General features: G+C 32.6%; 15 protein-coding genes and 3 non-coding genes across 29 annotated transcripts; 7 read left to right on the top strand and 11 right to left on the bottom strand.

Annotated features, from left to right (window-relative positions):
• The first annotated feature begins 6,525 nt into the window (after positions 1 to 6,525).
• LOC110602350 (heat stress transcription factor A-8) lies at positions 6,526 to 10,065 on the top strand. 4 transcript variants are annotated; one of them, XM_021739850.2, is made up of 3 exons: positions 6,526 to 6,685; positions 6,757 to 6,962; positions 8,720 to 10,065. In XM_021739850.2, the coding sequence occupies exons 2-3, from the start codon at positions 6,807 to 6,809 to the stop codon at positions 9,644 to 9,646; spliced, it is 1,083 nt and encodes a 360-aa protein (XP_021595542.1). In that variant the 5' UTR covers positions 6,526 to 6,685; positions 6,757 to 6,806; the 3' UTR covers positions 9,647 to 10,065. The 4 variants fall into 4 exon arrangements, 3 of the variants coding, with proteins under 3 accessions (XP_021595542.1, XP_021595543.1, XP_021595541.1); XR_002485951.2 differs by having other exon boundaries at positions 6,542 to 6,962; positions 8,720 to 9,746; positions 9,868 to 10,065; XM_021739851.2 differs by having other exon boundaries at positions 6,535 to 6,962; positions 8,728 to 10,065.
• A 1,810-nt stretch (positions 10,066 to 11,875) lies between these two features.
• On the bottom strand, positions 11,876 to 14,381 carry LOC110601336 (vacuolar iron transporter 1). Its single transcript, XM_021738432.2, has 4 exons — positions 14,012 to 14,381; positions 13,795 to 13,880; positions 13,584 to 13,698; positions 11,876 to 12,320 (listed from the first exon to the last, which is right to left on the bottom strand). Exons 1-4 carry the CDS (start codon positions 14,251 to 14,253, stop codon positions 12,023 to 12,025), a joined length of 741 nt encoding a protein of 246 aa, XP_021594124.1. The 5' UTR covers positions 14,254 to 14,381; the 3' UTR covers positions 11,876 to 12,022.
• A 4,556-nt stretch (positions 14,382 to 18,937) lies between these two features.
• On the bottom strand, positions 18,938 to 22,039 carry LOC110600972 (small nuclear ribonucleoprotein Sm D2). Its single transcript, XM_021737931.2, has 6 exons — positions 21,841 to 22,039; positions 20,509 to 20,565; positions 20,347 to 20,365; positions 19,776 to 19,853; positions 19,539 to 19,643; positions 18,938 to 19,436 (listed from the first exon to the last, which is right to left on the bottom strand). Exons 2-6 carry the CDS (start codon positions 20,511 to 20,513, stop codon positions 19,320 to 19,322), a joined length of 324 nt encoding a protein of 107 aa, XP_021593623.1. The 5' UTR covers positions 20,514 to 20,565; positions 21,841 to 22,039; the 3' UTR covers positions 18,938 to 19,319.
• On the bottom strand, positions 21,436 to 21,518 carry LOC122722018. Its single transcript, XR_006348869.1, has one exon. It is a non-coding gene; the product is annotated as a small nucleolar RNA Z159/U59 (small nucleolar RNA).
• LOC122722020 lies at positions 21,628 to 21,715 on the bottom strand. The gene has a single exon (XR_006348871.1). It is a non-coding gene; the product is annotated as a small nucleolar RNA Z159/U59 (small nucleolar RNA).
• Positions 22,040 to 24,865: 2,826 nt separating the features above from the next.
• LOC110602620 (protein RGF1 INDUCIBLE TRANSCRIPTION FACTOR 1) lies at positions 24,866 to 26,146 on the bottom strand. Its single transcript, XM_021740187.2, has 4 exons — positions 25,989 to 26,146; positions 25,558 to 25,824; positions 25,273 to 25,431; positions 24,866 to 25,199 (listed from the first exon to the last, which is right to left on the bottom strand). Exons 1-4 carry the CDS (start codon positions 25,989 to 25,991, stop codon positions 24,972 to 24,974), a joined length of 657 nt encoding a protein of 218 aa, XP_021595879.1. The 5' UTR covers positions 25,992 to 26,146; the 3' UTR covers positions 24,866 to 24,971.
• Positions 26,147 to 29,757: 3,611 nt separating this feature from the next.
• On the bottom strand, positions 29,758 to 36,295 carry LOC110602221 (protein POLLEN DEFECTIVE IN GUIDANCE 1). The gene is made up of 11 exons (XM_021739683.2): positions 35,546 to 36,295; positions 34,305 to 34,456; positions 34,059 to 34,162; positions 33,749 to 33,837; positions 33,510 to 33,583; positions 32,408 to 32,558; positions 32,154 to 32,321; positions 31,396 to 31,493; positions 31,156 to 31,278; positions 30,851 to 30,919; positions 29,758 to 30,527 (listed from the first exon to the last, which is right to left on the bottom strand). Exons 1-11 carry the CDS (start codon positions 36,126 to 36,128, stop codon positions 30,321 to 30,323), a joined length of 1,818 nt encoding a protein of 605 aa, XP_021595375.1. The 5' UTR covers positions 36,129 to 36,295; the 3' UTR covers positions 29,758 to 30,320.
• A 1,083-nt stretch (positions 36,296 to 37,378) lies between these two features.
• Positions 37,379 to 40,098, bottom strand: LOC110602157 (G-type lectin S-receptor-like serine/threonine-protein kinase At5g24080). The gene has a single exon (XM_021739595.2). The coding sequence runs from the start codon at positions 39,951 to 39,953 to the stop codon at positions 37,578 to 37,580; it is 2,376 nt and encodes a 791-aa protein (XP_021595287.1). The 5' UTR covers positions 39,954 to 40,098; the 3' UTR covers positions 37,379 to 37,577.
• A 2,937-nt stretch (positions 40,099 to 43,035) lies between these two features.
• LOC110602664 (U-box domain-containing protein 21) lies at positions 43,036 to 44,548 on the top strand. The gene has a single exon (XM_021740234.2). It carries the CDS (start codon positions 43,146 to 43,148, stop codon positions 44,469 to 44,471), a length of 1,326 nt encoding a protein of 441 aa, XP_021595926.1. The 5' UTR covers positions 43,036 to 43,145; the 3' UTR covers positions 44,472 to 44,548.
• A 590-nt stretch (positions 44,549 to 45,138) lies between these two features.
• Positions 45,139 to 48,807, bottom strand: LOC110601122 (receptor protein kinase TMK1). Its single transcript, XM_021738138.2, has 2 exons — positions 46,143 to 48,807; positions 45,139 to 45,864 (listed from the first exon to the last, which is right to left on the bottom strand). The coding sequence occupies exons 1-2, from the start codon at positions 48,424 to 48,426 to the stop codon at positions 45,341 to 45,343; spliced, it is 2,808 nt and encodes a 935-aa protein (XP_021593830.1). The 5' UTR covers positions 48,427 to 48,807; the 3' UTR covers positions 45,139 to 45,340.
• A 2,456-nt stretch (positions 48,808 to 51,263) lies between these two features.
• On the bottom strand, positions 51,264 to 52,303 carry LOC110601543 (EG45-like domain containing protein). Its single transcript, XM_021738713.2, has 3 exons — positions 51,921 to 52,303; positions 51,552 to 51,831; positions 51,264 to 51,434 (listed from the first exon to the last, which is right to left on the bottom strand). Exons 1-3 carry the CDS (start codon positions 52,042 to 52,044, stop codon positions 51,428 to 51,430), a joined length of 411 nt encoding a protein of 136 aa, XP_021594405.1. The 5' UTR covers positions 52,045 to 52,303; the 3' UTR covers positions 51,264 to 51,427.
• Positions 52,304 to 52,770: 467 nt separating this feature from the next.
• LOC110601542 (histidine kinase 4) lies at positions 52,771 to 60,779 on the bottom strand. Of its 3 annotated transcripts, none has more exons than XM_021738711.2 (12): positions 60,464 to 60,779; positions 59,211 to 59,683; positions 58,534 to 58,767; positions 58,228 to 58,397; positions 57,383 to 57,601; positions 57,104 to 57,290; positions 56,959 to 57,010; positions 56,635 to 56,864; positions 56,313 to 56,411; positions 55,397 to 56,112; positions 53,673 to 54,182; positions 52,771 to 53,433 (listed from the first exon to the last, which is right to left on the bottom strand). In XM_021738711.2, exons 2-12 carry the CDS (start codon positions 59,574 to 59,576, stop codon positions 53,169 to 53,171), a joined length of 3,048 nt encoding a protein of 1,015 aa, XP_021594403.1. In that variant the 5' UTR covers positions 59,577 to 59,683; positions 60,464 to 60,779; the 3' UTR covers positions 52,771 to 53,168. The 3 variants fall into 3 exon arrangements, with proteins under 3 accessions (XP_021594403.1, XP_021594402.1, XP_021594404.1); XM_021738710.2 differs by having other exon boundaries at positions 59,211 to 59,787; XM_021738712.2 differs by lacking the exon at positions 60,464 to 60,779 and having other exon boundaries at positions 59,211 to 60,432.
• An 8,536-nt stretch (positions 60,780 to 69,315) lies between these two features.
• LOC110602260 (zinc finger protein 4) lies at positions 69,316 to 73,545 on the top strand. 6 transcript variants are annotated; one of them, XM_021739735.2, is made up of 3 exons: positions 69,316 to 69,763; positions 71,538 to 71,591; positions 72,514 to 73,545. In XM_021739735.2, exon 3 carries the CDS (start codon positions 72,592 to 72,594, stop codon positions 73,330 to 73,332), a length of 741 nt encoding a protein of 246 aa, XP_021595427.1. In that variant the 5' UTR covers positions 69,316 to 69,763; positions 71,538 to 71,591; positions 72,514 to 72,591; the 3' UTR covers positions 73,333 to 73,545. The 6 variants fall into 6 exon arrangements, with proteins under 6 accessions (XP_021595427.1, XP_021595426.1, XP_021595429.1 ...); XM_021739737.2 differs by lacking the exons at positions 69,316 to 69,763; positions 71,538 to 71,591 and adding exons at positions 69,779 to 70,897; positions 70,998 to 71,105; XM_043951423.1 differs by lacking the exons at positions 69,316 to 69,763; positions 71,538 to 71,591 and adding exons at positions 69,779 to 70,897; positions 70,998 to 71,062.
• A 788-nt stretch (positions 73,546 to 74,333) lies between these two features.
• On the top strand, positions 74,334 to 75,964 carry LOC110602006 (54S ribosomal protein L24, mitochondrial). The gene is made up of 4 exons (XM_021739435.1): positions 74,334 to 74,444; positions 74,563 to 74,619; positions 74,801 to 74,859; positions 75,526 to 75,964. The coding sequence occupies exons 1-4, from the start codon at positions 74,334 to 74,336 to the stop codon at positions 75,962 to 75,964; spliced, it is 666 nt and encodes a 221-aa protein (XP_021595127.1).
• A 1,499-nt stretch (positions 75,965 to 77,463) lies between these two features.
• LOC110601786 (protein OBERON 3) lies at positions 77,464 to 82,251 on the top strand. The gene is made up of 2 exons (XM_021739097.2): positions 77,464 to 79,673; positions 81,524 to 82,251. The coding sequence occupies exons 1-2, from the start codon at positions 77,858 to 77,860 to the stop codon at positions 82,111 to 82,113; spliced, it is 2,406 nt and encodes an 801-aa protein (XP_021594789.1). The 5' UTR covers positions 77,464 to 77,857; the 3' UTR covers positions 82,114 to 82,251.
• A 9,790-nt stretch (positions 82,252 to 92,041) lies between these two features.
• Positions 92,042 to 94,465, top strand: LOC110602257 (probable xyloglucan endotransglucosylase/hydrolase protein 27). 2 transcript variants are annotated; one of them, XM_021739732.2, is made up of 4 exons: positions 92,042 to 92,458; positions 92,574 to 92,654; positions 93,112 to 93,320; positions 93,715 to 94,465. In XM_021739732.2, the coding sequence occupies exons 1-4, from the start codon at positions 92,447 to 92,449 to the stop codon at positions 94,214 to 94,216; spliced, it is 804 nt and encodes a 267-aa protein (XP_021595424.1). In that variant the 5' UTR covers positions 92,042 to 92,446; the 3' UTR covers positions 94,217 to 94,465. The 2 variants fall into 2 exon arrangements, with proteins under 2 accessions (XP_021595424.1, XP_021595423.1); XM_021739731.2 differs by having other exon boundaries at positions 92,043 to 92,458; positions 92,554 to 92,654.
• Positions 94,466 to 96,331: 1,866 nt separating this feature from the next.
• TRNAM-CAU lies at positions 96,332 to 96,403 on the top strand. Its single transcript has one exon. It is a non-coding gene; the product is annotated as a tRNA-Met (tRNA).
• A 1,510-nt stretch (positions 96,404 to 97,913) lies between these two features.
• Positions 97,914 to 103,600, bottom strand: LOC110602488 (anthranilate synthase beta subunit 1, chloroplastic). Its single transcript, XM_021740020.2, has 8 exons — positions 103,322 to 103,600; positions 103,063 to 103,223; positions 101,094 to 101,164; positions 100,887 to 100,924; positions 100,672 to 100,782; positions 100,403 to 100,502; positions 98,898 to 99,033; positions 97,914 to 98,194 (listed from the first exon to the last, which is right to left on the bottom strand). The coding sequence occupies exons 1-8, from the start codon at positions 103,434 to 103,436 to the stop codon at positions 98,090 to 98,092; spliced, it is 837 nt and encodes a 278-aa protein (XP_021595712.1). The 5' UTR covers positions 103,437 to 103,600; the 3' UTR covers positions 97,914 to 98,089.
• Between the last annotated feature and the right edge of the window lie 14,178 nt (positions 103,601 to 117,778).

The following is a 117,778-nucleotide window of genomic DNA, read 5'->3' on the forward strand; positions in this document are numbered from 1 at the left end:
TCATGCATCATGATTATGCAATAGGATGATTGCATTAGTTTCACGAATATGCCGCATTGCATCGATTGTTGTTGATGTGGGTGAATGTTGGATGACCCAATTAGTCCATGACAGGAAGACCAGGACCCCATTCTACGGCCTGGCACTATGTAAGGAAAGACCAGGACCCCATTCTACGGCCTGGCACGGTTATGGGACTCGAAGACCAGGAGCCCAGAGGAGGCCCTGGGGCAAATGGTAAGTAATGTATGTTATGACAGGAAGACCAGGACCCTATGCTACGGCCTGGCACAATGTTAGCTTGGACTATTTGGTGACAAGTTCACCCAACCCTTATGTGAATTGTCTGTGTTATGATGCATTTCATTGGAGCATAGTGTTAATATGTTTTATAGTCCTACTCACTGGGCTTTTAGCTCACCCCTCTCCTTTTACCCCCAGGCTTGCAGGTACGGTATAGTGCGGGAATCCGGATAGAGTAAAGAAGTCATGCTTATGTAATAGCTAGCAATGGACATGATCAAATTGTAATGTAATGTCTTAAGTACAGTATAGTTATGTAATGATGTTTATGGATGATTAGAGGTGTGCTTGACCATAGATGTTGTAATCCCTTTTAATACATGATCTTGGCTATTTTATGTCATTTATGTAAACCAACTCAGCATATGTTGTGTCACCCATTGGGGGCACTGATGAGATCCCACGGAGGGATCAATGTTATGATTATGTTAAGTATATGTATATGCACAGGTTGAGTTTGGTTGATGTATATGGAAAGAAAAGTTTTAAATTTTTATGTATGTTGTTGATCATGTATGGGATTAAGCTGGTTCACAGGATGCATGTTAGGCTTGCTACGGGTCCCGGCGGCCTTAAGTCGACCCGGATCCTAGCGCCGGTAGCGGTCCGATTTTCGGGTCGTTACAATTTGCCTGTGCTAGAGTTTTGCCCCTTTTATTGAGCTGTTCTGCACATTTTTTCAACTCATTAGGTCTACCCATAGGTTCTATTACTTTGGTTCATGGGCTGGATTGTCTATATTTATTGGGTATAAAGACTCAATAAAAGGCTGGACTAAGGCTTTCATCATTGTTGAGTTAAAAGAGAGTTTGGGGATCAATTGGGATGTCGACCTCACCTGGGGGAGGTCCGCCAAGGCTGTAACGACTTTTTTAGGTTAAGCCTAGTAGACCAAGTTTGCCTTCTCCGACTGACATCTGTAAAGAAGAAGTATGATGTTGAAAAGTGCATGTTTATGTCCAACCTGCGGGACTGTCGGGAAGCTGGTATTTTTTTTGTTTTCTTTTCATTTATGTTTTTCTGTTGCTATTTCAGACTCTAACTGATTTGGTATTTCCTTTCAGCTTCTACGGTATCAATGGACACCATCAAGCTCCCCAAGAATTTCACCCTGTCACGGGAAAGCATGAAGGCGACTCTGGCTGCTTTTAAGGCCAACAAGACTATAGCCGATGTGATCCGGGAGGTCTTCCAAACCGCAGACCCTGCATCTGCAGCTCATCACTCTGCCCCTGTGCCTTCTCTGGCTTTGGTGCCCGTGGCGGGAGGCTCTCACTTTACTGCCTTGAGGACATCAGTCCCCTCTAAAGTGCCAGCTTCTGTGAAGACTCCTCCTGCTCCTAAGGAAACCCCTAAAGAGCCCATCACGCTCAGCAAGTCAGCCAGGAGTAGCTTGAACGAGGGCACCAAGACTGCTCCCCTGGATGTCCCACCTAGACAAGTTGTGGGAGCTTTCGTGATCGAGGATGAGGCTGCCAAGCGGGCCTGGACTTCTGAACCTGCGATCGAGGGTAGGGTTGCTAAGCACGCCCGGACCACGGGACCTGCCGGGGCAGCCCCTTCTCCTCCTGTCAATAAAGGAAAAAAGGCAGTGGAGCATCTATCATCTGCCCTAGACAGCGAGTTATTGAATGTTGCTGAGGTGACTGTTGAGTCCACGCCGGCCTTTGCGGCCAGGATGCTGTGCAAGAGGATGTTTAAGGGGATCCAGGATGCTTCTGATGCCCGCTTCCTGGCCCTCATCAGCCATCTGGCCTACTCCACTAAGCAACAAGCGGTCTTCAGCTCGTGCTCCTAGACGACCTTGGGGACAGTTTGAGGGAGATGTTCCTCATGGTAAGTTATCTTGCCTTTTGAGAGTACTTTTAAACTTTTAGCTTTCTTAACCTTGCTTTTACTTTTCTGTGGCAGGCTTTTGGCATGTTCATGGAAATCGACGCCTAGAACCGGTCCTTCCAAAGTTCAGTGGAACAGCGTATCGGTGAAGAACGCCAGGATGAGAATATAGTTTCCATTGGTGAGGTTTACAGGCACATTATCGAGTTCTAAAGGCAAATCAAGGACCTCACCAAGAAGCTAGGGGAGTTGAGGGAGGAGGTCACCAGGGCTTCCCAATGAGCTTCTGCAGTGGGGTCTCAACGAGATGAAGCATTTACACAACTGTTCGCCTTGGAGGAAATTCGCCGTTAGCGTAATGAGGCTGGGGCCCAGCGTGACGAGGCTTTAGCACGTGTCGCTGTCCTCCAGCAAAAGCTTAATAAATATATTGAGGTGCTAAAGGGCATGACTTCGGCTGCAGAGGAGTCTCGACTTCAGTAGCAACAACTCTGCCAAGAGGTTTTTACCCTAGAAGAGAGGTATACTTCATTGTTGAGGGATGCCCAAGCTACAATGGACAGAGTCTAGCAGGCCTGTGAGGAGCGATTGCAGGAGTTCTAAGACTCTGTAGAATTGAAGGATAAAATCCAGCAAGCCTGCGAAGCACAACTGGAGGAGTATAAGTCCTCGGCAGAGCTAAAGGAGAGGGTATACAAAGAGGCCTCTCGTATGTTCGCTTTAGGCTTTAACTAGGGCCTTGAAGTAGCTCGGGATGCCCCCTCCACTCTGTTGGTTGGCCTATGAGCCCCTAAACTCGACTCTGATGGTGAGGAGGTCTGCTACAGAGAGGATGATAACCCCACCCTCCTCCTTTGCCCTCTAGATTGAGGGGGGTGATTCTGTAAATAATAACCCTGTAAACAACCTAGTCAGTTCTGCTCCCCCTGCTGCTTTTATAACCCATTCCAATAGCTAGTTGAATTAATAAAATTTTAAGTTTTTATATTATTTTCTATTTGTTTGCTTTTTTTTTTCCCTGTCTATTTAAATTTTATTTATATTTCCATACTTAGATTAGTTTTATGTGTGTTGTCTACAAGTTGTGTCGAGCTAGTTACTCGTCTGACATTTTATTTGTAAAACATCTAACTTATTATATTTTGTACTTTGTTTATCGAATGCCTTAATATCTCATACCTTCTGTTTCGCTGGAGCCTTTAGTTAATCGGGCTTTTGTTTGTTATTGTCTCTAGTTTTCTCCCCAAGTTATACTTTTTACTTACTCTTATTTTGGTATTCGTGAATTCATTTCGGAGTTAGTAACAGACCTTAATTTGATTTTGATTTTCCTTTGGCTTTACTTCTTTTTGATCTTTAAGGGTGCTTGAGCTCTTTTTCTAGGTTGGTGCTATGCCTTAGTCTTATTTTTCTGCGGGTCGAGCTCTTTTGTGAGGCTGGCATCCAGCCTTAGACTTGTCTTCTTGTGAGCCGAGTTGTTTTGTGAGGTTAGAACTAGGCGTTTAGTCTTGTTTGCCTGTGAGCCGAGCTCTTCTGTGAGATCAGAAACATGATTCAACATTATTTCTTTATGGACCGAGTTCTTTTGTGAGGTCGGAACCAGGCTTTCAGTTTTATTTGCCTGTGAGGTGAGCTCTTTTGTGAGGTCGGAATTAAACTTTAACTTTATCTCCTTTTAGGCCTTAGGGGTGCCAAACTCTTTTTGGAGGTTGGCACCATGCCTTAAATTTATTTTTATTTGGACCTTGCAGATGTCGAGGTCCTTTCTTGAGGTCGGCATTGTGCCTCTGTTTTATTTTTTTTGGCATATACCCTTGCTAGTGTGGGCCTTTGGCATGGCTTTCATCTCCTCAATCGGTTTTGTGGTGCCAGCATTGAGGTTTTCGTCTCCCCAACCGATTTTGTGGTGCCGACAGTCTATTTTCGAGACCGGTCACCCACCTCATTAAGGTCTTCATCTTCTCAACCATTTTTATGGTGCCAGCAGTCTATTTTCGAGACTAGTCACCTACCTCATTGAGGTCTTCGTTTCCCCAACCGGTTTTGTGGTGCCGACGGTCTATTTCTGAGACCGGTAACACATCTCATTGGGGTCTTCATCTATCCAATCAATTTTGTGATACCGGTGGTCTATTTTCGATATGGATCACTCACCTCATTGGGGTCTTCATCTCCCCAACTGGTTTTATAGTGTCGACGGTCTATTTCTAAGATCGGTCACCCACCTAATTGGGATCTTCGTTTTCTCAATCGATTTTGTGGTGCCGCCATTCTATTTTTGAGACCGATCACTCACTTCAATGAGATCTTTAACACCTGCTCAGAAGTGCTTTGGGATTAGAAAAGATAATTTTATTTATATTTTTTATATAATAGTTACATTGTACATTTTTATGGAAAATACCTCTTTAAATGCTGAATATTTCAGGCATGAGATTTTGGATTTTCCTGCAAATCTTCGATTCTATATACTCCGAGTCTAATAAATTTGGCAATTCTAAATGGTTCCTCCCAAGTTGGAGCTGATTTCCCAACAGCAGTTCTCTTTCTTGTGGCTTCTAATCTTCTCAGGGTTAGGTCCCTGTTGAATTCCATATCGGTTGTGGAAAGGGGTAATGTGCCCCTTATATAGGCCATAGACAATCCTCCTTAAACTAGTTTTTGGGGTGAGTTAGATCTGTTTCAAATTTAACATGGTATTAGAGCCAGGATAATATTTGTCTCTCACCGTTCATCTAAAAAGATGCCAAAATCGCCTTACAGTTTTTTTGTCAGATATGCGGTTCGTTTGTTGTTTGGGTGTTGTAGAAAAATATTTTTATATAAATTCCTAATTAAAATATATAAGACTCAATGAATTTAAATTTTATTTGGATAATAATAATAATAAAATTTTAAAAAATTTAAATAGTTAAATTAATTTTTAATTGAATTTAAAAATTATTTAAGTATTATTAATTTAGATTTGAATTAAATTTCGAATAGTCTAATTTTGACAAATATTTTACCTGATTACATCTATTTATTTAAATTATAATGATTAAATTGATGGAATGGATATAATTATAAATATTAAATTGTGAATCAAATAATAAAATCTTAGTTTGCATTTCTACAACAGGATTAATTTATTATTTTTATATAATATAAAAATTAATGTATAAATTTTGCTAAATTATAAGATTAAATTAATAATTACTTTTCAGTGATACACCACTTTCTTAATATAAAAACTAATAGAACAAAAATTTATAAATGACAAATAAGAGTGTTTTAATTACTTTCTTATTTTGATTATGGCCTTAGGCACTCCATTAAATTTATTTGATTAATTGATATAATTTGAAGATTGCGCTTCAAGCTAGTCAGTTTCTCAATCTTAATTTTATTATATCAAGGGAGGAAGGGAAATTTATTATATTAATTAAAGAATAGTAATACGTTAAAGTGTAAATTAATAATAAATATTAATTAAGTCCAAAGGTTGGATGAGTCGGTGAGCGAGTTCGATCCGACTCAGCTTGTTGACCAGTTCTTGAATATTGAGCAGAGCAAGTGTCATGCCATGCACACAAACTTCTAACAAAAACGCATCACCCTTCTGATTTTAAGGTAACACCTTCTTCTGCCCCAGCCCCATACCCCCAACTACTTGGCTTCTTTGCAAAATCCAAACTATATAAAAAAATTATTTTTTTATATTTTAAAATTTTTATTAAAACTTTTGCATATAGATTTGTTAATATATTTTATTTTTAAATTAAAATTAAATATAAAAATAAATTATTTTATTAGAAAATATTTTTTACAGATTATTTTGTTAAAAATAGAGCCTTAATAATTTAAAAAAATTACTCATCTTATTCTCTTCTAATATTTTGGATTGGATTTTAAGACTTTGAACTCCTTTTGTGACGACATGGGCCACATGCTTTTCAGCCCATTTTCTATTTTCAAAACAGGCTTAAGAAATGGTAACATAACATATTTTAGGTCCATTTCTTATGGATTTTATCTATTTATTTATGGTTTTTTTGTTAATTAATTATTAATTAAATTTATTTTAGTTTTTCTTAGAATTTAACAAATTAATTTTTAAAAAAAAGTGAAAACCATAGAAATAGAAGTACTTATTTCATCAGATCATTTTTTAAATAACTATTTTGGAACTAATTTTTTATGTTGTGATAAATAAAATCACAAAAAATAAATTAAAAAGAAAAGAAAGAGAACGTCCTTGTAAATATCTCACTGCACAAAACGCATAAAGACGAACCGCAAAGTGCAGAATGGAAAAATATCTTCAGGTCACATGTAAAAGTGACGCCCAGTGTCGGCCACGTCCAAACTTCTCTACGCGCTTGAAAACGACACCGTCAAAAAGGGCAGCCAAGCCCATGCTGAACCCAGTTGAGTATTCCAGCCGTACAAGTTGGGAAATTCCCTTTATACCGTTCTCTCGTTCCATTCCTTCGCTTCATGGTTGTGTTTTATTCTATGGTTGCTTGACTCCGAAGACTTCGCATAGTATACACACCATATTCAGGTTCTTTCTGCCTCGGAATTCGCTTAATTTTTTGGGTTTTGTGACTATTATTAATTCCATGGTGAAATCAGGAGACGATGGGTCTCTGGCAGTGGCTCCTTTTCTTAAAAAAAGCTACGATATGGTAGATGATGAGTCCACAGATTCGATAATTTCATGGAGCCAAAGTAATGATAGCTTCATTATATGGGATATGACTGAATTTTCTATTCGATTGCTGCCCAAGTACTTCAAGCATAGCAATTCTTCTAGCTTTATCCGGCAGCTTAATATCTATGTGAGCCTTCCTGTTCTAGTTATCCGTTTATTTGCTTTAGTTGGTAAACAAGTTTCGTTTTCTTTGATTTTTAAGTTGCTTTAATGTGTTCTAGTTGTGTGGCCTGGTGTCGATTTTTGGGTTTTTTATTATTCCGTGAATTAAGATCGTAACCGTCAAAATTCTGTCGAAATATATAATCTAGAAGTATCTGACCAAAATTCAAGTTAGCAGCTTACGTATATATGCTGAAGATTGATGTTGCATTGATAATGAATCTCCATGGTGGTTCTATAACTATGCTCACTCTCTATTTATATGTGGTAAAGTCTATTTATAAGACATAGTTGAAATGAATCAAATTTGTTCCCTAATTAGTAACAGTATGGAATGAGAGGAGTGTTTCCAAGCAATTTGGTGAGGAGAATTATGTTATCCGGGTATGCTAGATACGAACTAAAGAGTGCATTCTCCTCTGCAAATGATAGGATGACTAATTTCTCATCGATGTTGCATTTTATTGATGGAGTCCAATGTGAAAGGTGTACTTATCCACACTGTACATTACATAGATGTATTAAGAACTTATGCATGGATTTCAAACACTGGTATTCCTGGTATCTTGATCACAGAGAGTAAAGAGATACTGAGTTTTACATGTTATGGTTATGGGATATTACGGTAAACAGTATGATTCATGAATGCGGAAGGCCCTTCGCCATCATCTAAAATCATATTCTGAAAGCATTTCCCTTTATATTCTGGGAAGGTTCAGCTTGGGATACAGGATACTTTTTCAAATTCCAGCCTTCTAACACCCATTTGATAAGGAATCAATTTTGGGGAGGCCTGCTAAGTTGGATACCTTTGGATTAAAAAGGTTCTTACTGATTGCTTGTTATGTGCCTTCTCTTTTAGAATGTTTGCTACCTCAAAGTTTATACTTTATAGCCTTTGCTTATTGTTTTCATGTGTAGTATGCTGCGAGTCCACAAGATTTTGTTAGCTTAACAAATGTTTTTATGACAATATTTTGACAAATTTTACTTTTTGGAGTCCTGGCTGAAACCAGGCTGGTTAGGATAAAATAGGCAAATAGTCATGATAGCTAAATTGTTGGCTCGAATCATGATCCGGAGCCACCTACACATGTTTACAGTCATTCTAGTGGCATTATATTAAAGGAAAATTTCTCTCCTCCATGAAACCTCTTAGATTCTATCCTCTAATTAAAACTACTCTGTGACATTTAATTTTTTACTGGGTATTAGTGTTTACAGGCTTCTTTTTTAATTATTCGGGTTTTAGTCATGAGATTGGAGAATTTCTTGGTTTGAATTTGTCTTTCTGAAGAAAATGAAGTTTTGGGATTATATAAGAGGCAATGCAGATTTTGTTCTTGAATTATGTTCTTTTGACAAGACAATGATTTGGGATTAAAAATAATAAACATGTGGTTTGTCCTGCTAAATAATATTGCAGTGGGTTCACTCTTGACTTTTGTTTTCAACTTCTAGTTTTCATTTGAACATATGAGATTTGCAGCTATTTATGCTGATTTTTATCCGCAAAATTTTGTGCTTTTTGTCGCCTCTCGGAACTTATAAACTTCCCAAGTGAAGGAAAAGTGATTCTGATCCTATTGTTTTCCCTTCTAGTGCCATTTGTGGATGCATTAGTTTGATCATGATGTGTCATCATGTGTGCTGTGTGTGAGTGACTGCATGAATCGAAATAACATTATGGTAGTCAAGATTTGTAACCATAAACATTTTCAGGGCTTCAGGAAAATTGATACAGATCGTTGGGAGTTTGCAAATGATGGATTTATCAGAGATCAAAAGCAATTGTTGAAAAACATCTCCAGAAGAAAACATCCTCAGGTCACTGACAATAGAAAAGCATTGCCACTGCAGGATAGCTTAGTTGAACCTTGTGAAACAACTGAAAATGAGGGGTTATGGAAGGAAATTGAGATTCTGAAGACTGACAAAAATGCACTGATGCAGGAGTTGATTAAACTTAGGCAGCTCCAGGAAAATGCAGACAATAAGTTACTTCTCTTGAGAGATCGTATTCAAGGAATGGAAAAAAATCAGCAGCAGATGCTGTCATTTTTAGTTATGGTCATGCAAAATCCAGGATTTCTTGTTCAGTTGCTTCACCCCAAAGAGAACAACTGGCGGATGGCTGAACCAGGAAGCATAGTGGAACAAGGTGCAGATGAAGAACAATTAGCTTATGATGGGATGATAATAAGGTACCAGCCACCTCAAATGAATGAGGTGGCTACACCTATGGTTTCAGGAGAACCAGAAGAATCTAACCCTTTTTCTGATGGAACAAAAGATTCTTTCTTGAGTCCTGATTTTATGAAATTGCTTATGGATGAAAATTTGTCATCGTTCGAAAACCATATACCATTTATTCCACCGGAATTATATGATGATGGTGCATGGGAAAAGCTTCTTTTGGCCAGTCCTTTCTTGCAGAATGTTGAAGATACCAAACAAGATGCAGAAAGGCCTACTGATACTGAAAATGAAATTGGAGCAGCAGTAAATGGAACTCTGGTGGAGCAGATGGAGATAGCTGAAAGTACTGGATTTTTAATAGAAGAAATAGATAAACCTAAGAGTTTGGAGTACAAAATCAATAACAGGCCTCATTCAGAGAAATCTGAAAAGTTGGAAACTCTAACCTAGTATGGCTCTTTCTGGAATCAGAAAAGTGGATTATAATAGGAACAATACCTAGATGATATATTTTGCTGTCTTCTGCGTGGGCAAATTTTTACAAAACGATGTAAGTTGGTTCTCTTCTTCTCACCAGCTTATCAATTATAAGTAATTGGGTTATTTTGTTGATAGCGGCAACTCCAACAGGATTTAGTATATGCTATTATTTTTGCTCGGTTGATCTACAGATTTTTTGGTGTAGCCGCATGATCTTTTCAACGCACTCGCTGGGCAGGACTGCGTTGGATGAATTAAAATTTTGTTTGATGTTGACATCTATAAGAATATGTAGTTATTGCACATTGAAACGAAATTTATTTGCAACTTTCAACTCTCTCACTTATATTAATGTTGCATTCTTGGTATAGTGAAATATGATTGATCACTACTCCATAGTCGATGTGATTCAGATGCAGGCGTCCCGCTCGTCCGAAAGGATCTGAACCCAAGGCCTATGTTACATTATGCACGTACACTAGCTTATTTTTTAGCTTTATATTTTTTTTATCAGAAATAAAACACACACGATATAGGAATATGATTGAATTGCTGTTAAAACTATAATAATTTTGGTAAAATCTTTGGTTTTATATAAGTTTTATTCAAATCAGAAGTAGATTATTGTGTGAGTGGATTATTGTTTGTGAGTAAGTTTTATATAAAATTAACGATTTTGTCAAAATTAATATGGTTTTTCTGAATTGGGTATGTTTTATCTTTGATTAAAAAGAAAATATATATGATCACTACTTAAGAACGCCTCTCTCTAGCATTGGAGCACGCAAAAGGGGGACGGACATGTATGATAAGGTTTGGCATAGTTGATAATTGAGCTATCCTTGGAATGAAATTGTGGTGAGTCAAATATTTTACTGAACTGGGTAAAAGGTCGTCAGATGGACATTGAAAAGTCAATAGTTTGTACATCAGCTGTATTTCAATTTTTTTATTTTTTATAATTCTACCTTTAATTTTTTTTTAATAAAATATGCTGAATTAATAATTTATTTATAATTACACCCTTCGTATCCAATTTTAAATACTACTAGACTGTTTTTTTTTTTCAATTAAATGCACTCAATGCTAGAAAACCCAATTTTGAGAGTTCAGAGAGCCCATTGCTACCAGTCATGACCATCACTCATATTGCAGCACCACAATTGAACTCTATACATCCTCCATCTAAATCTATTATATCTATATAAACGTCAATATGTAATTAAAATGTTAACATAATAATTTTCTGTTAGTATTTGATGGTAAATTAAATATAGAGAATGTAATTATAAATAAATAATTTATTTTTATTAAAAAAATAAAATTGTAAAAAATGAAAAAATTTGAAATTTTTTTTGGACATTATCACTTTCAAAAATTATAACATAAAAATTATGAATTTTTTAAATTAAAAATATTACATAAAAATTATTTAGTTGATTTTTTATTTATTCATTCGATAAAATTGATATGTCAATACTGCTATATAAAAATAACAACTTAAGAGGTACATATAGCACACTATATATTAATTACATTCTCTCCTAATGATTGTGAGGAATAATTAATTGTACTAATATTTTATTTATTATTTATTATTTTATTTTTAATTTCTCACTTTCCCATTGTAGCATTGCCATGTATCAATTATTATGCAAGAAAAATAAAAGATAAATGGGTTGAGAGATTTTTGTGTAACAAGGATTTCATAATAACAAATTAAAAATGAGTGACTAAAATAAACTGAACCTTGAAAAATCTGCACTAGTGAACAAAAGTATCGGCTATTGAAGATTTCAATTCTTCAATAGCTCAATTTTTACAAGTTTCTATTTGTATTTTTCTCGCAATAAGGTTGATGCTGTGCACCCAAAAGATTTGAATTCTTTCGTAGCTCAAAGCATGTTTATTAACAGCGATTAAATGGAATTCTAAACCAGTGGACTTTGCAGTACAACCAGACGACGTGCTAATTTGTTTCTATGACTATATCCACTAATTTGGTACTAGCCAAAATTCTTATACGACCAAGGCCTCTAAGTGTAAAAAAAGATTTTAAATTTGCGTTGAAAAAAAAAAGTTTATTCTGAAATTTGTTTATTATAAAAGTAATTTTTAATGCTCACTAATTAATACATTTTAAAAAGTGATTTTTTTAAAACCAATTTCAAAAGTAATGTCAAACAAACCTTAATATACCGCTTAATAATCCATGGAAATTCCAACATTTTGAAGTAAATAGAATGATCCAACGAATATCCAAAAGCATTCCAATACAATTGACATTACAAGCTAAGCAAGTTAAAGCTCTCATAAAATCCTTGTAATATAAAATTACCGGAAGGATTATGCATGGATAGCCTTAGCCATACCAAATGCAGCAGCAGATGCAATGGCACCAATAAGGGCAGTTTGCAAGGCGCTTCTGAAGGGTTTGTTACCTGTGAAATACCCCTTTGCATAGCCAAATATCAGCAACGCAACTAAGGTTACTATGACTGATGCAACCACAGCATCTTGAGCTCTTGGAATGAACATGTAGGGAATGAGAGGCACCAATCCACCCAAAATGTAAGCTATGGCGATGGTTAGAGCACTCTGTAGTGCTCTTCTTGGGTTTGGCTTCTCCAACCCCAATTCAAACCTGCATGCATATGTAATAAGATAATCTTCATTATTGCTGGTTCCTTTAAAATTTTCAAACTCGATCACTAATTTCTTTTTAGTGTTTTCAAGCGTTGTTATGCTGCAGAATTTTCGCCTATTTCTAAATTCGTTTTTACTATTTATGGTATCAAGTTTTTCAAGCAATCTTTGTCTCCTGACCCACCACAAACACAATATTTTCACCTGGGTGACCTCTTAGCAATCTGGGCGTTAGTGCCCCTGCCAACTTGAACGACCTTTAGCCACAAGGGATAACGTATTAAGTAGCCATTTGGTTTATCACAATTCACAAGTGAATTAGAAAACGAAACCAAGCATGAAACAAATAAATATGCTGCTTTAAAAAAGTTGATACCATCCTCATCCTGCGGGCCTCACTCATGTAATGTTAGTTTTAAGTTTTTACTTAAATTATGAAAAGTAAAATCTATTTTTAGAAGTAAAGAAGGACATGTATTGGATATTCAGAATAATTTCCTATAAATTTTGACTCTTAAAAGAGATCCATTACTCCCAAGTGCTATTTGCATATCCCGGATGTGATCTGGAATATCGACCACTTGCGTTTGTCTTCACTTGAAAAGAGTGTCTTTAATACTTTTCAAAAGTGAGATGAGACTTTATTCTCACAAAAAAAAAAGTGAAATATAACTATATAGAGCTTTAGGACAGCGAACTGTGTAGCAATGATTATAAAAAGGTGAATAATCACTGAATAAAAGATATAAAAAGTTTCACAGTTCAGTTTGATATATTGACAGTGAATGATAAAAATATGAAAATTAAACCAAAAATTCATATTAACACAATTTTTCATTTGGCATTGAGATTCAAATTTTTTTTTTTTTTAAAGTATATTTTTAAATACATGATATTGCATGCTATAATTTTAAAAAAAATATTTTATTATTAAAAGATCATAAATTTAATACTTATTAATATTTATTTGATAAAATGATCCTATCAACACTAATTTTAACAATAATATCACCATTAGCGAATTACCACACCAAACAAAATTATTTTTTATTTATGTAGATCCCAGAAGTGGAAGTACTATTCATGGTGGCGCCTGCGGAAATAATGGTTAGTTTTGAAAATCAAATAGTGCCAACCTCGAAAAAGATATCTTGTTTCAAATCAATAATAAAGAAAAAACATAAATTATTTTTAAAAATGCCAAATAAATTTAAAAGAATTGGCAAATGTATGAAGGAAAGCAGTAGGTAGAAAGACTTACTTCATCATGAAATCGAGCCATGCTTGAGGTTTCTTCCTAAGAGCATTAACCACAGGCCCATATTCATGTGGTTCTATTCCATACTCTGCTAGTATCTCCGCCACTTCAGCTGCCTCTGCACTCCAAACATTTCTCTTCCCCTTAACATTCGATTATTCGTAAAAAATTTTAAAATCAGTAGCAAATTTTTTTGAAAAATTGATCTAAGAACCTGTATCAGGAACAGCAATGATCTCTTCTTCTTCTCTTTTCAGTTCCCTTGCGTAGTGATCTGCCTCGCTTTTAGCCGCAAGATACCTGCACAGATCCCAATGTCGAAGGACAAAAATATCATAGCTTTCCTTTCCAACTCCAACTCTCTTTTTTTCCAATGGATAATTATACAAACAAAAAATTGAAAATAGAGACAAAGGTTCAATCAATAGTACCCTCCAAGTCCCATGGAGATAGCACCGGCAGCGACTTCAGCGACGCCAGCAGTGAGAACAATGGAAGAAGTGGCATTGGCGCCTGATAAACCGGCAGCGAGGGCGAAAGGCACAGTGAGACCGTCGGATACTCCAATGATGATGTCGCGGACAATCTCACCGGCGGTGAAGTGATGCTCCTTGTGCTGGCTGAGCAGGCTCTGCTTCTCGCGGTCCAAGTTTCCTTGGGTTGGTGCAGCCATTAAAATACAGAATTTAGGGATTTCCTGACTGCAAGAATTTAGCAGTGGCGATGAGCGGTATCGGGTGCTAGAGAGAAGCTTTTGAGTTGAAATATGATGATGGGGTTTTGATAAAGGCTTGTTTTTGTTTTGTTGTTGTGGGCTGTGGCAGGACAGCTCAGATTCGTTGAAGGAACCCGTGTTATGCGTGGCATTCCAATTTAGCCGTAGATGAACTATATTTTCGGTGATATTATATTTACACTATGTAATACTTGATTTACCTATAAAATATCTCAATTATAAAATTAAATATAAATTAATTATTTATTAAAAAGTTAAAAATTAATTTTATAAAAAATATTTTCATTAGAAAATATTTTATGGGAAAAAACTTTTTATAAAAATATTTTTATTTAATTTTAATAAAAATTTTAAAGTATGAAAAATAATTTACCGAGAAATTTATGGTGATAACAACACATAGACGCCAATTAGATTGAGCGGGCAAAATCGTACGTAGTTGAAAGCAATCTTCTTTGGTCAATTTTTCCAAATTAGAAAAGTGTCACATTCTCAAATGTCAAAGCAAATAATTGTAAAATAAAAAAAAATCGTTTCGTTTCTGTATGGAATTTCCAAGAAAAAAAATATTTAATGAGATATCTTAAAAAAGAAAAAAAAGAAAAATAATTGTATTGAGTTTGAATGCAAACATGCAGAAACAATGATACTGGTCCATCTTACATGAATATAGTTTTTTTTTTTATATAATTTAAGTCATAAATAGCATTTAGAGAAAAATGAATAGAAAAATAAAAGATTTGTAAAAATAGTAATTACACGAATATATAAATAGGTAGCTGTGTTGTCAATGAATATTTTCTTTTTTCATATATTTCTATAAAAAATCATTTTACTAATTTTACTTTATAGCTATTTTATTACTTAAACATATAAACTGTAAAATAACTTTTTTTTAGAATTCTTTTAGTAAATTTCATTTATTTTTATTAGTAAAATTTAATTGTATTAAAATAATAATAATTTATATAGAAATGAATTCTATATAAATTACTCATTGTGAATTTAAATGAATTAAAATAATAGAGGTTAATCTGCTAACTCATATAAATAAATAGATTATAATAAATTTAATTAAAAAATAAAACAAATTAATTTATTAACTTAAATAAAAATATAAATTTATATCATATTAAGTTAAATGAATCAAATATATTGAACCCTAATTTATAAGAGGTTATAATTGAATATTAATCTCATACTTTCTCTTCTCATATTTTTTATGAGATATTATTTTATTCAATTAATTTTATTTTTTAAAATTAAAAATAATTTAATTCTTACCTTATAAAAATTATTATGTATCAATTTACTATAATTTTAGATTTAAAACATAAGTAAATGGGTATTTTTCATAAAAAAAATCAAATAAAATTCATTTATAGTAAATCAAATAAAATCTATCTATAACAACCATAATTCATTTTGTGGGATGAAAATCAGGAATAGCAATGGATAGAGTGTTTCTGATCGAATCTAATAGGATGAATTTAAATAATTATAATTAGATTTGAGGCTGGTTTAAATTTAAAAAATAATATTTAAAAAATTATTTATAAAAATTAATTTTTATATAAATTATTAATTAAAATATATAAAACTAAATTAATTTGAATTTTTTAAATAATAATAATTAAAATTATAATGAAATTAAATAATTTAAATTAATTTTTAATTAAATATTATTAATATAAATTTAAATTTAAATATTATTAATATAAATCAAATTTAAATTTAAGTGTATTAATTTTTACAGATACTCTATCATTTATAACTCCGTGAAAATGATTTGTTTGCGTCAAACAATTACACCAATAAGCGTGCAATTTGATGCGTGTGGCAAGCACACGCCTCAGAGAATAAAAAATTGAAAAAGAAAAGAAAAGATACGGAGGGATTGGGTGATGGAACTTTATGGAGGGACAGAGATGGAGATTCCACGCTCATGCCACACGCCCTGACGCGAAGATGCAGAGTCCACGCTCACGCCCCAGATGCCAAGACTTAGACAGGACAAATAAGGACCACTGCCATCCTCTTTTCTTCTGTTTTTATTTATTTTATTTATCAATACTTTCTTTTTCTTTGGCGTCTTGACGTCATCACTCGTTTCGATCCAAATTCTTTTCTTTTTGTAAACTTATTGAATTTGAATGTAAAAGCCGATCCACACTAATAACTTAGGTAACAATAGCTATGCATTTGATTCATTTAAAATGTACAATTTGTACTATGCTTTTAATTAATCAATAACTCATCTCTGTAAATCTTTAAGAGATTTATAATTTAATATTTAAATATTATTATTATTAACAACTCATTACCTATATTTTTAAAAATTTATTAAAATATTTTTATCTTTTTTTAATTAATAAAATAATTTTTCTATTTATTTCTATGTTAAAAATATAGTAAAAGACTTTTCCTTCTCCTCATTTTCCTTCTTTTTCTTCATCGATCCTTTCTCTTTTTGCTTCTTCTTTTTCTGCTTCTTCTTCTTCTTTTTTCTTTTTCTTCTTCTTCGTCATCATCATATCCTTCTTTTTTTTCTTCTTCTTTGAGAAGGAGGAGGATAGACTATTTCGTTGACAAAAAAAAACACGATAAAAACGTTTTAATAGATGTGAGAAAAGATAGGGACTATTTCGTTGATGAAAAAAAATGATAATGACGTTTTAATAGATATAAAAAAAGATAAGAACGTTTTAATAAATTTCTGAAAATATAAGGAAGGACCATTTCGTTGACGGAAAGAAACAACGATGAGGGATTATTTCGTTGACGGAAAGAAATGATAATGACGTTTTAATAGATATGAGAAAAGATACGAACTATTTCATTGACGGAAAGAAACGATAAGGATGTTTTAATAGATTTCTGAAAATATAGGGACTGACTTGTTAATAATACCAATATCCAAGGACTAAATAAGAGATTTTATTTGATGGCAAAATTGAATTTTAAAAATTTTTCCTCTTATCCTTTGTCTATTTTTAACGGAAAAAAGAACGGAATGACTATTTTGTTGATGGAGAGAAAAGATAAGAACGTTTTAATAGGTTTTTGAAAATATAGAGACTGACTTATTAATAATAGCAATATTTAGGAATTAAATTGTACATTTTCCTAAATCTTATAATAAATACAACTCAACAATTCAAAGCAAATGGCCTTTTAACTTGTTAGATTGAAAATGGGTATGCCCCAATTTGGACAACCTCACCTCCTCTCATTGCAATGAAGTTTTGCTCAGATATTGCCCAAGATTGATGGTTGATCGATCACGCAAGGAGTTTGACAAGGAACCCAGTTTTTGAAGAATGGTGATGTTGGGTTGGCAAAGATGATTCCCATGAAGCCTATGATCTTAATTCATCTCTATCTTTTATTCTCATTTTGTTTTCAAGGTACGTAAATTCCTTACCCTTTTCTATATATGGATATACTGGTAGTGGTACCACAAATAAGTAGTGGGAATCTTAAGGAAACTTTTTACTTTTTCTACTGTTCTTCATCTTTTTCAGGTTAAAAACCTTTATCCTTTGCCCTGAGGATTGGCCTCTGAGGAAGATGAGGAGTTGTGCGTGGGAAACATATTCCTCTAAATCCTTTTTGTGCAAAGTTAGATTGTACAAGAATTTTAAATTTGAGTACATGGTGTAAATTACATTATAATGTGATGCTGTGGAAAGTTTTGGTTGGATTGGAAGGAGGAAATTGGTGGGTGGATATGATGGAGTCCAAGGCTGAGTTGGGTCCTAAAACACTGCGAGTGCATGCTAGCATTAGCAGTTGCAAATTTTTTATTTTTTTTATTTTTTTATTTTTTACATTTTTTGGCTTTGTACCATAAAGAGGGGTGTGGGATTATAGGTCAAAAGTATTATATTTACTTCCGAGTGTTTTAGATTCGAGTCTTGTCATTTCTCAATATAATATAAGAGCTTTAAATACTATCAAGCATGGTAAAAAAAAATCATTTTTTTATCTAATTCTTCACTGCGTCAATCCGTCAATGCAGCAGGAGGAGCTTAGTTTGCCATCCATGTTGAGATTTTTTGCCACAAAAGCTTCAAGCTGTTAGGAGTTATTAGGAATCTGGAGTAATTAGTGTATACTATTAGAATACAGCCACTTGCCAATTAGAAAAACAATAACCCACTTGCACCTATTTATAATAATTTTACTATTGAAAATTTAATTTCTACGAATATTCAAATTCATTTATCAATTTTAATTTAATAATATATGCTTGTGTAAAAAAAAGTGAGTGAAAAAAAATCTATTTAGTCACATTTCTAAATGCTAGGAATAGGGATGATAAGTTTAAAGTTATTGAAAGATTTCTCTTATTTCTATTACTAGCATAAGCTATGAAAGGATATTCAAGGGAATTTTATTTTATTTTCTTTTTTTTAGATCTTCCATTTCATGAATTAAAAATATAAAATTAAATTATTAATTTAAAAATAAATTAAGAATGAAAAAAATAATTTACCTAATCTCTTTATCCATGTTGAGATTTTATATATATATATATATATATATATATATATATATATATATATTACGGCTAAATAATTATAAGGTAATTAAATAATAAGTATATATACAGACCGGGTTTAAAGCTGACGGAGTCATCTGATTATCATTGAGAAAAAAAATATTACTATTCAAAGAAAAAGAAAAATCGACAAGAAAATTTACAGATACAATGTCATTAACAATGTAATGGCAGCTTATCAGGGGACTGTGATACTCAAACAATCAGTTGCACTCAACTTAACCGGTACAATGTCATGAACAAGGAACTTAGCTACATCTTCTACACAAGAAGCAACTCCAATTGATTGTACAGCCACTATAAATTTCTGATTTGAAGTCTGAAAAGGCAGCTAAAACCAAGTTCTAATGTGCCAATAATAGCAGCCAATACCCATTTCAGATGCATTAATATACTTAAACCAGTCACAAGATCCGTTTGTTTCAAAAGCAGCTCTCCGTCACTTGGGATTCCTAAGAACGATGATTACGGAGTCTCCCCGCAGAAACATCTTACTAATGAATCTGTCTTTGTTTACTGGCATGGCTTTTTTCTTGCCCTTTCCTGTCTTAGGTACCTAAACAGAAACAAACTTGCATGTTACTACCAACACAAAACAAACGGCTGTGTTTCAATGTAGATACAATCATAAGTAAAATGAGTCTTAAACAAAGCCAACCTCAGTCCACATCTCCCTGACATTTTCAAGAACCATGTTACAATGCCGATCAAATGCTCTAACACGACCAAGAAGTTTTTTGTTGTTCCGACAATTAATAAGCACCTAATAAGTGTGGCAAGACGTGTCAAATTCAAATCAGAAACGCTGATGGTTAGACTGGCTTAAATCAGTACAAGACGCATGTGCCAACATGGTAAGTCAAGGATCAAAAATTAAACAACTTTCTAAAATTACCTGTGTGTTATTTTTGACACTCATCATGAGTACTGAAAGGGGTCCAGTGTTAAACTCCTCCTCCTCATTCTTGCTACCCTGAAGCAATTATCACAGATAAGCATAAAAAGATAACCAATGACAAGAAATAACTCAGTGCTATTTGAACTATAAAATAAGAACAATGATTCACTATTAATAGAGTCTATTATCTTATGAAATAAAAAATTACTCAAGCCACAAATTTGAGAACCTCTAGTTACGTTTGTTTATAAAAAACAAACTGATGTATGTATGTATGTGTGTGTGTGTGTAGAGAGAGAGAGAGAGAGAGTGAGTGAGTGAGAGAACCATGAATAACCTAAAAAAAAAAGCTGACCAAAAGTTCCCACAATTTATTACATATAGTAGAAAAATGTCATTGCATGAGGATTATTCATAATTAACACAAAAACCCAGTACAAGAAAATATTTCTTGGGCATCCTAAAAACATGGCAAAGAGATCTAGAAGCTATGATCACATTAAAAAAACTAAAGAATAAAAATCAAAATACTAGTAAACAAATGATAAAAGGGAGGAAAATATCTCACCTCTTCCTCCATTGGCCGGCTAAGAGAGAAGAAGAAAAGATAAGAACAAAAAACAAAGGAAATGATAGTTAGCAATTTTTTTTTTAAAAAAAATCTCAATCTAAAATAGGGGAAAAAAACAGAGAGTAGTTGAATAAAAATGAAAGAAAGATCAGTCAATACCTCATCCTGAAAGGAATAGGTGCTTTTAAGATTTGTCTTTAACAAATATCCCCAGCACTAAGCCAAAAGAATAAAGAAAACAACTGATTAGAGGGGTTACGATTAAAATGACAAATGCATCAAACAGGGAAAGGATTATCATTCCACAGAAACCCGGTTTCATTTAAAAAGAAAAAGAAAAATTGATGTCTTATAAAACAAACAGAATGAGGTATCATAAATCTGCAATTTGAAAGGGCAAAAGAAAAATCAATGTACCATGGCTAGCCATTAAGAAAATGGTAATATCATATATGATATTATTTGGGCTTAAGACTCGATTCCAAATTATTTTGGCCTTCTTTGGATACCAAGTAAATAAGCAGTTCTCCATTCTCACTCCTAAAATTGGTTGGCATATTTCTTCATACTTGACACATAAAAATCAGTACAAAGTGAAAATAACAACTAAGCAGATCAGACATTGAAGATCTTCTTTAGAACTCTTCAGCTCAGGTCTCCACAGTTTGTCAGCATTATACACTCAGGAGAATGAAAGTTTTTCAAAAACCACATCTTTAGGGAGGAACAGTAAAGAAGACCTTCAATGTCTTAAACAATAAGTGAAACCATTGCAAAAGGAATAGGTAACTTAAGATTTAAACTTGAAGTCTCTTAAACAAGACATGTAATTCAAAGTCAATGATATTCATGTCCTTAATAGTCCATACAAGGGAGACGGTTAATACTCGGAAGTTAGTTTTGCTTAAAAACCTGCTCCTAAGAATAGGCATTATCTTCAAATGCCAAATTGCAAAAACCCTCATCAAATCTTCAGAAGGGTTCAACTATTGCTCAAAACATACTAAGAATATAGATTATGAGCTAAAAATGAACTAAAAGGATAGGTTGAATAGTCCAAAATTTCAATAAAGAAATCAGAATAAAGCCTCTTCAGTTCAGGTCTCCAGAAGTTTCCGCATGGGACATCTCGGAAGAACGAAAGTACTCTGTTAATCATCCACAGAGGCAGCTCAAACATTATTTAATACTCGTTTTAAGCATTTTAAGATATAATCATTGTAAAAACTTGCTACCCAGCAATGGGGAGCCAAGAGGAAAGAAAAATCCGAAAAAGATGTCTCTTCAGTTCAGGTCTCCATATGAATTCCACATGGGTAATTTCTCAGAAGGTGAAAGCTTTAAGCTAAACATCATCATTAGAGACATCTACTACCATTATCGATTTAAACAATATCATTATCAAAACATCAAACACAGTCGCATGTTCCCATCACTAAAACAAGAGTGCTAACCAACATCAACGGGAAAGAAAGGAAAATACAAGCCTACCTGGTTGTTATGACGGCTGAACGAGGGCTCAGCAGCTCAGATTCACCGATAGAAGACAAGAAGGCAGTTTTATAGTGCGATTTGCCAAGTACGGTGGTTCAGTGCACTGCAAAACCCTAACATCCGCCGTATATATCCCATGGGAAAGGTTTTATCATCTAAGCGCCTGTGATTGGGTTTGGGCTTAGTTTCACTAGCCCACTTTTTCTCTTCACTTCTTCAGTCACATCCAATCTTATATATGGAAGTTTGCCGATAAGAAGTTTAATTTATTATATATATATTCAAATATTAGTTTATTTTAAATTATGGTCATCATATTAATTTAGTTAAATTATTTTTTGAAAAATAATTTATCACAAATATAATTTATTTGAATTAAATAAGTTCATATATAGTTTAATAAATATTCAATATTATATTTATATATTTAAAATTATAGAATTTTAATGATAATGCTCTAAAATTACCACATGAAACTAAAGTGGGTTTTTGTATTGGAGTATTATAGTGCGGTCTATTCTTTTATTACCACTAAGTAATATAAATTATTTTATGAGCTATAAAGTTAATTACTAAAAAAAATAAAATAACAAGAAGTTTCTTTGGTTGTCTTAAATAAAAAATCAATTAAACAGAAGTTTTTCAATTCTTTATTTTCATATAATTTTTTTATTAAAAAAAATTATTCTTCCGATAAACTACCAAAATTTCTATAAAATAAATTATAAAAATAAATTGTTATATATAAAGATTCATTGTAAAAATTATAGTGTTTCTATAGGTTTAAGTATGAACTTTCTATTTAATTTAGTAGCGGTCAAACTGTTTAGTCAAAACATGGAAAATTAATGTACGATAAATAATAAAAAAGTCAAGTATAAATAAGTCGAATAATCACTCTTTCTTTTTAAAAAGAAAAAAAAAATCTTTCATTTTTTTTTAAGACATTTAGGTCTTTTGACTATCTATTATTTCAGTCTTTTTTTATTTTTTTAGGAAGGGGAAGACCCTCCTTTCCTTGATCTTACAGTGGATTTGAAAGTTTTTTCAATTTCTTATAGTTCATTGGAGTTGAATTTCTCGACGATGACTTTGTTGTTTTTGGTGGTTAGAATTGTGTATATAGAATGTGGGCAAAAGTCTTAATTTATTTTCTTAAATCTAAATTTATTTATCTTTATACTAAGTTCACCTTCCACTTCTAATGAAATTGTGTTTTTTAAAAAAAAAAATAGAAGTTGTCCTTATCTCTTTGAAATAAAGAAAATATATAAAAAGTTAATTAAATTATATTTTTATTAAAAAATGAAAGGATTAAACTTTTAAATTAATGGAATTAACTTTAAAAAATAAAAACACATACATAATTATTAAATATCGGTTTAGTTTCTTTCTGTTATAAAAAATAACATAATTTAATTATTCATAATTAATTCTAGTCTCAACTAATTATTTCTATTATTTTATTTTATTTTATTTTTTATACATAATCTATAGAGAAATTTATAATTTAGTTCATGAATATTGTCATTATTAACTAGTCAATCCCTATATTTTTAGAAACCTATTAAAACGTTCTTATCTTTTCTCTCCGTCAACAAAATAGTCATTTCGTCTATTTTTGCCGTTAAAAATATAGTAAAAGATTAAATTACCCCATTATTTTCCTCCTCCTCCTCCTTCCTTTTCTTCTTCATCAATTCTTTATCCTTCTTCTTTGGAGTCGGAGCAGGAGGAGAAAAGAAAAGATAGGGACTATTTTGTTGACAAAAAGAAAATGACATTTTAATAGATGTAAGAAAATATAAGAATTATTTTATTGACAAATAGAAATGATAAGAATATTTTAATAGATTTCTAAAAATATAGGGAGAGACGATTTCGTTGATGGAAAGAAACGATGAGGAAGGACTATTTCGTTGATGGAAAAAAATGATAAAAACATTTTAATAGATATTAGAAAAGATATGAACTATTTTATTGACGAAAAGAAATGATAAGAACGTTTTAATATATATGGAAAAAGATAAAAAAGTTTTAATAAATTTTTGAAAATGTAAAAACTAATTTGTTAATAATAACAATATCCAAGAACTAAATAAATGATTTTATTTGAGGGTAAAATTGGATTTTAAAAATTTTCTCTCTCCTCTTTTATCTAATTTTAACGGAAAAGCGGACGGAATGACTATTTCGTTGGCGGAAAAAAATATAAGGATGTTTTAATAGATTTCTGAAAATACAGGGACTGACTTGTTAATAATGACAATATCCAGAAACTAAATCGTAAATCTTCCTAATCTATACTACTATTTTAAAATTTATTAATTTATAAGTCATATTTGTTTTCAAATTAATTTTTATATATTAATAAATTAATTATAAATATAAAAAGTTGGAATAAATATAAAATATTATTAACAATTAACAAAAAAACCATTTTAAGTTGGAAGAAAATAAAGGATGTTTATATTTAAACATTGTCATTCAAAATGAAAGTAAAAGCCAAAAGAAAGTTATAGAAAAACCAAAAAGATTCATCAATACCAAGTAATGACAATTGACAATCTCCGAGGCCTACCACAATCTCAGAAAAAATTTAAAAAAAAAAAAAAAAACCTTTGGAGTTGCAGGTATGGGAATGGCATGGAAGTAGTGTTTCAATGGGATTCAATCTTTCATGTCAGAAAATTCTCTGTATTTAAACTCTTCATTTCAATTTTTTAGTCACACCAAAATTTTACCAACCTTTCTGTCTCCCACTTTCATTTTTAAAACTCCAATCACCATAACTTTCTCTCTTTAAGAGGGTCCCATTTTCACAATATTATTAAATTAAAAATAATAAAATATATTCAATTCAATTATTAAAGGGAAGAACAGTACAGAAGTTGGTTTTAAACAGAATGTTTTTTATTTTATTAATTCAAAAATTATTAATTAAAAAATAATAATAATTAGTAAAAATACCCAAAATGAGTAACACTGAAGACTGGATTCAAGGATTATTATAGCTGTGATGTAATTAATTAATTGGGTACCTTCATTTGAGCCAAAATTGTATATTGATAAAATATGATTGGTGAAAGAGGGGAGGGAAAAAAAAAAAAAAAAGATTTTGTTTGGAATTAACAGAGAGGAGACCTACGAGGGATTCCTTTCCTTTTGTGCAATTGTCTCCTTGGCTTCAATGCTGAACTCAGCCATCCTTGAGTTTCCTCAGACATATCAGTTAAATATTCATTCTCTTCTTCACTTGAATTTCTTTCTCCATTGTAGTTTTCCTTCCATGAAAGCCCAATTGAGAATGTTATCATTTTATGCTTTTGCTCTTTCTTCACTGATCCAGCTGACACCTGCAAATCCCATCCACATTAATTAATAAAATAAAAACCAGTTGGTTTAAAAAAAAAAAGAAAAATTTATTACCTTGCATGCAATAGAGCAAAATCGATTAGGCAAATCTTGAAGATATCTCCCACAAGCTTCACAAGAAGCACCAAATTTTGCTTTGGTTGATGGTTTTGAATCTTTGGATTGAGGTCTGGGATTCAAATGCACTGCCTTTTCGCCATTAATCTTGTATGTCTGCAAATCAAAAAGAATCCCATTTCAAATCATTCTCTGATTGAAATTAAAAAGAAAAAATCAATCAAAATAGAAGCAATAAGCAGTAATTAATCAGTAAATCTTAAATGAAAATCATTAAAAAACCTGAATTTTAGAGCAATCTAGATGTTTCTGAATGTCTTGAAGCCTGACAACATCATGGTACACATACTTGCAGATCTGAAGTTGGCGGTGAAGGCAATGAGCCTTCTTCACACAATGCCTGCAAAATTCAAGATTACAGTCTATGCAGAATACATTCTTCTCATTCTTTCTCAGTTCTTGATGATCATCACAAGAACTAAAGAATTTGCTCTGCAAAAGTTTACTCAGCCAATCTGCTTTTTCCTTTATATAAATCTGGCATCCTACCTAAGCCAATATCAACAAACAAATCTCAACTTTTTTTTTTTTATATAAATAAAGAAATTGAATCAACAACATTAAGAAATTCTCCTTTTTCAGAGAATATGAATTCAAACATAAATTGAAAAAAAAAAAAAACAAAAAACCCAGAAAGGGAGAAGAATTGATACCATTTCCTTTGAGTAGAAATTGAACTGAGTGTAAAGGATGAGTGGATTTGGAGAGAATAATAAGAACAGAGAAAAGTTGATGAAAAAGAAAGATACAAGGAATGTTAGGAGGTGAAGATAAACAATTAATTATTTTTTAAAATAAATTTAAATAAAAAAATAAGATAAAAGAAAAAGAAAAGAGAAATCTTTGTGGGAGCAGTGTTTCATGCTCACTTAAAGAGGTGGCCTACCACCGGCGGGGAGGTGAATGAATATATCACCCATTACAGAAATTAAAATAAAATAAATATAAAAAAATTGCCAAAATTATATAGCATTTTCCTAATACCCATAAAATAATTATTTCTTTTTTTACATTTTTTCAACTATTTTATTTATTTGTTAGAAAAAAAAAAAAAAAAAAAAAAAAGAGAGCCAGAGTTTTCTCCAAGAAATCAGCAGTTTTGTAGATTGTAAAAATCAAAAGAATCCTTTAATCATGGGAAGTAAAATAGCTGCAAATTATAATGGCCTTTCAAAAAAACTACAGTCATAGTCTTGACTTTAAGGAGACATAACATTATGAAGATTGTTATTTCTAAATAAATAAATTTAATTAATTCAAAAAAAAATATTTAAATTTATTAGAAAAGAAAATAATTCCTATATTTACTCCGAAATTAGTTCAAGTCTGAATACAACTCTTACTGATTTCTCTACTAAAATACTCAGTATGTTCTTGATTATCTCTATCTTCATCCTTTATCTTCTGATTTATTTCAAAAAAAATAATTTTATTTCAAAAAATATATTTTTTTAATGGAGAATTATTTTGTCTTTTATTAATTTATTTATTTCTTTTTGGGTGAAGGGACAACTCACATGGTATGGTTGATAATTTATTTTTGGTCACAATATTTATTCCTTTCCTTAATTTTAATCATTCTGTTTTTATATCCTAACCTTTCTTTAAGCCTCCTAAGTAATTTAATTACTTTTTCCAATTATAAACAAGTTTCTTCTAATAGTTTTTGTGCTTTTGGATCATAAAAAAAACTTTTTGCATTTTAAATTATGCTAATTTTATTGACAATTTCATTTTATTGTTTAAGGGATAAATTTTAGGATACGTATTCGTAAAAATCTTAAATTTTGTATTTTTTATAATTATATTTTTAAATTTTTTATAAAAATATTAGAAATCTCTAGATTAATAAATAAAAACTCTAAATAGAGTTGTACCACTCATATACATTTTTGTTATTTTTTTTTAACGCTGTTTGAAATTTAATTATTAAATAAAAAAATATTTTGTCTCTATTTTTATTTTTAAATTTAAATATTTTATTGTTGAAATTTGTTTCTTATTAATTAAAGAGTTTCTTATATTAAAAGTAAATTTTTTTATTAATTTTGAATGAAAATATAAATCGATGATATAATTATAAAAGTATTATTAATATAAAATATTTTTATAAAAAAATAAAAATAAAATTATAAAAAAATTACATATCTTAAGATTTTTATGGATATTATCCCTAAATTTTATTTCCATTCCTCAATTTTTTTAAGAGTTATTTCATTTTTAAATTTCAACAATTCAAATCCGTATTTCAAAATAGAATTAAATTAGCAAAAAAAAAGTTTTTTTTAAAAAAAAGATTGCAATCAGAAAATCTGACAAAAAGGGGTAGGTTGGTGGGTCTTCCTGGTTTCATGAGGAGATAGAGGAGCTGAGAGATTGAACTTTTTAAATTTTAACTAAATTAAAATTTATGAAATTTTATTGAAATAAAAGTAAAATTTAAAAGTAAAAAATAAAATAAGTATTAAAATTAAGAAACTATGAATAACAATGAGTTGTAATTATAATTGCTTTTTACCATTTTAAGTAAAAAAAAAAAATCCAAATCCATTTTAATGAAAATGTACTCTATCGTGTTTTATTTATCGCACTTTTAAAATGTGATAAAAAAAAAATATTTTACAAAAACTTATATCCTCACAATTTTAACTTGAAAATGCAAAAAGCATAAATTACAAACAGTCTTGCAAACATTAAGCATTCCGTTGCAAATTTAATGATGAATAGTGTTACTAATGGGATTTTATTTTTTATTTAACGAAAAAACAAATCTGTTTGTGAATATAATATTTTTTATTGTGTTAAAAATCTCTATTGAAAAATTCAAGTGAGTGTTAATTTTCCAATTTAGGAGAAAGTTTTATGAAAAATTAACAGTTTTTAAAAATAATAATTATATTTTAGGAGGAAAATTTTTAAATAACATAAGGCTTTTACATATTTCAAAAATTTTAAAAACCCTAAATTTCAATTTTTGATATTTTATCAATAAAAATTAGCAAATCTTATTTTGAGGATGATGCTATTTTTCAGTGTTTAATATAATTGAATTATAATTTCTTTTTTTTGCTTTATATTTGATCAGAGGTAATTTTATTTGCTATTTTTATTTTTTAAAATAATAAACTCATATTATTTGAGTTTACATTGTCCATAATTCAATCAATCAACTTAAATTCCAACACATTGAGTATTAATTAGGCAAAGCATGAACAAAATAAAATTCACTTTATGCTATATTTGGATACCAACATTTAAAATTGAGAATTTAGATTTAGTTTTAGTATAGATTATTAATAAATTTTAAAATGAATTTGAAATAATAACGTTTTAATAAATGAATTTCAAATACACATTTGAATGTCTATGTTTATAAGCGTCAATATAATCCATTAAACTTAATTAACAAATATTTTTATTAAGTTCAAATTTTATATTTTAAATTCTTTATTTTATATCAAAACATCGGAAACCTATTAATACAATCAATTTTGTACTAATATAATATATATCGAGTGGGATTTATTGATTTGAAATTTTATATCGATTGTGAATGGATGCGTAAAATTATATACCATCAAATAGTTTTGTTAGAATTGTCATTATTTTAATTTATAAATTTTATTTTTGAATAAAAAAAATAGCTAAATAATATATTATACATTATATAATGTATTAGCATTAGTTAAGTTTAGAATTTAAGTGAAAATTTAGTTAACTTTAGCCACTGGCCGGAGGAATAAAAGCATTTACCGTAATTTTTTTTGAAATAACAAGAAAACTTTATTAATTTAAAGAGAATAAAGAAACAATATGAGGAGGAGGGATATCAATCCAAACTCCTTGACCTGACTCAGAATGAGCCGATATTGCTAGAACATATTGCTAGAACATGAGCGACATCATTCGCAGATCTATAAACAAAAACACACTTTACTTCCTCATAACTAGATAGAAACAGTTTACAATCTTGAACCAAAAGGCCAAAAACTGATTTTCACTTTGTGTTTATTAAAACTTATAATAAACTATTGAGTTTTTGAGAATAAATAGATCATTCAAGAATGTTTTCATAATTTATAAAATTAAAAAATTTATAAAAATTCAATTCAATTCAACTAAAGTTTTTTATTTAAAAAAATTTAATTCAATTGAATTTTTTATTTTCACATAAATATTTATTCTAAATAAAAGATTAAAGTTGAAAACAAATAAATTAAAATAAAGTGCCGAATTGAGTCAAATTGCAACAGCCGACATATGCTCCAGCCAGCCCGAGCCCGATAATCCAATATACATTAGTTATTTCAGCTTTTTGAGATTCCGTCTACACTCAAATTCGTTGCTAATTATTTAAATTTAATTGAATTCGTGTCAGAGTGCACCCTTATTCTACTCTTTGGATTGAATATGGCCAGAAACTCAACTTGCAAAGCAACATGAAAGCTAGTTTCCCCATGTCGGCTTTTAGTTCAAATTAATCTGTAATCAAATTGAAAACGCAATTTGGCTAAACAGTGAACATATGCCTCTTCTACCTATGTGGCAAGTCATATACAAGCTGCTCGAAATCACAGAACACCCTACCATACCATTAACTGCATTCTTGAAAGCGGTGGCCAAAAGTTCAAACTACGGCCCTGGGAGCCACCATTTGCAGCCTTCAGAAAATTTGCTTTGTTTCCAGCAACCGCTACAAAAAGTTAATATAAGAGAGTTCTGTACATCAAAATTATAGGGTAACTAACTAAATGATCTTTTCACATATCGCAGTGAAACTCTGACCAACAGGCCAGATATCCTGCTACTTTAGCTTAAAGCTTAAGCTGTCTGAAGATTTTTTCGCACATGTCCAACAACTGCAGCTGAGGCTTCTCGGTTGATGTTTCATTAATCAGGAAGATACTGGAGACTTCAGCAGTCAGATAAACCAGGCCTTCATGCTTCTGGAGTAATTTTGTATTCTTATTTCAGCTTGTAAGTTTTTAATCATTGTGAAGATGGCGTTTTCTGTTCCGGCACCTATTGATGTACCATGTAGCATGTTTTCGTAGGCCCATTCCAATCATCACCTTCAGACTTGTAAGCATGACATAGGTCATGGCAGATAGGAGGAGGATCCAAAAGAACCTCCATGCCCGAGGACCGTAGGGAAGGTGAGCAGCATATACTGGAGTCAGCACTCGGATAACCTGGAACCCAGCAGATAATATATTTACAATCTCAATCCATTTTGGACTCCCATGTTAAGAAGCAAACAGATAACGTATTGTAGCAGATTGCTAAACAACCAGCTAGAGGATCTAATGGAAGGCATCAAAATTGCCCGCATGACATGTAGCAAATTTATTTTAGGAAACAGGGAACTTTCCCTCAGGTATAGACTACCATGCTCTCCTTATCAAAGGGACATCAATATATTGGAGCTTTGAATCACAATGAATTCCTTTGCTTATACATTGCAAGTGCCTCAATAAGCAACCAGTTAAGAATAAAAGGTATTAACAAGTATTACCACACAAGCTGGTGCCAGAGGAACAAAAGTGAGATTTTTTTTCTTGTCCTCAGTTTGAGTATTCAAAGTCTGCATAAAAGATATAATCCAACAAAAAGAAAAGGTTAGTTACAATACATACACATGAGGAGAAAAAAAAATGAAAAACAAAGTTTAGATCTCCTCAATATATAAACAGCATTCAGAGAGAGGTTTGTTTATTTATTTATTTGAGGATAGAAAGAAATTAAATTAAATTGAAGTGAAAATGACAAACTTAAAATAATATTCCAACGAGCGGAGGGTTAAGGCAATAATAGACATACCTGGTTGCAAAGGTCTTCAAGAAATTCAGAGTAAGCAATGGGCTTTATGTCATTGAATTTGGCAAGGAATGAATGCTTTATGATGTCAATTAAAATCTCACAGATGAAAACCATCAAAGCATTCTACAAAGTTCAAAACAAAAGGCATTAAGCAAGCAAGAGAAATCCGTGAGAAAGAAATCTCTCATGAGTTCCTCCCTTTAAAATATAAAATTCACAAAATATTTCCAATTAACTTACAAAAAGAAAACTCTCAAACCAAGGACCCTCAGCTTCCAGAATATTTTGAGCTAAGACAAATAAGAGAAATGCTGAAATGTGGAATCTCTCTATTGAATCTGGTGAAAGCAGTGGCATAAAGAAATACATAAGACAACATTAAAAACATAGCTGCACCATGAGAATTTGCTTGAAGTTTAAATACAATAGCTGCATCTGGAGGACATTTAGGACATAGTAGCAGGATCCAAGAATAAGAAAAAATGTGATTAGTGAAAGCAAATGACACTAGTAATGTGACCCTGAATCAACTGCTGCTCCAACAAAACCAAGAATATGCATCTCCAAAAATCTTCCAAAATCTTACAATAGCACAAGCTATACAGATACATCAGCTTTTACATTGATCCTAACATGGTTAATTTAAAATTGACAGACCAAAAAGTGGGATAAACAGAAAAACAGCAAACTGGCAAAAGTGCAGCAGATCAACATTTGATTAGATAGAAAGGAAAAAGTTGTAAATATTTTAAAAATATTTAGGATAGTCTTTTAAAATAGTTAGGGTAGTCACAGCCATTTGCATACTTGATAGGTATTGAACAATTTTTTCTAACAGAGGAATTTGCCACTAAGCCAACACCTCCCTGTTCCCACGCATTTAGGATATCTACTTCTTGTAGCAGAAGCCACTATTCAACAAATAAATGAAAACAGAAGACAGCTTCAACCACCATTTAAAGGGCTGTAGATGAATCAACAGAATTCAGCAAACTTACCAGAATACACCAGATTGTGAATATTATCCTTACTGAAGCGTTTAAAGACGTTGCTTTTTATCTCAGCAAAGTTATTGGAAACTAGCAAAGCCAGCAAGGCATTATTATGAGCAATAATGCAAGTTGATAAAGCAATTGCCTGAGCTAATAAAATGAAAGAATGAAGAAGTAAAAAATTGTCAAGGAACCAAATGGAGAGGCAACACATCAATGAAACCAATAAACAGGGAAAATTAATTCCAGATTAAGGATATTTGAAAAGGCCATAGCTAAAGCCTGATCAGACATAAATCTCCAAATCCAGAATCTTGGATTTTCTTCTGAACAACTAGCAAGCCCTTCTGCAGAGTTAAATAGAGTTTGCAACACATCTCCACCAAAACTTTGACATAGTTTATCAAATACCTGGGCGAGGAATCGAGGATGAAACTAGTTTCTATAAATTTCAGCCAGAAAGTCAAAATCCACTTATCCAACAATTAAATTTAGATGATGGTAATTTTAGAGCAACAGCTGTGATATAATGGTCATCGAATTCATCATTTCAATTTATGGAAGAAGCTATCAATATTATCAAGATAAAAGATACCAAAAGGGTCCAATTTTGGATAGAAAAGTATAGAACATCTAAAGCCAAAACATATCTGTGGCCAGAAGTATAATACAAACTGAAAACCAGAACAAAGAGAAATTGATGTTCAAACAAATAACTCTATGCTTCTAGATTGTATTATTTTCACTAACTTAACATTCCTGCTTTAACAGGACAGCTTTTGAATCCTTGAAAGTGCAGGATAGAACACAATATGGTGCATCTGTGTGATGCTAACAAAAATGACTATCTTTTATGAATTAAACCTCATAATTTATAAAGGGAGAAATACAATCAAATCCCTGAGTTTTTAGGAAATTCACTAATTCATCCCTATTTCAAATTCACTCAATTAAAACGTCCCTATATTTTGTAAAATCGAACACTTTATTCCTTTTGACAAAGAAACCACTGGTCAATTTGTTTTAGTTTTAGTCAACATAACCAAATAGTGTGAATATTTAAAATTATAGAGACTGAATAGTATAAATATTCAAGGATATTAACAATTTCTTTAGCAGAAGGGTTAAATAATTAAATTTTACAAAATATAGGAATACTTTAATTGAGTGATTTTCAAATAGAGATGAACTAGTAACTTTCCAAGGACTTAATAGTAATTCACCCATTTATAAATGGGAGCTTCAGTCACAATTCATAGGGCATAGCATATCTATCCGTTTCAACTTTTAAGTAGCTATTTCGGCAAGTGACTTGAAAATTTGAATTATTCATTGATTTGGGAATTAGTTGTTTATTCTCACCTCCAAAACATTGTAAATCACATACAGTTTGATTGTTCCTTGACCACGGATCATGTGATATATTAAGCTGATATCTGAGGTGAACAAAACATAAAAGAAAACATGATATTAGTACTTGGCTTCCAACTCCTCTGATTAAAGTGTGCTATAATTCTGCCTTAGAAATACTAGTCATAAGTTTGGATAAAGAGATGAAAATATCCTGAGCATGAATATTGCTTTATATAAACTTACTATACCTGTGCGCTCCAATAGAGCAACACCTGAAGCCAAGACAAGAAAGCAGCCCACATCAGAGAGCTCTGCTGCAGAAGGCTTCTTGAACTGCCTGCCACAAACATGTTTAGGTTATTTTGTAATTATGACAAGTTAATATAACTGTATAATACAACAGAAGGAGCGGAGTACCCAACACCAGTAAATATTAATAAGTTAAAAACATGTTCAAAGTTTAAGAAAAGTAGCAGATACTAATTACCTAATCTCCCAATTAACATCTCTTAAATTATATTTGCAAGCATGCATTTACACTATGAATCTATGACTAACCTTGCACTTAGAAGCCTCCAAAGGGTCATCAGCATCCTCGTTGGCATAATCGTTAACAGTGATAAAAATGAATCCAAGCATACAAAGAAGCCAACATCTATGAGCTGTAAAATTTCTGTTGCATTAATCAAGTATGATAGTTCAAGGGAATTTAGCATCACTAAAATAAACTGGATATAAATACAGATGGAGTATCATAGGGTAATGCTAAATTTTTCTTGTAATCAGAAAAGAAAATGAGATTACCAGTTCACATCTCCATGGCAAGCGAAAGATAGTATCATAGACCCTTTCCCTCTCCATCTCACTGCCAAGAGTTGTTGTGCTCCTCAATGAATTTCCTTTATACATTTCATCCATAAAGTACTTCACTGGTGAAATCTCCACCGAGAAGAGAACTGATAGCAAATGTAGACCAAAAAGTAAAGCTAAAGCGTGAGGATGCAAACAAATAATGATGTTTGATGGAATGCCCAAACAAGGAAATAATGAGTCAATGATTTATCAATGGGGAAAAAAATTAAGGAACCAATAATCTATGAGAAAAAAGGAAGTTCGCATGATAAAATAACAGCATAATTTACAAAGTTCTTTAGGGTTGATAGTAAAAAATATAGAGAAATTTGAAGCCTATTGTTATTAGTTCATCAACCACCCAAAAGACTTGAAATTCCTTCCCATGTTCTTTCCTGAGCAAGCATAACAGCAAGTTCAGACAAAAAGAAGTAACATTAATGATATTCCAGCCAATTGAAGGAAAATTATCTAGGCCCAAATCAATTGACCTCCTTGGATTTGCAATTTGTTCAATAGAAAGATTGCCAGGCACCAAAGTGGCAGTGTTCTGTTTTTTGAATTCTGAGAATAAGAATATAGTGCTTTGTTCCCTCCAGAAATATAATTCCATTGCATGAAGATGATGAGGATTAATCATCTTATCCAAAGGTGGCCTGAGCTTCTAATAGCAAAGGGCACAGAACTGAGTTATTAGATGCCTGCTTTTGCAAAGTTTCACCCTCAACTGGCAAGAGGCATTATGAACTAGATTCTGACATATCCCTAAACTACATGACTTGATATGATAACAATTGACAAAAACCTTGATCCATTTAAATGATGAACCATTGGATCCAATTTCACAACACACACTACAAATGCGCCTCCCATCTCCCTGCATCTTATATTAATATTAACAATTAGAGAGTTAACATCCCCAATTAAGTACCACACAAGGATGAAAAAGAGTTTGCGCCTCTTTTTCAGTTTTCAGAGAAATTTACTAGTACAAGCATGAATGGAATTTTAATAACATCCCATGGATGAAGTTTAAAACATAAATTAGAAAAGAAGCATATTCACACTCATCAGAAGATCATAACAACTAATCGTGTATAAGGATTTCCAAAGTTCTAGTTCCAGATTGTGTATAACTGCATCAAATAACAAGATACACAAAGAGTAATGCATAAGGATTGCAGTTAACTTACAATTAGGATCCTCCGCCATGAGCCGGTTCCAATCCAATGACTCTGCAGTTTCTAACTTTACAGTCGGAACAATACTCCCATTGGGCTCACTACTCCAATGCTTCTCTGTCGAACTTACCTCCACTTCTCTATCCACCGTCCCATTCTCCTCCACCCGCGAAGAAGACGACACAATCTCCTCACCTCCTCCACCATTACTCACATTCCTCTGCCTCAGCTCACTACCACTGTTGTTAAACACACTCTGGCAATCCTCCGTCACGTCACTTACTGTACACACCACACTCCCACCTCCAACATAACTGTTTCTGTTATCCAAAAACACGTTCCCGTTCTGGACAGCAGAATTGGATTCGATGAATCCCGAATGAGTGATCGGATGTTCAGGGATCATGGAGTAAGATTCAGGAGTTTTCTTCTTCCTATGTCTCTTCTTTTTCCGATTCGGATTCTCCGTAGCACCGGAAATTTTCTCGATTGGATCCATATTTGATTGGTAAAGAAGGAAGTCGTCTTCCTCAACGGAGCTGCTTTCGCTTAGAATATTGAAGGAAAGCTTTCTACCTGAGGATCTCAACGCCATGGATAACGGATACACACGGAAGATCCGAGAACGGTTTCAGATCAAAAAAATCTGGTATTTATACTGTAAGGTTGCTGAATTTGGCCAAAAAGAAAAAAGAAAAGAAACGCTGGCGTTTATGCGCTGAGCTGTGACTGGATTTTGTTTTCCCAGTCCTCGATGTTAATCTGCGTTAAGTTCTTATTAGTGTTTATTTAATCTTGATATTTATCTTATTTTTTTAATTAATTGAATTCCGATAATGTATTAAAATTCTGTCATTATTTTCTTTTTCCGTTAAAATTTTGCGAATAATAAAAAAAAATCAGAGCCCTTGGGATTGGGATAGAAGGATGCTGGCGTGGGGTTGGCTTCTTGCTTGGCCATTCCCAATTTGGCATGTGCAGGTGGCGTGCTATAGTGGGAGGTGACGATTCTGGCCAAATCAAGTGATGACACGTTTCATTCTGATGCCACTCCTTTTTAAAATTTTTTGTGGACATTGCATTGAAACATTAATTAATAAATTGAGAAATTTATTAAATATTTAAATATTATTATTATTAATTAGTCTATTTTTATATTTTTAAAAATTTATTAAAATATTTTTTTAAAATTTTTTATTTATTAAAAATAAATAAATAATAAAAAATAATATTTTTAAAATTTAATTTTACTCTAAAATAAAACATTTTATTTAATTTTTTAATATTACTATTATTAATAAATTAATTTTTATATTTTTAAAAATTTATTAAAATATTTTTATATTTTATTAAATTTATTAAAATATTTTTATATTTTATTAAATTTATTAAAATATTTTTATTATTTCTTTGTTAACGAAATATTTTGTTTTTCAATTAAAAAGAGAAAAAAATAAAAAAAAGTTACTATATTTTTACTGTTTTTTTTTAAAAAAAATAATTTAATATTTTATTATATTTTTAATGATAAAAATAAATAAAAAATTATTTCATTAAAAATAATATTTTAATAAATTTTTAAAAATATAAAAATTAACATGTTAATAACCGATAATACTTAGAAATTTAATTTTTAATCTTTAGATTAAATCAAATAATGTAACATTATACTTTTATTATCTCTGTTCTGTAAATATTATTATTTTTTTAGAATATGAAATGAAGTTGCCCAATATCATCTCTGTAACCAATTTCATGGTTGAATGTATTGTGGTTCTATCTTTCGAATATTTTACATTTATTTTTTTATACATAAAACGTAAAATTTAATTTTATGAATCTTGATGATTCTAAGTGTCTGAAATATAATTAGGTTTAATTGAATATTACAATTACTACACAGAAAGGATTATACAATAGAAGTCCAAAAACAGTAAAAAAGAAATAAAAAAAAATAGTGAAAGCCTACTGTCCTTAGCAATTAGCATTACCACAATGCACAATTTATTAAACTTACTTAGAAACTTGTTGCTTAGACAATAACTTATTCGTCTCCCAAGTAAAAGATGGTAGGCTTCTTTGGTTCTGTGATCTCCACAGTCCCTTCCAACATCTTAGCAACCTTCCCCATCGACGGCCTCGTCTCTGGCCTGTCTTGAAGGCACCACATTGCCGTCTTCACCATCCTATCCACCATGTCAAAATGCAGCTTAGCATCGTAACAATGCTTAACCTTACGATCCAGAATGTCATCTACTTTCATTTCCTTAAACACCTTATCAAATGCCCATCTGGGGAAGTACCAATCTTCACTCTCCATCAAAGAATCTCGGATCTCAAAATTCCTAGATCCAGTTACAATTTCTAATAGCACCATGCCAAAACTATATACATCGGCTTTAGGGGTAATCGGATCGCTTCTTACCCATTCCGGTGCCATATATCCACGAGTTCCCCGGATCCGAGACATACTTACCATATCTTCTTTTTTTCTCAACTTGGCTAACCCGAAATCTGAAATTTTTGGACAAAAATCATCACCCAGGAGTATATTTTCAGGCTTGATATCACAGTGCAAAACCCATTCCAGACACTCTTCATGTAAGTATGCAATTGCTCTTGCCACACCAAGTGCGATCCTGTATCTGATCCCCCAATCGAGTATGGGTTTCCGGCCGTCAATAGCCACAGGACCCATCTCCATCTCCGATCCTGAAGATGCAACCTGACCCGCAGGAAACAGGTACTTATCAAGGGATCCATTAGGCACATACTCGTAAACTAAAATCCTCTGCCCTTTCTCAGCACAAAAGCCCCATAACCTGACTAAATTGAGATGATGCATCCTGGCAATAATAGTAACCTCTGCCCAGAACTCAGCATCGCCTCCGGTGACATGTTTCAAGCACTTAATGGCAACAATTCGCTTATCAGGTAGTTCTCCTCTGTAAACATCACCGAATCCACCTCTCCCAATAGCATTAGCATTGGAGAAATCATCAGTTGCTGCTTTGAGCTCTGCATATGTGAACCGTTTAGGTCCACCAGCAGGAAGAAATTCCAGGCCTAATGTCCGAGCCATGTCTCTGTACTTGATGTACTTCTTCAAAAAGGCCCAAAAGAACAGTACCCCAGAAATAAGCTCAGCGGCAAATAATGTGCAGATTATTGCAATATTTCTTGTCGTAGTATTGGATTCTTCTGGTGGGAGAGGGAGGCTGATTCGAACAGGACATGTCGTCTCCAACACACTGGTCATACCACTGAAATTAGATTTATCTTGTTCGGAACTATCCACACGCAAGAACATGGCGGTTTCGGTGCCTGGAGACCAGTACCCATATAGCATTCGTTCAAGCTGAAGCACGCAGTACCCTTGACCATCATACTTGAACATAAAACCCAGACAATTCGTCTTGTTCAAACAGCTTGCTTCACAAGTAGAGAAGTTTCTGACCTTCAGGTCCCTCTGATCTAATCCACCAGTGAAATTGACATAATCGAGCCGAAGAAACTTGGTGTTTCTGGAGAGAGGAATTTTTCTTTCACAAGCATCTTTGTTTGCAGAACTTTTCCTGAATCCTGGTGGGCACTCGCAGGAAGTAGTATTTGAGCCATCGCTCGTACAGATAGCATTCGGCCCACAAAGCCCATGAACTTTACAGAGTTCTGGAATTGCCTGCCAAGCAACAAACCATTGACCCAGATTTGGATCGAAACTGTATATTCTTAGAACGCCATCGTCGTCAAGTGTCAACCTCCGCAACCGAGAATCGGTAGTAGAAAAATCAGCAGAAATTATTGAAGCTCCGTTTACTTGTGCCACGCTGCCATCCGTCGTTAGCTGTTGTAACGAGCTAGTTGCCGTGTAATAAGTTTCAGATTTATTGAAAACAAGGGAAGTGGAATTCGAAAACTGGAACTTACCATTATTCGAGACAAGTTCAGTTCCATTTATGTTCATGATCTGGGTAGGCAAGAAAGTATCAGTTGGATATTTGAAGCTTTCCCAGTTGCCATAAACAAGATTCCCAGTTTCATTCAAGGCAAGTGAAATGGAATTCGAATTTCCTATAGCTCCACCAGGCCACAAGTTCGTGCCTGAAGAAGAGTTGGTCAGGCGGAGCTCACCAGTGGATGTGATGACCAGAGAGGCTTCGTTAGAGAGAAAAAGCGGAGAACCATCCCTGTTAGCCGACCAAACAACGGTCTGCAAATTGTTATACCAAACTGAGAAGGTGAAACCATTCTTCAGAGCCCGAAAACCGGCAGCAAAGGTGGAGTTGGGAGAGAGCAGGATCTTGCCCTGGGTCGGAAGCCATGGGGATTTTAAGGAGGAGAAAGAAGTGAGGTTCTCTTGTGATGATGGTGAGGGGCCTAAGAAAAGAATAAGAGAGAAAAGGAGATAGAAGAGAGACATGGTTTTCTCTTCTTCTGGGTAATTATGATGAGAACCGTGAGGAAAGTAAAGCTTTGTGAGGTATTTTAATGGCCGTCAAGGAAAGACAGGCACAGTTGACGGAAGACTTGTTGACTTGCGATGGCTTTTCTTATCAGGACTTTGATGTTATTATCCATATATATTTAGCAACAGTTAGTATATTTACTTTATAAAAAATTTATAAGTTGCAACATTTCTCATATTTTTTGTGTGGAAAACGACAGCTTCATATGAATCTAACTTGGAAGATGAAACTATTTCTAAATTGGAAAATCTATTCTAGCCAATTAAAAGATCTGAGTGCAATTACTCTTCTTCTTCTTTTTTTTTAATCTTTACACATAAGATAAATTATATTTGACTTAATTATTTATTAAAAAGTAGATTATTATTATTAACTAGAGAATGAAGCCTACATTGGACCAGTAAAGTGTCCCACGGTGGAATGGAGTGGTCGGTCAGATTTGAGTTTCGGTCGGCATAATAGAATTTGATTTTACGGTGAGAGAAGTCTTTTAGTCAACAACTTTATTATGTGTTTGAAGAAATATTAACTACTCCTCTTGTTTCTCTCGGGACTTTTCTATAAAGAGAAAATTCTCTCATTTAGTGTTTTTTTTTTTTTTTTTTTTTTTTTTTTTTTTTTTTAAGAAGTCTCCTGTTATTTTGTTGTATAGTCGATCCTTTTATTTAACCTTTAATACTCTTATTATTTAGAAAATAAATTTCCTCTAGTTTTGTAAATTTAGTTGAGATATTGGGATGAACGTTTAGATTTATATAATCACCGCCGTTCATATAGCTGTGAGTAATTCATATTTTTTGAGAAACGATATTTTAAATTTTAATTCTTTATACACCATCGAATTTTTTTTAAAATCTAAATTATATTATTAGATTATTAGATTTAGATTTAGATTTTATTTATATTTTCTATTTGATTTGATATACTGATAACTTGGGCTTGTTCTCTATAACTTGTTTCTATCAATCGAATTTCACTGGCTTAACGTGAGCAATGAGTGGTCAAACAAGCAAAACTCGTAAAATCCAAAATATCAAAGGTTTGAAGAAGATAGCAAAATAAATAATGATAAACAAAAGCACTGCGTTTTGAGCACGTTCAAAAATTCGATTAAAAATAAATAAATTTAATTTCACACTTTTACTTATTAAAAAAATTCAATTTATCTCATTTTATTACTTATTAGAATTAACTCAAAATTACATCTTTTATTTTCAGATTGAATCAAAGAAATCAAGAATTTAATTAAAAAATCAGAAGAATCATGACATTGGATTTTCTGATTTTTGAAGTAAGATAATAAATTAACAACTTTAGTTCTGACATTTTTATTTATATTTGATATTATTAAATAACTGATTATAAAGAAATAGTAATTTATAAATGGAAAAGAAAAAAATAAATTTATATTGGTGAAAAGGATAACGTAATTAAATGCATTTAAAATAGGAAGATAAATGGCAAGTGGGTATTCATAATTCATTGAAAGAGTAGCTGGAGAAATAAATGTGTTTCTCCTCCAACTGCTATTAGCTTGGTGCAAGACTAGTATAGAGGATCTGTTTATCATTACTTTTGATTTTTTGGTCTTGTTATTCAGAAAAACATTTTTTTAAATATTATTTAGAAATATTAAAATTAATTTAAAATTATTTTTTATATAATAGTTATAATAATGTTAAAATAATAAAACTGTTTTTTCTTTAATTTTTTTTGAAAAAACACTATTTAAATCTAAATTCAATGTCAAACACCTCTTAAAAGACCTTTCAGGAACCATTGGCATAACTTGCATGAATCATGATGGCATCCATTTTGTTTGAAATTTTAATTTTTAATTAAAAATATATATTTATTATGCGAAGTGATAAAATTATTAATAATATTAAAAAAAAATAATTAATATCATCACGATCTACACTCACAAATTTAATCTGATAACACTCACAAATTTAATCTGATAATATTTATTATATAGTATATTCTATTATAGAATTTAATAATTTAGAAATTTATATATTATTTTATTTATATATTATTTTATTTATATATTATTTTACTCTCAATGCAAAATCGGCTTCATCGATAAATTGTAATAGGTAGGTAGCAACCCAGCTTGCTTTGCTTACCTGTCGAGTCAAATCTAATAATTTTCTCTCTTGATCGTTCTATGCTAATTGGTTGGTTTGATTTCAATTCCAGTCAATAACAACTAACCTTGCAAAATTTATAAATTTCATACTTAATTTGATTCATTCTTTCTTTTTTTTTTTCCTCCATAGTCATTTTCCTTCTATTAATTTTATTCATAAATGCTATTTCCTCCGGTCTATAATTTTTATCAATTTTCTTTAATTATCTTAAAATTATTATCATTTTATTTTTTTAAATTATAATAATATATAAATTAAATATTATAATTTTATTTTATTTTTAAAAAACATATCAAAATATCTTTTAATATTTAATAAAATTTAATATATTTAAAATGAATATAATTAAAAAATTAATAAAAAAATTATATTTCTTAAAACGTATAGAAAAACAAAATGAATAAAAATTATAGGACGGAAAAAATATTAAATTATAGATTTATTTATAAATATTTCTATATAATCTTATATAATTTTCTATTAAAAAGCGATTAAAGTATAATTTAACAGATAATTTTAATATTAAAAATCATATATTGCATTTATAAATTTATTTTAATAATAAATATATTTAAATAAATTTAAAAAATTTCAGATTTTACTCGTGATTTCAAATAAAAAAAATCGCAACAAAAACCAGGTTCACAAGGTAATTTGAATGAGTAGAGTGAAATTGTATTCTCTATCCCTAAATAAATACTAATAATGCAATTTAATTTTGAAGCGAAATATTAAATAATAATTATAAACAAGTTATAGTAAATTTTATTTTAAAAGAATTTTTCAAGGGTCAAAGATTTGATCTATTCCAATTTCAATTTCTAATACTATTTCATCTTCAAAGGTCAAATATTCAAAACCCTCTTATAATATCATCATCAACAGAACAACAAACACCTCCACCTTCTATATATATTTCTTCCTAAAAATATTATATTACCAAAAACAAAGCAAATCTATCCTTTGGTTTCTCGTGCAGTGTTGCATTTCATCATGATCTCTACCTGGAGGAGGCGGAGGGCGGCCCGCCACGCAGAGAAGCAGCAGCAAGAGCGTGATAACGGCGGAGATATGGAGCTTGCCATACCCAAAGATTTTCGCTGCCCCATATCTTTGGACTTGATGAAGGATCCCGTGACATTGTCCACCGGAATTACTTATGATCGTGAGAATATCGAGAAGTGGATAGAGTCTGGGAACGTTACTTGTCCCATTACTAACCAGGTTCTGAGGAGTCTTGAGCCGATCCCAAATCACACAATACGTAAAATGATACAAGATTGGTGCGTGGAGAATAGGTCTTATGGGATTGAAAGAATTCCTACGCCTCGAATCCCTGTGAGTTCTGTCGAGGTTTTGGAGATTCAGGCCAAGTTTACGGTAGTTTGTAAAAGAAGGGATCAAGTTGGGTGCCGGAATTTAGTGGCCAAGATCAAAACTCTATTGAAGGAAAGTGAAAGAAACAAGAGATGTTTCTTGGATAATGGGACGGCTAGTGTGTTATCAGCTGCTTTTGAAGAGTTCTCAAGAGTATCTTTCAGAGTAAATGCTGTCGTTTTGGAGGAAATACTGTCGAGTTTGACGCTAATATTCCCTCTTGATGGAGAGGCCAAGAGCTACCTTGGCTCGGCTGCTTCCGTGGATTGTTTAGTCTGGTTCTTGAATGGTGGAGATTTATCTGGGAGAAAAAATGCAGTCTTGGTGCTTAAAGAGGTTGTTTCATCGGATCAAAGAAAACTGGAGGCTTTATCAGCAATTGAAGGAGTCACAGAAGGATTGTTTAAGCTGATTAAGGAACCCATTTGCCCATCTGCAACAAAAGCTTCCCTTGTGACCATTTATCATATGATCACATCAACTCCTACAAATGTGAAGGCCATTGTTAAATTTGTAGACATGGGTTTGGTCTCATTACTGATAGAGATGCTTGTAGATTCGGACAAAAGTATATGCGAGAAATCGTTGGCTGTTCTTGATGGAATCTGCAGCTGTGATCAAGGGAGAAAGAAGGCGAGTGATCATTCTTTAACTGTTCCAGTTCTAGTAAAGAAAATGCATAGAGTTTCAGACATGGCGACAAAGTTCTCTGTGTCCATTTTATGGAAAATTTGCAAGGCTGAGAAGAGGCAAGAGGGAGGTGTTGTTCCTGTGGCTCTTCAAGTGGGTGCTTTTCAGAAGATCTTGTTGCTCTTGCAGATTGGCTGTGGTGAAAGAACAAAGGAGAAAGCAAGTGAGTTGTTGAAATTGTTGAATCCTTATAGGCAGAGATTTGAGTGTATTGATTCTTCAGATTTTAAGGACCTCAAAAGGCCCTTTTGATTAAAATTTAGAGAACCATTTTGAAGAATGTTTCACATAATAAAAAAAAAATAATTGGAGAATTTTCTTCCATATCTCTCTAGCTAAATTGGAGCAAGTGATGTTTATGAGGAGAGTACTATTATTTTCATGAGATTAATTGCAGTGTCTTAATTATATTTTCTTTTGATACAAAAAGAATTATTTTAAAAATTAAAATTTTATTAATTTAAATACTGATACACTGCACAACTGCATGATTAGGCACTTGACTACATTAGCATGTTTTTTGCCTGCAGGAAGGAAACATGCATGAGTAAAATTCGATATGCTCAAAGACAAAAATGGAAGGAAAATAAAATTTAAAAAATCATAATACAAAAAAACGACTGGTCTGCGGTCTTCCCACGTGCAGCGCAGCCACAGCCACAGCCACCGCCACCTTAATTTATGCTAACATAAATAAATATTTAGGCCATATAAATCATCAGAAAAACTACCATTTTTATCGGCTGATAACACTCACCTGCGTTACCAAAATAAAACATTCTCATGTCATGCCAGTGGTTGGCTTGTATGGTCTAGTTTCTCCCAACTCACGGCTCGTTCCGATTTTAACACGAGTTTCAATTTTAATTTTAGGTCAATTTAATTTTGATTACCAAATCAAGAAGTGCCAATCCCATTCCAATCTTGTACAACAATGGGGAGACGCTGATTTAAATGTAAATAAGATCTTAAGGCGACATGAAAGAAACAGAAGAAATGAAACCATTAAAAAATAAAAAAAACAGCGGGGAGATCATGAGCAAAGTAAGAACAAGCAGATGGAATAAATGAAGCAATGATTAGAGGCATATCTCATCATATCCCCAACTTTTCTTCTTCATTTACCGTCCATCTACTGATGTAAATGAATCTGCAAAGCCTGATGGTCTCGTGGGGATACTGGTTTGAGTATTATCCCCATTAGTAACAAATGAAGGAGGAGAATCCAAATTGCTTCCCTCTAATGCTTGCCACTTCTTCACTGCCTGAGGTAAGGACATTTCAAGGTCAATTCCATACAAGTAATCACGTTCTGGTTCAGCTGGTTTCCATAGCTCAACCAGAGATGAAAGAACATTCACCACATGACCCATGTCAGGCCTCTGGTATGGTTCCCTTGCAGTGCAGTGCCCAGCCAACTCTGCAACTGTGTTAATGCTGGCAAGGCTTTCTTCATCAAGCTCAATAGTTGGGTCAATAATCTCATGGAATGTATCCTTGTTGATGTACATCCTACGGAACCAAGCAACAATGTGCAAGCTATCCTCAGGCTGGGTCTCATCAAGAGCTTTTCTTCCTGTGATCATCTCCATTAGTATCACACCAAAGCTAAACACATCAACCTTGGTAGTCACTCGTTCAGTGGCTGTCAAGACATTTTAAAAGCTCCAGTTAAGCATGTTAAAGCAATTCTTTAATCTGAATAAAAACAAAATTATTTGTTGAAGCATTCATATTCCATGCATACAATTACAAATGCATTGTTGTCATAGATCATCAAGTAAAGATTACAGGGAGATTATTGCTTTCTCTGCTGTGTCTTCTCAGAACATGATGTTCCTTATGGCACAAATCTCCTCTTTGTGGTTATAATATATGCAATGAACAAAAATGACTACTCCAATCAAAGTAAAGATGAGTTACCGGCATATTCTGGTGCAAGATACCCAAAAGTTCCAGCTAGTCTTGTTTCAAATGAGGCTTTCCCCTCTGGGGCAAGACGAACCATACCAAAACCATCAACTTTGGCTCGCATATCATTTCCAAGAAGAATGTTAGAAGGCTTCAGATCCCTGTGAATGAAGCTTTGATATGCTAGTCCATGTAGATATTCAACACCTCTGGCAACATCCAAAGCAATGATCAATCTTCTAGTCCATTCAAGTGGTTTCAACTCATTGGCCCTCCATTTAAACAGATGTCTACTAAGAGTTCCCTGAGGCATATATTCATAAACAAGAAGTCTCTCATTTCCATCCAAGCAATATCCAAGAAGTGCAACTAAGTGGCGATGTCGGACCTTGGTGAGCACCGCAATCTCAGACTTGAACTCTATCAGACCCTTTTCACTCACCACGCCTGATCCCATTCTCTTTACTGTGATTTTAGTCCCATCATGCAGTTCTCCCTTGTAAACAGTCCCAAATCCACCCGTTCCTAGTATGTTCTCTTCACTGAAATTATCAGTCACATTTCTCAGAACTTGAATTGGAATCACCATATTCCCAGTATCAACTGCATGAATGTCACTAGGTCCACCACTATCAGTATAGCTCTCAGACCTGCCACTGGCACCTGATTCGGCAACAGTAACTTTCACAGCATCCTGATCTCCAGAATGGCGAGGATGAACAACCATCATATTTGGACTCTGCACCTTACTGCATTTTTTCTGTTTACTTCTAATGAAAAACACACCCAGCCCAATGATGCATAATCCACAAACAGCACCAATTACAGAACCCACAATCTTTCCCCTGCTAGAATTCTTAGCACCAATTCCAGAATCACTTCGTCCTCCATCTTTGCCTGGTGTTTTGGGTTCCCCAGGATGGGAGAAGCTACTACTATCCCACCCAATATCAGTGTTTCCATCAGTGATCACTTGTGCTTGCCTGAAACTAGGTACCTTGCCATATAACCTATTGTTTGCAACGTTTAATAAAGTAAGACTAGGCAGAGTTGTAAGCTCGGTTGGTATAGTACCAGTAATCAAATTACCTGACAAAATCAATTTTTGCAATGAAGGAATCAATGAAAAACTTGGAGAAATTGTACCAGTGAGCCCCATATTCTGGAAGTTGATAACCGTAATGTTCCCTCCAGGTGAACATGAAATCCCTTTCCACTGTGTACAAGGGTCATTGCCTTCCCAACTCTCAGCTAAACTAGCAGGATACCTAAAGTCTTTCACAATTGACAACAGAATGTTAACACGATAGTCGCAGGCAACAGCAGGAGTTGTTAGGCAAAGTCTATTAGAACCAGAATCCATATCCACGATGACTTTACTAGGAAATTTTGGTGTTGGCCCCTGAAACAGATTGTTTGTCAAATTGAGAACAGAAAGCGTGGGGAGGTTCATTAGTGATGCTGGAATAATACCCGTTAACTGATTATCCCTCAGACTCACTTTCTGTAACACATTAAAGCCAGTAAATTCTGGTAATGGACCCGTGAACTGATTCCCATGTAGCCAAATCTCTCTCAAACCAGTCATGTTTTGTAAAACCGAAATTGTACCATTAAGCCCGGAGTTACTCCTTTGGCCATTAAGCCAGAGGGAAGTAATCGACGATGCTCGTGAAAAATTCAATGGCAGTCCACCCACTAAAAAATTCATTGCCAAATGCAGGTTTTCCAGTCCAGGAAACACATCACTGTTGAAAAATTCAGGGATTGTACCAGTTATATTAGCTCCATTAGCAGAGAAATCCTTCAAGGCCGTAGCACTTTTAAGACTGGAAGGTATCTCCCAAGGTTGAAACGGATTATAATCCAGATTCATAGACGTTAAAGAGGTCATCCCGTCAAAGAAATCGGAAGGAAATGAAGTGAAGCCATTATTATGTAAAAGGACAACTTGAAGCGAGCTTAACCCAGAAAGATTCGGTACCGAACCCCTTAAATTGTTGCTCATTACCTCAAGCGTCTCCAAAGCAGTAAGATTTTTCAGCTCAGGAGGAAGAGTGCCCTCGAGGTTCAGATGGCCGATTTGGATACGGGTCACTCGGTTGCTGGCGTCGCAGGAGACATGTTTCCACTTACATGGATCAGAACCAGACCACCCTATATTAGACGGGTCACCGAGGCTGTCCCTGAGTTTAAGCATCATGGGGGCATCCCCGCTCTGCTGAGAGCGTGCAAGGGAGATAAGACATAGGAGGAAAAGAGTAAGAAAGGTCGGACCCAGATGGCGCTTCTTCATTTTATTAAGGAGATTCTTCTGAATTCCCAATGAAGAAGTGGAGGGAAAAGCGCAGCTTGCAGAGAAGAAAGAGAGAAAATGAGGGGAAAGCAGAAGGTGGGTTTTTAGGGTTTACGCAGGCATTGAGACAGAGAAGACAAAAGCATGTCTTAGAGAGAGAGAGAGAGAGAGAGAGAGAGAGGGAGGTGACTGGCGGATGAAGCGGCGGAGACAGCTAAGGAGCACTCTGGGACTGGAGAGAGATGGAAAGTGCAGTTAAAGGTAGCTTTAGCAAACAGGCGCGGGAATTCGATTCTCGAGGGCGAAGTGTTTATTCGGATTTCCAGAAACTATTCATCGACGTGTACCCTCTTCCACGCTAATTTAAAATTTAAAATTTTATATTTAAAAAAATATTTTCATTTTCTTATGAACAACATTTCTTATTTCTCAAATTTAATTTTTTTTTTAAATAACATTTATAAATTTACTACTTTATACTTTTTTAAATACATTCTTAAAATATTAATTTATTAAAAAGTAAATATAATTATATTTAGCATACGAATTAATTTTTTAAAAGGTAAAATTATTTTTAAGTGATAAAAAATAATAAATATAATAAATTAAAAAAAAATTGATAAATTTAATATAAATTAATTAAAAAAGTATAACTTTTTTATTTAAATAAATTATTTTTAAAAATTAATTTTTAAAAAACTAATTTAAAATATAAACTAAATAAGATAATTTTTTTTTAGAAAATACTACTCCTTTAATTTATTTGCCTTCAATTAAAAAAATTTTGCATATATTATTAAATTAAATATTTATATAAATTAATTAAAATAGATATAATAAATATAATTAATGTTTTGGGTTCGTAAGGTGTAGCTTGTAATAGGCTCACTCAATGCGTGAAAACGGAAACAGTAGGCATTGGCAGTGACTTGTCGGGTCCAGTAATTGGGGGTGGGTCCAAATGATCGGCCAGATTTGAATTATTTCTGCCGAAAAAAGAGATTTGAATTAGAGAGGTGAGATCACCTGCAGATTCCGACAACTCCTTCGCCTCAACTGCCGGAAATGAGGGAGATGGTTAAGATAGGCAAATCGTCAATATTTGATTCACCGATTCAAAGAGCTTTCCTTTCTGGTGCAACTTCGAACAGTGTGCAAACAGATATCTTGAGAATTCAAATGACAAACCTATTCTCAACAGGCTAAATCCCCTATCTCATGCAGGAATATCTTTCTTCTATCCGCAAACTAAACATTAACACTGAGACTCTTTTCCAGCAAATGCCTTTTCTTACCAACATCTTCCAAACAAAGAGCAAATGCCTTTTCTTACCAACATCTTCCAAACACGAGCATTTATTGCTCTGAATGATCTTATCTTTGCCAATAGATCATGTCATGATTTGAAGGAGGACAAAAACACTAAGGGTGTTTGGGCTGAACCAACTCCTGGTCCTTTCATCCTTTCAAGCCCACATAATATACCAAGTCCAGCTAACCATCTGTAGGGCCCCCTCTGGCATAGACATAACCATGACACAGAAGCTCAGAGCCCAAGTATCACAATACCCAGGAATCGATTGGAATGGGATCACTAGATGTCCCTTGACAATCTAGTCCACATTGCAGTTCAATTGGTTGGCTCCACAAACAAGTCCAGCAAATCGGAAGGGACTAAAATGAATGGCCCTGGTGATGCCAACATAGAACCCAGGACTTACAATAGTCAACTGAACCCATCAGAATAAACCAGGCTGAAATGGAAGAGGTTGGCTCGTACCAAGAATTCATCGGTACAAATTGAAGAAATACCAACCATTGATGATTATACTTCATTAAAAGTGAGACTTTCTACTCAAAACATCAATGAAAAATGCACTAAAGATGATGAAATATTAGGCAATGAGGCAAAGAAAGCATGTGTGGAAGCTAACACTACTGAAATGGTGGAGGTGGCCAGCCATAAATGGTCTCAGAATGCTCCGTGATTCTCAGCTGGAACCGTCGGGGTGTGGAGAACCCCCCTGACAGTCCGAAACTTGAAAGGAATTTGTCAATTCCATTCCCCCAGCCTGGTGTTTCTGGCTGAAACCAAAAATAAAGAAACCTTTGTAAGGAAGCAACTCAGGAAGTGTGGTCCAAACAATCTGTGGGTAGAGCAGGAGGTCTTTGTATTGCTTGGGCAAACTCTTGTGATGTGGATGTTATTTTCTCTGATCATTTTGTCATCCATATAAGAATGCATGATGCTGAGGCTCGGTATCAATGAGATATCCTATTTCTCTATATTAGTTGTGATATTCAGATTATGCGAGCACAATTTGACTTTATCCTTAACTACCAGTCTCAACTCCTACCCTCTTTTCTCCTGTTGGGAGATTTTAATGCTTTCCTAAAGACATCTGAGAAGGCAGGCGGTGACCTTTCATTCCATGCGAAAATGAGATAATTTAATGATTTTTATAATATGGGTGTCCTAGATTTGGGTTTCTCAAGTCCAATGATGACCTGGAATAACAGAAGAGATGGGACCCTAAACATACAAGAGCGGATTGATAGAGGCTTAGCTCGTGCCTCATGGCTTAACACCTATCCCACAGCTTCAATTCAACACCTCTCTGATCAAGGGTCTGACCGTAGACCTCTTCTACTTCTGTTGTCTCCACAAATATTCAAATCCAAAGGGTACTTTTATTTTGATGCCCGCTGGACTAACTCTCAAGATATTACACATGTCATATCCTCAGGTTGGCATAAATAATTTATTTTATAATTATAAAATTAATATCAGCCGTAATTAATAGAATTTATAATTTATTTATTGGGTTTCTCAAGGCTATAGGGAATAAACACACTACTTTTTCATTAACCATAATTGATGAGTGGAATACAAAGGAGAACAAAAATCATCCAATGGAAATGATTAAAGTCGCCAACTTTATTCACTGCCATGTCCAATATCTTCAACACGTCTTATTTCCATGACCCTTTTCTGATCACTTCACACACTGCATTATTTAGACACAGAAAAAAAAAATTAAGAAATTAACTGTTGAATTGCATAAAGAGAAAGAAGAAGAAAGCAAGTGGTAGATCCTTAAATGAATCAGCAGTATGGCAATTACCGATCAAAGGCAATATTAATCTTTCCAGCATCAGTGTTGGCGATGGATGAAAAAGCTTCTTGAGATAAATCAATGGTGCCTCGACAAGCTGGTGGAGGGCAATAATCCACAATTTTAACAACCACAGAGTTGCCATTGCAAGGGTGGGGGTCTCCCTTGTTGGTTGCACTTAAGCAAGTCACTCTATATTTTCTTCCACAAGCTGCTCGGTTGTCCCATATTGCTTCACTTGCTGCTGCAATCATTACACCTTCGTCTGTATTCCCATAGCATGAAGATGCTGCAATTTTTTAATCAAACCAAATGTAAGAACATATATAATAAACTCTAACAAAGTTTTAATTAGAACAAAAGTTCATGAAAGCTTACGAACGTATGGAGGTGTGTAAAAGGTGGCAGTCCCTTTGTCAGCCACAGCTTCCTTTGGGAAGAAGCAGAAGGCCAACCCTAGAGTTATCATGGAGAAAATAAGCATATTGTTGATCGTTGTCATCGCCGTAATTTCTTTAGTTGGCTAATTAAACAAGTGATGTGTAATGCTACGAACTTATACGTATTTATATGCACATGGTGGTGTGTAAGAGCAAACTCCACATGCAAAGTTTTTTTTCTTTTGTTTAGCATATTTTGTTTTGTTATTTCTGGACATTAGGCAATCAGGATTGGAGTATAAGACAATTATTTTGACATTGCACGGCCTTATCTCTGGTTTTTCTTGAAAATGAATTAAATATTTTCATAGGATAGAATTGATTCATAGAATAGAATTGATAGAAATCATTTAAATTCATAGAATAGATATACAATACAAAAATAAGGAATATGCCTTTTGGTTTGGATTTTGCAGTGTTTGGATATGGTGAAATTCTTGCTTCTCTAAGAAATAAATTCAAAGCTTTGGCACTTTGTATTTGTAATTTTGGTATGTTGCTCATCAGATTTGTGTAATTCTTAGTTTTACTTCATCAGTGATTAAATTTCCAGCTGATTGTTTTACTTTCCAACAGATTGCAAAATTTTAAACTCTGCATAACAATCTGACAATCTCATGAATTGAAATCGTAAGGACCTAATCTTCACTCAAAGAGAAAACTACCATTGAGACTAATTCCAAAAAAGATAATGTCAGAGTCCAATTGATGAAGATTTTGCAATGATTACAACAAAATCCGATGGATGCAAAATTCAATGGATAATGTGTATATGCACAGTTCACTCGTGGCAACAATTTTTTCAAGTCTTCAAATGCTCAGTGATTTTCAAGTCATGTAGAACAGACAACAATACAGATCAAGAAAGTAACATTGCAAAAAAAAATAATAATAATAATTATGAGATTTACACCTTTTGCTCCCTTCCTCTTCTAGGATCTGTACATACAAGGGGGATGGAGGCTCCTTTAGTAGTATACATGTACTCTGATTCTAGTCAAGTTAATAGCAAGTTGGTTAGAAATAAGTGCCCAGACAGCCAAAACCTGTAATCGCCATTGATCAAGAATCATAAAAATCCTAGGAAACCATCATCCATCATCACCAGCAGATGATTGAAAATTGCTGGTAGTGCTCATTCCAGTACAACTCTGTAATGTATATTTTGCAGGCGAGGAAGATCCGGTTACGAGTCTGAGATAGGTTTGGCTTTGAAGAACTTGGCAACTGCCTGGTAGAGATTTTCTTCCTCAAAGGGCTTTGACACATATCCATCCATCCCACATTTCAGGCACTCATCATACGTTGCGTGTATTACGTCAGCAGTCATGGCTAAAATTGGCACATGCCACTCACCCTTTATAGCAGTTCCTTCTTCCACCATGGATTCACCATCAACCTGATCATTTGCCAGGCTCTCCATCTGCCGGATACGACGGGTTGCCTCAAACCTGGAAGAAGAATTAATTTAAGTATCTGTGTGTTCAAGCTAGAAAATTTTGCTAACACAAATAATGAATGCAAGAATTTTCATCAACAAAAGCAAATAAGTTGGTTCAACAAAATCACGAACTTCAGCTTGCGAGAAATGAGGAACTGTGCAAAAACCATCTTTGGTTGCCAATAATGCAGGGAGAACTGATGTGTTATTGCCAATTAAAAATAAAAAGACAGAATCTTGAAAGCTTACCCATCCATTTCTGGCATCTGAATATCCATGAAGCATGCATCAAAATTGTGTGGTAGCTGAAGCAATTTTAGTGCTGCTTTGCCGCTGTCAGCACACTCCACATTAGCTCCAAACTTCTTCAGTGCACCTGCAGCAACTCTACGGTTTACCATATTGTCATCTACCACCAGAATTTTCTTGCCACAGAGTAGACTCCGAAGGAACGGAGATCCATTTGGCGCATCTTTCCCTTGTGGCCTCTTTTTCCCAAGTCCCATCACCTGTTGAAGACATGCAGCCACCATACTTGCTCTCAAAGGTTTCATGATCACAGTATCTGCAAAACCTGAAGCTTTTACTTTGTTGAATTCATCACTACTGATGTTAGTAGCAAGAAGTATCATCTTAGGCAACTTAAACATGAGTTCGTTCTGCTTCCAGTCCAGTTGCCATACACTTGAACCACCATCCTCCCCAGAAAAACACGAGTCCTTCTCCACTAGAATTATATCTGGCTGGATACTGCTGCCACTGAAAATAAAAAAGTGATGCGGATAAATACATTATAACATAATTTCAAGTTCTAAACAAAATGTAGACATAGGAATTATATGGTATAGTTTTTTTATTGATTCCTCAAGATATTCTTTCAGGTCATCTTGTAGGAAGAATAGCTAGTATCCCTTGTCAACTAGGCACAAGTCATTTCTTGTTGTACACCAGTTACTTATGGAACTGAATGTCTAATCTACTTAGGAAAAATTCCCAGAGGGCCTTATAAAGTGAATACCCCCAAATTCAGGAGAGAATCTAATGATAGTCATATCCTAATTTCCTTTTCCTCAAAGATATCTGCTTTGATTACCTTATCTACAAATAGCAATTTCCAAGCATTGACCTTTGCCAGTGATATAGATAAAACACTGCAGTTACAAATCCATTAACTGACAGCTCTGATGATAAAAGGGGAAATTTATCGAGAGCTGCAAAGCAACTAACTTGCTAACTCCATAAAGTTCAAATCTCACACCATAAATTGTAAGGTTAAACTGCAAGACATATGATAAATAGAATTGACATCTAATCTATTTCTAAATACGGTGTCCAAAACTTGAATTCCTAACAGGACAAAACTCAACTCAACTCAACCTTAATCCAAATGTAGTTAGGTTGTCTATATGGATATTTATAACTACTACTAACACGACAGAAAGAAATATAAAGAATCTTGTGAGGCAACAATTGCAACAGAATCTTTACATGCAAAAGTGTTATATAACATTAATTCAGGGAATAATTATTTAATTTCCTTTGGTGAAGGATTAGATGAGGACTTCTTGACATTGTGGGCCTGCAGGGTGCAGTATGAGGTCTCTGGAAAAATGGGAATTCTGGTTGTTAAATGCTTCCTCTACAGAAGTTGCTGAAATGGTTGTATTATTTGCTTTTGCACTAAAGTTGAGCGAAGCTATGGGAATTGGCATCTCTACGTGTTACAGGTTTGGGAAATAATGGGATTTGTTTTTTTCTCTGTGATTATTAATACAAAAACAACAACAACCGTTTGCATTTTTGTTGTAGAGGAAGCAGCACAAACGGCTTTGTCCAAGAAGAGTCCACTTTCTCTCACATGTAGATAGTTTAGCACCCTCCAATTAGATATATTTAATGTGGTAGCATTTAAAGATTCTCTCTCTTGCGAGTAACTGGTACTAAAAATTGCACAACCAGCTTAAATAACTTACCCAGATGTTGGCGAACCCTTTTTTCCACAGGTACCTGCAGCCACCTTCAGACTACTTGCAACTTCAGCCAGAATACCAAGTCTCTTCAGGTGGTATCTGGTTACAGCGGCCCTAACTGGTTTTCCATCAACTACTATTGCTTTCAACCCCCTGAAGCTGGAAGGAAGATCTTCAGAATTTCGCTTCTCCATTTTGTTAAATGCATTTTTCTTGCACCTCCCAAAAGCAGCAGTGAATGAAAATGTGCTTCCAATCTGAGGCCGGCTAACAAAGTTTATATGACCACCCATAAGCTCAACCAGACATTTACTGATGCTCAAGCCAATACCAGTTCCTCCATAATTTCTTGAGGTTGAACTGTCTGCCTGCATGAAGGGCATGAAAACACGATCCTGGGCATGCAAGGGTATTCCAATTCCTGTATCCTCCACAGATACCACCAAAGTAACACTATCAGAATCTTCATTAATGGTTAGCACATTTACTGAACCACTGGATTGGAATTCTTCATCTGCAACTAAATGCTTAAAGGCTTCCCAACTGTTCCGATCATCAGCTGCTTCAAAACCACTTAAGGTTTTGAACTGACGAGCACCAGACACAATTACACCTTCATCAGATCCTCCATGCAAACAACTGTCAGCTTTTCCAAATGTAGTGACCTTAGCATGTTCATCTAGATGAACTTTAACAAATATATGTCCTCGTTCAGTGAACTGCCAAAATTTTAGTTGCATAAATCAACAATACCATAAGTATTTCAAAGACATTAATGTATCCAGCAGTAAGAAAAATCAATGAACTACAACAATTATGGCTAAAATTACTAAATCTTACCAGTAAAACATACTGGCAACTGATAATTGAAGCAATTTAACAAGAAACTTAATAATGATTGTCTTAGCAATCCACTGACCTTAACAGAGTTCCCCACAAGATTGGTAATGATCTGTCTGAATCTCCCAGGATCCCCCAAAACAATGTCTGGAACTTTGTCAGAAACAAACACAGCCAGCTATGATTCCACAATTGTTTGAGCAACCAGGGAAAATAGAGAAGGAAAAAAAATTGCAGTGTCAGTTCTAAAAATGATAGAGTTTAATTTTTATAAACTGCAAGTACCATATTAAATACTTCAACTTGAGCAAATTTCATGCCCAAGCATTTCAGCCTACAACAGTAAATACAACTTAAAGTTTCCCCTTTTTTTTTTTAATTTCAAATTCAGAAGGACTTACCTCAATTCCTTTGTTTCTTGACTTCTCAGAAAACAAAGAAAGAACATCATCTAGTATGGATCGAAGGTCGAATGGGACAGCTTCAAGCTCTAACTTGCCAGCTTCAATTTTTGCTCTGTCAAGCACCTCATTTATCAATGCTATCAGTGCCTTTCCACAAGCTTGAGCGGTTTGAGCATAATCCCTTTGTGTTGAACTTAAATCAGTATCTAGAAGCAAAGCCAGCATTCCTGCAATCACACGTGAATTGCATAACTAACTATGAAGTTACAAGCATCTAGAACATACTTATGCTCCAATAGGAAAAGGGGAGATCGTGCATACCAAGGATACCATTCATAGGTGTTCGGATTTCATGAGATACAGTAGCAAGAAACTGGCATCAAGAAGACGTGGTACTAAGGTCAAAAGATGCTCCACTTAGAAATGAGGAATTGACAATGCTTCAAAATTATGTTTGAATATATACCTGGGATTTGGCAACATCAGCAGCTTCTGCAAGGACTTTCAACTCCTCCATTTCATGAAAATCGTCCTCCACTTTGACAATATGAATTGCTGCACCATACAAGATATAACCCACTAACAAACCGATCACAAAGAACAAGAATGCAGTGGTGAGTGCTGTCCAGGACGTCGGTGCCTTCTCATGATATCTGCTTGAAATCCAAATCAATAAGTATCTTCATGCTGAAAGCCTGACCTATTTCATCTCGTAAAATATTGATCAATAATTGAATATACTCACCTACATATCATCTGATGTTTTCTGAATGGGTCTCCAAAATCAAGCTTGCTTTCATGAACAAGAGACATGTCACCCTCTTGATTTTGGTGACCATACATGATTAAGGGATCAGAAGAGTTAGTTACATCATAAACATTCACTAAAATTGCCTGATTTCCAGCAAGCTGTCCAAGTAAATTCTCCACAAGGGACTCAACATCAAAGGCTCCACCAAGGTATCTGCTTAAAATTAGAAACCCGTATTACATAAGGCATCAAAATTCCACAATAACAAATGAATAAATTTCTGTCAATTATGACATCCACCATACTGTAAAGGATGTGATATTGCAAGATATAGATCAGGGGATGGCTCCCACTCCTTAACCCCACACTCCAGCATAAGGGGACTGTTGGCTTTGAATATAATCCTAAATTAGATTAGGCACTTGAACCACAGAGCCACTGGCTAGATTTACCTCAGCCCCATACTGTTAGCATAAAACAAGAATTATGCATGTTGCTGAGCATACAGAGAACAAAAGAATTGCTATGCTAAATGTCTTTCCATAATTTTAGGAAAATGGAACAGCTGAATTATATTTAAATGATGAAATGATCTAACAGATATAGAATGTAAGAATTTCTTCTCATTCAGGAACTTCACTGCCAACATTAAAGCAGGTAGATAAAAGAATAAGATCATACTGAAATGAAGGATTATGATATGATTATAACTATATCCCACGACCAAATTAATGACTTTTAAACAGCCATGCATTAACTAGATGACAAAAATGACACGTCTTTAGTGTATTTGGATCAAAATTCCAGCAATGACAAAATGCAAAGTTTTTCTTATTTACCCTGCACTTGCTTCTATACGCTGCGTCACTGTGGGATTTTGAGGAAGCTTAGACTTGTAAACAGGGAATGTCAAGACCACACCAAGATGATGTGAACCTAGCAACCTGAAGGGGCTTGTCAAAACAGCTTTCCCGGTAGCTCTAGCCTTCAGTATGTTTTCTCGGTCCTCCTACATACAAAGGCAACATTACTGGTTCAATTCCAAGTACACCAGATTTTGATTTTGTGATACTGTTATAACTTAAAATTACATTACCAATAAAACCAAATAAAGGTAAAAAAGAAATTGTGTAATTTTGATTTACCTCCCCCGACATCATGTCAATAGATTCAATGTAGGATACAGTCTCTTGAGAAAATATCACTGGAGCATACTCATCTCTTGAGGGTGAACGCTCTTTCTTCATTGTCTTTATTGTCCATCCATGTTGCCTCTCAAATTCCTTCCTCTCCGAATCAACCACTCTCTGTGCATAGGCTACTCCGCTCAACAATGGTCGCTCAAAGGATGTTCTAGCGGTGTATTCAGCAAAAGTCTCCTGCATTTTTGCATGAAATAAAATCTTATCAAACACAGAAGATAAAGAATGAAAAAGATGTCAAATTCTCTCAGAAAGAAAATGCTATGCCTCATCAAGTGAACTAATATTGTACAAATGTTGATAGTGCCAAACCCATTTTGTAAATTTGCATCTTGCAATGAGTTAGCAGAAACTAAAGTTTCCAAATACTTTACCCCAATTTTATCAGAAACCAATGACAACCTCAACAACTTTAAAAGCGGAAGAAAAAAAAATCTAAGCATAAAATTCAAGCAAGCATTATATGATTATTTGGCTAAATCAAATCGAACTGCAGTAATGTTGCCCTAGAATAAACAGCAGCAGACGTAACGTTTGGAAAATATTTTTTTTCTGACACTTTCCTTCTAATTTCTCACAAACCAAATAGAAACATATCCCATAAAGGTAGGGGCACAAACCTGGTCAATTGCAGATGGGTTCTTGTTGTAATGGAAAGTAGACACAAGAATGGCGAGGGCATGGACATGGTTAACACTAACACTGAATTGATCTTGCAACATTCTTGCTCTTTGATCACACATGCTACCCAGTACTTCCTTTCTTCTTACTTTATTATCAGCATCCATGCCATTGTATATCATCGAACTAATAAAGGCCACAAGCATGACCCAGAGCAACAAGAATTTAGGAAGCCAAGCTCTGTGGGCTTGGATAAATGTGTACCCTCTTTTTGTCCCCATCTGCTGCTCATTCACCTTGACAGCAACTGAGTGGTGGTGGTGGTGGTGATGGTGGTGGTGGATCTGCTGTAGCTTCACAGCCATGGAAGCTAAAAAAAACAAGAACTAGAGAATCTCTGTTTCTTGTTTAAGTTGTTGTTGCCGGTTCTTTTCTTGGTTTTCTTCTTGTTTCTGGATTACCCAGTTCATATCTGAGCAAGAACGCCCCCAAGAACACATGCAGCCACAGACATGTGTGCGGATATATAAGGGAACTTCCTTTAAAAGACTGGCAAATTTGCAGGTACCCTTTTTTCTGATATAGAAAGAAAAGGGTACTGCTAAGCTTAACTAGGAGTAAATTATCATCTATAGCATTGTTTTGCGTGATTCAAGCAAGACATAAAACAGAGCCTAACACGAAAATTTCACAAATAAACAAATCTATCCTCTCACTCTCTAGAAACCCATTTCAAGAATCAAAAGGAAAGAACCAGGAAAGGAAAAAAAAAATGAGAGAGTGAAGTACTCAATTGTTAGAGACAAGCATGACTCTCAAAAGAAGGAAAACAGCCCAAATTCCAAAGAACAGTATCCCTTCTCATCCATCCACAAAGATTGTTTCCTATAAAAAAGAAAGAGAGAAAAAAAGAAAAAAGACCTGCAGAAAACACTAATCATTTTTATAACTGCAAGAAACAGTAATCATTTTTATCTCCAAGCGTGAAATCAGCTGGTTTTTGTTAAATATAAGAGAGCAAAAGGACAAAAACAAAAGAAAGCACGTTCACTGCTCTTCTTTTAAATATAAAATAATAATCAAGAACTCATCTTCACAGCACGAATCGACTCAACAACTCACTGCACAGCGAAGCAGAAGCAAGCAATCCCAAATGCTCATAGAAAGAGAAAGAAAGAAACGAGAAAAAAAAAAAAAAGGGTTCTTGAAAGAAGGGAACAAAAACAAAAACAAAAACAAAAACAATGGTTACCTGTAGAAAGGTGGAGGAGGTTCTTTGAACAATAGCAAGTGAGAACAGAACAGAGTTGAGAGTATTTTTATTTTCTTTTTCTTTTTCTTTACAGTGATTTTATATTGAATTATATTTTATATACGTATAAGATTATATATATATACGCTTTTATCTGACCTTTGCTTTTTAAAGCAAACTGAATCGAATTTTTAGGATTTTTGTAGATACGGTGGTGTCCCTTCTCTCCCACAATATCCATTAAACTATTACTTTCTCTTTCTGCAACTCTCTTCTCTTTCTCTTTCTTCTCTGTCTTTCCCCTTTTTTTTTTTCAAATTTTCATATTACTCATTATTCTCTCCCCTCTCCCCTCCACACTCACATGTATATTTATATATATTTATCAAATTATTTTTCATAAATATTTATTTTATTTATAAATACTAAAATTTTATTAACTTATTATCCCAGAATTTTAAATAAAATGACAATAAAAAAATTATATATTAAATGGGTGTGTAATTGAGTTTTAGAAAATGGTAGGAGGAGAAATGGGATTGATGATGACAGATCACACATGGGTAATTATGGAGCTAAGAATAAAGAAATTGACTCAAGGCAAGGCAAAAGACTAGATGGAATAGGTTGGTGTTTCAAGATCTAGCTCATTTGTGTTTTGAATATGGTTGCTTTCTTCTTTCAAATGTTTTTTTTTAATATATTTAATTTTAATTATTTGTGAATAATAATTGAAATTAAATAGATAAATAAAATAAATAAATAAATAAATAAAAGAGGTTAATGTATTGGGGGTTGTGAAAATCACTATCACATATCTTTGAGATAGTGACACCCCCACAAGCAATGGATTTCATTCCCACCTAATTTGCCTGTTTCCATACCTCCTTGACTTATTATTATTATGAAAAAAAAATTATTTGTGCTCTATATGTTGAATTAATAAATAAATAATAAATAGTTAAAATTATAATAAATCTTATATTTAATTATATTTTGTTTTACATTAAGTAATATTTTAAAAATTAAAAATATTCAAAAGTTTTTTTTTTTTAAGGTTTCGTTTGTAAATCCCAATTCCATTGTAACGAAAAAAAAAACAAAATTAATAAGAAGGGAAGGAATTGAAAGACAACACAAATGCATGCACCAGCACTCCCCACATGCGAAAAGATTAATGTTCATGCGACGGAGTTGCATATTAAAAAAAAAAATTAAGAAATGGTGCTAAAAGATTATTGTAAAATTATAATTAATCAAACAAATTCCAGCATTAAAAAAATGAAAAATTATTCATTTCCCTTAAGTTGGTATCTGCCAGCCACTGTTGTTGAATTGAAAATCAATCAACCAATCTTGTTTTACATCTAAAAATTGAAAAACAATTCTACATCAATAAATTCCCAAATTAAATAGAAATATTATACTCATAAATCTCAATAATGGGAAAGTTTTAAATTGTCCTGTATTTGTAATTATAGATATAAAAAGTACAACCAATTAGAGCAACCAAGTTTAATACATAATATTTTTCAAAAAAAAAAACTCCAAGCACAAAAAACATGAGAAGTTATACTTATAGGGGAGAGACAGCGCTGGAAAACCCAATTCTGTGATTTCCCAATTAGCAAAAACAAGGCAGAAAAGAAGAGGAAATAAAAGGGGATTCACTAAATATGTAAGAACCAATAAGTGACAAATATAGGCAGGTGGTGGGTATGATTTAAAGGCAAAAAATGGAGAAGGAGATACACAACAGTTGCAGATGTTGGGTATTCTTTGAAAAGAGATATCTTTTGATGGAATAAGTGGGAGATTGCATGGGGACCATTGCCTTCAACATATAAAAAAGATGAAGAGAACACAGTCAAATTGGCCTTCCTCTGTTCTGCTCTGCTCTGCTCTGCTAGTACTACACAATAGACGAAATCAGCCATGGGATTTTTATAATATTAAACTTTAAAAATTGAAAAAAAAAAAAAAGGGTTAAAATGGGTTTTGGTGTTTATGTTTGTCCAAGTAATTTGAGAAGTGAATAAAAATTGGGAGCCACTGAAAGTGAGGGAGATGTGGAGGTGTCGGCCATGTGGGTTGCTAGTTGCTGTGGGTGAAGACCCACACAAAGCATCGCTTTCTGTAGAAACAAAAGTCTAAGTTTCTCTGTTCAATAAATGATAATAATGTGATCTTTCTCTTTGTGAATTGCCATTCTTCACCATCTTCTCCTTCTTCTTCTTCTTCTTCTCTCTCACATGGGCAGTTGCTTGCTTCTCTCACTCCCCTGAGATCCTGACCCGGGCCCTGACCTTGCTGCTGTTGTGTCCTTTGTTTTATTATTGGTAGAGGGTTTGGCATGCTCTGCCATGGCTCTGTTGTGGTCCCCTTCCTTTGGGTTTTATTCACCCATCACCCATGTGATATGATGTGTCTTGTAGAATCCTTTCATCCCATGGCTACCTCCTGTTTTCCCTGATTTAATATAATTATTTTTAAATTATTAATTAAAAATAATATGTTAATTTTTATTTTTCTTAATTTTTTAATAAAGTTAATATGAAATGGGTTTTTTTCAAAGGAGTCAAAGAGTTTGAATTTATCGTCCTTCATTTCTTACACCTTTTAAATGATATGAAAAAATGGTCAAATTTATGTGTGATTATATACAAAAATTTAATGGGTAATACTTTTATTTTTATTTATACTAAAACAACTCATATTAAATTAAATTAAAAAAATCATGGAAATTGAGAATATTTAATTAATTATTTCAAAGCTTAATATTAATATTAAAATTAATAATAATATAATCTTGCACCATATTTCAAGCATTAATATGGGCCAAAGTCCAACATACACTATTGACAAAAGTCTCTTAAATAATTTTCTTCTTTTTATGACAAAAAAATCAACAACTTAACTTATAGGACATTGTGGTCCTAATTTCTCCATTTTAATGACTTTATCATAAAGAAACAAAATTTATTAAATTTATATTTAATTTCCATAGTTTATAATTTTGATACCCATTACACTATATAAAATTGAGGTAATTAATGTGTCAAGAAATAAATCATACCATGGGTCCCCTTACTGCTTTTCATTACAAAAAAAATGTGATTTTAATAAATTATTTATCAAATAATCAATGAATGAATTATTTAATAATGGTTTGAAATTATGAGAATAATACAGTTCCAACTAAATATTTTTTTATATTAATTTAAATAAAATTTTATCCTAATATTCAAAGTTTAAAAGTGAAATTTCTTTGAGCAGTTAAGTAGCATATCACAGCTTTTTAGGCTAATTGGCCCACTGATTCTGCAGCTAGCAAAATAAAGAAAAAAGTTTTTTTAAAAAAAAAGAAGATAAGGGATATTATTTATATGATTTTTAAGAATGGAACATCTTTTAATAAGGAAATATATATTGAGCACATAACCTTTGCCAAATCCAATAGAGCCACATAAATATAGAAAATTTTTTTGAAAAAAGGTTGAATTTTGACTTGGTTGTAGTGTTGTGAAGAAGGTTGGGCAAATCTCTCAAGCCCAGTGGAGCAAAGATATGATACCCTTTTCTTCTTTTTCTTTTTTTTTTCTTTTTTTTTTCCAATTTTTATGTAATTAGAGGACATTGGTTCCTTGTCACTTTTTTCCTTTTTTTTTATTGTTTTTTCCCAATCATTTCTACAAAGACTATCATCATACTCCTTTCTTCAAAACCAATCCTTAAGACTATTTCTAGGCTTCTCTTTTTTCTTAAAAAAAAAAAATTGATTGTATTTCCTTATTTCTTTTGGTGGGTAGCTGGAGACTTTTTCATGCATAAATGAAAGAGTAGGACCATTGGGACAAACTGCTTGTAAGTGGGCTCCACAACAGAATCTTCATTACAACTTGGATTTTTCCTAATTATCTTTATAATTGTGTTTAATAAATACCCATTTTCAAATTATTATTTTTTTAATAGAAAAAATAGAGAGTGGAACTTGAATCTAACAAGTGAGTTATATACTTTTGCCTTCTGACTAGACCTATAGGTATTAGTGTTCTAAACATTGACCATGAAGTGTTTGATGCAGTTGCCAGGCTAAAATGGCTGGCTATAAAGGGAGAATTTCCTAGTTTGATAAATTAACTTTTTTTTTTTTAAAGTCTCAAAGCCACTTTTTATCAAAACCGTATTTGGTGAAACTGATTTTAACAACCTTGAAATAGTAATAATAACTTCAAAGTCTTGTTAACTTTAAGACAAATAGAAAGAAAGGGTTTAATTTGCTCAAACATTTTAGGATAGTTCTTTATTCATATAGCATTAAACCGTTTTTCTTTTTTTTTCTTAACCAATCTGTATTTAAATATTGATAATCACCGGTCTTGCTACATCTGAAAGAAAGACCAGACCTTAAAGAAGAATACAAACTCAAAACCTGTATTTTCACGATTCTTTTTTTATTATTTATAATTGAGAAATTTATAAAATTTTAATTTAATTTATTTATTTATTTGGAAATGGGGTTGATAAAGAGCATGTGAATTCGGTCTGCTTAGCATAAGTTCCTTGATTAGAATAATGAATAAGTGTGGAAGATGGAAGAAAGTGTAGAATTTTGAATAGGCACAAGGTGTGATTTGGCCCTTAAGATCAGGTATATGCCAAATGAGGTCCAGTGAGTGGAGATATGGTTGATTAAAAATCGCATCATTTAGATTTGTTAACAATATTATATTAATAATAAAATAAAATGCACAAAATTAAAGATGAGAGATAACCACTTCTTTAATCAAACCCACAATCATAATATTCAATAAAATTATTATCCAGCTCAAAGTCAAACCAAGAAGCATCAAGCCTTGAAGATACCCATTACAAGAAAAAATAACCATTTTCATAGAATTCCACTAGCCCAACTTAAAAGTTTGCCTAAAATAGGCCCAGGCTTACCATTTTTGAAATACCCATACATGGGCTCACTATATTTTAAGTTTAAAAAAAAAAACTTTTATTTCTTAATTTTATTTCGAACACAAAAAATTGGTAAAAAAAAAAATTATTTCAAATGGGTTAAAAGTAATTTTCTAAAATATGTTATAGATTAATAAATTTAAGACTCTTTTCTTATGGAAATTATTTTCTCTTTTACAAAAAGTTTTCTTAAAAATTTGATGCTTATTTTTTCAATGGAAAATTGAAAAATAATTTTTCATGTTTTTCCCATTTATAACTAAGCTTTTAAAGTGTGTTTTTTCATATCAACTACAACATATTAAAGGATTTTTTTAAAAAATAATATTAATCTCAAAATTAAAATAAACCTTAAAATTGGGCTGAAAATTCAAGCTGAATTATTTAATTTAATAATTCTAGCTAACTATTATTTGAGTAGTAAATAATTCGAGTATGATAAAAAATTATTTCATCTGAAATTTTAACCAATATCATTTGATTAAAACGATATAAATAAAATAATAAATTAAAAAATGAAAAATTTTATTGAAATTCTTCGAAAATTCAGAGATAAGTTTCAAATAGTTAAGAAAATATATTTATAATATAAAAAAATTCTAATATATAAAATTATAAAAAAATATAAAATTAATTTTAAAACAGTAAAATTTTCGTATTGAATTTTATAATAAATTTACGGCTCTCATCATATTTTTGAAAATAGTATATTTAAAAATTTTTAAAAAGAAAAACTATTATGAATTTTTATCGAGCGTTGATAATAAAAATTAAATTTAGTCTAAATTTATCGTAAAATCAAAGGTTAATTGCTTTCGTATCAAAATAATGTTATGAAAATATGCAATTTAATCAATGGTAGCTAAATTCAAAATGGGAAGCTGTGAATAAAAATTATGCCTTTTTGAAGTGGAAAACACGATGAAATTCCCACTTGGGAATTATTGTGCGTAGCTTCTTCTTCTAATTATTTCTTTTCTTTTTTCTTTATAAAGTTGGCCATATGCCACCACTTTGCAGATATTTAGTTTTGGATTTACGCTCCCTTGATTAATATAGAAACCTTAAGCTAAATGATTTTATAATAATTGCATTTTTTTAAAATAATAATAATAAATAACACTTGCTATTTTTTTATAAAATAAAAATATAATTAAAATCTTGCTTTTATGTTCATTCAAATAAAAACTCTTTGAGATAATATGACATGCAAATATTTATTATTTATTATTTATTAATAAAAAAATTATCATATATTATTAAAATATAACTAATTGTTTTATCTCATTAGGGAGAGAGGAGGGGATGGAAATAAGTTTTTAGAGAGTCTTGTTCTATGTATTTTATTGAGTTTAATAGAGTGAAAATAAAAATCATATTGATGCTTGTGCATATACAATATTTAATATTTTTAATAGTGAGATTTAACTTGATAATATATAAATATTATTTTAAAATTTTAATATTTGAGTCTAAATTTAATTCAAATTTCAAAAAACTTTAATTTTCACTATGTTACTTAGTAATTTTTTTTTTTTTTGGGAAAATATACTCAGTAGCAAAGTTATTCATAAAACATAAAATAAACATTTTGAGGGGAAAAATTATAAACATTTAAAACTATTAGGAATACAAAATGGGATCGAATTAAAATATTAGGGAATAAATTCTGTACATCCTGGTTTAGAGAATACAGCCAAAAATAGAAAATCTTAAAAAAAAAGAACGCCCTAGATTTTTGAAAATGAAATGGTAAAAGAGAAATGATGAACATCGTCTTCTCCTCATGACTCGGCGGTGCTTTTATCTCCAAGGAATAATGTGCGACTCAGGTTTGCTTTCAATGTGGTAGGGGACCAATTTATTGGGCCTCTCGTTGGATGCCACGTTTGATTGTCCAAATCCTTATGTAAAGCTTAATTTTAAATATTATTATTATTTTTTTGTAATTATTAATTTTTAAAGTTTTTAACACTAATAGATGTGATTAGTACACTAATTAATATCTTGCTATTCCTTAAAAAGAAGACACTCTTCATTGAATTGTGCACATTAAGTGTCGTTATTGATTCAGTCAATCAATAAATTCTTACTAATTTATTTTTATTTTTCTAAATAAAAATTAAAAATTTAAAAAATAAAATTTTAAACTTTCCATATTTCCTTAAATACATTTATCATTAAATTAAATCGATAATTATCTTACTAATTTATTAAATATGCATATAAAAAACAGTAATTTTATTTAAAAATAAATTGATAATTGATAATATGAGATCTAAAAGATATTTACAAAGCGTTCTGTAAATTTAGTCCGAAAGGAGGGTGTTCTTCCCTTTTTATTCATTTTCTCTGTCTGTCAGTGACGTGTAACGGCCTTACTTTCATTGGGCCACATGTCTCTGCCATACTGATATGGACGTACGAGAGTATCAGATCTATATCCTATGCGTAACGGCCGTTTAATTCTCCTCTGACACGCATGTTGAGGGACCCACCAGATGGATGGACTGGCCACATTCCTTCTTCTGGACTGGGATGGAAAATAAGATTAAGACTGAGGTTAAAGGAGGTCTGATCATTTGGTTGGAAAAAGTGGGGTCGGCTTGATTGAGAAATCCAAATGGAGCCCGGTCTTAAGACTGAACGGGCTGGACCTGACTCACGCAGAAGACTTATAAACCTTTAGGTCATGGACTGTCATCGTAGGTCTGATCTTAGATCGGGATAGTGAAATCCAGCATTTGATCAATAATTATTCAATTAAATATTTATTATATTAAAATGCGTTACAAGATAGCTTTCTTTCTCATTTTTTTTCTAAAAAATAAATTACTTAAATCTAATAAGGAAAAGGACCCGATATATAACAAATAATAAATATACATGAATGGAATTGAATGCATATAGGCAATACGTGTAGATTTGATGGTGGAGATGAAAAGGACTGAGTGGAGGAGTAGGTGGTTGACCCACACAATTCATGAACTATGCAATTTAATTTTATTAAACCCAAATGAATATTATCTAATTTTATTATATTAAAGTAAAAATAAATATATGAAAATGTTAAGCAAAGAAAATAGTGAAAAAAATTCCAGTAGATATAGCAATGAATGTTAAAGTTAAAACCAAAAAAGAGCAGAAGTTGTTAAAAGGATCAAAACATGTTTTTGTGTGGATACATCTAATAAATTCAATAGCATGAGAGATTAAAACAGAGATCAATCTTCTGGGGCCAGTTGTGAGGCAAGGTTGGGTCCATGGCCTTTGTCTCAAAGCAAAGGGACATGTACTACCCATATCATCCTGCACAGAGGTGAAGATGACAAATGATTTATGCTTGTCCCAAAGACTTTAAATTTTCTTTTCTTTATTTCTTTTTTTAAAAAGAAAGGGTTTTTAAGTGTATAAAGGCAAAGATGTATGGGCATAAGTGAAGGCTCATGTGCATGTTGAACAGTTTCAGCAAGTAAAACACTGTAAGGAAGGGAGAGATGGGAGGTGTTATGGGAGTCCATCTGACAATGGAAAAAGACATTCGAGGTTAAAATCCTTGTAAAGAATCTGACCACAATTCTGATTTCAACTTTCAAGTCAAACTTTTTAAGCCCCATTTTACCTTGAAATTCACAGCTTAAATTAGTTTTTTTTTTTTTTTAACTTTGATCTTATTTATTTGGATAACTAAATTAGAAATTTTAAATTTTTAAAAGGTACAAAAGTTATTTTTATTTAATTTAATTTATTTATTTTTTAATTATTTTTTAAAAAATAATACATTTGAATGGAAAAAAAAGAATACTTTTATTTTTGAAGGCAATACCACCAAATATATCAATACAGTGAAATGATAGAGGAAGCAGAAGCATTTTTGTTTGTTTTGTGGGGCTGATTGTACTTCTCTCCATCTTTGCTTTTTCACACTCTGTTTGCTTTTCCTCTCCTCTCTCTCTCTCTCTCATATTTATATGATGCGTAGCTGTTAAAAGATTGGAGGATCCAAAATTCAACATTGAAGTGTTTACTGTTTATTGCCTTCTTTCTCTCTGCCTTGCTTTTTTTTTTTTTTTGCTATTTCTGACTTCTCTGACTTTTCTCCATCATCTCCATTTCTTCTACTTCCGCTTTCCCAAAGATGGCTGCATATCTCTCTCTTGAATCTTGATGAACTTATCTCTCCCTGTATTTGCTTTTTATATACTTCCCCCACTCCATAAGTGGCAAAAACAAGAAAGCACAGTTGCTACTATCTTTTCTTTTGATTCTTTCACACTCTCTCCAAAGCAACATCTCCTTGAGGCATAGTAGCCAATTTCAAGATACTACCATGTAAGCAACTCAAACTGCCTGCCTTATCATCTAAAGATTCGATTTTTATGGCTTTTCTTTTTTCTGATGCTTATCCCCCCATCCCTTGTGTTACTTTGATCTTTAATCACTTCTCTTTCTATTTTTCTGGGGCATAAATTTACTTGTTCTTCTCTATCCTTGTTGGGTTGCTGTGGATTTTGGCTTTCTTTAAGGGTCTGAGAGTTCAGTAGAATTATGGGCTTGTCATGTGTTCTTCTAGTGTTTGATGATGGGACTGTGTGATAATTTGCTTTGTGGTCCAATAATTATACTCTTAATAGTGTTATTTAATTGGGATGGCATGATTGAAAAGTTTGTTTTCATATTGAAATGCACAAGTTTTCTTTATTGGAACTAATTCATTTTTTTTCTTTTGCATTTTCGGTATCCTAAAAGGACGTACTACCTTCTGATAATATAGCTTAATTTCTTGTATTAGCTTCCCCAAGATGCAGGATAGTTTTCATTTCCAGTTTGTTGTGCCTTGAATTTATCCTATCAGTTGATGGTGTGCTAGTAGTTCTTTTAGTTTCACTTATGGGATCATAATTCATGAGTGGGCGATCGATTTGGTGTCCTTGAACTAATATTTTCCTGTTTTTGAAAGCAAAGTGAAAACTCTAGGTCTCTCAGAAGCATTATACTGCCGATTACTGATAAGAGCAATGCCTGTTATGGAGATTTTCTGCTATTTTCCTTTGTCATATGTGATCAAATATAAGCACACTTTCAGGGTTTGTTGCTTCGTGGAAAAGGAATCAGGTTACCTTCAATTGATAGTGGTTGAGAAGAATCTAGTAGTGAAACATGAGTGCTCTGGTTGGACAAAGTCTACACATTACTGCCTATTTTTTTGGGAAAGTAGAGAGCATCTTTTAGTTGTTCGTCTGGAAAAAGTTGTTCATGCATAGGGTGAAATAGAAGTTTTCATGCGTATAATCTGATTGTACCATTCACTATAAGTTGAGTGCTCAAAGAGTTGGTCTTGGATCTTGCATGTCACTAGCAAGCTAAAGTCAGTAGAAAATAAGACAGAAGAGAACAAATTTAGGTTTTATTTTCTATCCAAATCAAGTCCTTTGACTCTCTAAGAGGGGCACGACATGGAGAAAAGTGAGTGACTATGCTATTCTTTATCTTCTATGATACTCAGTATAATCAAGAAAACGAAAAATGACATTGTTGTAAATCAATATTTTCTTGCTTATCGCAGCTCAAACTAGTTGAAAAGAAGATACCTGAAACTCCAAAGACGAATATTTGAATTCTAGTAAAGTGGTTAGGCACTCTGCTTTTCTAGAACTTTTGTTGCTTAATAACGGTTGGTTGCTGGATTTCACTTTACTTTTTTCTCCCTTGCTCTAGGTTGCTTTCGTTGAGTGCTCTAATTTGCAACTAAAAATTATGTGTTCAAGTAGACTGATGCCGGTAGTTTGATTTCTTGATTGGGGATAAATTTCAGTATAGCCTATTAAAACTATACTAATGCTGCTATAAATATTTGAGAATTATTAGTTTTCCATGTCTGGAACTCATTATGCACCCTCTGCCCATTTCATTGACTCTGCTCACACATTGATCTGTATAAATGAGGCTGTAAATGTCACAAATTTATTTTTTTAAGAGAAACTATCAATGTTGAAGCAATTGATTAGCGAATGTATTTACAAAATGTATGTTTATGAGGAACATCTTAAAAATTTTGAAGGTTTAGAACTTATTGGTGTACTGTGGTCTCTATTGTTATGTGCAGGTTATGTTCAAGTCTTCTGAGGATTATATAAGAAGGGTTATGGTGCTTTGAATGGTATTCTTGATCCATAATAAACAGTGTCAAGTATAATATTGATATGTTAGATCATCATTTTAATTTTGGATGAGAAAAATTACTGGGATTAGAATGCAAATGATAAACATAAAACAACAAATAAAGTCATAATCAATCGAGAGGGGAAGGAGAAGGTAGTGCATGTAACCCTATATTAGCATGTTCCTTGGATCGCTCGGAATGATCTTGGGCATTTTGTTGTAAGAGGATATTTTACACTTCCAAATAATTTAGCATCATGTAACATGTGGAACTCAAAAAGGCTTCATGGTGACTAAGGAAGTTCTCAAGGTGATGGTAATATATAATTTTACGTTGAGAGAACATTGAAGCATCGTGTTTGAGTAACCTACTTCTTTTGTAGGCTCCTCTATCCATGGCTATGTTTTTTCAGTCTGGGGCTAGGATAGGGAAGCAAATAATAGCGTTCTAGTAGCTAAAAATGTAAAACTCCTCATGTCCTACCAGAGCACCAGTGACCTTAGTGTTTTGCATGACTTCAAAAGCGTTGGATGACTGCAAGGATTTTATCTAGTTTGTGTAGTTTGTGTGCTGTGATCATATGTCTTGAATTATATTTACTTGTGTTGCTGGTCATTTTTTGATAGATTTTGGTGCACTCATTCTTCTTTGCTAAAGCCCTGAAATGGGGGCATGCTCATGACATTTGCACTTTGACACGAGTATCCCAAGATCTAAAAGTATGTTTTCTCTGGTCATTTAACTCATCATGGTCTGTATTATAGATGCAAGTTGGATTTTAGTTATACATATTTATCTAAAATTGTATGTTTATGCTATTATGTGCAACTCTTGTTGCATGATCTACGTTGTCCTCTATTCTAGCCACACTCCCATTTTAAAGCAAATAATTTCATCCCTTGGGCTTCTGTGCATACAGGTGAAGCAATAGTCCATCAGCTTTAGCAGCTAGCTCGATTTTTTCTGATTCAGATAGACTGGAGTAACTTTGCTTTGCATGATCATGACACTCTCCAAATTAGAATCTGAAACCGAGTCTGAAATCAACAGTCAAGTGGCATCCAATGTATCCTTGCAAGAACCATCCTCTGATCCTTCCAAGGATAGCAGCACCCCGTCTTCCTCTCACACAGGTCTTCCTAAGCTTCAACAAGGTCCGACGTCTGTTTCCCTTGACCTATCACTTACTTTTAACTCCAACGACATTGAATTGAAAGGCACAGGTGAGACTAGCAGTGAAGTAGCTGCCCCTGCTTCAGCTGCAACCGTCCCCAGAGTTTTCTCTTGCAACTATTGCAGACGCAAATTTTACAGCTCACAGGCACTCGGAGGACACCAAAATGCACATAAGAGAGAACGAACAATGGCAAAGCGTGCAATGCGTATGGGAATATTTTCAGATAGGTATACCAGCTTGGCATCCCTGCCACTTCATGGTTCTACATTTAGGTCCCTTGGGATCAAAGCTCATTCAGCAGTGCATCAGAATATGTTACCATCACAAAAGCCTCCTGATGCAAGAGGTGGAGCTAGATTCGAGCAAGGCTATTATGGGACACCGGTATTCATGGAAGATGATGATGTTGGTTTGCACTGGCCTGGAAGTTTTAGGCAGGTGGATGAATCAGGTGGTAACTTCAACTTAGTTTTGGGTCAGAGCCCGAATATGAATATTGTAGGAATGGCACCACAGCCGAGGACAGATTCATCTGCACCAGATCTTACCTTGAAGCTCTGAATTTTGTAACTTCTTTCTTTTGAATTAATGATTTAGATGTGCTACTCATGATAGTCTTTGCTTTGTACAGTGAGATATGCATTGGCAACAGGCTGAGAGTAATTTCCCACTAGAACATTTAATTCTTATTTGTACTTGGCATCACTGAGTAATGTTGTTGTGCAAGAGATTCTAAAGGCTTAAATTAAACTCAATGTCTTGCATTAATGTTTATGTTGATGTGCATTAGGGATCCCTCAGGCTCTGCAGAACCTTAATTTGATTGATGAAGTGATTGAAAGTAATCCTAAATTAGGCCTTGTTTGGTTTAAACTCTTATTTCTTATAAGTAAATTTGTCATGAAGTACCTTGCTTCCATCTATATGTCCCTATACTACACAAGTTGCTTCCTAAAGGAATTAACTTCTTTAAATTGTTGAGAAACTGGGATAAAAAAACTTAATAAAATGATGTTTTCCTTCTACTATGTACTATATGGGCTTGAAATGGCTCGGACTGATAACCGAAAATCCAAGCCCCATAGGTCGAGCTTAGGGTTTATGACTGCAGTTCTGAGCTTCAAGGGCTTTTACTGAAGTCAATCTTGTGGTTTTTCGAATTTAAAGTTTCATGAAATCAATATATCCTCATAAAGGCGACATCTTCTTTCCTGTTTTCTTTGTTAATTCTGATTTGGTTACAATTTTGAACATTCCCGTTTGTTTGCTGGGAAAATGAGAATTAAAGAAATTGTACCAGGCAGGTCATGTGTGTGTGTGTGTGTGTTTCTCTTGCAAGTATCCCCTATATCATGAACTAATCCTGGAACGAAAGAATTTTTAGCTAATTATTGTATTGGTCCGTCTAGTGAACTTCAGCTGCTTTAGGTTCAAAGCGTTTTTGTACAACTATTCTTCTTCATTTGGCTGCTTCATTTTGCTTATTAGATCCAAAAGAAAAAAAGAGGAAAAGCAATAGCCAAGTGTAATCCCGAATCTAGAGCGATCAAGAAAGGGTTGAAATGGCTATTAGAGGGAAGGAATTGATGAAGCAAGTACTGAATAAGGTAGGAGAGAACAATATGACACCTGCAATGAAGGAATCTCTCGAGAAATCCACACCTGATAGCAAGGTTTTGCCGGCCGCCACATCCAATTTGTTAATCGCATTAGTGAAGATGGTGGTAACAAGTTCGTTTTCTCTTTCCCTCTATGCTCGGTATTGCTTGTATATATTCACTGGTTCTTTAGGGAAATTGGGAGTTCATGTCTTTGGTGTTTGGAAAATATCTTGGCTTTTGTTTACTGGTGAATGACCTGCGGATCTCTGACCAAAAAAAAAAAAAAACAGAATGACCTGCGGATGAATTGAGGAGGCTGCACATGATTAATTATGTTGATTGCCAAGCATGTTACTTTGTGTATGCTCATTTATTTTCTTGCCTTTGAATTAAATATCATATGATGTTAGTGTTGCACTGATGGATAGAATTTTGGAGTTGTAACAAGAAAGGCTGAGAGTTCTTCTAAGGTTCTCGTTGATCCTTGGTTGAGTATAGTAGGATACTGCAATGGAGATTATGGATTCAAGAAAACTTTTGAATGATGATGAGTTATTCCCATATTCCTACCATCACTTGCTTAGGGTTAGGAGCAAGACTGCTGCTTGCATATGAGCAAACAGATCACTATAACCAATGAACTCTATGACAAGGTTATTGACAGAAAAGGTGGTGGTGTTGAAATGCTTAGCTTGAGTACGATAAACTTACTGTAATTTCTAATAGTCCTTTTGCAACCAAGGTGCTTGATGAGATGACTTGTCACTTTCTTTGAGGTGTTAGTTTAGTTCCCTTGCATGTGGTTGCTTTCAGAGTTTCTGGTTTGATATTTGGGCAAGATAAGTAATAGTTAAATGTCAAATTACCATTCCAAGTCTCAGCTATTGGTGAGTTACTTGTGAGTAATGCTGTACTGCTGTTGATTGTCATGTGATACAGATGTATTATGTAAAGCTACGCGTATAAATAGTGGGTTTAGAATATGCTGTTTGGTATTTACTTTGATTGATTCTAGCCTGAGTTACATGAATAGATTTATTGCTTCTTGTGTTTTCATATTTCAAAGTTTGGTTATCTGCTATAAATTTAGATTAAAAAATAGAGTATTATAACGCTGAAGTGCATTTCGTGTGTTGGTGAATGGTGATGATAGGAGTAGGAGTACTTGGAAGCCAAATGTCCAGGAGAAGAGGCTCTTTAGTTATATCTTAGACCGCTACATTAGAGTCAAATTCACCCCATATGCCCTTCGTTGCATAAGCAAGGCAGGAGGGATTGACGAGTACCTACTGAAAACTCCTTACAAGAAAATGGAAACAGAACTGGGTCTTGTCTGGAAATCCAAGATTGAAAAGATGTATGAAGAACTTGGGAAGGTGGAGGTTGCCTTCTTTTCACCTGAAGGTGAAGCCAAGTTTGAGCAGAGTTTCAAAGATTTAAAATTATCAGAGAGGGAGGCTAGAAGGCAATTCAGACAACAGATGTACGCTGGGCTGGCCGAACAGAAGAAAGCTGAGGAAGGAAGAAGCTATATTAGTTTTGTCTTAGCAAGCTCTGATGATTATCCTGATAAGCTAGTGGCTAACTTTTGATTTTTAACTACTGTCAAATTTTTGCCTAGTTTGAAGGTCCAGACTTTTAATCCCAACAACAGTTTTCAGACTTTTAATCCAAAAATTTCTTTGAAATAATCAAAAAAGTTATCTCCTCATTTATTTCATTTTATCATTATACACATCCTTAAATATCATTACTGTCCTAACATTAATTCACAGGATTAAATATATTATAAATTATTGTCGTCTTGTTTTAAATATTCTAGAAAAATTTTCGTTTTCCTTAACAATTTCCGCAGGAGAAATAAGCTTTTGATAAATCATTGAACGAAACCAAAAAGCAAGAGAGAGACGAAAAAAAAAGAAAAGAAAAGAAAACTTTTTGATTAAATGGAACATCAAGGGCATTCTAGTACTAAAAACTTGTACGCAGAAAGCCAACTACTTTAGATTAAAGCAGCAACACGACCTTCGTGCTTATAAATAGGTAAATTCGGTTTAAAATTGAATTAATTAAATAAATAAATAATAAAATTAAGTATTATTTATATTTTAAAAATAAATGAAAATTAATCCTATTATTTTTGTAAAATTATTTTTCTAAACAAAGATTATCCTCCTTCTAATCAATTAATATATAGGCATTATGTGTACGATTTTGTTGCATGACGGCCTGACCAAGCCCACCGTTATGTTAAAAAAGAAGGAGAAAAAAAAAAAGTCCACACTTATGGCCGGCCTCCATAGTCGAAATAGGAGAAGGGTTTTATAATTATAATTCTCAATGGTGTTCAACGATTAAACTATATTTAAAATTTGAAAGAACAATGATGATAATAATAATAATAAGATGGTGGGGTTGATAGGAATGTTTGGTGCAGAGAGGAGACATGAATCTTCAATCTTGGAAGTGAAATTGGCCAAAAACGCTGAACGCGGTTGCTTTCCATTAGAAGATTCAATGGCTTTGTAATGTCAGACTGCTAAGTCTTCACTCACATTATCATTTTTCATTTTTCTTGAAAATAATTTAACATAAAACAATATCATATTTCATTAAATAAATAAAATTTAAATTAGGTATAATGTTTTTTATGATAAAAATAATTATTACATCTATCATGTAAAATAAATTAATAATTTCATGTAAATTTTAATAATAAAAACCCAAGAGCGAATGGGAAGAAATGGATAAGAATATTCTAAGTCAATGTCTTAAAACATAATTTTTATGGGTAGAGTTGTATGAAATTTGACCATCACTTTGGAAAAATTATATCATGCAAGTCATTTAAAAAAATTATTTAATTTATAAATTATTTGAAATTAAATTTAATAAAAAATTAAATTATTTAAACTCATTTATTAAAAAAATTAAATTTCACCTTATAAATATTCGAATCAAATTCAAAATAATTAAAACTTTAAGTTTCGCTTTGAATTCAAAAAAACCTTTAACAAATTAAAATTAAATTTTTTAAAATTCGACTGGATTCAACTACATTCGATTCATTTATAGACTCCGCCACCTTGAAAACATCAAAACAAAGACGAGTGACGAGTCCACCTGGACTATCATACGGCTTCGCTTGCTTTCTTACTCTTTGGAGAGAAGAAAAAGAGAGTAGCTTTGGGCTGAGGAGTAACGGTGAAACCAGTGGCTTATCAGCAACAAACAAGAAAAAGTTATCGCCATTTTTGTTATTCGTGTGAATGCTTTGAAATTCCAGCCGTTGTCCACGAAGAGAGAGAGAGAGGAGAGGTTTCTGTAGTTGCACTTAAGAATGGAGAATCAACCCACATGAATTGAAGCGAAAAACACCCCCAGATTCTCTTAGATTTTCCATTTTGCCCTTTCAATTCCCTCTCTTTTCCTTTTCTTTTTCTTCTCTCTCCTGGCAAGTAAAGTCTCTCTTTTGGAAGACGGCCATGTTTGGAGAGAGAGATCATCATCTCTCCAACGGTGAGGCAGAGAGCTCGCATAACCAACAAAACCCAGAAGAGAAAATAGGTTTATCTCACAAGGGGATTGATTTTCTTAAGGAGTCGAAGATGGGTCTTGACGGGTTTGCCTCAAAGCCTCAAGAGCTTACTCTTAGCTACCTTTGTGAAAATCCCAAACTGGGTTTTGCTCAAAAGGGCAAAGAAGTGATTTTAACTGAGAATTCAAATCAAGATGAGAAATGGGTAGAGAGAGATTTCATGAATTTGAGAGAAACCAAGTGCAATTCTTCTTCAAAAAGGGAGTTTCACGAAGAAGAAGATATTGAGAGGGAGAATTCCTCCAGAGGAAAGAAACCAAAGCTGGAAAGCACTTTAAACCTTTCTCTAGCTTTGCCTGATGTGTCTCTCTCTCTCACGGCTTCAAATGCATTCCAAAATGCTGAGCCTGTGATTAAGCCAAAGCCTAGCAGGAGCATGCAGTCCTTAGGTGCCGCACCATCTAACAACACACAGACAACTTGTTCTAATGATTTCACTGCTGCTTCACTTTCTTACTCTTATTCTCACCCATTTTCACACAATCCTAGTTGCTCCTTGACCCGTAATTCAACTGAGAATTATGATTATTCTGTAGGCAGAGATGATCAGATTTGGTGTGGAGGGGAAGGGACTAATGGATCGGTTCATAGCCGGTTTAGACCTATTGGAGATGGGCTTGTTGCTTTGAACAATAACAATCACGGCGGCGGTGGTAATGGAGGAGTTTCCATAATTCAGGGTCATCGTTTAAAAGATTCGTGTAATAATAGTCTCTATAAAACTACTAGTTCTGACAACCTTCCATTTTTTCCATCTGAATTGCCGGCTAGGCCACGTTTGGAAGCTTATTCAGGTGATTCGAGGAGAAGGAATTCGGAGAATATGAGAGGTGGAGACGGTGTAGATGGAGGAGGGAAGGCAAGAAAGCTCTCTAGACCGGAGAAAATTCTTCATGAAACCGTGTCGGAGTCTATTCCTGTTATGGCTCAGATAATTCAGGAGCTGTCGGAAGAAACATTAGAATCTACTAAGGAGTACTTGGAGAATCTTATTGCGATGCCTGAAAAGAAAGAAGAATTAGCAGGTCTTCAAAATCGGCTTGAGAGAAGATCCGACCTTTCTAATGAGGCTCTCTTGAAGTGTCAAAAGGACCAGTTAGAGATTCTGGTTGCAGTGAGAATGGGGCTGGGAAGTTTTATATCTGGGAAAGTTAGGCTTCCTGCAAGTGAATTGGTGGAAATTTTCTTGTATATGAGATGTAGGAATATGAATTGCAAGAGCATATTGCCTGTTGATGATTGTGACTGTAAATTTTGCAGTGCAAGCAAGGGATTTTGCAGCTCTTGCATGTGTCCAGTCTGTATGAATTTTGACTGCGCTAATAATACTTGCAGTTGGGTGGGGTGTGACGTATGCTCCCATTGGTGTCATGCAGCCTGTGGTATTCAAAGAAATTTCATTAGACCAGGTCCTAGCTTGAAGGGGCCAAAGGGAACTACAGAGATGCAATTTCACTGCATTGGGTGTAATCATGCTTCAGAAATGTTTGGCTTTGTCAAGGATGTGTTTATGTGCTGTGCAAAGGATTGGGGTCTAGAGACCCTAATAAAAGAACTCGACTGTGTTAGGAAGATTTTCAAGGGAAGTGATGATTTTAAAGGCAAGGAGTTGCATATTAAGGCTGAGGAGTTGCTCTCCAAGCTGGAGAACAGGATTCTATCTCCTTCAGATGCCTGTAACATTATCATCCAGTTCTTCAACCGTGAGTCCCCTAACTTTGAATATATGCTTTTTATTCTGTTTCTTGTTGCTTGAACTGTGTTGGTGATTGATTTTATCCTTATCTGTAGAAATAAGATTTTTCTTTTGGTTGTAATTCTGACTTTTGATATCTGAAGTTAAGAGTTATGTGAATTATGTACCTACTTGATTTTTTCTGTTGCTACTTTTCTTTTGGACAGAGCTCTCTAAGTTAAATTTGTTGATTTCTTTTGGTCGAATCCACTAAATTGAAAACGCATGGGAAATAAAGCTCTATTTGCTTGGGTATCATTGAAAAACTGATGTTTTTAGTGGGTGAATTGCTGGAATCAAAATGAGGGAATGAAGAACATAATGCCTATAAATGATATCAATACAATTTGAGACCAACCTATCGAAGAAACTTAAATGCTTTGTTGTAAATACGAGGTATGGTATTAAAAGGCAATCAAAGAATTTGGAAGTTAGGCAGTGTTAAATTTACCAGGGTACTCCTTTTTAACTTTTATATAGCACTGCTGAAAGAGAATCGAAAGCATTTGCATGACATGACTGACATGAACTTGGAATGGAAACTCTGATGCAACCGAAAGCCTGAAGTAATGGAACATTTTTCAAATGCCAGCTTGATGAATTAAACCCCAACGTTCCTTGTCCCGTCTCTCCATGCATAGTTGGAGATTCTGTCAGTCTGTCCTGGCTTATTCAGACATTAGATCAGGCCAGACTAGGTTGCAAGATAATGAAACGTGTAATTAACCGGAATGATCGGTTAGACTAAATTTAAGAAGTTGTCTCCATCTGTTTGACCAATTAAATCTTCTTAGTTTTCAGTGGATCTCGGTCTAGGTAATTGAAAAACCAGGAGTAGGATATTTTCATAATAAGTGTGAATTTGGCATGCTAGAAAACAATATGGAGGAAACAACTATAGGGTTATAATATGAGTGCATGAATAAATGGTCCAGCTTTGGCAACCTAGACAACCATATGGAGGACACAACTGTAAGGTTTTAGTACGGATGCATGAATAAATGCTCCAGCTTTGGTAACCCAGACAATCCTGTTAGGTTTACCAGTAGAAATATTTGGTTTGAATTGTGATTGGATTTCGTATGATGCCCTTTCCTATTTTGTTGGGACATGTCCAGTGCTCACTGGTTATTGCATCCCTGTTTAGATCCCAAGAATATTTTCTAATTGGAGATAAAGAATGTATCTATTTTAAAGAAAGCTTACTGTAGTTGTGGTATTGCACAAGGAAAATGCTCAAGGTGAGCACAACCTGAATTTTCTGATTTAAGCATAGATTGCTTGGCTTGGACCACAAGTGGAGGAAGGCCTCCTACAGAAAATAGAAATAGAGCTACATACAGGAGTGTAAACTGTAAAGAGAATCAACAATGCTGAATTTATTCCTTCTTTTATCAGTTTGGCTATTTTGGGACAATTCAGTTCACGTCCTTCCTAGGGCTCAAATATGGAAGAAAACCTTTAGTGTTTCTTTCACAGTATTGATTAAAAATAGCTCAGCAGCTGACGTTTCTTTTCGATCAGTTCTTTCCTCTCAGGAGATCATAAAGTAATGTGTGTTTTGTCTGATAAGCAACTGTTCTGATAACCCACATTTGGATATTTGATCAGAGTGGAACTGATGTCTGATAACATTGTCTGTTGACTACCATCCTGATGAATCTAGTAATTGCCTGCTGATGGCCATACATGCTCTACATCTTGTGCTGGGTCTTTTATAATTTTCATGTCAGTTTGTTTATTTTAAAATTTTAAATATTGTGTATCAACATCTAATTCTCTCCTTTTTTTTTTTTCATTTTTCTTTGAAATTTTTAGATGCAGATGGTATTTCTGATTTTCCTGCATCTGCTGTATCTGCAAAAGAATTGATGCCAACTGAAGCTAGTCTTAGAAAAGATGATGCACCTATACCACCATCTACTTCTCTGCCTCCAAAATATGCCTTGTACAATACAAACTCTTCAAGTGGTCGGCGTGTGTCTCTATCAAACGATATCCACCAAAATGATCTCAGGGCTGCACTCCTTGGTGACATAAAAATGAATGATGAGTTCCAGTTTGGTAATTTATCCAAGAAAGATGGTCTTGAAAGCTTAGAAAGCATTGTACGGATTAAAGAAGCAGAAGCCAGAATGTTCCAGAGCAAGGCAGATGAAGCACGGAGAGAGGCAGAAGGCTACCGGCAGATGATTCGAGCAAAGTCTGAGAAGTTGGAAGAAGAGTATGCAGAGAAGCTCGCCAAACTGTGTTTGCAGGAGACTGAGGAAAGGCGAAGAAAAAAATTAGAAGAACTGAAGGTTTTAGAAAGTTCACATTGCGATTACTACAATATGAAGCTAAGAATGCAAACTGAGATTGCTGGTTTGCTGGAGAGAATGGAGACCACAAAGCAGCAATGGGTGTAATTTAAGCCTATTTTTTCCCTTTCCTTTTCTTTTCTTTTGTTTCTGTTGAAATTAACTTGCAGTTTGTAATTTGTTTACATCTTCACCAACCATTGACTTAATCTCGTTTCTCCAAATGCAAAATTCAAGCTTTTGGAAGTTCATGGCTTTATTGGAAAGAGCAAAAAATAAACAGCAAAATTTTGTTTGTTTGTTTTTAAACTTTTATTCTTTTTTCCCCAATCTTTTTGGATTTCATAGGACCTCAAATATGACCAAATAAAGAAAAAACAAGGTGCACAAATTGGTAGGTACACTACAGGGTGAAGGCATTAGAAAAAAAGGGCAAACCCTAATTTTGGATATATTCTTCTATTCAATATGGCATATGCTTAATCTTTTTCTGCTACTCATGAGAAGAGAATCAACTTTGAAGATTTTTTGCAAGAAAAAATTGATGGGAGAATAAGTGTGAAATGGTGAGTCAGCAGCAATTTGGTTTTGACTAGAAAATAAATGTATTGGGACCATTAAAAATGCGCTGTGATGTCAAATTGCACTTCCACATTATGACTTGGTGAGCCCACACCACTAGACACCTGAGTTTCATGATATAACTGTTGTCATCCATGTGCGCAATACTGTAATTTCCTTTGATGAGCTTCAAGACAAATTGTTAGCTCATGAGTTGTATCTAAAGCAGATTGATCCATTCTATGCGGTTGCTCCGATTACTGTTAATCATGTTTAAAAGTCGAACTATAGTAAGTCTTCATCCGAACAAGGCTCCTATGGTCGACAATATACTGGTACTACATTTATTCTTGATATTAATCAATCGGATGGATATTTGGATGATAAATCCAAATCTGGTGGGTTCAATCGTAATCAAGGCTCACGGTCAAAAGTTCAATATCGGTTTTGTGAACGATATGACCATATTGTTAGATAATATTTTAAACCTAAGAATTTTTTCGGCCTTTGTTGACTCAATAGCTGCAAGCAAATTGTGTGAGTACACAGCAGAATGGTGATTCTCCATAATTGCTTGATACCGCAGCTTCGCACCATGTGACGAATGATTTGTACAATCTCTCACTTCATGCTCCATATAATGAGAATGATGAATTACAGCTCACGGATGATTCAAGTTTGTCTATTACTCATATTGGTTCTGGTACTTTTCCTTTACTTTCAAGCTTTGTTATCTTTCTAATGTGTTGTTTGTACCAAAAGGCAAAATAAATCTTATATTTGTTTCTCAATTCTGTGATTCTAATCAAGTTTTGATTGAATTTTTTTCTCTTTTTAGATCAATCCACGGGGAGACTCTAGCCAAAGGCCTACTTGACCAATCTTTTTATAAGTTCAGGCCATTTTGAAATTTGGTGTCTTCTGGCTGTCATCATGTTCCTCTTTCGAATGTATCGTGGCATCAACATCTTAGTCATCCCAATTCGAAAAACTTTAATTTTGTTTGATCAAAATTTTCTCTTCCTGTGTCTGTGGTTAAGGAGAGCGTGTGCGATCCTTATCATTGTAATAAAAGCCAAAGGGTCCCATTTAGTGTTTTTTCTTTAATTAGTACTCATCCACGTAAACTTATTTATTCGGATATATAGGGACCTGTTCCAGTTCATTCTGTTGATGGTTTTCGCTATTATATAATATTTGTGGATTATTACACAAAATATATTTGGTTATATCTTTTAAAGGAAAAATATGAGGTTTATGAAATTTTTTCAATATTTCAAAAACGTGTCGAAAATACCTTTAATTCTAAAATAAGAACCATTTATATAGATGGGGTGGTGAGTATGTTACTTTTAAAAATCTGGTATAAATTATTTACAAACCTTACCACACACACTCCAACATAATAGTGCAGTTGAATGTCGTCATTGTTATTTGGTTGAAACTGGTCTTATATTGTTGCAAAAGGTTAATTTATCGTCCTCCTTTTGGACCTTTGCTTTTAAAACGACAGCTTATCTAATCAACCATATGCCTACACTAGTTTTCAATTATGTGTCTCCCTATCAGAAATTGTTTGGTCGATCACCAAATTATCAATCTCTATGTGTGTTTGGATGTTTGTGTTATCCATATTTAAGGTCATACATGCACTCTAAGTTTGATACTAAGTCTATTCCGTGTGTATTTCTTGGTTACTCTTCAAATAAAAGTGCATATATTTGTTATAATATCAGTGAAAATAGGTATATTAAGTCCCGTCATGTTTTATTTTTAGAGAAAACTTTTCCTTTTCCAACTCAACAATCTCTAGAGTCCTTATCTTCATCATATTGGTATAATATTCCATCTTCTTATCTTATTTCAACGACTATTCTGTTTATACCCATAGTAGTTTCGTCTCTCTCTTCTACTGTTACTACAGACTCACAGACCATCGTGTCAACAAATGATCAACTAGCCTCATCTCTTTCGCAGCCCTCATCGAATTCCACTTCTTCTTCTTCTTCTTCAACCGAGACTGTTACTTCTCCACTATCGAATATCGTTCTCTCAACTGTAAATAATCATCCCATGATTACACTTTCAAAAAATAATATTCGAAAATCCAAAATTTTAAATCATGTCTCCAAACACCCATTACCTGAAGTACCAGAACCAACCACGACCAAACAGGCTTTAGCTGTTCTTGAGTGGCGTAATGCTATGTCGGATGAATTTAACGCCTTGCTTGCTCATCATAATCTGGTTGGTTGTAAGTGAATTTACAGGGTTAAAAGAAATGTGGATGGCTCATACAACAATATAAGGCTAGATTGGTAGCTCGTGGATATAATAAAAAACAGGGCTTGATTACAATGATACATTCAGCCCAATAGTGAAATCGGTTACAGTTCGAATAGTGCTAACCTTCACAGTTTCAAATTTTTGGCCATTAATACAACTTGAGTTAACAATGCATTTCTACATGGTCCTTTGCAGGAGGAAGTCTTTATGCAACAACCTCCTATATATAAAGGTCCTTCGAAGCCTTATCATGTGTGTAAGTTACTTAAGGCTCTTTATGGCTTGAAGCATGCGCCTAAAGCATAGTGTCAAGCTCTTTGGTCTTTCACTATACAATATGGATTTCAAGTATCTCAATGTGATCATTCCTTATTTTTTTATCGGAAAGAAAATATCTGTTGTTATTTTCTTGTGTATGTGGATGATCTCATTATAATAGGGAACGATTCATCGTTTGTATCTTGGTTTGTTCAAGCTCTGGAAAACAAGTTTTTGTTGAAAGACCCTCAGCCCCTATTATTGTTTCTTAGTGTGAATGTTCATCAAATGACAAATGGTATATTTCTTTCACAACCTCATTATATCCGAAAGCTTCTAGAAAGAGGTAATATGGACGGGGCTAAAGCAGTGTCTACTCCAATTGTCGTAGATAGCAACTTGAGAAAATTGGTTTCTAGGTCTTCTGCTGTGGATCCTACTGCTTATCAAAAATTAATTGAAGGATTATGGTATCTTAGTCTTACTAGACCGGATATTACTTTTACGTTTAATAAGTTATCGCACTTCTTGCAATATTTGAATCAGTCGCACTGGCTAGCCTTGAAATGGCTGCTCCAATACCTTAAGTCCACTATTGATTTCGCTATTACTATCAGCTATTAACAAAGCTTGTTTTTCATGTCTTTTCGGATGCAAATTGGACGGGAGATCCTTCAGATAGAACTTCAACTACAGGGTTTATTTTGTATTTTGGCAAAATACTGATAAGTTGGAGTTCTAAAAAGCAATGAACAGTTGCTCAGTCCAATACAAAAACTGAATATAGGGCAATTACTTCAACAGCAGCTGAAGTTCAATGGGTTAAGTCCTTGCTAACTGAACTCAGCTATAAAGTACCACCGCCGGTCATCTACTGTGACAATATATCCATGATGTATACCTATTAGAATTTTATTTTTCATTCTAAGATGAAACATCTTAAAGTAGATATTCACTTTGTTCGTTATTTGATTCAACAAGGAGCTCTTCGTGTTTCTCATATTTCGTCCAAAGATCAATTAGTTAATTTATTGATAAAACCATTGACAAAGATGAAGTTTCATATTAACAAGTCCAAGCTTGGTCTCCATGATGAATCATCAATCTTGCAGGGAAGTGTTAGAGATAATGTTGATTTGGTTTTGGAATCACAATCAAAATCAACCACTTGAATTTATCTTCTGTTATAATTCTATTAGCTTTGTGTTAGTTGAAAATTTTGTATATTAGACTTTATTGTATTTATTTATATCACACTCATATCAAAAATAAAACAAGTTTTCATTTTGATTTCTTTATATACAAGCAATGATTCAAATAATCATAATAATAACAATGAAATATTTCATGCAAAATATATAAGAATGGTAATAAGATCTAACAGCCAAGAATAATTGTGATTTAATTATAATAATTTATTTATTTTTTATAAAAATTTCTCTTTTTAATGTGTAAATATAAAATTTTTTTTTCTGGATGTATAATTGAACCCACTAAATTAAATTTTTACTATCTGTCACTTCATGAAAATATATTTTGCTTGTTTTGTACTGATTATGTCATAAATATAAACAAGCCGAAGAGCCACCGCAAGCCAAACAAGCTGAAGTTCTATAAATGCGAGCTATAAACATTCATCACGTTTATCATGTCATGTGTTATAGACAGAATATTTTTCTCCAACTAAATTGGAGACATGAAACTTGAAAATAGTAATGATAATATATAAAGTATTAGCATCAACAAGATCGTAGCAAGTGTACTTAATTCGGGAGCTAATTGTTTGAGCAATTCAGAATCCATTAGTCCAGACAAGATAAATGGGATGTTCAGGTTTAAGATTCATTTCATAAATATAATCTTATATGTTTCGGATTTATGTGTATTATTCGTATTTAATTTTAATTATACATACTATAATATGTATTAGAAAAAATATAATTTTGATCGATTAAATATTAATAAATTAACGGTTGACTGTCAATGACCGATCTAAAAAGCGATCAATAAAAAAAAAAAAATTATCGCTTCGGATGAATCGGGTGACAAACGTATCCAATACCATTGTGAGTACATATATCTCCCCTGAAAAGAAGAAAAGAGATTGATTCCTCAAAAAATTCCTCTTGCTGACTGCCGACATCTCTCAAAAAGATATACTTTATTTCATCACCTTCATTTATTACCCCGCTATAAAACCCCATTCATTTACTTCTCCGAATCAAAGTACATCAAGCAGCAATCCCAACAATTCACATCAAGTAGGAATCCCAACAATTCCAAGGCATAATGGTAATTAGGTCAAGTGTCATGTTTTTATTTTATTATTATAAAAAGTTTACCATGTGATATTAAAAATTAAGTAATTAATTCTTTAATTTTAAAAATATAGTAAAACGTTATTTAGATTTTAAAAAATTTATTAATTAATTTTCTATTACTGTTAATTATTAAATATTTTACTATTTATTTTATATAATATAAAAAAGTTTATTATTTGATTTTCATTTTTATAAAAATATTTACTAATTAATTCTTAATTTTTTAAAATATATTAACATATTTTTGAGATATTAAAAATATACTATTTAATTTTTCTATTAATTTTACTCATTAAATATTTTACTATTTAATTTTTGTAGTTTGAAAAAATTTATTAATTGATATTTTATTTTTATAAAATTGACTATTAATTAACCTTCTTGTATTAACAATATTTAAAAAAATTATAATATTTTACAACTAAATTGATGGAAATTAATTTAATATTTTTTAAAAATTTTAGAAATATTTTAATATATTTTCTATACTATATGGATTAAATATTAATTTTTATTTTTATAATATTTAACGTCTACAACTAATGAAAAAGAAATTAACTAGTAGATTTTTTAAAATCTCAAAAAATATTTTAATATATTTTTATAAATAAATAGACTAACAAATGAATTTTCATATATTATAAAAATTAAATAATAATTTTTTATTATAATATAATATATTTTGTAAAGATATTTTTTTAATGTAAAAATAATTTATTATTTATTTTTATGGTTAACTATTTATATATTTTTTACTTATTTTTATACAAATAATTTTTAAAAAGTTGTTTTTAGAAATAAGAAAAATAAAAAAAATCGTTTCTAATTTTGAAATAAAAAAAAATCTTATACTCCCTATGAAAATAAAATTTTAATTCAATTAATTTTTTTATAATTATTTTATTTAAAATAAAAAATAATTTTTTTAATTAAAATTTTTTAAATTATATATAATTTTATAAAAATTTATTGAAAACTCAGGGGATCAAAATGTGGACATGTGAATAGGGATGGCAACGGATCGGGTATTTTTAGGTATCCGATCCGACCGAATCTTAATAGAATGGATTTAGATAGTTATAATCGGGTTTGGGATGGGTTCGAATTTTAAAAATAATACCCGTTACAAGTTCGGATCGAATTCAGGTTTTATATACAGTTATCCATTATCTAAATCCGTTTATATAAATAATTAATTTAATATAAAAAATATATTTTTTAATAATATTTATAATTTTTTTATATATTTTTATTTAAAAATTTAAATTTAAATATATTTTAGAAATATTAAATTTTTTAAATAAAAATTATTAATGAAAAATATTTTTTATATAAATTATTAATTAAAATATATAAAATTAAACGGGTTCAAATTTTATTCGAATAATAATAATCGAATTTGGGACGGATTTGGATAGATTAAATTAATTTTTAATCGAATTCGGAATGAATTCAAATATTACTAATATAAACCGAATTCAAATTTAGGTAATTTAAATTTTGCGGATACCTTACCCATTTACATCACTAAGGCATATCCATTTATTAGGGTGATAGAGTTTAGCCCACGGCTCACTTCTGAGCGTTGGCCCCCTACACCTACAACGGCCCATATGGGATTGGTTTTACACTATCCTATTTTTATTTTCTATATAAAAAAAATATTCACAGAATTTACATTTTTTATTTTTGTGTTTTTTCTTAACGCTATATTGATTAAAAAAAGTTAATTATTTATCATCATCATTATAAAGGTTTTCATTGCATAGCCATGATTATGATTACAATATTTATAATTATGAGATTAGGATAGGAAATCATGGCACCATGTAGTGGTTGCAGACGAACATTCTTTTTTTCGCTATATATCCCTATTTGGAGACTTAACACATTGCATCATTTTCCCATGCTACGGTTTTCGTGTATGACAAAATTTAGAAGATCTGTAATTAGTTTTTTTTTTTTTAATTACTCTACTTGGGACAATAATTATGATATATAAGGATTTATCCTATACTTTCGGATTGAAAAATTAATTCCCAATTAAATAATAAAAATGTGTGCATATGTCGGGAATAGATTTGTCCTAAATTATGCATTTCACATGTCGGGAATAAATCATATGAAATGGTCCTACCACATAAATACCTTATTTTTACATTATTTCCATATTTATATTTTAAAAATTAAATAAAAGTATTTCCAAATTATTCTAATAATAGTTTATAATTTCAATAAGGAAATGTAATCTGCATAAAAAGGAAGTGTAATTTAAAAAAATAAGTCATTTTTAAGAAAAAAAAAAAAAAGAAAAGAGCAAGTCAAATGGAAGTTGCAGTGTCTATCTATGTTTACTGATAGCCTTGGACTCACGAGTGTTGATTTGACTCCCTTGATATCTGGCTTCTATGTTTTCTTGGCGTCTCCCAACGCTTTCATGCACATTTTTTATTTTTTAATTATTTTTTTGTATTAATATTATTATTTTTAAAATTTCCATAACTATTAGAAACTATTTTTTCACTTATATATATTTGTTTAATTATCATTAAATTAACAAATTATAAATAGAGTTACACAATATTACTGTTAATTAATTTAGTTTATAAATTATGGATATAATGAAAATTGGATGGTGGGGTTAGGGAGTGGCAACAGCTCGCACATGACGTGAAGTGGATAAACCTTACCCATTGGGCATGGATATGACGCGGCATAACCAACCTTACCCCTTATGCCACGTTTTCAACAATCATAAGATTTTATGATTTCTTTTTAAAAATTAAGAAAAATAGGCGCCCATATAATAAATATAATATTAACTTTATTAATATTTAACATAACTATTAGTAAATTAGCTAATTTTTGTCATTCAATTATTTTTAAAATTTAAGTTTGATACAGGTTAAATTGGGTAAAATTAATAAGTTAATAATGGAAAATACTACTTTGGAAAGCCTTGCTCAGGTGGCAATATCAACGGCTGACATTGGTTTCAATTGTTAGGGATATTCAATTTTGTTGCTTTCATTTCGTTGCTCACGTGCATGGTATCCAGCATCAACATCATCCTCAATGAACCTAGGGATCTAACATCAGATCCCATGCACATTCACTGTATGCGTAAACTAGTGTACCTTAAGTTTTACTATCTAACGTGCGCCAAGCAGCGTTGTACACAATGCCGTTGGGTCCTCTTTGAAACTTTCCCATGCAGTGCACATTTACCAATACCAATGGAAAAAAGGGGCAAGTTTTTTTGGCCGAAAATATATTATTCTTTTTAATTTTTTATACCTGCGCGTGAAAGATGGGGCCACGAGGCAGTGAAAAAGGTAACGCCGTTGTCGACGGAGGTTCGCAAGGGAACGCGAGTGAGTCCACCGAAATGAAATCGAGCTTTTTGGTATAACTTTAACGGGACTGACCGCATGATTGACGGCGTTAAATTCTCGACCTGAGACTGACAGTCACAGACTCGTACTCTGATTGCGGGAGGAGACCTGAGTTCCTAATTTCCCTGTCTGAAAAAGAGTTCAATTGGGGTCCAGCAATGGACCAACGGCTAGTTGCCTAGTTGGCGATTTACTTACACGAAGACGCACAGAACGGGATTGTCGCGTCCCCTCTGCAGCGATATAAGAAAAAAATTTTAATTATTTATTTTCATTTTTTACTAGACGCGAAAATAAAATAAATATCTCACAGTAGTGGAGGAGGGTGCACGGTGTACCCTCATAGTGATAACAAAGCTCGAGCGTCGATTGTGGACCGTGAATATTTATCAAGTTACAATAATCTGTTATATTGCCACGTGGCGTACTCTTGTCGAGTACCTAGGCGCCGAAAAATAGACATTGGCCCACGCGATTCTCGTTGAACTGATTAGGGGCGTTTTTCACTTTCCTCGCATTAAATTGTCCAGCTTCTGGGCCGCCTCCTTTTACGAGAACGCCACTAGTGGAAAGTGGGAACCACTTTCTTTCCCCTAATGTACAAATCAGTAGATTTCAAGTTTTTTAGAGGGTATTTTGGGAAAACTATTTTACCTGACCAGGCCGACCAATTTTATTTTAATTTTAATAATTAATTGGATTTGTTATTTTTTACATTAGAGAAAAATTATTAAAGGATAATCTCTTTTGGACCCCAAAGGTATTAATAATTATTATTTTTCCCCTTAATAATTTATCTTTCTTGTATTGTGCTTGACATCTTTACTATTGCCCTCCTCTTAACCTTTTCTTTAAATAAAATGACCATTATTGCGTTATGTATATATATATTTTTTCTTTTGACACTTTATCCCTCTTTGAATGCTTCAAATTTTGAATATATATATAAATTATTTTGTTGAAAAGAAAATATCTTTTTAACTTTTTTTCACCTATTTTAAAATTAATGAAATAGCTGATTCCTAGATTTTTTTTAAATAATAATTTAAAATAATTAATAGAATACATACAAATGCAATTTAACCTAAAATTTTCATATTTTTTATTAAAATAAAAAAAAAGGTTGTAATAACGCGAAGATAATTTGATGAAATTAGCGAAACGATTCAGTAGGAATACATTGAAAACAAAACCTGTCTACATTATTACAACCTCCAATAAAATGACCTCTCTGTTCTCTTTCTTTTTCTCGTTGGCCATTTGGCTTCTCTGTTTCTCTCTCCGTTGCTTAGAGATATTCAACCACGCCCTCATCCTTCTCCTTCCTCCTCACGCTTCTCTCCTTCTTATATATTCACCATTTGCATAAGATACAGAGACTCCTTATATTTCAGTCGAGGCTCAAAGAAAAAGATACAATAAAACACACCATTAACGCATAAATGGAGTTCTCGAATCTGCCTTCTGGCTTTTTCCTTATTTTGTCTCTGTTTGCTGTTCTTGTTTCTGGGTCTCGAAGAACTTTGCCTATCATACCATTTGATGAAGGATACACTCAGCTTTTTGGAGATGATAATCTGGTGATTCATAAAGATGGCAAGAAAGTCCATCTATCACTAGATGAAAGGACAGGTCCTCTGTTTTTTCTTTTTGGGGTTGTATTGATTGTTGTTATTTAAGTTTTGGTTTTTAGCTTTGATTGAAAATTTCTCTGCGACTCTGAACAGGGTCTGGGTTCGTTTCTCAGGACCTGTACTTACATGGCTACTTCAGTGCTTCTATCAAGTTGCCGCCTGATTATACTGCTGGAGTTGTGGTCGCTTTTTATGTGAGTATTCTGATTGATAAACTTGTTTATCCAATAGTTTTATGGTTATGTTTGGAAGTTTAATACTCCGATTGAATCAATCAGGCCCAGTTTGATTTATCTTTAATTTGTCACTCTTATTAAGTTTTCTTTTCTGAGTTTACCAATCAAACCCAGATGGATTTTACTTCAGTTTTGCAGATTTCTTTCCATGCTGTTTATTTTCACCTGATTTTTATTTTTTAGTTATGAGCTTTCTTCAGGATCTTGTGTCAGATTATTCATTTATTTTTAGCTATCAGATAAAACCAACATAAGCCCATAGATTTCTTTTGCCAGTTATCTTTTTAATGCTACTTTTGAACTCCTGCCCTGAAGAACATGATGATAATCAATCTCATCTTTGTTAATTTCTTCTCGTTCTTTCATGCATAAGCTTATTTTCGCTGATAAAATTCCAATATTTGATTGTTATTAGATGTCAAATGGTGATATATTCGAGAATAACCATGATGAGATTGACTTTGAGTTCTTGGGCAACATAAGAGGCAAAGATTGGAGAATACAGACAAATATTTATGGTAATGGTAGCACAAGCATTGGCAGAGAAGAAAGGTATAGCCTCTGGTTTGACCCCTCCGATGATTTCCATCAGTACAGCATTCTCTGGACCAATTCCCAGATCATGTGAGTGAAAACTTACTTCACCATCTTTGATTTTGTATTATTTGTCATAAAGACAGCTATTTAGAGGCTGTACTAACCAGGTTTGTCACTAATGAGTTCTTGATATACAGTATGGCATTTACTGCTTGAAGGCCTTTTGATGTTGATGCATCTGCTGTAGGGTAGATGCGAAGTTTCTCTTTTTGGGAAATTAGTAAAGAAAATTTTCTGTTCTTTTGTATATAATTACATGCCCCTGTTTTATCAAAAACAGTTTTCCTGTTTAAGGTTTAGCTAAGAGTTGGCTAAGCTTTGTTTTGGTTACTGAGAAAGAGTGGCCAAGATTGGAGCTTTGATTACAATATCTTTTCTCAAGCGTAAGAATTTGGATTAATATGTATATTTTGATTGCTAGATTTTATGTGGACAATGTTCCCATTAGAGAGGTGAAGAGAACAGTGTCAATGGGGGGTGATTTTCCTTCGAAGCCAATGTCTCTGTATGCAACAATATGGGATGGGTCTGATTGGGCTACCAATGGAGGCAAATATAGAGTAAACTACAAATATGCACCTTATGTTACAGAATTCAGTGACTTTGTGCTGCATGGATGTGCTGTTGATCCAGTTGAACCGACATCGAAATGCGATATTGCAGAGAGTTCTGAAGCAATCCCCACTGATATCACCCCCTTGCAAAGAATTAAAATGGACAGTTTTAGGACAAAGTATATGACATATTCCTACTGCTATGATCGAGCTCGATACAAGGTTCCTCCATCTGAATGTGTTATTAGTCTCCAAGAAGCTGAACGACTAAAAACATTCGATCCTGTTACATTTGGAGGAGGCCGGCGCCACCATGGGAAACGCCATCGCCGGAGCCGATCAAGCCATGCTGAGGCCATTTCCATTTAAAGAAGATGCAACACTTGCATCATCATTGCATAATGTTGGGTATCAGTTATTTTTTGTGAATAGAGAGAGAGCATAGATTTCTATTGAGGGTGGTATGTGTATAGTTCCATAGCTTTAGTTTTCCAGTTGTTTCTTTTATGCTTTTATAATTGATGTTGTCTCATGATGAGCTTGAGAAATTGAATTTGGTGATTATTTCTGTGTTTTTGAGGCACCATCGTGGTTTCAATAAATAATTTTTTTTTTTTTTTTATATATATTGGTTTTTCACCGATGAATAGCCAGCCGTGTATGGTTTTGTAATTGTTTGGCAAGAATCTAAGCATAGTCAGATTATGTTTTGGAAGTCTAATTTTCTCCCAAATTAGAGAGAATAATGAGAGAATTTTTCTTTTTTGTTTTTTTCAATTGTCACTTCTTTTACAGATAAGAAAGCAACTTTCCTTCCATACTTTTCTAAATCTATTTTCTTCCTCGACAAGCATGATATAATAATAATAATAATAATCAAAAGGAGGCATCATCATCAGCTGCCGAACAAGAGAAAAGTAGTGTCTAACTGAAATCAATATTATTTATGTAGGGTTGCATTTTCAATAAAAAAATAGTTGCATGATCTTCAGCTTGAAATAAATTTTGTTAAAATTTAAAAAATTTAGTTTAATTATTATTTTTTTACTTTATATGTATCTACATTTTACTTTATATGTAAAGCTTAAACTTTACGTTTCATTTATATTTAAAAAAAAAAAAGAAATTGATGAATGAAAAATATGTAGTAAAAAAAGTTGTTTAGTAACAATGTTTAAAAATAAAGGATATTAACAAGATTCACATAGATGTTGAGATAAATAAAATTGTTAAAATTTAGAAAATAACTCTGATATTTTATTTTTATTATAAAAATATTTTTTATTAATTGAGTTTTGAAATTCTTTAAATGTCGATATGCAGACAAAAAAAAATCTTTAAAATATTTTCTACCAAGTAAATGAAATATTAATTATTTTTTTTTTTTAAAAAAAATATAGAGTATGTAGGTGAATATATATTGAATATTGTTTATATTAGGAAAGAATAATATTTGGTTAAAATTAAAATAATTTGTTAAATCGAATTAATTAAAAATTTTGATTATTTTTATATTTTTATCGATTTTGTTTAGTGTCAATTTTTTAAAAAATTAATAATTTTAATTTGATTTGATCAATTAAATTAAACCGAATTGATTATTTATTAATATTATATCATTTTAATAATATAAATATATTAAATTTTAATCGATATTAAAATATTTTGATTAAATTTTAAAATATTAAAAATAAAATATAAAAAATAAAAAAAATATTAAAAAATTTAACTGATGAAATTAAATTAAATTAATTGAATTTAAATTATTTTTCTATTTCAGTTTAATTTATTTTCATAAATATTTAAATTATAATTTTTTTTTATTTATTTAGAGCAAATGATTCGAGCATAAAACAACAAAAAAGGAAAAGGGATTAGAGTGAGAAGTCAAATCTTAAAGCTTTAAACCTAAAATTCACAATTTCAAAAGCAACAATAGAGTTTCAATGATTTTCATGAAATTAATAAATTATGTGCTAACAAATTTTGATTTAGACAAAAGCTAACATCCAATTTGTTTTAATGTGAAATTTTGGAAGAAAGTTGAAAGAAAAAGCTAGATTGAAATTTAGGAGTTGGGATAAATCCAAGAGAAGAAGAAGCATCAAGAATTCCTTTGAGCAACTTTATGAGCCTTCTTCTTTCCAACCCAAACCTTACCCATCAATGATAAGAGCACATTTGGCCTAACACCCAGCTGATTTGTAGTTCTAGGATTGGCTGAGCTATAAAGTTTGATTGATATTTTCATTACATGAATAATAATGCTATGTACAAACTAACACCAGATCATTAAGGTGCAACCACCAGAGTTTTCTTGTCTTTTTCCAAAAATTAAATGTAGGTTATGTTCAAACCTGACCTCAGGCATGATCTAAGTATTTTCAATAATATAGACAAATGGACGGATAGAGACACCATGAAAGACCTGAGCTGCAAAAATGATCTTAAATTTAATTAATTTTTGGCATAATTGTTAACAACATCAGAGTGGCGCAGCGGAAGCGTGGTGGGCCCATAACCCACAGGTCCCAGGATCGAAACCTGGCTCTGATAAAGAGTGGCTTCCGATTCTTTTATTTTTTACGCATTGTTTAATCACCAACTGCAGTAACCCACGTGGCTCCTTTAACGAACGTTTAGTTTTCTTTTAAAAGGAGAATTTACAATTCAATCCCTATAATATGAAAAATTTTACTAATTAATTTCTTAATTTTAAAAAATATATTAAAATATTTTTAATATTTAAAAAAATATACTAATCAATTTTTTATTAATTAAAATTTAATTAAAATATTTTAGTATTTTATTTTTATTAATAAATTCAAACTGAATTGCAACAATGAGATTAGTCTTAGAATTTTATTTGAGTTTTATCTCGTAGAAACTCTTTTTCGTATCTTTATTCGGAAGACTTTAATAATTTATATTCGAGAAATGAAAAAAAATGAATATTTTTATCAAATTATCTTATACAGAAATTTAGAAAAGCACTTGAGGAGTATTTTTGCCAAATTATCTTATACAGAGATTTGATTTATGATAATCGTAAATCTTTGTTAGATTCTAGAACTGATATTTCTCTTAAATGGATTCGTCGTAATACTACTCTAACTTCTCATATTTTGGCTAAATAATTTATAAGATATAATTATCTCTATTTGAAAAGATATCTTTTTTATTTGATAAAATTTTATTAATACAATTACAGTAATTTTGTTTTAAAAAATATATATATTTTTTATTTTTCGTAATAGGTGAAAAATTTTAAAAAAATAATTAATAAATTTTTAAAAATTAAAACATTTTAATATATTTTTTAAAAATTAAGTGATTTAATTAATAAATTTTTTTATATTATAAAAATTAAATAGTAATATTTCATGATATTACAATTGATAAAGAATATCAAATTAATATATTTAAATAATAAATAATATATATAACATCATGCATATCAGTACGTAAATTAGTGTGAAAGTCCAGTTAAAAGTTTTAAATTACAGAATTTGTGACAAGCAGTTACTTGATGATGATTTTTATTAATAGCACGTTTTAAAGTCTAAATTTGTGGTATAATGACAAGATCATGGTTAAGATTCTGATATCAAAAAGGCAATAAATCAAGGGCCTACCAGACTGACTAACTTTGGTCTATGCTTTTGCTGATTAAGCCTTTGAAAACATTTCTCCATGGAACTTAATTTGCAGCACTTCACACTCATAAGAGTTGAAAATGGAAGAATCATTAGCATAATGTTCCTAAAAACAGTATGCTCTCTGTTATATTTTCTAATGCAAGAATACTTAGTGGTTGCTAATGGGGTCATCAATCTCAAAGCATCAATTTAGTGAAGAAAAGCATCTCATAAAGTGGGGTGCAGCATCCAAATTATTGGATTATGGTTAGATTATCACACCAATAAAGAAGTTGAAAGCATCTCAACAAGCTCATGCAAGCTGCTAATAAAAAAAGAATGAAAAAAGCAATACCAAGGCAAGCTGTTAATCAAAATAATTTATGCAAAAATTGGCAGATAAACAAGGATTACTAACAAACAATATCTGATGAGAAGGCCTTTCTTTCTAGAAATGTGTTATTAAAGAAAATATTTGAAACTACTAAAGAAAACTATCAACTATTTATCAATTGGGTAGATAATTTAAGTTCCAATTAGGTCATTAAAGAGAAGCACAACGACCAAATTACATTTTCCATTCAAGCATAACAGGATTTGTTCACTAGTTTTGAGATTCAGCTTCTTTTCTCTCTATCATTTTGATGAAATTGTAGACAATCTTCTTGCCTTCCGTCGTTATAATACTTTCTGGATGGAACTGTACTCCCTGCAGTTTTGCAAAACAATTCCAATTTGAGCTTATGCAGGTGAATTTGATTATACCTACAGTAACTCAACGGTAAAATGTATATAAACAAAAACCCACCAACGCCATATCTTCCCTACTCAAATCTGTCAAGTAATTAGCATGAAGGAACACTTGCATAAGCCTATGTACTATCACATTGCTTTCTGTATGGTAAGGGTCTGCAGTTCTAGTCCAGTTCAGAATTTACCTAGGAACCAGAATTCAACTAAATGTTGATTTAGTTTCTTGCTGTTTCAGTTCATTTTGATTCTCAACTCCAGTTTGATTCTGGTTCTACCTAGGAACCAAAAACAATTGAAATGTTCCGTTTCAGTGTTTTACTATTCTCATTCGGTTCAGTGCTTGGCTCTAGCATGATTCTGGTTCTAGTTCAGGTTACGGTTTTGGAAACAATTTTATGCAAATAATACATTTTTATGTCATATAGTACATATTTAAGAGTGATAAAGTAATTTAATGTATTTATAACTGAAATTATTCCCTCCATTTGGTACGATTCATTTCACAAATAATGCATGACTTTTTTTTTTAATAAAATTTTTGTAAGTTTAAAAAGAAACAAAAATTTCCATTCCAAATAAGAAATTTGATAGAAAAAGAATAGATTGAATTGAATTCTTATAAAATCTTTGATTCCAAATAAGGGGATTATGAATGTCACCTGCAGATGCTTATACTTTTTGTGACGAGCAGCCATTATTAGTCCATCCTCTGTCCATGCTGTAATCTCAAGCTCTTCAGTAGGGAAACTCTCTTTTTCAATCACTAGGCTATGATATCTCCCAACAATGAAAGGGCTGGAAAAAGTAAAATGCGAGAGAATTACCAACAATTTATCATCATATACTGACATATTAAGGTACTCTGAAGGCTAGTTATGGAAAATACTAACATAGTCTTAATCCCGGGCGCTAAGTTGTTAAGACTCCTCTGAAAAATTACTACAATGAAAAGCTACTCAAAAGGAAGTCCTGGTGGAGCAAACTATTTTAGCAAAGCTAATAGACTCCCATAAACCAATGTCAACCAACAATAAAGAAAATTAGAAATGGATTTAACCTAACAAATGTTCTTCACCTTTCAAGAAAATACAATGTGAATTCTCAAGAGAAAAAATTATATATAGAAAAGAAGATTCCAATATTTAAAGAAGTTCCTATATACATCATAATCTAAATAATGTCAAAATTATAACATTATCAAAGAAATTGTTTCTTATATTCACTTGAAAAATTCAAGCACTTAACCAGGGAAAAGAAATTGTTGAAATATTAATCTCATATGATTTAATATATAAGTTTTTAAAACCATAATGATCATAGAAACACAATTAAAAAAGATGTATATGACTTATTCCCAAAATAGTATATGAGCTGATTCTGAGAGTGAAAAATGGTTTGTGAGAAGGATAGATTCCAAACAATAATGAGAGATAAATTCCTCCTAAAACAAATATAACCCTATCAAACTGTGGTCATAGAACTACATATTTAGTCAAATAAAAACATCCAAGGGATTTGCTGTCAAAAACAGAAGCATCCAAATGAAATAAGCTCTTTATGACTATCTCTAGCCTACCTTTTTAATATGATGCTCTTCTCTGTAAATGAAACATAGTGAAAAAAAATTTGAAAGAAGGATAATTTCTAAACAAATATGAAGAAAAAAAGAATGGTAAAAAGAATATTCTGTCCACAAAAAATATAAACTTCATACATAGTGATCATTTCTTTACATGATTAATCAAATAAAAAGTCCACATGATTTGTTCTAATAAACAACAGAATTCAGACGATCAAATTTTTAAGGAAAACAAGAAAACTCAACATAGGCTGTCACAAGTGTGCAGATATGCATCAAGGTTCATGTCGGCATGGAAGTTGTTTTCATTCACTAATTCATGTAATCTCCTCCATATAGGCTGTCATTTAGTCAAAATTATGACAAATCAATCTAGTTATGTTACATCTAGGTATCATGTGTCTAATTGTCTCGTGAGTTACAACAATTGGGCAGTGCATCTTGCACTAGGCAATGACAGCCAAGAGCAGGATAGTATTAAGCATGTAATTACAGTAAGTAAAGAAGAATGTAATACTGAAAGAGCATATGGAAGAATGTCTTAATGAAAGAGCATCAGGAAGGATTTTCTTAATGAAATCATACCTGTTTAACCCAGAAAACAGGCCATCTTCCCCTTTCTCATCATAATATACTGGAGAACTTTTCCCATGCATGACACCATAAGGAGAGCGAACAATCTTCCCTGAAACCCGCCAACGGGATACGGATTATGAAGAAGAAAGCAAAAACCAACAGTCACTGAGAGTTAAAAGTAAAATGCTTATAGCATTTAAAATTCCTCTGCTACAGTCATATGTGTGAATAAACATGAAGATGCTTGTAAGTGATTATATAATGTCGTAGAGACTCACCCCCAAAGGCCTCTCCAATACACTGCAGTCCCATACACACGCCAAACAAAGGCACTAGAGGTCCAAGCTCCAAAACAGTTTGCAATGATATTCCAGAATCCTGCGGTGTGCCTACAAAAGGAAATGTAATTTATCATTTGCATTTTCCATTTCCTCCTTTCAGTCCAGCTGAAATTTTAGTGTACCACATAAGAAGGCACCGGCAAAACACTAACCTGGTCCCGGAGATATAAGCACCCCTCTTGGATTTTTCCTATAAAAAATTCAAAGCAAACATTATATATATTAGCAGCAACAATATATATATATACATATATATATATATATACACCATCTAAACTGCTAGGATGAACGGTGTAAGGATACACCATCTAAACTGCTAGGATGTACGGTGTAAGGAATAGCATGTCGCTAGTTCTTACCTTTTTAACTCTTCCACAGTTAACTCATCATTCCGATAAACCTCAAAGTGGCATCCTAACTCCCCCATGTACTACACAATGACAAGGTATCAGGAAAACAGCTTTTAAGTAAAAATGCCTTAAAATAAGTTATGTGGGTCCCAAATAGTTAAGAATTTATAAGCTAAACAGTTAGGAGTGCAGAAGGTCCTAAATGCCACAAAACATAACTTCCATCAAAGCTAAGACTTTCATATTGTTCCTCTTTTTTCTGAAAATTTAAAAGTGGCCTGTTTGGGGCCATAAATCAGAGTCAGTAATATTCCCACTATAAAACAAAAGCCAAGTTATTAAGGCATAACGTACCATTCCATATGGTAGCGTTAGTCATGTTCAACTGGTAACATTCTCTTCCACATGAAGGAGTGGACTGATTGTAGTGGTGGACAACAGTTAATTCATTTTCATATAAATGTTGAAATATCATTTAGGTGATAATGCAATCAAATACAATTTACAGTGTTAAAAGACAAGGTATGCAGCCACTGTGTGTTTGCTTACTTTGCTACAGCTAAAACTGAAACAGGAAATATTTCTTCTTTCTTGATTCAATAAACATTTCATTATTGCATTTACACAAAACTTGAAAAAACCAAAGCATAATTAAAAAAGAATTACACAAATCGCATCATGTATGCACAATGGTTATAAATTCAGTTCAAGTATAATTGTTCCAGTAGATTTATAACAACCCCTCACGTACACAACTCATATGATCATAGATCCAGTAAAGGCATAAACAATTAAAAAATTAGAAATCCTTTTTGTGCATGTAAATATGACTAGAAACTCAATCCACACAAATATTTTATTTAAAACAAATTTCTTTTGCGCATAGTTAGAAATCCACTTAAAGCAAAAAAATTTGGAGGAGACATCTGAGTGCTATTATCATACAAAATCTACTGAAATAGTCCTAGTTTGACTTAAACTCCTATCCAAACAGGAATCTATCTCTAGCATGGTTTTAAATAACAGCTGTTACATTATTTTAGGAATACCCTTACTGTTACCCCGTTATTTAGAGCGATTTTTAAATTTGCAGCTATAAAGGTCGTTACCAATGTTATATAAAGGTAACAGCCATTACTGACTGTTATTTAAAGGTGTAACAGCCAGTATTTTTCCAGCTTATAATCTTTGATATTTCTGAATATTCTTCATATCAAAGGCAGCAAAGAGGACCTTTTATTGGGCCAGAAAACTAGCTTGACTTATTCATTTTTACTCCCTCTTCATTTTCTTTCTAGGTAGGTAGGCCATTTTCTCTCAACTCTCTTAATTTTTTCAACAATAAACTCAAGTGAAATCCTTAATTTCTCTACAATTTTTTGAGCTCAATAACATATGTCATCTTGATGATTTTGAAGTGAATGAGAGGAAAGTGTGAGTCAAATTTTTTTTTTTCTCTTTCTCCTATTTTTAGATTTTTTTGAATTATTTTTGGGTGAAAACATAAAAAAAATATAAAATAATATCACCGAAAGTTTTAAGCTTTAACAATATTTGCTAAGTATATATTTAAGTTTCGGCAAGATAAACTTAAGAAAAATACATAATAAACTCTTGAGACTAATTTTCATAAATTAAATAGTAAGTTTGAGACCTAGTTTTATATTATATGCTTAGATTCTTACTTTAATTATTTAATTTTCAAAAATTAAATAGTTAATTCTTTACAATCTACATGGTTATTTTGATTTTAGATTGATTATTTTGGTCTTTATTTGATATATTTATGTTTATTATTTAGTTGTATGCTTTAATTTTGATTAAAGCTTTGAGTATTTATTCATTTCATGAATTTAGCAAATTTTCCAAACAGGCGGTAGAATTGAATCCACTATCATATAACATGAAAACAAGCAAGAACCTAGAAATCAATTCGACTTCACATGGGCAGAGCATAATCCGACAAGAAAGGGGATACCTGGCAAAGATTATAAGTAAAGCTATCATAGTTGTCAATGACAATTATGGGATTTTTCATCTCCCTACTAACTGAAGCCGCAGCCAACGAATTTGATCCAGTGACAGCCATTGAACACTTCGCAACAAACCCATATTCCCTCTTCTCCACAGAGTTCAATCCTTGAAAACAATAAACAGAAAGAGAGACAGAGTCATAAACAAGCAAGCACACCAAACAAACAAAAAGAAAGCAGCAAAAGAAAAGGAGGAAAAATTACTGGGCGGAAGCGAGACAGTAGATGGGGGAGGCAGGCGAGGGTTTTGACGCGTTTTGAGAGGAATAGAGGATTTGGGTTGAAAGAGAGACGACTGTGAAAGCAGACTTGCAGCCATAATCGATGTCAAGACAGGGAGGATTGCAGAGTGACTGAGAGAGAAGCGTTTAGATTCCCAGCTAAAAGAGAAACGGATTTGTCTCTATTTATAGACATTCAAGGAAGATTTGCTTCTTCTTTTTTTTTTTTTTTTTTTTTTTTTTTTGAGAAGAATTTGCAATTGAAGAATTAAGGCCATGGAGCGTGAACCTCCATACACTTCCTAAAGCAGCCATGGCCAGACAGAAATTCTTAAATTGGAAAATCTCCTTTTTTAATATCAATTTATTAGTACATTGTTATTATTTAAAAATTAAATTATTTTTATTATTTTTATTGTCGTCAATTAAAATGTCTTTATACCAATTTACAATTTTTATTATTAGTCAATAAATAATAAAATAATCAAATTTGTCAATTGCTTTATAAAACCAAACATAACCTTAAAAATAATTAAATAATAATTCATTAATTTTAGAAAGATTCCTTATCTAATTTTTAAGTATTATTATTATTAAGAAATCACTCTTTATAATTTTAAAAAATTTATTAAAATATATTTATATTTTTTTATTAATAAAATAGTCTTTTTCATTTATTTATATAGTTAAAAATATAATAAAAATTAAATTATTTTGTTTTTTTAGACATTTTTTTTATTTTTTTTATTATTATTATTTTTTAAAAGAGGATGAAAAACTATTTCATTAATAAAATGAAAAAATATAAATATTTTAATAGAATTGAAGAAAAATAAGAAAATTTTAATAAATTTCTGAAAATATTTAATAATAGTAATATTTATAAACTAAATAAATAGCCTTATTTAAAAGTAAAATTAGATTTTAAAAATTATTTTTTTTATTATTTATTTATTTGTCATATAAAAATGATAAAATAATTATTTTGTTGATGAAAAAAAATAAATATTTTAATAAATTTTAAAAAATATAAAAATTAATTTATTAATAATAATAATATTTAAAAATTAAATAATAAATCACTCTTAATTTTAAAAATATAATTTATATCATTACTTTATTTAATATTTATTGTGTTAAGTAATTTGTTATTATTTAAGATTTGTTTTTTATATTTTTACAATAAACTTATAATTATATGCTTTCAAATCATATAATCCTTTAAAAAAGTGCCTCTTTTAGCTTTGAATATACATCCGAGTGGTTGGCAACAATGTATTTATAATTTATTCTAATATTTTTATGAAAATTTTGTACTTTTAAAATATATTAATTTATTAAAAAATTAAAATTATTAGTTTTTGTTTTTAATTTTGATTTTAAATATAATTAAATATACAAGTTTGCATTTGGTGGCTGTGGTTTTGTGCAGATATAGATAAATTTTCTTTTATTTATTATTTTTTTGAGAATAAAATTTTCATTTATAACATTTCCCACGTGAACATTGAGAGATGGCCAACGTCAGAGCTTTTATAAGTTCCCAAGAGGGGCCGGCGTTCACGTGCCTTTGACCACCAACCAATTAGACTGAGGATCCTATTTTTACGTAAATTATAAATATAAATAACATGATTACAGAAATAAATTTAATGATTTTAATATATTATTTAAAAATTAAATAATTATGTTAACATTATTATATTATTCTTATATGGATATTAATAAATTAATAAATAATAACTTATAATTTAAGATAGAAAAAAATAAAAATAAATATTTTATTATAACTACAAAAAATATTATTCTTTGTTTTCTTTTTAGTTTTGTTTGCACTTTATTTTTTTTAGCAAGATGTGATTTCCTTCTCTCGCCACAGTAGGACGGTGTCGAATATTTTGATAATTTATTTTATTTTTTTAATTTTTATTCTTTAGATTCTTCTGTTTCTATTGATTTCAATGAAAGAAATGTTTATTTTGAAATTTGGTGAGGGTCGGCGACTCTACATGCACCGATGGGTAACTCCTTTAATATTGATATCGGTATTTTTAAAACTACATCGATACTTTTAATAGTTTTTGCTCTTTTTGGCCGATGATTGATTGAGTTTTGCAAAATCTCTTTCTTTATGTATTGTGATTTTTGATCGAATTACCTCTATTTGTTGCTCCTAATAATTTCTATAATTGTTGCTGCATGCATGTCTGCTGATGCAATATCTGCTGTCCCTCGTAATCGTTATTGTGTTGGTATATTTGTGCTTTGTTGATCATTGTCGATGGTTATGGGATAGTCTGGATTAGCACTGTTTTGAGTTTGTTGGCCGCAGTGACTGATTTTTTAGACCGATAGTGATTAGGATTCTCATGAATTGATTTGATTGTGTTGATTTTTGGGTTTGGATTGAATTTTAAGTTGATTTGATTGTGAGTTGTGGTTGAGTTTGTCTTATGAATTTAGTTTAAAATGGTTGGATTTTTTAGTTGATTTATTGAGTTGAAGCTCTTTTAAGCCTCTTATATATTACCTTTTCATCTTGTTAAATATAATTTACTTGCATTGTTCTTTTTTTTTAAAAAAAAAATCTAGCCTTTTACGTCCTATGTCCCATTTAAGTAGCTTGCAAAGTTTTTGTATAATTATTTAAAAAAATACAAACAATTACTAAGTACCATGTTACTATATATATTTCGCATATTTTTATTATATTTTTAAATTTTAAAAAATAAATATTAATTATTAAATGAAATATAAATGTATTTATGAATAAAATTAGAATGGTAAAATTGGAATAAAGAAATGATGCTTCTTTTATTTTTTAGAAGAGTAAATAAAGTAGGATAAAAAAAACACCTTTACAAAAAGAGCGCTTTGAAATGAATCATAGATGGTATAAATTAGATTTTTTACTTTGGCAATTTACCAAATATTAAATACATCAAATTTGCTCAATTTATTGAAACATACATGACTTGTATATGAAATGTATTTTATGTTACATGTATTTTTGTAAAAATAATTTTTATAAAAAAAGATTTTTTAAAAAAAATTATTTTCTATTATTTCATTGCAATTTAATAAATAAAAGATACCTTTTCTTTTAATTTGGATTATTTTTTTTACTAATTTTCTAAGTTCCATAAATATTTAAAGATATAAAAAAATATTTTTTTAAAAACATTTTCCGTAAAATAAATAAAAGCTAAAAATTTATTTTTTATTACTTAGTTTTAATTGAAAACATAAAAATACTAATAAATTCATTTATAATAGTTTCAATACACTTCTCAAATAATAAAAAACATCACTTTTTCTTATAAAAAAAATCACTTTTTTAAATAATTTAATTTACCCTTCGATCAAAAAAATATTTATCTCCACTAATTATTTAAATACTACATACGTTATAAAATATTGTAATAAATATTATTAAAAAATATTTTTTATAAAATAAATAATTTTGACATTATATAACAATCGCTTAAAGTAAGTTACAAGTTATTTCCACAAAATAGAGTCACATGGTAAGAATCTAATAAATGAAAAACGCAGTACGGCCCGAGAAAACGAAAACTCAAGTATCTTAAACACCCGGTTTATCATCAAAAACTCGTCATTTTCTCGACAGCGCGAGTCTTAATATAAAGTTACCATTAAGTAGGGATAGTCCAACGTATTGTCATTATGCTTGTAATTGTGGGATTTTCCATCCATTAGTTGACAATATCTCTTATCAAGCAATTAGCCGTATTACTGCCGATTTATCAAAAAATGTCATATTTATCTCTATCTTATTACCGTATAAAAGTGAAAGAATCATAGAGATAAAGATATACTATTTTGGAATACTACTCAAGTGCAATTCATTGCATTCTCTCTATTCTTCATTATACTGACTTGAGCATCGGAGTGACTGCTGTAGGCACCCACCACTACCTCACCTTCTCTTTTTTATAGGTCTAGCCAAATCACAATATAGCTCAATTTTGGCCATATAATTAATCTAATCTCTACAACATCATTTGGTTTCCTTACCGAAAAAATTCATTAAATTCTCTCTGTTCATTTGGATTAAAACTGGCTTCTCATTCATTTTCTCTCTAAAAAAGAAACTTTTGCCTTTATCTCTTGAAATTGCCAAAATTGTACATGTCATTACGGAAGGACCTGATAAGGACAAAAGAAAAAATAAACATATAGCAGAAGATATCCTACCTGTGGATCGAGAACTATGGACCAAGCAATAGATAAGGTTCGGTCCTATTGACAAAGCGATTGGATTCTTTCAAAAAGACCCGCTAGTTGTTAAGATCCTCCTGAACTGATACGAGGTAAGGCATGTATTGGTAGATACAGGTAGTTTCAGAGTTTTCTATCATTTAGTAGGATTAAGAGATAAGACCGTGGCAGTATTGGGTACCATCAACCTTCCCTTTGTACTGGGTGATGAAAAGTATAGGTCAGAGTTGTACATAGAATTTGCAGTGGTAGATATCTCATTTGCATTCAATGTGATACTCGGTTGTCTAGTCCTAAACTGCAATAATATCGTTATTAATGTGGATGTTATGTGTCTTAAGCTTCCAGCTCCATGGGGAATAGCAGTGGTCCGAAGCAATTCGAGGTTGGCAAAAGAAGATTATAGACACCCAACAAAAAACCTTGAAAAGCAACCATGCCCATCGACTTGGTAGAGAAGCCAGAATCTCATATAAAGCTAGAATTGGCAGGCCTGGTAGAGGGGGTTCGGATAGGTAAGGAGCAAAAGGTACGGTTTGGCACTGCATTAATCGGCAAAATAAAGACTTGTTTAATAGAATTGCTAAAGAGTTGAGTAACCACTTTCGCTTTATCTCTAAAAGATGTAACAGACGTGGATCCAGCTCTCATCACCCATAAGCTATCTATTGACAAAACCGTTAAATCAGTCCAACAAAAGAAAATAAAGTTTACACTAGAGAGGTAGCAGGTGATCAAGGAAGAGGCTGATAAGTTTTTAGTGCAGGATTGATAAAGGAAGTCCAATATCCCACATGGCTGACCAATGCGGTCCTGGTAAAGAAAGCTAACGAAAAGTGAAGAATGTGTGTGAATTTCACTGACCTAAATAAAGTATGTCCGAAAGATCATTATCTGTTACCGTCCATCAACAAATTAGTAAACTCAACCTCGGGTCACACAGTAGTTTCTTTCCTTGATGCCATTTCAAGATACCATCAAATCATGATTGATACAGAGGACACAAAGAAGACTGCGTTCATAACAGACGAAAGAGTTTATTGCTATAAGGTAATGCCTTTTAGTTTAAAAAATACGGGAGCAACGTAACAAAGGTTGGTGTCAAGAATCTTTAAGGACATGGTGGAATCAATTGTCAAAGTGTATGTAGACGTCATGGTGGTAAAGAACCAATCATTAAAAGACCATCCAGAAGACATCCGAAAAGTCTTTAACGTCCTGGACAAGGCGAGTATGAAGTTGAACTCTCAAAAGTGTACCTTCAGGGTAAAGGTTGGGAAGTTTCTAGGGATATCATCTTAGAAAGAGGCATAGAGGCGAATCTTGAGAAAATCAGCGCTATCCAAAGCATGGAAGCACTCAAAACCATTAATAAAGTGCAAAGATTGAATGGGCAAGTCACTGCCCTGGGTTGTTTCATATCATGCTCGGCTAGAAGATATTTTCCGTTCTTTAAAGCCTTAAAAGGTAAAGGTAAGTTTGAGTGGGGGGAAGAATGTGCAGAGACATTTGAAAATCTAAAAATCTTTTTATCATCTCCTCCGTTGCTAAGTCCACTTGTCAAAAGTGAAGCTTTATTTCTATACTTATCTATGATACAGGAAACAGTTTACTCGATACTTATTCATAAACATTGTAATGACCCGAAAATCGGACCGCCACCGGCGCTAGGATTCAGGTCGGCTTAAGGCCGCCAGAACCCGTAGTAAGCCTGCTATACTCTCTGGGTACCTGTAAATCTCATACATGATCATACATTTCCTATGAAAATAAAAACTTTTCTCTGGACCAAGGCTTAACCTGTGCATGCACTATCTCTGTACTCTGTACCCCTGACTAGAGCTTGCTCTAGATGAGTTACGTGATACCTGTTAAGCCTGGTTTTTCACATACTCTGTAAAATAGTTATACAAACAGACCATGTACACAAAAGATTTACAACACAAAAAGAACTAAGTCAAGCACAATTCTAACTTTATACATAACTGTTACATCTCTTTACTGTTACATGTCCACAATATTCTATTACAAAGCTCTTCTCTCTTCCTGTCCTCTGCTGGACTTCCTCTGTACACTGTACATTGAACCTGCAGGACTGGGGTTAAGGGAGTGGGATGAGCTCTATAGCCCAGTGAGTAGAATAGTAAAATAAGTCATTAACACATGATCTTATGGAATGCATCATATCACAGACAAGTCACATCAAGGGTAAACCTGTCACCACATAGTCCCAGTAACTGTTCCGCGCCAGGCCGTAGACTGGGGTCCTGGTCTTTCTGTACTGTATATGTATACGTGTATATAACACCTGTACTTACCATTTGCCAGGGCGTAGACTGGGCACCTGGTCTTTACTATACCTGCCAGGCCGTAGAATGGGGTCCTGGACTTTACTATACTTGCCAGGCCGTAGAATGGGGTCCTGGACTTCCTATCTGGAACTATTGGATCATTCAGCATTCACCCACATTAACAAATAAGTATGCAATGCAACATCTTTGTGAATTCTAATGCAATCACCCTATTGCATAATCATGGTGCATGAAATATGCTAAAAGCATTCAATGTCTCAATTAAAACGAGTATTAAGGTTAGTTCCACTCACCTCTAGCTATCTGAACTGACTCTGCAGGCTCTGAAAACGTTGGAGCAGTACTCACTGCTGCTCTCTCTGGTTCCTCTGGTCTGTGTAGGCACAGATAAACTCATATGAGGGACCAAACTGGCTTATGAACAACTCTAGTAAACTCCCCAAGAATCCCCTTAAACTCACTCAAACATTCATGTAAAGCATGCAAAGGAAGGCTGGACAGGACACTTTCGACGGCAGGTTTGGCGGCCGAAAGTCCTCTCCAGAGCCGAAACTCATGCACCTTCGGCGGCCGAATCTCAACTTTCGGCAGCCGAACCCTTTCGGGGGCAAGTTTCGGGGGCTGAAAGGCACTCCAGAGATGAAAGTCTCTAACCTTCGGGGGCATCTTCGGCGGCCGAAACTCCCCTCCAGAGCCGAAAGTCCAAAGGCTCGGGGGCAAGCTTAGGTAACCGAAGCCACCTCCTCAGCACCTTCGGCGGCCGAAGCTGGGTTCATCAGCAAGGCAGAACCTTGCTCTGCCTCACGCCAAAACGCACCAATCTTCCTCCAACTCCAACACCTCAACTCCTCAACATGCATACACCCAAGTATATGCTCAAAGGGGTCAGAAACTACCTTAAAACCCCAACAACACAAAACACATAACACATATACAAGCTTTTCTCACAAAAACATCAAAAAACTCTCTTTTACCCTAATCATGCAACTCTCCCCCAAAACCTTAAAAATCTTCCATAAATCATGAAGACAAGCTCAGGATCTTCACTTACCTCTTGAAACCAAGAAGATGAACGATCCTAACGTGGAGTTTTGGAGCAACTCTCCTTCAAACTCTCTACACTTCACAACTTTGTATTTTTAGCTCAAAACCTTCAAAAGAACATAAAAATCAATCAAACCTTTGCATGATTTGATGAAAACAGGAAGAAAACATAAGAAGGTCAGGGTCTCACCTCAGAAAGTGAAAGAAAACGGCAATACTTATCCTTTCAACCGACTGAGGGCCTTTTATAGGTGGCTGGCTAGACCACCTTCGGCGGCCTATCGTGAAACCGAAAGCCATGCAAGTTCGGCGGCCGAATGTCACCTTCGGCGGCCGAACCTGGCTTTTCTGCCTTGGTTCTTTTCTTGCAAAAACTCTTTTCATTTTAGCTTAAAACCAGTAAAACATACTACATTACTTTAGAAAAACATCAATCTTACCCTTCTAGAGAATTCCGACATCCTGGATTCCATCGGACGACAGGAATTCCGATGCCGGATTCTAGCCGGGTATTACAAAAATAATAGGGAGCAAAGCCTAGTATATTATGCCAGCCAAGTTTTAAAGGGGGCAGAGCTGAATTATCCTCCTTTTAAAAAGTTGTCGTTCGCTGTTCTAATATCAGCTACAAAGCTATGACCATACTTCATGTCACACGCCATAAAAGTCAGAACAGATTATCCTCTGGCATAGGTTGGAGCTGTCAGGATGGTTATCCACCTGGGCAGTAATATTGTCGGCCTATGACATCAAGTATGTTCCAAAGAAGGCAATGAAAGTCCAGGTGCTAATCAATTTTGTTGCAGAAATGACTCCACCGATAGAACCTTCGGAGTCCCTTGAATCAACTATAAAGGAGTAAAAAGTTTGGGCAGATGGAGCTTACAAGGCCAAGGATTCTGGAATAGGGATCTTGTTGCAGTCTCAAACTGGTATAAAGTTTCGGTATGTGGCAAAGCTCGCCTTCAATGCGACCAACAATATAACTAAATACGAGATTGTAATAATGACCCTAAAAATCATCAAGAAATTAGGTATACAAAAATTCATTATTTTTGGTGACTCACAATTGGTTGTTAATCAGTGCCAGTGACAATTCAAAGTCTGAGAATCGAATCTTGTTAAGTATGAGGAAAAGGTTTGATCCTTAATGGAAAGGATCAAAGATGGGCAGGATAGCTACGAACTTGCCTAGTGGCTAGAGGCAATAATGAAGAAGTGAAACTTTTAGCCAAGATGGCAGAGGCGGGTGAACAACACTTGACTCAACCATTTCAGTTTGAGGAATTGCACACACCGACAATAGAAGTGGTAGAGTCTTTTCCCATTGAGGAGGGGAAATCATGAATGATGTCAATATACAAGTTTTTGATACAAGACGATCTTCCAGTTGATGAGTTATCAACCAAATAGGTAATAAGAAAATCTTTTAAATACACACTAATTGATGGTTGGTTGTATAGGATATCCTCGATACATCTATGGCTGCGGTGTGTTATAGAGGAGGAAGGCGAAGAAATCCTAAGGGATATCCATGAAGTTGATTGCGGGAGTTATGAAGGAGCTTGAACAATCGCTCAGAAAGCATTCAAACAATGATATTACTTGCCGATGATAATGTAGGATGTGAAGCAACTTGTCCATAGGTGTTAAAGGTATCAAGTACATACAAACATCCCGAGGACCCCGAAAGAAATGCAAGCAGCCATTAGAAGTCTCTAGCCTTTATTTTAGTGGGGGATAGATATTATTGGCCTGTTCCCTAAGGCATCCAGATCAAGAAAGTTTGTAATTGTGGCAGTAGATCATTTCAGCAAAGTAAGCCAAGGCTAAGACAGTGCAGTCCATCACCACCCAACAAGTGATTTTCTTCGTCAATAAAAATATATTCAGTCAATTCGAAATAACAAGGATAGTGATAACCAATAATGAAACTCATTTTACAAGCTTCAGGTTTAAAGACTTTTGTAAGAAATAGAAAATTGATTTAAGGTTCAGCTCAGCCTATCACCCTCAGACCAATGGTATGACTGAGGTAACAAACAGGACTATCCTACAATGGTTAAAGAAAAAGCTCGACCAAGCCAAGGACAACTGACCCAAAGAGTTACCCCATATATTATGGGTATATAGGACCACCCCCAGGACAGTTGTAGGAGAAACTCCCTTTTTTCTTAATGTCCAAAACGTTCAACAGTAAAGTCAGACCACATGATTTTAATATGGAGTATCTAATCCTTAAAAGAATAAATATAATAGGTGATAGTGTCGGATCTGGTAAGTTGGGTTAGAACTAGAAAGGACTGTTTAGGATCTCGAAGGTTATTCGCCTTGGGTTATATACGCTGGCCAAATTAGATGGTTGAATCATTTTTCATTCCTGAAATATTTGTAATCTAAGAAAGTTTTATCAATAACAAGTTAACGATATATTTATTCACATGTTGTGTTCTTCAGTGACAAGGAACGATGGGATTGCTTTCCTCAAAAAGACAAGAAGAGGACACAAGGTGGGTTTCGCCAGGCTAGGTCACAAGATGAGTTCCGCTAGACTATTTGAACGTTGGTCCCACTAAAAAGAGCTACAAGGTGGGTTCCTTCAGGTCAGGTCACAAGACAGGTTCCACCAGACTATCCGGACATTGGTCCCATTAAACAAGACCACAAGGCGGATTCTGCCAGCCAATCCGGTTATTGGTCCCACTGAACAAGATCACAAAGTGAGTTCTGCCAGACCATCCAGGCGTTGCTCCCACTAAACAAGGCCACAAGGTGGGTTCCGCCGGGTCAGGTTATAAGGCGGGTTTCGCCAAACCATAATCAGGACGTTAGTCTCATTAATCAAGTCATCCGTGCCAGACAGCCACGAGGCAGGTATACCAATCCTTAAAAGATGAAGGTGTCGGTCAAAGATTAATATCGATAAGGCAAGTCTTATGACCTAATATCAAGATGGGTGACCAGATAAAAGTCCCTTATTTCAAAATTTCCTTAAGGCGGGAATCCGTCAGGCCATAGATCTAAGTATTAATCCTATTTTATAAAAATTCTCTAAATTATTTATGTCTGTTAAAATAAATGCTAAGCCCTACAAAGTAAATGTTCTTTAAACCCTTATTTGGGCAAGAAATGGTGGTCATCTAATTTATCATTTGGTTGAAAGGTAACTCCGTGACCAATTGTATAAATCATTGATAGCAATAAGGGGAGCATACAAATGCCTAAGAGTAGAAACACAAAATACTTATTTTTATTATAAAAGATCATAAGGGGATAAGAAGGACTTCATCAAGTCTCTATTACATCAGAATGTTCTAAAAGCCTATTAGTAGAGACTCGGTTGGTAGGATTTTCTTTGGCCTCTCGACCTCGTCCTCCGGAAAGATGTCATCTAAAAAGCCGCATGAAGGACTATTTCTCAATTGCTTTTCTAGCCTGACTCTCGGAATCAACCTTGCACAATCCAATCCTCTCCCTGAGGTCGTAGCGCTAAAAAACCGTTATAGTCGGACTGGTTGCAGTCCTCAAGGTTAAGCAGTATGCTTGCACCTTCATGAAAACCCGTCTTTAGCTGCTCTTCAAATACCATGATGATATCCTCACATAGGTCTAGTTATTCTCAAGAAAATAAAAGAAAATACCCCATTCATATCAACAGTCATAAACAAAAAAGAGAAAATGAAAGTTCTTATACAGTGGCATAACTGGTAAAGTTTTAAATATGACTCAAAAAATAAGGGAACCATTGTGATTAAGAAAAGGAAAAACAATACAAACAGTAAAGGCCTGTCAAATCGCGACACAAAATTGAAAAAACAAACTGTCACCTTCAAATCTGAAGAATCAAAGACTAGCGGGGAACTTCTGATGCTACATAACAATCACTCAAAATAAGTCACGAGTTGTCACTATAAGATAGGATCACGTGACAAGAATCTAATAGATGGAAAACGTGTTCCGGCCTGAGGAAGGGAAGATCTGAGCATCTTAAACACCCGATTCATCACCAAAGACTTGCCCTTCTCTTGACAGGGCGAGTCTCGGTACAAAATTACCGTTAAGCAAGGATAGTCCAGCATATCTCCATTACGTCTGTAATCACATATCCCTTATCAAGCAGCCGACCATATCATTAATTTATCAAAAAATGTCATATTTGTCTCTACCTTTTTACAATATAAAAAGGAAAGAATTATAGAAGCAAAGTTCAAATTTTAATTTATTACATTCTCTCTATTCTTTCAGTATATTGACTTGAGCGTCAGAATAATTGTTGTGGTCACTTATCACTCCTTCCTTTTCTCTTTCTTGCAGGTCTAATCAAATCACAACATACTCAATTTTGGCCGCATCATTATTCTAATATCTCCAACATCAAATCTTAACTAATGAAAATTTATTATATTAATATAATTGATTATATAATTATTAATTTTAATGTATAAATATATGTAATTGTTTTAACATTAATAAGTGGAGAGAGTTAGATTATCAATATCAATTATTTCTTTTTATTTATATTTAAGTTTAATAGTCTAAAGTGGTTGATAAATTTAGGTTATCAATAATAATTATATATAAAAATTTCCTTTTAAATTTAAAAGTTACAAATTATTTTGTATCAATAAAATTTTCAAGAATATTCAAAAAATAAAAAATTATTTAAATTTAAGTTAAACTTATGTTAATAGAATCAAATTCAAATATAATAATTTTAAATTATCGGTTCAACTTTTAATTTTACATTTTATTTAAATAAAAATTATTTTGAGCTGCTTTATTTACAAGAATTTTTTTTTATAATCTATTTGCTCAACCATTAAATCTTAATATTTGAATTCAATTAAAATATTAAACAATACTTTCATTTTTATTGTGGAATGTAGTCTAATAGATTTATATGGTAATTTTTGTATTATTTTAAAATAAATTAGCAATTTTTATAAAAATAATATAATTATCATTACTATTATGAAGTTATAGATTTGATTCATTTGAATTTAACCATTAAAAACAGTTAAATACTGAAATTTGTATTTATTGTTTATGGTTTAAGCAGACATTGAAAAATACAGAAATAAGGAAAAAAAAAAAAAATTCCAATGGGGGCTTTCCTATCAAAGCCGTGCGTTTATGAATCACAAACTTTGACTGCCAACCGATGCCTACCTAAATCATTTGATTTTAATGCTCTTAAAAAAATATTTTACTTTGAATATATTTTATTCATTTTTCTAATTATTTTAAACTAAATAAAATATATTACTAAAAATATAAAATTTTTAAAAAAAATTAAAGTTTAATTTTCTAAAAATATTTTAAATTATTTTACTTGTATTAAATTTATCAAATCAATAGAAAAAATTAATTCTCAAGTCTAAATACAATTTAATTTTATTAATATAAATTAATTCGATGATATTACAGTTTTATATATATGTTTTTAAAATAATAAGTATTGAATTAGCTATAAATAAATATTTTTTCATATATATTTAAATTAAATAATCTATAGTGGTTAACTATATTAAGGTTATTAATAATTATTATTATGGACTAGAAAAAATTTAATAAAATATTTAAAAATAAATTTCTATTTATTTAATTTATAGGTTAAATTTATATATTAACAGAATTAAAATCAAATATGAAGAAAAAATGCAGCCCTATATAACACCGCTTGATCCGTGTTATATAGGTTAAATATTTTTTCATATATATTTAAAGGTGATTATATATTTAAAGCTATAAATAAATCTAATTTATTTAAATAAATCTAATTTATTTAAATAAATCTAAATAAATCTAATAGCTTTAAATATTTAAATTAGGTTAAATATTTTTTCATATATATTTAAAGGTTAAATATCCGTGTTATATAGATTTATTTAAATATCATCCGAGTCAAAGATGATAAAGTTTTATAGGGCTGCATTTTTTCTTCAACTGAATCTGGTGTTATATATATATATATATATATATATATATATATATATATATATATATTCGAATTAGATTTACTTTTTATGGTGGTGTGTCTAACCGAATAGATGATGAGTTATTTTCTTGAATTTTAATTTTTTTGAAAAATTTATTATTTAGTTTTTGGGTATAATTATTATAACAAGTGAGTTTCTGTATTTTTAAAAATTTATTAAAATATCTTTATTTTTTATTTCCGTCAACGAAATAGTTTTTTTATCATTTTTTTTGTTAAAGATAGATAAAAGAAGAGAAAGAAAAATTTTAAAATTTAATTTTGTCCTCAAATAAAATTTTTTATTTATTAATTAGATATTACTATTATTTATACGTCAGTTTCTATATTTTTAAAAATTTATTAAAATGTCTTTATTTTTTTTTTTATCAATGTAATAGTTCATCCTTTTTCTCAAAAACAGAAGAAAAAGAAGAAAAAAAGAAGTAGGAGAAAAAGATTTAGAAAAAAAATTAAAAAAAAAAGAAAGAAAGAAGAAAGAGATGATGATGAAGAAAAAGATGAAGAAAAATAAAAAGAATCGCTTCCTTCTTAAAAGGAGAAAAATAAAAAAAAATAAAAAAAGAATAAAAAATGAAGAAAAAGAAGAACTAAAGAGGAGGAAGAATTTAATCTTTTGTTATATTTTTAATAATAAAAATAAGTGAAAAGATTATTTTATTAATTAAAAAAAATATTTTAATAAATTTTAAAAAATATGAGGAGAAGGAGGAGTTTGGTTTTTTATTATATTTTTAATAATAAAATTAGATAAAAAGACTATTTTGTTAATAAAAAAATTTTTAATAAATTTTTAAAAATATAAAAATTAACTTATAATAATAAAAATACTTAAATATTAAAT

This window comes from Manihot esculenta, chromosome 15, assembly GCF_001659605.2.
Source record: "Manihot esculenta cultivar AM560-2 chromosome 15, M.esculenta_v8, whole genome shotgun sequence".
In the NCBI taxonomy this organism is placed as follows: Eukaryota; Viridiplantae; Streptophyta; class Magnoliopsida; order Malpighiales; family Euphorbiaceae; genus Manihot; species Manihot esculenta.

Excerpts from the sequence above, each read along its gene's own strand:
- LOC110602350 (XM_021739849.2), top strand. The coding sequence starts at position 6,744 with ATGGTGAAATCAGGAGACGATGGGTCTCTGGCAGTGGCTCCTTTTCTT. Across the intron at positions 6,963-8,719 it reads TCCGGCAGCTTAATATCTAT|GGCTTCAGGAAAATTGATAC; the intron begins GTGAGCCTTCCT and ends AAACATTTTCAG.
- LOC110601336 (XM_021738432.2), bottom strand. The coding sequence starts at position 14,253 with ATGGCTGCACCAACCCAAGGAAACTTGGACCGCGAGAAGCAGAGCCTG. Across the intron at positions 13,881-14,011 it reads ATCTCCATGGGACTTGGAGG|GTATCTTGCGGCTAAAAGCG; the intron begins GTACTATTGATT and ends GGATCTGTGCAG. Across the intron at positions 12,321-13,583 it reads TGGCTCGATTTCATGATGAA|GTTTGAATTGGGGTTGGAGA; the intron begins GTAAGTCTTTCT and ends ATATGCATGCAG.
- LOC110600972 (XM_021737931.2), bottom strand. Across the intron at positions 19,644-19,775 it reads GTGTCAAAAATAACACACAG|GTGCTTATTAATTGTCGGAA; the intron begins GTAATTTTAGAA and ends CACACTTATTAG. Across the intron at positions 19,437-19,538 it reads TCAGGGAGATGTGGACTGAG|GTACCTAAGACAGGAAAGGG; the intron begins GTTGGCTTTGTT and ends GTTTCTGTTTAG.
- LOC110602620 (XM_021740187.2), bottom strand. Across the intron at positions 25,432-25,557 it reads TAGATTGCTCTAAAATTCAG|ACATACAAGATTAATGGCGA; the intron begins GTTTTTTAATGA and ends TTTGATTTGCAG. Across the intron at positions 25,200-25,272 it reads TTTGCTCTATTGCATGCAAG|GTGTCAGCTGGATCAGTGAA; the intron begins GTAATAAATTTT and ends TGGGATTTGCAG.
- LOC110602221 (XM_021739683.2), bottom strand. The coding sequence starts at position 36,128 with ATGGCGTTGAGATCCTCAGGTAGAAAGCTTTCCTTCAATATTCTAAGC. Across the intron at positions 33,838-34,058 it reads TGGAGGCTTCTAAGTGCAAG|GCAGTTCAAGAAGCCTTCTG; the intron begins GTTAGTCATAGA and ends TGTTTGTGGCAG. Across the intron at positions 33,584-33,748 it reads TGCTCTATTGGAGCGCACAG|ATATCAGCTTAATATATCAC; the intron begins GTATAGTAAGTT and ends TGTTCACCTCAG.
- LOC110602157 (XM_021739595.2), bottom strand. The coding sequence starts at position 39,953 with ATGTCTCTCTTCTATCTCCTTTTCTCTCTTATTCTTTTCTTAGGCCCC.
- LOC110602664 (XM_021740234.2), top strand. The coding sequence starts at position 43,146 with ATGATCTCTACCTGGAGGAGGCGGAGGGCGGCCCGCCACGCAGAGAAG.
- LOC110601122 (XM_021738138.2), bottom strand. The coding sequence starts at position 48,426 with ATGAAGAAGCGCCATCTGGGTCCGACCTTTCTTACTCTTTTCCTCCTA. Across the intron at positions 45,865-46,142 it reads TCTTGCACCAGAATATGCCG|CCACTGAACGAGTGACTACC; the intron begins GTAACTCATCTT and ends ATGTCTTGACAG.
- LOC110601543 (XM_021738713.2), bottom strand. The coding sequence starts at position 52,044 with ATGACAACGATCAACAATATGCTTATTTTCTCCATGATAACTCTAGGG. Across the intron at positions 51,832-51,920 it reads TTACACACCTCCATACGTTC|CATCTTCATGCTATGGGAAT; the intron begins GTAAGCTTTCAT and ends AAAAAATTGCAG.
- LOC110601542 (XM_021738711.2), bottom strand. The coding sequence starts at position 59,576 with ATGGCTGTGAAGCTACAGCAGATCCACCACCACCATCACCACCACCAC. Across the intron at positions 57,602-58,227 it reads CGTATAGAAGCAAGTGCAGG|ATACCTTGGTGGAGCCTTTG; the intron begins GTAAATAAGAAA and ends AATTTTAAGCAG. Across the intron at positions 56,113-56,312 it reads TTGTGGGGAACTCTGTTAAG|TTCACTGAACGAGGACATAT; the intron begins GTCAGTGGATTG and ends AAATTTTGGCAG.
- LOC110602260 (XM_021739735.2), top strand. The coding sequence starts at position 72,592 with ATGATCATGACACTCTCCAAATTAGAATCTGAAACCGAGTCTGAAATC.
- LOC110602006 (XM_021739435.1), top strand. The coding sequence starts at position 74,334 with ATGGCTATTAGAGGGAAGGAATTGATGAAGCAAGTACTGAATAAGGTA. Across the intron at positions 74,445-74,562 it reads AATCCACACCTGATAGCAAG|GGAAATTGGGAGTTCATGTC; the intron begins GTTTTGCCGGCC and ends CTGGTTCTTTAG. Across the intron at positions 74,620-74,800 it reads ATCTTGGCTTTTGTTTACTG|AATTTTGGAGTTGTAACAAG; the intron begins GTGAATGACCTG and ends ACTGATGGATAG.
- LOC110601786 (XM_021739097.2), top strand. The coding sequence starts at position 77,858 with ATGTTTGGAGAGAGAGATCATCATCTCTCCAACGGTGAGGCAGAGAGC. Across the intron at positions 79,674-81,523 it reads TATCATCCAGTTCTTCAACC|ATGCAGATGGTATTTCTGAT; the intron begins GTGAGTCCCCTA and ends TGAAATTTTTAG.
- LOC110602257 (XM_021739731.2), top strand. The coding sequence starts at position 92,269 with ATGGAGTTCTCGAATCTGCCTTCTGGCTTTTTCCTTATTTTGTCTCTG. Across the intron at positions 92,459-92,553 it reads ATCACTAGATGAAAGGACAG|GGTCTGGGTTCGTTTCTCAG; the intron begins GTCCTCTGTTTT and ends GACTCTGAACAG. Across the intron at positions 92,655-93,111 it reads GAGTTGTGGTCGCTTTTTAT|ATGTCAAATGGTGATATATT; the intron begins GTGAGTATTCTG and ends GATTGTTATTAG.
- LOC110602488 (XM_021740020.2), bottom strand. The coding sequence starts at position 103,436 with ATGGCTGCAAGTCTGCTTTCACAGTCGTCTCTCTTTCAACCCAAATCC. Across the intron at positions 101,165-103,062 it reads TTACTTATAATCTTTGCCAG|TACATGGGGGAGTTAGGATG; the intron begins GTATCCCCTTTC and ends GTCATTGTGTAG. Across the intron at positions 100,925-101,093 it reads ACTGTGGAAGAGTTAAAAAG|GAAAAATCCAAGAGGGGTGC; the intron begins GTAAGAACTAGC and ends AATTTTTTATAG.